The sequence below is a fragment of the Melospiza georgiana genome, chromosome 2 (genome assembly GCF_028018845.1).
Source record: "Melospiza georgiana isolate bMelGeo1 chromosome 2, bMelGeo1.pri, whole genome shotgun sequence".
In the NCBI taxonomy this organism is placed as follows: domain Eukaryota; kingdom Metazoa; phylum Chordata; class Aves; order Passeriformes; family Passerellidae; genus Melospiza; species Melospiza georgiana.
Genome location: NC_080431.1, coordinates 83,319,748 through 83,437,905, shown reverse-complemented (window position 1 = coordinate 83,437,905; position 118,158 = coordinate 83,319,748). Strand labels below are relative to the sequence as shown.

Here is a 118,158-nt window from a genome sequence, read left to right as displayed (position 1 = left end):
CCCCAATAATCTGTTGTGCGGTTGCTGGAGGCAAGTGGAACAGGTAGTGACACAGGGCTAACCCAAAAATAATCCTTCTTTCAAATACAGTGTGGGTGTGGGTTGCCACAGTAAGGAAATCCCATGAAAGGGTGTTCCAGTGGAAGGAGGGCTCTTTGAAGGGAAGTGCTTCTCTTGGCTGGCCTCTGCTGCGGTGTGCTGGCCACACCTTGCTCTGATGAGAGCTTTGGTGCAAAGCTCCTGCTTGTGCTCACTCCTGTCATCCCTCAGCTCCTTTGTTTACCTTCTGAGTGAGGGAAGGAGGAACAGGGGGTGGAGAGGAAAAGGAACATGGTTTCTTTGGACAATCATTGTCCATGAGCAAGAGCACTCTGTGGAAAAAGAGGAAAACAAGGGAGCTCCACCCTTTTACCACCAAAACGTCTCAACCACATCCCAAACCTCGGCTAGCTAGAGATTCCTTCCTCACACTGAGAAACAGAAAGGGAGCCAGGAGAAGTGGGATGTACAGGGACCCAGAGATATTTTTAAACATGCTGGAGGTCTGATTGCATAGTTTTGGCCTGGTTTTGTTGGCACAAGGCCCTTTCTTTAATGGTTTGGATAGAGCACGCTTGCTGAGGAGGCCCTCCTCATGTGTCAAGATGAAATTTTCTGGCTGGAGAGACAGCTTTGGGGATGGGTAAGCAGACCCAGCAGCTTCCTTAACCATGTTTGTTCTGCAGCCTGTTTTGTCCAGGAGATCCTCCTCTCAGGCTTGCTGCTCTGTGTAATAAAGCAGGACTGCCAGAGAGGACCTGCTGTGGGCCTTGACACAATGTCTTCAGATGAGGACTTGGGGCCAGACAGCCTTTCCTTCCCACACAGCTCTGTGGCTGTGCCACAGCCAGAGCCTCCATTCCCTGTGTGGGAGGCAGGCAGCCACCATGCCAGGTTGGACCAGACCCTCTGTCCTCACAGAGCTCTGCCTCAGGGCCTCTTACCAGCTTGCCAGCCACAAAGAGGAGCACAGGAGGAGGGAATTGAGGAGCAACCAGTTAGGGACATGAGCCATGACTAAACTTTGCGTGCAAGTGTTTGTGGAAAATGGACAGGGAAAGAGCTGAGGCTGTACTCAGGGGGGCAGCTTGGGTGCCTTACACCTTTCAGAAGTGCCACTGCTAAATGAGAAGGTCAGAGCCAGATGATTAAATCCTCCTGACTAGGCTGTGGAGGGAGGCTCTACACCCAGTGTACTTGATCATTCTTGATCCAGTGGGAGATGATGACAAGGAACTGAAGGCAAGAGAGGCCCAGACACTTCCCCACACACGGCTGATCTCAGCCCATGTCATGCTGTGGTGATGTGGTATGTTGTGGTGATGTGGGACATCCTGTGACACAAGTTGTGACAAAGCCAAGAAAGCTTAAAAGTACTAAAGAAGAAAAGCTTTGCTGTGTTTATTTTTGGTAGAAACAGGAAGGATACTGGTGAGGCTAAAAAGAGCCCAAGCCATGTCCTTCCAGAAGCCTACACCTAACAAAATGTATTTTCCAACACGGTAAAGGCAAGAGCTCATCCTTTACGTAACAGCTTTCATGAGAAAGCATTCACTTAGATGGGAATTTCTTCACCTCCTGTTGAGAAACAACCCTACCTGGGGGGTAAAAGAGCTGTCATTTAAACCTGAAGGTAACAAAAAGAAACATACATCTGAGAAATCAAACTTGTGGTAGGTAGGAGTTCAAACCTGTCTGGAGTAACAGCGCCCTGGGCCTCCCCTGAGGAAGGAAACTCAGGACTTGTAGTTAAAACTTCATTAGGGGCTTCAGAGAGCAGCTCATCTGCAAGGCAGCACCTCCATCACTTCCAGATTAAGCTGCTTGAAGGAATAAGCTGCTCTTGTGGTTTTGTTGCATGCAGGGGAATCCTTGATCCAAATGCTTATCATGATTTTTGTCCTTTGTGTACCAACGCTTCTAGAGCTGCAGTCCTAATCTAAGGACTCGGTTTTTCTTACTGATTTTTGTTTTAAAGCAGCTAAAACTTGCCAAGAGGGAACAAAGGAACAATATAGCCTCACTTTCTGGTAAATTAACTTTTCCCCCATGGATCTATATTAGTTTTTTCTTTCATAAACAGTGCAAGCAGGTAGATTTAATTTTTGAACAAAATCACAGTTAGTAGCTGTTAGTAACACCTGATCCTGCCTCTTTGGGCAAAGTACCCGTTTAGAAATCCCTGTGTCTCCAGTAACTAAAGCCCCTTAATTCAATCACTTGTCTACCATTTTCCTCTGAAATAAAATTAAAAGCTGCTCCGACACGGTCGCTGCAGCAGGAGCAGCACGTAGGGCCCTCCCTCACTCGACGCTGGAGGCATTTGTGGCATTTGGGACACAGTTTGACATCTAGTGGTAACGTGTGGTATAATCCCAGAGCTCGTACAGCGAGTGCGAGGGTCACAGTCCTGCATCAGCAAAGGTGAGGTGTGTGCTTGTGTGCTGCGTCTTCTTGTCCTGCACTCACTTTTGACCAAAGCAGAAAAACAGCCAAGAGTAGACCCAGGTCACATTCCATCCAGAAAAGAAATATCTTTTAAGATTTGTGTTTTGAGCTCTTTGCTTATGATCCCTTAGTCAATTATGCAATAGCATGAAGGTCTTAATGCAAGTAAAGCAACAGAGGATGTGCAAATAGTTAATTCTGAAGTCTGGCAGGAGGCTGAATTTAAATAAATTTAGGGTATTTCAGCTTCGGGTTTGATTGGTGCCATTAATGATTGCAACCAGGAGAGTCTTCTTAGCTGTTCTGCTGCTGGGAACTGAATAATGATGCACTGATAGAAGCATCTTTATTAAAAGAAAACATAGGGAAGAGCAAAATTATTCAGGTAATTTGAGCAGCAGCCCGAAGGAACACTCCTGGAGGGTTACAAAAAATTGAAATGTGCTTTAAATTTTTTTTTTCTTCTCCACATTTCCTGCAATCAGAATGGGGAAGTATCATAATCTCTTCAGAAACATGATTTTAGCCTAACCTATACTCAAAACCTCATGGGGAAATTGCATGCTGTCAAAAGTTTGGCCAGTTTCTCAGCTTGGACTGCAAGGAGCAGCTCCTTTGAGCTTGCAAAATTTGCTTCTTCCCACTGAAAGCAATCTGTGCAGACAGTGGCCAGGCAGCTCCTCTGTCTGCCTGGAAATATTAGAATATCATGTATACAAGGATTAGTAACAATTTACCAGGGATTAATTTGACCTGCTGTGTATAGCTGCTGAAACAAAAAGAATAAATGTTAATTAGAAAATGCATTATTTATATACATTGTATATATTTAAATAGATATATTGTATATATTTTTTTATATGTAAATATATAAGAGTCCTGGAGCATTTTCTTTTCTCCTAACTGCAGTCAGGAGCTCCTCAGGACAGGAATTGTCTCTGTCTGCTAGAAGGATGCCACAAACATTTGTGGCACAGACAAATGTGTTCTAGAAACAAATGTGTTTATTCTAGAAACCAGGTGTAACCACAGAAAGAGGAGAAAATCCAGCAGAAACAGGAGCTTGGCCAGTGGCATCTCTAGTGTCTTCTAGTTGGTGGTGATCGTGAAAGAAAATTTCATGGTCAATAAGTTTCCACATGCGTAATGTGACAGAGGTTTAAAGGAAGACCATCAAACAAGAACAGTGAAAGATCATTCATAATCAAGATACTGCCATCCATGTGAAAGTATATAGAATTATTTTGAAGGGAGAGAGTGAAAAACAGAAGAAATATGGCCATTACTTCATAAAAGAGCTTGTAGCCTTCTCCTACATATCCCATCTTTGCCATCAGCCTATGTAGCTGCATGTCCATCTCCAAGCCTGGGAACAGCCAGTGAAATCCCCACTAAGAACTACTGCACAGGAGTACAAACTCTAAAATTTTTAAGCATTCTTTAGAAAGTGTATAAATCTATGTTAACCCATTACAATACTCTTAACAAGTTTTCATCAATATATTTTTTTTAAATAATACATGAATATTTTGGAGAGTGGCAACTTAGATGAACAGAGAAAAGCCTACATAGGAGAAAGTTGAAGAGACAATGGCCATGTCTTTGGTCTCCCAACACATAACAGGTAAATCTTCTTATCTTGTTAGTATGATCTTGATAATGATAGCCAGTGCTGCTCTTGCTTTGTATGGAATTGTTCTCTTAAACATTTGTTGAATTTTGCTGTGACTGTACATTATGTTAAAACAAAATTACAGGGAAAGTCTTTAGGGAAATTTATAAAATACTGGCTGGGAAGAATTTTGCTACTACCCCCAAGGTAAGACTTGTTCTGGCCTTGTTCTTCAAAGCAGGAGGAAGAAATAGGATTTTTGTCCCTGTGTATGGGAGTTCTTCCATCTCCTTTCTCCTCCCATTATGTCTCCTCTAACAGTCCTGCAGTCCTGTCAGCTGGAAGGTGAAATTCTGAAACCTCAGGTGAGTGCTGGTTTCTGCTGTGCAGAGAGGGGATCCTGATCCTGGTGTTTCACACCACAAATCTCTCAGCCTTCAGGGCATGCTGTATTCCCTGCACAATATCAGCTTTCTGTTCTCTTGTTCCTCAGCACCTTGCTCTCTCTGCTCCCGTTCCTGCACATTCAAACAAACACCAGTTCATTTGCTGTGGAGAAATGGCTGAAAGAAGCCACGTATCTCAGTGTATCAGCAGCTCTGATGCCCTTTTGCAGACACAACAGAGCAAGGATTTCTGCAATCTGTTTCTGGGTACTGTTCCTATTTATCAGGAAGGACTCTTCCTGTTATGCCTCAGTCCCTGTGAGCCCACAGAGGCCATGCAAGGCACAGAGCCAGGCTGGCAGGGCACACAGCAGCCAGTGACCACGACCCACTGTGCAAGCAGCAGGAGCCCCAGCATGGCCACAGCTTCAACACAAAGAGAGCAGCCAGGACAGAGCTGCCCGTGTATTCCTGGGCAACAGTTCCTTCCCCAGCCAGCTCTCAGACACTCACTCTTTGCAGCAGTGCAGCTCAGAGGCAGAGCCCACGCAGGGGCACTGGAGGAGCAGGGCTTTCTTTCCCTGCCCCTGGGCAGGTGCCCTCCTTACACAGCGCCTTTGCAGAGCGAGTGCCACTCTTGTGCTAGCTGGGACCTGTGCCCGCCACGTGCCTGGCCATCCTTCCCCTGAGGTACCATCCTGCCTCCTCCAAACTGCAGCAGCTCCAGGGCTGGAGCTCAAAATATTTTCCCTGACAGATTTTCAAAGGAGATGTCAGGGGAGGATTTGTCTCCCCCAGCTGTGCAATGCCTACGTCAGACCTTGACATCTACAATATCTCTTTTTATAATCAGCCACAACTAACAGGCTCTTGAAGGGCATGGTTCATTTCTTTTTGCTGACTATAAAGGAGGTCCACAATGATCAGCCTAGATTCAAACATCTGCATTCAATCAAAGGAGGGAGATGAATTCCTTCCCAGTGCCCAAAATTTTTGGAAGCTCTAAACATTTAACCCCATTGCTTAACATTCAGAAATTATTTCGCATTTTTTAGGCTGGAAGCATTTCTCTCTTTTTTCTGGCAAGCTCAGTCTTTCTCTTCTTGCACGCTTTGAAAAAAAAGGAAAATCTTGGCATCACCTCAGACTAAAATGGTAGATGCTAGTTAATTGTCTAACAAAATTGATTGATTAATTTTTTATCTATCTATTTATAAGACTCTCTTAACGCTATGAAGTGCTATAGAAATGCCATGCTGTTGTCAATAATTAATGAAGTAACATCTGGTGGGCACAAAGATGGATCACTGTCCCACAAATAAGGGTACACTGTGTTAACTTAAACTCTATTTTTAGGTAAGTGAAGCTCATTACAAGCCTCCACAGAACAGTTTGGCCTAAAGAATGGTCCTTACCTCAGAGCTTTTATTGTTGTTCTTGCTGCAGCTCAAATGAAATAGTAGCCCAACACTTTGTTTTCATCAGGATTATTATAAATATTCTTCCCACTTTCTCCATTCTGCTCAGTTTCTGGAGCCAATCCAGCAACTGGGATACCTGGTCTCCTGCCAATGCTCCATCGAGCAGCTGTCCTGTGAGCCTCTCCAGTCCCCTCCCCACGAGGTAACTTCTGTGAGTGTGTGTGTGATGCTAATGAGATGCATGTGGCTTCGTTTGATAAGTTCAGAGAAATGTGTTGTGCATTTGGGTTCCCACCGATCCCTCCTTTTCAAGGCTGCAGGAAGTAAATCAGTCAAGTTTTAAATGATCCCACGCTCCAGCTGCTGCAGATTTGGAAATTGTTAATGAATGCTGCTCACAGCGTTATCTGCTTGTGGCCATATGGCTCTGTGGGGAGGAACTTCCATCCCCAAGTATTCTGTGCACCTTTCTGCCGTTCTGGCAGCACTGCTGGAATGCAGCCATCACCTGGGCTGGAGGGTGACAAACAAATCTTCTTTGGTAGCCAGGGCATTGCAAGCAGGCATGAGGGAGAATTTCATTTTTATGGCTTTTACACAGGCCACTGGGGCAAATTTTGCTTTCTGTGCCAGCGTAGAGCAGATCTTAAAAGCCTTGACTCCTAATGATGTGTGGACAGCATCCTGCTTGGCATTATAATGCATGAAATTAATCCTTTTTGATGCTGTATTCTGACTTGGAAACTCTCTGATTCTCTTTTCAAGGCTCAGCAACCTTTGGAACAAATGTCCATTCCTTATCCCTGCATTCCAGTTTCAGAATTCTATCCCCCTGTGTGTGACTAGTGGGAGGCTTTATCATATTGAATGTAGACTAGTGAAAAAATATGGGTTAAAAGGGACCTCAAACATTCATTTTACCAATCTTCTGCCCAAAAGAGAATAGCCTATATCTGGGCCATTCCTAGCAGATACTTATCTAATGTTACCATGATGGAAACTCACCCATCCAAGACAATCTACTTCAGTGCATCTGTAGCCTGTAATTCCTCTTGCTGCAGTTCATTGCATTTCCTTTCCCCAGCAAAAATACAAAGGAAAAAAAAATCCCATACTTTTTGCAGTGGCCTTTTATGTGTTGCAGACTGCATCCCATCCTCCTCCTCCTCAAGCAATGTCATTTTCTCTAGCTTAGGCAGTACTCTCTGTCTTTTCTCACACATCTTGTTTTCTCCACCACTGACCTCTGTTGGCACCCTCCTCCCAGGCTGTGCCCAGCTGATGCACAAACATTTTGAAGTGTGATGCCAGCTGTCTGAATGAGCTCATAGCAATCACCAGTGCTGAAGGATTCCTGCCCAGGCTCTTCACAGGAGTCTAGCCATACATCTTAGTGTGGTCTTACACATTTTCCCAACAGTGTGACATTGATGATTCACAGCCTTATTTTGATCTGGTGGAAACCCTTCCCACCCACCCCTTTCTCAAACCCCTCTGCACAGGACTGTTACATAGATAGCAACAAACAGTTGCTTTTCAGTATCTAAGGGACTTGCTTCTCTTTGAATGTTGCTGATTTTCCCCTGGGAGAGATAAAAAATCCACTGTAGCTCCCAGATATACCTTAGAGGAGCAATCTCCAAATCATTAAAATTATTACACCAATTTACAAAGCTAATTAAAAATAGACTTCTCACCATGTGAGGTCCTTTTAACCCCTATATGAAGCTTTCAGCTTATTTTCAGCTGAGCCTTGGCCCTCCCTGGGAGGAGAATAGAGCTCTCTCTCCAGCAGTGGGAAGGTTGGGAAGGGCTTGGCTTGAACTGCAGCACCCCATGAATAGCAAAGAGAGTTTTGTCACCTGTTCTACGTAAGGGAATACTCTTATAGTTTAGAAGGAGGACACTTTGAAGAGCCCTTTGTTAGAAAACCAAGGGCATGGTTAGCATACTTTCTTTTGTTGCTTTCTCATGCAATGGAAAGCTGCAACAGTACCTTTGACATTTCATTGCAAGGAAATTTCAAGGAAAGGCCCCTTTAAGTGTTGTTCCAAAGGCTTCAGAGCAGGTCAACAATAACAGACAGGGATGATTAAACTACAGGCCAGCAGAGGTGAGTTTGACACAACTGCTGATGTTTGGGTCAGCCAGTGCCTGTTTTCTGTCCAGAGGATTTTCCTTTTGAACAGAGGAGGGTCCACTCACACAGCTTGCTAGGCTGAAGCAGGGATACTGAGGTCAGAGAAGAACTCCTCACTGGCCCAGGGGAGTCAGATAACTTCCTGAGGGGCTGCCTCACCATTTTGGTGCTGTTAGCATACATATGTGTATGCTGGAGGTGAATGCTGAGAGGAAGGTGGATAGCAAAAGCTGGCTTGTTCCTCTGTGAGGATGACGGGACAATGCTCTGCACAAAGCAATAGGTGGGTTCCTTGTCACAGAGCCTCTTACCTGCCTGTGGCCCCTTTCCTCTCCTCCTGCTGCCCAGCCAAGTTCTTTGCCCTCCATGGCAGCAGAGAAGGGAACAGCCCTGCAGCAAAGACGAGGACAAAGCACAATTGTCACCCTCTGCCACCCGTGTCAGGGTCAGGCCAGCTAACAGACAAGGAGCCATTTGAGCTCAAGGCTTTGGCAGGCAAAATGAGCAGCGCTGGGATCGATCACACACAGGCCTGTGGATATTCATCGTGGGTTAGAGGGGCTGTTCCCAGAGGATGCTGCTTCACATAAGGGGCATCCCTATCTCAGCCTCTGTAAGAGCTGGGGTTGGGGAGAAGACCTGAACTATTTGGAGAAACTTGTAGGAAAGTTAATGCCCTACTATTTAAAAAAAAAAAAAAAAAAAAAAAGCCAACTTTTTTCTCTCAACAGAAAATCTCTAACTCTTTTAAAATGAAGCTAGTTGCTGATCTAATTCCAAATGCTCTCTGCTTGACTTGAAAGTGATTTCAGCAATGCTTTGATCTACACCCAAAAGCCACTGGGAGTAGTACCAACTGCTCAAATAGGCCAAAGCCAAGAAAGGAAAGGATCCCTACACTTAAAATTAAAAAAAGAGCATCCTGGTTCTTAGGCCTCCACCAGATCCACCCTGCACCCAGGCAGGCTCACAGGCTGTAAGGAATGCTTCTGTTGAAAACCAGTAATACCCTCTGGAAGGTCATGTTCTGTTGGGAATGATTTCCTTCTCTTTCTAGATCACTTTATCCAGCCTTCTAATTACAGCTGGCTAGATTATTTTTACAAATAAATTATCCAACTAATTCAAGCCTTTATCCAGCTCATGAATCATTAGCAAACAGACTTCGCTTTTTGTTGCTCTTGGTAATTATTTCATGAGTGGTTCATGCAAATAGACTTCATTCAGTGGGGGGTGTCTGCAGTTTGCTCCCTTCTCCCATTCACTCCGTGTAAGTGGCTCCCTCGCTGATGTGCTGTGCTTTACAGCTCTTGAACTACATGTCAGAATGCTTTTAATTACAAGATTTCTGCTTCCTAATGCAGAAACCCCTCCGCCACAGCTGTGTCCCAAACGTACATGTCAGACAGAACCCCACTCAGACCCGTCCTCATGAATAAGAAACAAAAGACAGTGGGGGAGGAGTGGAGATGAGCAGCTGTGCGGAATCTGAATAAATATTCACTGATTCCCTTTCTGCAGCATCTGCTGTCTAAGTCTCCTCCTCATGTGCAAATAACACATGAAGTGTGTGCAGGGAGAGCTCAGAGACAGGGGTATGCCACATTTTTCTAGGGACTGGCTCAAAGAAGTTAACAAGTCCTAACCATGTCTCCAGACAGAAATAAAGATCCTTCTGATTATTATAATCCCCACTGCTGCCTCATCCTCACACCTTGAGTTTCAGGCTCCTACAGCCCATCTCCTGGAGACATGCAGCTTGGCATATCCAAAGGAGCCAGAGGAATAGCAGAAGTTTTCATGCTAGAGGAGCTCTGTTCATCATAGCACACTCTCCTAAAAAATGATCTCACAGATGTGTTCTGAGATGTAGTAAAATAGTTGATGACACACCTCATGTTTTCATGCATATTTTGGAAATAAATTACTTCCTGACTGTGATCCATTTAGACCTTGACACACAGCAATTGGCAGTGGCAGTTGTTTTCACCTACTGGGTTGTTGTGCAAATTCTGTTGTTTTGCACAGGCTAAACTATTCCTTTCACACCCCCCCCCCACCCCCACCCCCATCCAGATTTCTACCTAATATCCCTTGCCCTACTGGGTTGAATCTGTTCTGTTGAGTGATGTGTCTCCTTTGTGTCTGTGTATTACTGCCTGTATCCCAATGCGAAAAAATATTTTCCACTCCTTACCTCCCCCCCAAAAAAAACTAAACCAAACCAAAACAAACAAACAAACAAACAAACAAACAAACAAAAACAAAAACAAAAAAAAAACCAAAAAAAACCACAAAAAACCAAACCAAACCACCACCAAAAACCCTTGGAATAATCAGTTCACACACAGCTCTCTCAGCCCTAAGACAATTGTTCACAAGATTCCCGTTTCCTGTTTAATGGTGCTCCCCTTTATTTACAACTTTTTATCTGCCGTGCCTTGAGGGCTCTGACAGACCTGAACTGCCCTGGCTGTCTTACCTCTGCCCATTAGCCCAGACCTGAGCTTCAATAAATCTCCTGGGTTATGTTGCCTGTGTACCTGTGCTCAGTGCTGTCCTGGCTTAATTACTTCTTTTTCTGGAGATATACTGGGTCCACCTTGTAGAAAGGCTGGTCTTGTTCCCTGCTGGGAATCTGGACTTGACTCATCACCTTGCCTTGCCTGGAGCTGTCAGTGGACTCTGCCTCAATCAGCACCTTGCCTGGTGCTGTGGGACTGTACCTGCTCAGTGAGAGCAGCACCTGGGCTGTGATCACCTTTGTGATAATAATTCCTCCTGGTTGCTTTATGCCATGAGCACCACACTCCAAGGAGTTGTTGTTTATTGATAGCATTGCACCAGGAGCTCACAGAGTGGCCAAGATGCATACACATCAAAATGCATGCAGATAAAAATGTGTGAAGCTTCTGACTTTTGAAATAATATGACTACCTCAAATCTCCTCCGCTCAAAAAATAACCATAAGTGGCTACCTGTGGCTGCCAATGGCTGCCTCTTGTGGACAATCCTCTCCTGCTGCTCTTGAGGAATGGTCAAGGTTAAAGCTGTCACCACAGTTATCCCCCTTATACTCAAACTCATCAGAAGGGATGAAAAGTTGCTGGAGTCTGTCTTACATTTGGAGTATATTCCACTCTCCTGTGGAAGATGGGGGACTTCAGCCTGAGCAGTTGTCAGGGTGACATCTTTCAGCAAGGATAAACTTGACAAAGAGAGTGAAGGGCACTATTATAGGCAATTAACCTGATTTCAGACTATATATAGCCCCTATATGCACTGCAGACATTCACAGAGAGATTCCTGCCATGGTGCGGGGATTTCTATAGCACAGTAGCCTTAAGCTGGAGGTGGGAAAGTGTCTTGAGGAAGCAAGGTAGGAGCATGCTGTGCCAAGTTCATCAGTCCATAAAAAGCTATCACATGCAGTTATCTGTTTTAAGAGGCTATTGGTCTCTTTCTGCTTTGAGAGCATTTCATTTATTATCCTGGTTAGAATGAACTGCTAATACATTCATCAAAGGCTTGCTTTTCTTTTTTTTTTTCTGAACAAACACTGAGTTTTCAAAGAAACAAATGCTCATGAGAAATGCTTGTTCCCTTGGAGATTTTAATTCTTCTGAATAAAAGAAGCACTTGATTCTTCTCTAATTTTTTGTTTGTTTAGGCTGAGGAAGGGGTATTAAAACAAACAAACATTTTTGTATTAGAAATTAAATTGGATAAAATTGCTTAATATGACTGATGAGAGATGGTCCATGAAATGAAACAGAACTTATCAGTGATCATATCTAAATGAAGCAAAGTTGGGAGTGGGGGAAACTGAAAAAGATTGAAAGCTATATATTTGTAAGGTGATGTCATGAGTGGAAAACAGGCACCATATTTTGCTATTCCTAATGAAACATAAATGTGTTCAGGGAAAGTTGATGGTGGTTTATAGCTACTGTTCATCAATTTTAGTCAGAGCTCTGGCTAAAATTCACAGAAATCTGTGAATTTCACAGCCACAGATTCCCTGTTGATACTCTTTTTCAAGACCTTTGGCTTCACTGAATGCAGGTTTTTAAAGTGTTCACTGCAAGGAGTGAAACTAATAGCAGGATTGGAATCAGCTAAGAAAGCATGACAGATTGAAGAAGCTCTGGCATCAGAGCACTGATTTGGGACCCTGGCAACAGGATCACAGAGCAATTTAATTCAGATTGAAAGGGAGGACTTCAGGATATCATGTGGTCTGATCCCCCACTCTAAGCAGGGTCAGCTATGAGATCAGATTGAGTTGCTCAGGGCTTTGTCTATTCTTGTCTTGGAAACATACAAGAATGGGGACTGCACTTGACCCATCAAACTAATGTTTAGTGACCTGAACCTTATCATCCTGAACCATTTAATCCATTTTATGCATCTGTTTATCTCCTCATACACCCACCACAGCAGTATCTCTGGTCATGGCAGCAGAGTGTGAGGCTAAAAGAGCTGTTTGGAGAGGAGCTGTCTCTAGCCCTACTGCCTTACTCTAAGATTTGGGTGCATTCACTGTTAAACATCCTGATTCTTTGGTGATAAACACAAGCAAGATCAAATAATAGACTGAGAAGTTCTCCCTGTGGCTTTGAAATGTGTCATGTCCTGCAAACTCTTAATCCAGAGGTATTTGCGTGGAGCCCTAACTTCCTTGGACATTATTTTTCACATCCCTGTCTGTTAAGCACCTGTGCTGCCTGCTGATAGGTAAGCTGACATCAAACACATGTTGGCTAAAATTCAGAGGCACAACTGTGCTTAATCCCCAAGATACACTCAGAGTTAAAGATTCATACTTGGTACTTGCAAGTCCATACTAATGGCTCAGGGCTTGTTATAAGCACGCAGGAAAGACCTTTGCATACAGGAGACCTGCTAACAAAAGTGGTGTCTCCTGACTAAATAATAAAGTTCTGCAAATTTGTCATGTTCATTTCTGTACTCATGGCCATAACGGAAACTGAGGTTGCTCTCCAGGACTGGATTAGTTCTACACCAATAATGATAACTTCAGCTGACTTTCAATGCCAGGAATAGAGTAAATTACTTGTCATTACTCACACATCTGCCTGTTTTTATTAGGGCTAACTCCTGAACCATTTGGACCATGCAGTGTGGCTGTGCATCTTCAGTGTTGGACTCTGGAGAGGACAACAGACAATGAGGTGGGTGCAAAGAGATCTTAGTGCCTGTTTCATTGCACATTCTGTGAGACAGGGCTCCTGGTCAGTGAGGGTGCCTAGGAGGCACTTGGTGATAATGACAACTGTTATGCTTTTCATTTATTTCCTGTCAGTGGGCTCTAGCAGACAGCCTCAGCACGTAGCCATACACTCTTTTATCCACACTGGCATATGCCAAGATAGATGGAGTCAAAGTGCCTGTATGTCTACAGTCTTCATCCTTAAGTCCTTACAGGAGCAGAAAAACCTGGGAGTCAGCAGGAAGGCTGCCAGCATTCAGTCCACAGCTGCCTGGGTGTGTGTCCACACTGCTGCTTTAGGGACGCAAGGAAGATGTTCCTTTGAAGTCCAACTGCACCTATTAGGGATCCATGAGATGGCTGAGAAGAGCAGGCCAGGGCTGGCCAGAAAGAGTCACTGACTGCTGACTTCCTAAAAGTTCTTGATATTTATTTTCCACAGGATATGGTGAAAAAGAGGATCTCTTCTTAAAATTATTTGTTGAGGTATGACAAACTTTGCTAATGTGTTGCATTCCAGGGGTGGTATATTCATAGGGGAAATTTCAGAACAAAAGCCATAAAGAAAAAGAGGCATTTATTACCTAGTCTGAGAGCATCTGTACATATTCTGGATTTCAGGAATTCAGTTTAGCTATACATTTTTATGCTATCAATTTTATAACTGTTATGAATGACCCATATCTTTTTTATTGAAAGAAGAATATTTTGTTAAAACAGTTACAGATGTCTACTGCTAAAGTCCACTTACAGAAATGGTTACTGGCAAAGAAAAGTTCTTTAGCATTCCCTTCTTTAACATATCCCAACCCAAAAAAAGCTATTCACATTTTCAGCTAACTGAATCCCAGTTCTCAGGTACTTTGCAAATGGGCAGTAACACAATAAATACCAACTTTCTTGTAAGTCACACTGAAAGTCAAAAGTTCACCTCTCTGAAAATCCAAGATGGATATGCACTTTCTGCAACACGGAGGGTGTCAGATGTGTTACTTTTCCAGGGGGAGGAAGAGATTATACTTGAGATTTTCCATTTTAGTGTGTTTGAGAGACATTTTTTATCCATTTACTCCTCTAGCATCAGTAGCAAGAAAGTGTGTGTGAAAGAGATTACTGAAAATATAAAGCCATTCAATAAATCAATAGTGTGCTTTCATGTGGAATATTGTGTTCATTCCCAGTCACCAGCCTTCATGTGGTAGCAGTAGAAATGGAAGGAGCTCAGAGATGGGTGACATGAATGATTATCTGCTTGGGATGCTCCTGTTAAAGAAAGATTGAGAAGGATGTGATCTCTTAGTTTAAAGAAGATACACATAAGAAGAGTAAGGTTAGAGAAATACATAACAGCAAATGGAAGACCAAAAGTAGGGTTGGCATTTTTTGAGACTCTTCCCAATAACACAAACACCGTGAAAATTCTGGGCTTGCAGCATTTTTGCATGTGTATACTATTATAATAACTAGTGTTTAATACAGAATCTTTTAAAACTGTGAGCTTTATAGACAGACTTAAAGACAAAAAGCACCCACTCAGCATTCAGCCTCACCATCCTGTGGAACAGCTGTAACCACTCTCAGTCAGCACAAGCCACCACAGAATGAAAATTCTACATTTACAAACATAAGTTTCAATAAATATTTCTACCAACACATACAGGAGTGCTGTACTGTTCTTCCTTTTCCTCCATCTGTTTGGTTTGGATTAACATTGGGATGAAGCACAAGTTTTCAACAACCTGATTGTTAGGGACAGCTAATTTGTGTTCTGTAACTTTTAGGGCTCAGTGAGATGATTCCTTTGAATGTATCAAGGTTCAGCAGCTGAACTTTCTCTGCCACTATGGCAAGTATCTCCTCTTTGTTTATATGCTTCTCTTTGTTTATATGCTTTGAAGTCTTTCACAGCCCTTGGTCTTATGTGGGGTCCAAGGGAGAGAGGGGTCAAGCCACACGAGATATTCTTGATCAGTTTATAAGAAGCCTTGAGGTACAGTTGCTTTTGTTAGCAGGGACTGGGCTGTATCACCTTGGAAAACTCTTGCATTCAGATGTTCCCAAATCACTGCACATTGCAGCAGCAGGACAGTAGTGTGTCCATTATAAAAGCCTGTAGGATTTTCTGTCCATTGCAAGCTAAACTTCTGGTCATACTCCTGGTTCTTCCCACTGCAGGCTGAATAAATGACCCATTGGACAGTTTACATACATAAGTGTTATCTGCTTTCTCTTTTACTTATCATCAATTTCTTATTCTTGCTGGAAGAAAGAGAGCTGCTAGTGATGGAATGAAGTAGAGCTACATGCTGGGGGGATTGGTGAAATTTGTGAGATTTAGTTGAAGATGCAAATTTGTCATGTTATCTCAGAGTCTGGTAGAATAAATCCTGACACATCAGACCTGAAGGCATGGAGCACATTTGCACAGGAAGGCTTGGGGTGTAAATCATGCTTTGCTCAGAGCTTAGGCACTAGGAATTGTGGTGCCCATGCCTTAAGCTGGCTCCTTCAAAGAGAGCTCTTTAAGCACCATCAAGGCACGTTGCAATGTAGTGCAGTGATTTATTTTTTTTGTCTGTAGTCTTCACTGGGATGTTAGGGTTCCAGGAAAGGTAACAGCCACCTGACACCCCTCATCATCCCAGGGTTTCATTTCAGACCCCCCTGCCAGCACAGAGGAGCCCTAAGCTGTTGTGACAAATATGCTTCTCTTCAGGCACACCACCGCTAAACCTTCCTGCCTGTAGCACCGGTGACAATCCAGCCACAATTAATACTGCTCAGATGGAACTGAGCTCCTCTCCCATTCTATCATTCAGACACAGATGAAAGGCTGAGGGAACAGCTGATTTTCCCCTTCCTGTGATGTATTCTCTTTTAAACGCTTGACTCAGCAGAGAGGTGACCAAGCATCCCCTGAATGATTTGGATTGCAGCAGGCACCTGGGCTTTTCCTTAGCCCGGAGTGACACAAGTGCTGGCACTTGGTGATTTGACACTCACAATGTATTGAATGTGGCGGGGGAAGAGATTAAGGCAGGCAGAGAAAATGTTTTCTAGCTGGGGAAAATGAATAAGATACCCATCCTGACCCATGTCCAATGGCAATGGAAACTATGGTTTGCAGAAAGCTGGAAAATAATGTGACAGTGTTCACAGGGGTTCTTGGATGAGGGAAGAGACGAGAGTGTTGACTTTGTGTTCAGAAGGCTTGATTTATTATTTTATGATATATATATTACATTATAACTGTACTACTAAGAATAGAAGGAAAGATTTCCTCTTAAGGTTAGCTAAGAATAGAAAAGAATGAATAACAAAGGTCTGTGGCTCGGACAGAGAGTCCAAGCTATCTGGTCTGTGGTTGGCCATTAATTGTAAACATTCAAGATGGCACAATCACAGACACACCTGATGCATTCCACAGCAGCAGATAACCATTGTTTATATTTTGTTTCTGAGGCCTCAGCTTCTCAGAAGAGAAAAAATCCTAAGAAAAGATTTTCACAAAAAGATGTCTGCAACACAATAATATCCCAGGTGCTTTTATACAAAAGTTGTGTTGTGAACATGCACCAGAAGCAGTTTTCAGAGTAATTGCCATTTTACATACTGTGATAAACCTCATACCAGATAAACCTCTCAATGCTCAAGCTCATGCATAAGAGAAAATTGCATCTCTGTCTGGTGTTGCACTCAGTGATAAAACATTGTGGCTAAGAGTCCAAGGATAAGTATGGACCACTAGCCAATTTCTGATAAAGGTATGTGTTTTGCTAGGGAGAGTTGTTTTTCCTTGCTTGGGTTGGTTCCCTATCAGGCATTGTAGGAGTGTAACCCAAGAGTTTTCCCCTTACAGAGGAGGATGCTGCTTGAGTAGATGCTTATCTTTCTTCAAGAACAACTAGTGTTGTCTGTCTCCCTTTAGCCTGCTCCTGGAGACCCCAACAATAGTTCCTGCTATGGACTAGGAAACCACTTGTCAATTGGGTCAACTTCTCTTTCCTGGTCGTCCCAAGGATTTGAAACTGATGAGTGAGATCACAACAACTGTGGGATTGGCCATTTATAGAAAGCAATAATTTTTTCAAGGGATTATAAAGAAATTTTAATCTACATTATCACTCTATCTGTATGTGAATGAGTATCAGTACTTCCAGACCTCCAGTCTCACATTTATTACACATGTTTTATGTCCTCTGCTGCAAAGACTTTCTCCCATCTGTCTGTCCCCTGCTCAGCAAACAGTCCCTGTAACCCAGGCCCAGGGAGGCTGCAGATGAGGCATCCTGTTATGATGGACAGCTGCCCATCTGCCTCAGAAGCTCCTGCCTGCACAACTTGAAACACTGCCCTCTGAAAACCCTTGGGAAGATAGAGAGATGCCACTTATTCCCAGTCTATTGTTGAATAACTGAGCATGTGACATGGCCAGCACCACTGGCCCCATTTCAACAAACCCTGTGATAATTATCTAGTGGGAGAGCAATGAGACAAGAAAAACATTTAGGTGAAAAGCGGATAGAGAAATATTCTGTCTTGACTTATGGCTACTATCTAAGGGACTTCCTCCCTCCAGAACAGTTGAACAGATCCAGCTGTGTCCTGGACTCTACCTCATCATCTTTGTACCAGAGCACAAGAAGTGCCTTTTCCACTAACTCCCACAAAACTCTGCTGCTGTAAATATGACAAACAAAGACATCTTTTCCTTCCTTTGTGTAGTATGTCTTGGCATTAAATATGTTATGAGCTAACTGAAGACAGACAGACTTGACAGGTGCCAAGTTCCAATGCAGCAATTTTTACAGTTCTTATAGGAAAAAGAGCAAGCCATCTTAAAAGTTAGCCTCTAGCACTGTTATAAAACATGGATGTTGATACAATCCTGACACCACATCACATACTCCACATCCTGTGAGGCAAGCCACTAGTGCAGGAGTGAAAAAGTGACATTGAACTCCGCTCATCACAGACAAACTGCACTGAGATGGCAGCACATAGGGAAAGAAATGTTTCAGCTGCTCATGTTGCAGTGCAAAGAGACTCTGTAACAAGCAGAAGGATTAGAAATTCTCATTGATATAATTGGCATTGGTGAAACCTAGTGGGACAATTCACAGGTCTGGAATGTTGAAATCCATGGGTTTAATCAGTTTAGGAATAAGTGAGCAGAAAAAAGAAGTGGAGGTGGCAGTCTGCATTAAAGATGTCATTACTTGATTTAGAGTTATTGATAATCCAGAACCAAAGGCTGTTGAATGCATATGCTACCTAATAAAACTCAGGAGGCATGCAAGTACAGGGATGTTCCAGAGTGCTAAATCAAAGCAGAAAATAAGGTGAGTTATTCTTTAAGCACCTGTCTCTTCTTCAAACCTAATGCAGAAGGGAAAAAAATGAAAGCAATGTTTTAATGAGCTTTGATTATAAGGATATATGCTGGGGCTGACAGAGTTTAAAGGTTTCTAAAATTACAGATGATAATGACTGTGCGATGATTACATTAAATGTGGGCAAACAGAGGGCAGTTGCAAAGAGCTAATTTCTCAACAGCAGAAGAAAAATACAAGTGAAATCGATGGGGAAAAATTAGGCATGAAAGATAAATGAAAATTGGCAGGTCTTACAGAAAAGTTTGCTAGAAAAAAAGTACATCTTTTCAATCAAGAAAAGGGATGCTTTGCCTTGAGAGCTCATCATCCTTATTCAGCTGCAAAGTCAAAGCAGCAATCAGAAACTGGGAAGACATGTAGAAAAAATGAGTTATACTGTATCAGAAAACAGATGACAGTCAATACAAATTAGAAGTCATGAATATAGAAAACTGATAAGGGAAACTAAACATAAGTTGAAAACAAGTATGTGGTAAGGTTAAGGACAATAAGAACATTAAGTGTCTAAGGGACAAAATAAATTTTATCAAGGTTCAGGAATAGTGGAGATAATATTTTTTCATACATTGGAAAAAAAGAGACCAACTTAAGTACTTCCAGTCTGTATTAAAAATTAAAAAAAAAAAAAAAAAAAAAAAAAAAAAAAACCAAAGAAAAAAAACCATTTTAAGAGGATGAAGAAGTGCTTTCCAGTCCATTAGTGTCTTAAACTATTAAACATCACCCACTAAGGTTAGATATTTTAGTGTTTCCAGATCTGAATGATTTTTACGCAAGAGTCCAAAGGAGTTCACTGTGTCACCTATTGATTAGAGTCAGTAATCTACAGTAAACAAACCTTGGCATGGAGGCAAAATCTCAGAAGACCAAGAGAACTCTAATGCTGTGTTAATGCAGCAAAAAAAGGAAAGCAGCTTGTTCCAGTGGTAGGTCAGATGGCCAGATGTCTGCTGCTGATAAAGTAATGAGCACAAATATAATTAATGACAGTCAATGTGTCAAACCTTTTGTGATTCTCTTGGACTTGTGAGTTTAGCTGAAGAAGTTAACCACACAGATTTCTCTTCACTTAGTAGTGCATGATACTCTGATTTAAAACCACACCTGTGATGATTTTACAACATCCATAAAGCACATCATAAATGGGTTAAGAGTAAACAGCTGTAAGGCCTTTAAAGAGAGTTGTCAGGAAGAACAACTCTTCAAATGGGGATGGTGTCTCGCACAGCTCCACAATCAGAAATGGACCTGATGCCTAATGATCTGGAAGTAAATAAAAAATCACAGCCAGTAAAGTTTATAGAGAGATAAAGTCTGGCAGAGTAGTAAATATGAGAAAAAAGCCATCATGGGCCCTGAACTGTACTCAATAGCAAGTGGATGCTTATAGACAAAATGCATTTTGACGTGGTTCAATAAAAAAACTAAGAAGTAAGAGCACAAGCTATTCCTACCACAAGTGTCTTGTGACACATCAGCTCTGAAGAGGATCTAGCGGCAAAGCCAGACAAGCAATGATCATCTTGTACTGCTGCTTAACAAAGAGAGATAATGAGAGCTTTCAAAGCTGAAGAAAAAAGTGTTTCTTACTTCTCTGTTGTAGAAGGGTTATTTTATGTTTGCATGAGAGTATTACAGAATCACAGGATATGCTGAGTTGGAAGGGACCCACAAGGATCATGGAGTCCAGCTCCTGGCCTTGTGCAGGACCATCCCCAAGAGCCACACCCTGTGCCTGAGAGCATTGTGCAAACACTTCTTGAGCTCTGTCAGGCTGGATGCTTCCCTGAGGAGCCTGTTCCAGTGCCCAACCACCCTCTGGGGAAGAACCTTTTTCTAGTATCCAAACTAAACCTCCCCTGACACAACTTGAGGCCGTTGCCTCAGGTCCTCTTTTCCAGTGAGATGAGATCAGTACCTGTGCCTCCACTTCCCCTCACACAGAAGCTGTGTAATGCAACGGAGTCTCCCCTCATTAATCAAAGTGGAGAATACTACATTCAGGTCTGGTGTCCATCCTTTAAAGGATGCTGAAAAATCAAAGAGAAAAACAAACAGCAACTAAAATCTTTAGAGATCTGGAGAAAGCGCTTTTCTATGAGAATCTTGGAGTGAGTTTGTTTAATTTATCAAAACCAGGACAAAGAAGTGATTTGATTGCAACTTACAAGTACCTTAATGGGGAGAAAATGCCAGCTACTAAAGGGATCTCTCTAATCTAGCAGAAAAGAAATAATGCAGGGGTCACTGACTGAAAGCTGGACAAATCTGGGCTGGAGGCAAAGCATGAATTTCAACAAAGAGGATGGTCAGCCAGGAAACAGCACTGACCTAAAATGTGGACGTCACATCCCCTGCTCTCCTTAAATGAAGACTAAACACTCATCTAAAAAAAAGATGCTTTCACGAAACACAAGTTCTTCCTGCCATTATAGTGGCAATGGAATAAGAATATGAAAGGCCCACAGTGCACAAAAGGTCAGACTGTTTGATCAAACTGTGATTCCTTTTAGCCTGAAACGTGGCAGGCCAGGAATTGCATTTGCCTTCAATTGGTCAAATGAGCCACGCTGTAAAAATCTAATCTCCAGAAAAATGAAAAGAGGGTCTTTTTCTGCAGCCTGCAAATGTGTTATTCCCTTCTACAGACCATCCACTGTGGAAGCAGATGGGGACCTTAAAGAAGAAAACCTCACACTCTGCTGCTTCTTCATCTGTCTTCTTTATTGTTGCCTTTAGATGTTTGGGTAGCAATCCCTAAAAATCAGCAAAACATAAGCACAAGATCACCTGTGGCATAGCATTGTGGAGAGTGTTGAACTCACTTCTCTCATTTGGAAGTCTGTCTTCCGCTAAAACCCTCTGGCATTATTTGCTGGTATTGCATTGTGCTGCAGTGTAGCAGGGAAAGAATTTGCACAAAGCAGGACCAACTAAAGGCAGCCACAGAGCCAGGAAAGATCTTTGATTCACAGGACAGAACAGCACTGATAATAGTTCCAAAGCAGCTGGGGGCTGGCTTAGTCATCGAGCCAGGTTGGCTGCACAGCCCAGACCACAGGAAAGTGGGAATTGCCCCATTTATGAGGTTTCCCCACCAGTGATACACCAGAGGCCACCACAGCACCTCACCTCCTGTTTGAGGTGTGAGTGCCCCGGTATTGTTTCTCTGCTGCCAGCCCAGGGGCTGGCTCCTGAAGGTCTGTCTGGTGAACTTCTCCTTGCAGTCTCCTTGAGTAAAGGCAAAAGAATGGAAAAAGCCAAAAGGAAAAAACTCCATCTTGCAGATAATTAATAATCATATGCGGCTTCCCAGAATTTCCAGAGTAGTTCCTTGATCCCCTCAGGACCATGTGTTAGCCTTGTGAATCGGAAACAAGCTTTTCTCTTTCTTTTGCCACATAATTGCCACATTTTTCCCCATTCTTTTGCCTCTTTTCTCCTTCCCATCATCAGTACACCTTCATTCCTTTCTTTGATCCTTCTTTCCCCAGCTGATAATTTCCATTTTCTGTTCCCTGTATCTCTTCTTCTGTCATCTCTTTTGCTCCATACTGTTTTCCCTCATATTCCCTCACTCATAGCTCTAGCACAGCAGTGCCCTGACAGAGGTAAAGTGATCTGTTTCTGTAGGAACAATACAGCTGCCGCCTCAGCCTATTTAATGAAAGCCTTGAGTTTATGGCAAGAACAGCTTCTGAGTCCCTGAGGTAGAGGCAATATTTTGTATTAATATTTGATATCTTATTTAGGATGTTAAATCAGCTGCATGAAATCTCCCTGGAAGAGATGAAGGCAGAGTTCTGTTTAAATGATATAGTGCTAAGCCAGGCTGATGGACCACCCTTCTTGTCTTCCTGTCAGACCTCTCTGAGCTGCCCTGGTTTTAGATGGAGCACAACCTGCTGTCAGTCAGAGAACCAGAGGGACAGTATTTATGAAACCCCCATACATCTTACATTAAAATTCCCTGCAGCTGTGCCATCTTCCAACTTTTGCCTTGAGTTGCTTCTCTCTCTGGTGGAGTGCCTAACCCCAAATGCTGTCAGATGCCTTCCCACCTACCTTAGACCAAGCAAAGAAGATGACCACGCATTTTTTTACTCCCTCATTTTCACAGACACACACACACATATGCAAAAGGACATTCCTCCACTGTCTGCATCCACATATGTGGCTGGGGGAATTAAAAGAGACCTTACACTCATTGCTTCAAGATACATGAAGCCAAAGTGATTTGGACCCTGTTGAAGATGAAGATTTCCCAGCTTTACCCTTTAAGCTTCATTCAGTTGATGCTTGTACTTTCTCTCATGTTACCCCCAAAACATGTGTATGCACCCTTGTCTTTTCTGCAGATGTTCTGGAGACCCTCATCTCCAGGGCAACCTCATCCTTCCAGATCTGCTCCTACAGCTCCTGGCTGAGCTCCTCTCTCTCCTTTCTGAAACTCTGCATCTCAAGGTGGTATTAGCAGCAGCCTATTTCCCTTCCCAAGCCTAAAAGGGCTTGGTAAAGGTAACTCAGGGCACAATTTGCTCTCATTGCATTTTTCTGTGCTTGAAGTGGGGGGTAGGAGGAAAGGTAGATGCATTCTGTATTTGTCTCTTATCTTCTTCCAGAGAGAAGATGATGGGATGCAAGGAAGAAAGAAGAGAGAGGCAGAGGAAGAATATGCCTCTTTTAAGCCCTCACTGCCTTTTCTGCTCCAGGAGGCAGGTGAGACTGGGGAAGATCAGTCCTTCAAGCCACAGGCATGGCTTGTGTTCAGACAGGCATCAATGCTGCAGGACCTGTAGTCAGACACAAATCATGAAAGTTGGGGAAAAAAACCATTCCTCCGGGCCTGGAGGTTTGGTCTGAAGAGGTCAGAGCTATAAAAAGCTGTGATCTTTGTGTACTGCTTCTTGAAGATAACATTTCCATCTACTGTGCCCCGGGGAAGCCCTGGTACAATGGCTCTTCACTGCATGTCTGCTGCCCTTCACAGAGGCCCTTTTCAAAGCCTGCCTTCCTTTTTTTCAGGACACAGTATCTCAGCATGGGAGACCTCAGCAAATGGGTCAGTGGGAGAAGGCAGGTCACCTGCCCCACAAACACCCAGAAGGGCAGTAACAGGAGTATGGAGGAGAAAAAGAAAACCAGCTTTTTTCCTCCCTTCTGGGCTTGGGCAGACTGACAGGCACAATAAAATGTGTGGGTGTCGCTTGGCAGGTGTGAATCGTTCAGACAAGCTACAGTACACATCTCTAGTTGTTTTAAACTGTCTTCATGCATCAGACTTTACCACCCCTTACACAGATTTATTGCCACAATCTTTCTTTGAAAGGATTAATGCCACCAAGACCTGGCCGCTTTGGACATTTGCATCAAGGCTGCCAGCCTGGTAGTCAACATTTCCTCCATGGCAGTATCTTTCCCAAGTCACTTAGGAGAAGATCAATGCAGGAAAAGGGAAATTCTGGCATCCTTCAGGTGAAGCAGTGTCCTGTCAGCAAAATGACTGACCCTCTGCAGCTCCTCTCTGCTAATGCACAGTGCGCTGAGCAGAGAAATCCCACCCAGGGCCTGGGGGCAGGTCTGGGGAGGAAATACAGCCAGAGGTCTGGGCAAGCATATGGAAAGTCACACATTCTCTGGTTAAACTCTGAGGCTGACTCACTGCCTGACCCTCAGGCAAACCACTCACTTTGCTGAGCTTGTTTTCCTGTGTGAGTTAGGGCTGAGGTAGGGACATAGCCCAGCGGAAAATGGGAGGGGTCTAAACTTATTGCTGTGAGCAAAAAATCATTATTGGTGCTGAGCAATTAGGTGTGCCTTTGTGTGTAGTGTTTGGCAGATTCTGGTGTTAGATCTGGCTTCATGCAATCAGAGGATTATTTTTTTCCAAGGAATGGTGATCAGCCTTATCTCAATAATAAATCAGAATAGCTTCCCAGTATTTTTAATTTCCTCATTAAAGCAACACAAACATTTTCCCACCCCAAAGCTAGCACTTCCTCCTCTCTCTCACTCACTGCTGGCTACTCAGGAGCCCGTGAGCACTTAAATTTCTTTTATCAGGCTGCCTGCCAGCACAATTAACCCACCAGCTCCTCAGCAGAGCCATCACACTTTTGGGGAAGCAAAAGCCCATTGCCCCTTAGGACTGACAGTCCTGCCTCCCTTGCTCTGCACAGTTACATCCTCCCCAGGACTGACCATTTTTTATGGCTTTTTAGGGCTTTTTTCACCTCAGGACTGTGAAATCAAGTGGCACCTTGCTCTGTGTGTCCCCGTGTCTCTGCGTATTTAAGCAAGCTGGAGGATGCTGGCCTCTCACTGCAACAAGCACAGCCCTGAAAGCTCTGCAGAACTGTGTTGGTGCCAGGCAGCCTCTCTCCAGTACTGTACCCTGGCTCCCAAGAGCACATTTTCTTCCTTATATAAAATACACAGTTCTTCATGTCCTTCTTTTTGCTACTGCGACCAGTCCTATTTTGGTCATATACATTTGTGCTATAAATGGTATCCTGAAGTCAGAGCTTATCAACATTGGCTCTGGTCTCAGGGCTTCTTTTCAAAGGTGCATTGACATTCGTCCATCTAATTTACTTCTCTTATTTTTGGCTGCTTTTTTTTTTTTTTCCCCCAGCAAATTGGTCAGGGAACATGGTAATAAGCAAAAATTCAAAAATAGACATCTGATAATGATCTTCTACCCCTAAAATTGTCTTGCTTTTTGAAGCTAGTAATTCAGCACTTCCCCTACAACTCCCGCTTTAGAAACTACTTGGTTTTAATTTTCCCAGTGTCCTTAAGATACTTTAAGGATTGACTCACTGCACCAGTCAGTGTGTGTTTAGCAGGGAAGGTAGAAAAGAAAGCTGCTGATAGTTATCCCCACTCTGACTGTTTAGTTTTCAGACTAAGTTCACTGAGGTTGAACATTTCTGCAATCAGTTCTGTAAGAGACCATGTCCTTTAGGGTGCCATATCCTCCCTTTGGAGCTGCAGAAATAAATCCATGAGATGCTGGAAGGCCACCTGTGGCCCGAGAGCCCAGACATCAGTGTAATCTTGTAAAGGTGGCACAGCAGATTTCCATTTGCATCCCAGCTCCAGGGCAACCAGCCATACACGCTGGCAAGGTCTCATATGGCCATGTACCTGCTTCTGCTTGGCACTTGTAGCAGAACAGCTCAGGGAAGCAGAGGGTCGTGGTGCTTCAAAGGGAGGGGAGCACCGAGTGCTGTGAAGAGACAGCAAAGGCAGTGATTCTGTTTGCTGCAGACACCAAGAGCTGTGCTGCTCCCTTCCTTCACCCCACCCTTGGAGGACTGTTTGGTGGGAAGAAGCATGTCTTTTTGATATCATGCATTGCCCTGCATTGCTGCCTTTCCTATGTACAAATGTGTTGACAAACTTGCTACAGATGTTACCTCTTCTGGCTAACTGTCCCTTTGGCTATGTATCCCCTGTTCCCTCCACAACTGTGTGTTTCTACCTACAAAAAAATAAAAAATAAAAAAGAAGGGTCATTTTTTTTCCCCACATCTGAAGTGCAGTTCAGAGCTTCCTGGGATTTCACTCAGGCCAGAGACACAGTAAATCAACTTCAAAGATTCTCCTCAGAGTGCTCCATCCCATAATCTTCACCACCTCCTTCCCTGCTCAGCCCAAACGGCACTTGCCATTTTGCCTGTAGTTTATCTTCAGTTGCAGGTAGTAACAATAAAGCTTTTCCTCATTGCCAGCCTGATTAGTTTTATCAGCCAGCCTGCCTTGCTTTTTTTTGTCTGGGATTTTTCCTTACGCTTCTCTCTCTTATCTCTACACTGTGATGGAAGTGTTTGGGGTTTAGCTGTGGACTGAAGTCCAGAAGGCTTTAGGCTGTCTGCCATTCAATACATCAAACAGAGAAGGTCCTGCTGAATCATGTGCAACCTCCCACTGGGCACACAAAATGTAGGACAAAAATCACCTGAGCTCCATTCACCTGCTTACATTTCTTCTTAGGGCCTGATTCATCCTCTTGACTAATTTTTTCATCCAGTGATGATCAAAAGACCTTCAAATGGCTTTTTTTAGGGGGAGGAAAGACTGGAAGCAGTCCTCTACTCCATCAGAGTTTCTAAGCCTACTCAGAAATGCTTAACCAAGCCTTGCACAGCTCTTTCTGCTGTAGTGCTGTGTAGTGGAGCTCCCTCTGGCCATCAGGTCATATTATCAGAGATAATCAGAGCGTATCAGTTTCACACAAAGCTCAGCCAGACAAGCAAGACAAGCCAGTCTCCAATGTGCCATGAATCTCTCACTCACATCACATATCATTTTGCTTTTAGCAAGACCACCCTGTCACAGCATATGATGTACAGTACCCATCTCCTTAGAGGGCAGCAGTGAAAAACAGGTTATAGCTGTAAAACGTTTTATTCTTAAGGCCTATTTATTATTTCTATCCTCATTCTGAATCTGAACATCTCAGTATCTATCTTTCTGGGTTTGTTTTAGCTTTGTTTTGCTGTCATGCCTCAGAAAACACTTCCTCCTGCTCAGTAACACCAGGCAACAGAGTTTTCCAGGCTGCAGCAGGGGAGGACCAGAGTGCCACAGTACTGATGACCACAAGGTAAGGGAGCACAGCTGGGAACCAACGTGGTGCAAGAGGTTTCTTACCCAAAGGGAAGTCACATGAAGGGACTGTGTGTGCCTTCACCCAGCTTCCTCTCCATCTTCCAGATTGCAGTGAGCAAGGAAGGATCATGTGGGATCACAGAGACATGGTAGGATGTCACTCATAACTGGAGGTCATGGATGTTCTTTAGGAAGGACAGGCAGGAGCAAAGAAAGAAACATGAGGAGGGTGCATTGTGGTTCCATCACAAACCCCTTGACCAAGAGGAGGAAGTAGTTAACAGAAATGTCCTTAGTGCAGACCCTGATCCTCTCAGGGAATATCAACCATCCAGACATCTGCTGGGAGGGCAACAGGAAACCCAGGTTTGTCCTAGGAACATGAAAACACTGCAGGGATAAAGCAATGCTGTTCCAATGCTGTTCCTGCTTACAGACAGGGGTAATGGTGGTGAATGATGTCACAGAAAGTAGCTTGGACCACAGTGACCATACAATCTCTGAGTTAAAGATCTAGAGAATGTTTGGGAAGGTAAACAGCAGTTAATACTCTGGATTTTCCCAGAGCAAATTTAGATTTTTTTTTTTTTAGAGACTTTCCAGGAAGAATCATCTGAAAAAGAAGCTGCTGTGAGGGGCTAAGATACCAAAGGGGCCTGACTTATTCTTAAAACAAAATTATTGAGAGCTTAGGAACAAACAATATTGTTCAGCAGGTAGACTGGATATTTCAGCATAGGGCCCATTTGGACAAGCAAGGAACTTCTCAATGAATTAAAATGCAAAAAGAAAGTATACAGGCAGAGAGACAAGGATAGACATCAAAGGAGGACTATAGAAACCTTTTGTGGTTCCTTGGGGATGAAATAATGAAGACCAAAGCAAACCAGGAACAGAGCAAGAGAGATTGGAAACCTCAGCAAGAAACATCCAGATGGGATTCATTTTAAAAAGTCAAGGCTAAAATATTGCTAGCACATACTCAGCAAATAGAAGATATGTGAAATGTTTCTAGTAACAGCATAGGTCCTAGGGAGAGGAAGCACCGACTAAACAGAAGGTTTTAATATAAAAAGGTTCCTTGTTGCTTTGGGCACCTAAGAAAAATGGGGGGATATCTGACTGGCAAGAGTTTACATCAGCTGTATACTTGTGGCAATTCTGGCAATTTCTGGAACTGGAGGTCAGAGAAAAATGATGAGACCAGTCAGGGAGCTTGAAGGTCAAATTTACAGCAAGTATTACAGAAGTGAAATCTATATTTGTGGGATAATAGATGACAAAAAGCAAACACAGCTATTCATCAATGGCTAAAGGGCAAGGTTGCTAGGGAGGCAGGAGACAAGCGAGGAGCAAAAGAGGATATTTCCATCTCAGTATCAGGTAGGTTTTATGGCCAAAGTTACACTGGGTTGTGGAAAAATTTCCTGATGGCAGAGATGGAAGCTCTCTCTACTTTATTTCACTTGCACAGAAGCCTCTGTTCTGGATAGCACAGAGTGATCTGTGCCAGCAGTGGGTGGGAGGTTTTGGAGTCAGGATGTGAGAGGGACAAGGAGAAAATGGTGTCAAGTCCTAAGAAGGGAATGGCATCACTGTGTTTGATTGCCCTGGGTTTTTGAGTGCCATATGCTCTTCTGCCTTCACCTGAACCAAAACACACAGCAGGGATTGCTGAAGGAAATCAGGATTGGGCTCAGAACACAAACCTGATTTCTTGTAACCATTATTTTTTGGTCTCACTGCAACTGAACTGACTTATCAAGCATCTCCCATGGACCCATTCCCTCTCTACACAAGATTGACAGTGAAGTCTTTCAGTTCCTTTGCAGTAAAGTCCAATTCAGTCAGACAAAAGGGACACAAACAGGATTTCGATTAAGAAGGTGTTGGAAAGGAGTGGGTAAGAGTGCTGGATATATGGGAGAAGTTAATTCTTCCTTACTGGAGACATCTGGGGAGGACAAATCAGAGACCTTACAGACACAGAGCTGCAAACCAGGTGAACTGAGTGCTGTGTAGGGTGGGGAGAAGCAGCATCATGATTCCCCGATCCTGTCCCCTCTCCCTACCACATACACACTGACCACGAACTTTTTTCATCCTGTTTCCTGGCTCTTCCACACTGGGCATGCAACCACAGATTTAACTCACAACTCACATTACAGAGAGAAATGGCAGCTTTGGGCAATTGCAGTCTGTGTAACTGGAAAGCTGTTCTGGCCGTGCAGATGGCAAAAGGGAGGCGATTCCCCTGTCCCCGAACCAGCTCACACCTTGCGGTGCCTGACCGAGTGCTGAGCTGCCCGGAGAGGAATCCCTGGCTCGGCCCTGACAGCCGCTGAGCCGCTGGAGGGAAGAGCACTCGCTAATGATATGTGCCCTTTGCTCTGTCAACACAAAGATTTGTCCCCCTGCCACCCTCCCCAGCCTCACCCTGCAGCTGGATCCCAGCCAGTGGAAGCCCTTTAGAAAATGGAAATGGATGCGTCTTTCCCAGTCATTAGTGTGGATTGTGCTAATGGGATGTCATGATAAATACTGACAGCTAGCTGAGGGCAGCAGCGTTCCCCGCGACTCCAAAGGAGAGGGCAGCAGATGCTCCAACAAGCTCCAATGCGCCATGGAGGGGGAGGATGAGCTGGGAAGGCAAAGGCAGGCTGGTGAGGACAGGACAGAGCTTGCTGCTTCAAGGGCAGCAGCCCCAGAGCAGCCCTGGGCGCTGGCAGTGCTGCAGACACAGAGCACGGGGTAAGGGGTGCAGGAGCAGGGGATTTTGCTGCTTTGGAAGGTGCAGGTCTGAGGGAGCCCCAGAGGAATCCCAGCTGTTGGCATACGTGTGGGGAGCCCGGGAAGGGCAGCCCAGGGGCGCACTGCAGGATCGTGTGAGTGCTCCAGGGCACCAGTAGCAAGGGTAGTTTGAGGGAAGATATGAGATGCCCATGTTCAGGGGAGAGGAATACTCGACTTGCATTATCATTTGTGCTCGCACGCACACAAAGAAATGAGCTTAGAGCTTCAGTACCTCAGGGAACTGACCAGCATAACTATAGTTAGATAATTATACCATTAAATCTATGCTAATACTACTAAGGCTGGTCATGAATTTTTTAACAAACCAGTGTTTCATTGGAAAATACCAACTGATTTTATCAAAGATGAAACTTTTCTCAAGGACAAGGACACTTCAAATTTAAAAAAAAAAAAAAAAAAAAAAAAAAAAAAAAAAAGGACAATAAGAGTCAGAACACATATTTATTACAGTGAAGTGCTTTCAGGACATTTCTCTCCAAGCAGGATTTCCAAGTAAATGTCCATCCATGAATCAGAGAGTTGAGGGACCTCAAACTGTGGATTGTCCACCCACAGCAGATACTGATCAGCAGGCTGCTAAGGAGCTCTTCCTGATCTCACTGATTCATTTTCACTGATAAAAATCTCAAAATAATCTGATTTTTATGCTGGTGCAGATCAGAAAACAATTTTTTCATCCTAAAGTCTGGTAAGGCAGGAAGAACTAGTTCACACTCTGCTCTCGGTATAATTCACCCTCAGGGAGATGCTGTTCTAGAATAAAAGCATTTTCTTACTTTGGAGTAATTACTCTTATTCCAGAACAGATTATGCACATGAGGGAGTTAAAATAACATAGCTAGAGCAATAAGTGCTGTTCTATTGCCACACGACTCAACTTCCCAGAATATTCAAGTCTTAAAGGATACAAAAGTACATGTGTAGTCTTTTTCTCTTTGAGAGTATTAGCTCTTCTTAGGACAATATTTCTTATAGATGCCCTATTGAAAAAATCAGTCTTGTCTGACAAAATTAGACCTTCAAAGACAGGTGACCTGTGACTTACTCGAGGAGACATCATTGACTTTATTCCTTGTGCTGCACAGGTACGAACAGACATGCATGCACACATGCATGGAGCATGTGCACATTTGTGTTCATTTCATATCCCTGACCTGCTCCTGCTGCTGAGATGGAAAGCAAAGAAAGAGCAAGGAGGCCTTTCATCACAAATGAGACTGAAATAAAGAGTGGGGTACAAGGTGCATGTGGTGTCAGCACATTACATTACATCCACCCATCACTTTTCTCCCAATATTCCTCACTGGAAGTAGCTCTGAAGACATCACAATAATGACTATTGGCAGGATTTGTGTGGGCGAGGTGCTGAGAGCCAAGCAAGCCCAAAGTCTGAATTAACGTTTGAATCTCCCACGCAGAATGTCCTCTGCAGTGCTGAGATGAGGTCAACAGATGGAGGAGGATGGAGAGGAAGGGACTTCCATATCCCTGCTCATGAGCTCATCCCATTTCTTTGCCCATAGTCTTTCCAGCTGTTTCAGGTTGGGTAGCACTGCCTCTTGTTCTTAAAGACAGCCCATCAGCAGGAATATAATCCACTGTCCAGCAGTCTGAAAGCTTTCTGAGCCTTTTTAATGTCATTGTCATGTCACATTGGTCTAGCACACTTTGCAATACTCTATTTCAGGACTGAAATAGGGTTTCATGTTGCAAAAATGATTAACTGGCCAAGCATTACTAGCACTCAAAACTGACAGCTTAGAGGTTGAGATGCATTTAACAAAGAGCCCAGCACAGTGGCCTTTCTATTTGCTGGTGTAGCACAATACAGCAATCACCAAGAGTCCTTAGTTCTTCCACAGACACATTTGCAGCCTCTTGTCCTGGTTTTGCCCACGGACACAGACTTCTTCACTGCTGATTGACGCAGAAACAGCCTGTCTTGGCATTCGGCTCAGGCTTGGGCTTTTTTTGCTGTTCCACTCAGCACAGCTGTAATCACCTTGGCCTGAACAGTGCTCAGGAGATCTCCAGTGAGCAAAGAATGTTAAATGCATTGAATCTGTAATGTTCAAGCTATCTCCCAAGCAGAAACCTAGGCAGGATACACTGGAGTAGCAGAGGCTGTTCTTGTTGAGGGAGAGCTTGCAGGCTTAGAGGAAAAGACATTGCTTTACCCACTAAAATCTGGACACCATGTACTTCTCTGCCTTGACAAATTCTGCTTTCTCATCAACAGGTTCAGCCCTCCTAAGAGAGAAGGCTCTGCCCAGAAGAGTGGCATCAATAGCTGACATAGTCAGAGGGCCCCACACGCACCAGAAGGCCGGATGAACAAACATCTAAGTGTTCACCAGCAAAGACCAGCATGCATCTTTCTGTGATGCATAACCTACAGCAGGAAGCAGATTCTGTTCTAGCAGACAATGATCAAAAGCTTCTGTCACATTTATGAGATGACTCTGCATGCTTGTGTTGGAGGAGGCATGTGGCTCACTCGGAGAATCCATAGGGATTTGTGTCTGCCTCTCATTTAAAGACCAAAAATCGCAATTAGAGCTGCTACCCAGATCAGAACATCACCACATCAAGAGAAATTTCCTATCTGACCTCCACAGGTAAGTCTTTCATACAGGACTTCACAGCTGTGACTACATGGAACTGCTGGCTATGCTGGCATGCTCAGACTTGCATTCAAAGCACTGACCCAGCAAGTGGGAGGCACCAAGTGCAGAAAAGCCCTCCCCAGCCACTAGATGTTGCATGGAAGCAGTGCTGGATGTTGCAGAGGACAGTACTGCCCTGCCATTTGCCTCCTCCCGTGGCTGGATGGATGCATGGACTCTGCCCCCCTGTGTCCAGTGCCAGGAGGGAAGGCCAGCCTGGGGGCACACACAACTGGCAGCGATTGTGTGTGCCCAGGACAAGCCCATACTGTGTGAGGCAGGCCCCAGCCTGGGCAGGCGGTGCTATTTGACCCTCGCGCGGACCATTCATTCCCCTCGCACAAAAGAAAGTCTTGTTCCATTCGATGGCGATGAAAGATGTGGAGCAGAGAGAAGCTCGGAAACAGAAGCCACTTTCTCATATAGCCGAGGAGCTGGGTGACAACTGCCCTCTGTTCTCCACCCCCAGCCTCCCTCCGCCTCCCAGAAGGAGCAGACAAAGGACGTGTCACGATCGGCTTTTGGAAAAAGGATTTGCCATCACTGTCAGTAGAGCGGTTAGGGAAAGCAGGGCCGTTCACATCCTTCTGGATGCAAGATTAATACTGGCTGTTAGGGATGGCAGTGCAGAGAGATCTGCTGTGGTCAGGGTGTGTGGAATGGCAACATCTCCATGTCCAGGTCAGGGTCCCCATGACAGTGCTTTCAAAACTACTCGTGCATCGATTCACTGTAATGGGATGGAGGATCCATCCATGCTTTCAACAGATAGCTCACTTAAGATTTAGTTTCTTACAAAAGCAGTTACTTACCTTTAAGGAAAAGCCTTATGGAATTTAATGGAGACAGGACTGACAGAATGGCACAGAAATAATTCTTAAAGCTGACAGTTTAACAGAGAGCATCTTCCTTTTTTCAGCCATTCTATAGAGATCAACCCTCAGGATAAAGCTCTCTGCTTGACACTGAAGAATGGGTCATAAACCCATCAAAAGGTAAATCATATCTTCCCTTTGCAAAACTTTTCCAGAGAGGCAGAATGCTGAAGTGCCATCTTTGGGACACACATGAAGCCCCTGTCCAAACAGCTCAATGGTTCAGGGCTTCTTTAAACTTCCCCATCAGTACAACCCTCCTTCTCACCTCTCTGCTCCCATCCTCTTCTCTCCCTATCACATGGGAACATTCTCTCCTGCAGAAATGAGACCAAAGCCTGAGACTTTCTTTAGATCTGCACTTCTTTAGCTGGTGGGCAGGAGGATCTGAGGGAAGACAGTCACTCAGGCTCTCTCCAGCCTTTCATGCACAGACCCCATCCCCAGGGTGCAAGGTACAGGCAGAAGCAGGCAATTGCTCCCCCCACAGAGAAGGTGTGTGAGGGCTCTGGCCTGCAGGCACAACCCTGGCACATGCTGTGCCACTGGAAGCTGATTCCTGGGAGGCTGCAGGCTCTAAGCCCCTCTGCAGTGACACTGCCCTGCAGGTGGCTGAGGAAGGAGCAGAGAGCACTGGAAGCACCAAGGCAAAGCCCTGTCAGAGGCTGTGAGCAGAGCCCTCACAGCAGCTCCTGGCTGCACCTTTGGAGTGGTGCTGCTGAAGGAGCTGCCTCCCAACTGCAGAATAGCAGATGTGTTTACCACACATCAATCTGTCTCTGTCTGGGTCCTTACCCGGCCCCCATCATCATCCTATTCAAGAGTCTGCAAAGTATTTAAAAATAGCATTAACACTAACAATCTCTCTTTCTTTCCTCCCAAGCTTGTAGCAGAAATAGCTTGATTAGTGTACAGCTCTGGTGCTTCAAGGGGGAGAGAAATGAAACTGCAGAGCTTTGCAGAGTGGCTTTTCAGCCTTCTTCAGGCAGCAACTGCTGGCTGCTTTGCTGAAGCACAGGTTCTTCAAAGGATGGCAGATTTTAGATCAAGGACTGCTTGTTCTGCCACACATATTCTCAGGCAGATTTACAATGAGGAGAGAGAGAGAGAGGCCCTGCTGCAGCTTTGGACCTTGGAAGAGATGCACCTGACACCTCTCCTCATCCCCTGTCATTACTCTTTAACCACATGCAGAAGCTGGGAAGGAAAGGAGTTGGGTAGGGGGCCTGTCCTGGGGCAGAGGTGTGGACTAGGCAGAAGACAGCCCAGCAAGCTCTCTGAAAATACCCTCGGGCTGAATGTAGTCTGACCAGGGAGGGGCTTGGCAGGCAAGACCTCTGGTGTCTCATTGCATCCCTCAGATATGGATTTCAGGGGTGACTTTGAGGGAATAACTTGTCTCCTCCAGGGCTTATCCTCCCTCTCAGCAGAAAGGGTGCCACCTTCCCAATTCAGAGGGAAGGTTTTACTCACTTTAGTCTGCAATGTTTTGAGATTTGTATTTACAGGTCTTTGCAATGTTTTGAGATTTGTATTCACAGAGACAGTGTGATGCCACTACCTAGCAATGCTTCACAGGCCATGTCAGGTGTGGGCATGACTCTTGACTGACCTTTTCAGAAGGTTTCTCTCCCAAATCCACATCCCCTGTGTGCTGTCCTCCGGGGCTGCTGCCAGCTCCTCCTCACCTTTTGTTTGTGAAATACAGCATGCCAGCAGGGAATCAGCAATGGCTCCCCTGCCTTGAGGGCACTGAAGAGGCAAGTTCTCAGCACAGCTGTGAACAGATGGTCCCAACAGCACAGCACCACACACATTCCCTCAGCAGAGGACACCAGCAAGGTCCCTGCTGCCCTGTAGCCAAATCCCCTGTCAAAAAGAAGGGTGGGAAGTGTGAACAACTCACTCCCCCAATCCTACAAGGTGCCTCAGACACACACACTGCACCATGCATTGTTTCTGAGAGCTGCAACAGGAGAGGTGAGCTGGGAGAGTGGGGAGCAGCTGCAGCCACTCAGCCCAGATGGAGTAAGACCTCGGGAGGCTCACAGTGCTGCAGCACAGCTTCCTCCTTTGCAGCACGACTCAGTGAGCATTTTCCACAGTGTTTCCTCTGCTGTGACTTACTGCTGCAAGATTCAGGGATGTGGTCTGTGGGTCTGCCTCAAGGCTGACACAGCATCAGGCCCCTTAGAGCATGGCAGTGAAAAAGCAAGAAAAGCACATTGCAGGAACAAATTGCACACAGATTGCACCTGTAAGCTACCCTCTCCAACAGCATCTCTCCCAGGATCTCAAAGCACTTATCACTTGAGAAGGAGCTTAGCTTAGTGGCAGCCTCAGGATGGAGGTTTCATGTTGTACTTTCAGTGGAGGAAGTGTGGGCAGAGACAGGGGCAGATGGCCTAGGGAAGTACAGCATGCCAGGGAAGAGCTGCCACCCAGAGCACTGCAGTGTGGATTGCTGCACATGGCCGTGCTGGACAGAGCTGGGGTGGCAGTGAAGGAGGAAGGTCTTAACAAGGCAGCAGCTCCACTGCCACGTGGCTAGGAACACAGACTGCCCCAGCCACTGCCTTCAGGAGGGGTAAAGAGGACTGCAGCACACTGGATACTCCACTGTCCCCTCCCATAAATCTACTGTGGATGCTTTATCTGAGAAAAATATCTCTGCACAAACCCACTTGCCCCAGAACACCAGCATTGCAGAATTGTGCAGTTTTTGCCAGAAGCCAGCTCTGACTGTGGCATGAGGGGAGGCATCTTCCTGCACTGCCGACTCTCAGCTCCCCCAGTCCAACCATAGGGCAGACTGTTTAAATTGTGGCTCTGTGTGTGGCAGTGAAACAGCCGTGTCAAAGCTTGTGGACATAAGAAGGGAGAGCCTGGAACATGAGTAAGCAAAGCCTGAGTGGTTTGGGCTTCCAGAGTTTCCAGCAGCCTTAGACCTGCTCTCTTCCTCGTGCTTTTCCACTCCAGAGAGAACCCCAGAAGTCAAAGTCCTTAACCAACCTCTCCTGGAGAGGTCCCAGAGTCAGGGTGTTCACCCAAGGAGTGCCTGCAGCTCACTAAACACCCAAGATGCCTGTGGTTAATTATCAGTCAATTAACTCCTCCTCAAGTTCTTCCCCCAGCCACAGGAGGATAAGTCTCTGCCTTATCCCAGGGAATTCTGATTCAATGCCTCGCAGGCGTAGGCAATCAATTTCTTTGGTGCAGATTTTCCTAAAATCAAGGTGCTGCAGAGCTGGAACAACCCAGCTAACTCATCCTTGGAGCAGGGTAATGCTTCTGCCAGCAGTGCAAGAGGAATTCAGGCTTCTGCTGAGCCATCTGTGAGGAAGCATCTCTCCATTTCCTGACACCCACACGCTGGCTTTCATCCACAGGCACACAGAACCCTTCTGGGCTGACCGTGCAACCTGGGGATTTCATGCCTCCAACACAATAAATGGATGGATGGATGGATGGATGGATGGATGGATGGATGGATGGATGGATGGATGGATGGATGGATGGCTTCCTACCATTAAGGGCAGCCTAGGATGCCAGGGCAGAATAAGAGCAGCCCTCAATACGCTTGGTGAAGAGCAGCAGTCCATGCCCTGCTCTGGCTGGGGGAGAGGTGCAGAAGAACACAGCCAGTGGCTCTGCACAGCCATAAGCACAGTAGAGGTGAGCATGGCCATAGTCCTGAGCACCGAACGCAATTGCTTGGAATGTGCCCTTGGCAAAGGGAGAAGCAGGTGAGAAAAGGCACTGGCCCTGGCCTTACCTGTGTTGGGTTTGCATCTGTGTTCCACTTTGCAAATGTCATTTGGGCTGTAAAATGTCACTTGATGTCTTTCTTTTCAAGGTGTTTTCAGAAATGCCTGCTCTAGAAAGAAACATGGCCAAGACCTGCCAGGTATCCTGAGAAGGCAGCCTTCTCTTGTTCTCCAAGAGCACTTGCCAGCCAAGGATCTCAAAATATTTTGCCCTGTTTACTGCATCCCATGGCAGGAGTTTTGTTACCCGAAGCCAAACGTGCTCAACAAGTCCCCACCTGAGCCTGGGACTGTGCTACTTTGTGCGCCTCATGGTTTGCTGAGAGCTGAAACCTCTCCAGGAGAAACTCCTGGAATATGGCAGTCACAACCGTCGGAAGGGTAAGGGAGGGATCAATGTGTGCTGTGCAGCCCAGTGCAAGGAGAAGTCCCCTACAGCAGGGCTGAGGTGTGACAGCCCTCACTTCTGCCCTCTGTGCCTCCAGCCCCAGCTGGGAGCCTGAGGGAAGAGCTGCTTGTCACACCCCCCTTCGAGCAGCATGGTGACTTTATCACGGCCGAGAGACAGCACCTAAGGGAGGTAGGTAGGGGAGAACAGAAACGGGCTGGTCTTCTGCTCCCATTTAACCTGCTCCGAGGCAGAGGCCGCCAGACAAGGCATTGGCTGTGGCTGTTCATGTGGCCAGAGCAAGGAAGGGCCCAGCGGCTGCCGCAGTGGGAAGCGGTCGCACCGACATCACCACCATCCCACATCAGGGAAACTGAGGCACGCTGTGGGGATGCGCGCATCAAGCAGCAAGTGCGGGACCAAATTCCAGAAGCACTGTGGCCGCTGGGTTCGGGCTGTGACTGCCCTATAGATAGCCAACCCGCACGGGTTGTAGCTATCGCAGGTGGCTCTTTCTTGAAGCAGCCGGAGCGGGAAATCACCCCAGCACCGGTCAGCGGCAACGAGAGATCCTCGGCACGGCAAAACCATCCCGCCCCTCGCCTTCGGCGGGAAGAGCAGCGGCCGGCCGGGGCAGGGAACCCTCCCCCTTCGAGGGCGGCGGGGGCAGCGCTGTGGCCGTGCCCGGCCCCGCTCGCCTTTCCCGCTGTTCCCGGCCCGGGTCGCCGCCTCGCCGCTCCTTCCCCCCTCGCTGGCTCCGCGCTCGCCCCTTCCCCGCTTAAGGTGGCCCCGCGGGATGCGCGGCGCGCAGGAGCCGCTGCGGGCGGCCCTCGGCGCTCCCCCCACCCCCGGCACGGGGTGGCCTTAAATCGGCTCCGCGCCGCGCGTAGCCGCATCGCCGGCGCCGTCTGAAGGCGGGCGCCGCCATCCGCCGGCAGCGCCGACGGGCCGGTCCCGGTGCCGGTGCCGGTGCCGCTCGCAGGGCGCAGGGAGGACGCGCCTCCGCCCGGCGGCGGGCGATGCTCCCCCGGCAGCCCCCGGTGCGCTGCCGCCCCGCGCCCGGAGCCCCCGCGTCTCCGCCGTGACCGGCCCATCTCGCCAGGTAAGCGGGAGACCCCGCGCTCGGGCACCGGGGCTTTGGGGGTGGGAGCAGCGGCAGGGATACAGCGGTGACCTTGCGGTCCCGCGGCGCTTGGCGCTGGAGGGGTGCTCTGCCCGGCAGCTGAATCCCCGAACTTCATCCCTGCTCAGCGCCAGGACCGATTCCGCTCCTGATGGGGAGCCCCTGTCCCTGCACCCCCCACACCTTGGTCCGGACATCCCAATCCCAGGCTGGAATTTTCCAGCTGTGGGGAGATGCCTTCATTCCTGGTGCGTGTCCAGCCGGGAATCTCGCCGCCGGGATCTCCGAGCAAGGGTGCCCAACGCCGGTCCCGGGCACGCCGCTGCTCCCGGAGAGGTTTCATTGCGCCTCTTGGTGACAAATAGCGGAGAAGCCAAACTACAGAAGGGCGACAAGGGGGATTGTGTGCAGGCACAGGTAGCCTCGCTGGAACCGACCCCAGGTGGGCGTCCCAGTGAGGGGCTCTGCAGAGGTGGATTGGGAGAGGGCAAGAGTGGGAGGTTTGGGGAAGAGTTCTGCCCGGTTCTACCCCTGCCTCCCACACGGGTGTCTGCCGAGGGATGCAGTTGCTGGTTTTCTGGAGCAGCTTGGGGTGGATCTTGCTAGGCGAGTTGGAGAGTACTTTATTTCGGCCTCCCGCTCCAGCCACTGACCCATCCAGCCTCGGGCCAGGGGAGGAGAGGGAGAGGCTCAGCAGCTAATGCGTGACAGAGAGAAACCCCTCAAGGTGCTGCAAATGTGGAGAGAAGCAGCCAGTTCCTCAGTAACTCCTTAGGGAAAGATGCCAAGGGGCAGTTTCTGTGCAGCTGGAGAGAAGGGGTGTTGGAATCAGCAGGGCAGCTCCAAGCAGCACCACAGCAGAGCAATAATGACAAGCTATAAATACTCGTCCGATAACTTGAAGTCCACACAGCTCAGCAAGTGACTGGGGGAGAGGGAGCGATGCAGCCACTGCAGGTGCTTTCAGCTCATTTTTTGGGCTCAGAGGAGGCTTCCTTGTGCAAAGCACATATGTAGAGAGTGTAGCAAGGTACAGCAGCTTCACACATGAGTCTGATCACCCACTTCTGCTTGGGCTTAAATCTCATCAGGTGCAAAAAGGGAAAAATGGATGGGGAGGTTCACACCTTGTATCTCTGGACAGCCAGCAGAAGTGCAAGGCATTGACCTCACTAGCCTCAGACAGACTAGGAACAGGGGCCATATAGCACTTCCACAAGTTGGGAGATAGGTGCACAGAGACAGCAGAATGGGACCCTCAAAAAAGGGAGGCCATCAATATTCTAAAATGTGATTCCTCAGCAGGAGATTATGGGAACCTCTGTCTCAGGAAATAGAGAGGGTTACAGGGCAGGAGGAAGCCACTGGCAGAGCTGTATGTGACAGCCTGTGTCACATCTGTTTGCAGCCATGCGTGCTGCCAATCCCCTTTTCTCCATGCCCTGGAGCAGGATGTAGGGGCTCCATCACCTCTGCTTGGTGCCTGCTCCATGGTTTCCTGGAATCTCTCTGAGGGCAGGCACACCAGGGATACAGCACCAGCAGCTGAGTGCACGCTGTGCCTGCCCAGTGTGGGGCCAGGAGCTCCATGACTGTGATTCCTGCCCTCCCTCCCCCTGTCCCTCCCAGGAGTGACTTTGGTGTTGCTTTCAGGGCACTTCAGTCTGCATTGAATTAAGGCTCTGCAGAGCAGTTAAGGTACAGAGGTAGATGGGCAGCTAACTCATTGTATCTGGTGTTTCAGGAATCTGGTGAGATCAAATTAAAGCTCTTCTTTGGCATTTTGAGTGCAGTAACAATAATAGTAGTAATAATAATAATAATAATGATAATAATAGCAAAATCATCTAGGCAACCTTGCAATCCCAGAGCACAGCTGAGATGCAGCCACCTTTGCAACAAAGGACCCCTCAGCCTAGCTTGCAAGACACTGGAACAGCCACGGGATAGAAACAAAGCACTTGGGCTGAGGACACTTTCTCCCTCCACAAGGGTTTTAATGAAGCAAGCTCCCGCACCTTTGGGCTTTGTTACAGTGTCATCTGGGAAGACTGTTGCCTAGGGAGCTGTACAGAGCTATACAGCAGCTAAATGTACGCAAGAGAGAAAATACTTCCACAATGTACAGCCCTTAAATTCATATTCTTTCCACGGTCTGGGAATATTTTGGTGCCTAGTGCCTGTGTTCTCTAATGACATCTTCCCTGCAGAGTGTCCAAGGTTGTACTGGACAGCTCAAGGCTGTGTTACCTGTGTACCCAGCATCCTTTCTTCTTGCCTATGAAGCACTGGTAAAGGTGCTTTTTGGCAGGAAATTTTCCCCTGCTTCAGCAGCAGGCCGGGAGATGTCCTTAGTGTCTAAGACCAAAGTTGTCCCTAGCAGGCAGCTTGCTGGCAGGAGCCTGCATTGGATTGTCTCCAGCTGTACCCCTGGATGGCTTTCCTACCCTCTTCACCACGGCAGTCACCTGCCAGTGACAGTGCTCTACACATCCCTGTTTCTCAGTGCCTTCACAACTCCAGCCTCGGCTGCCCCTCTCTCCCAGGGTGCTGGTCCAGCTTTCCTCCAGTGCCTCAGGAGGCAAAGTTCCTGTTCCAAACATAAGAAGCCACCCCACAACTCCATCCACCTCCTGGAACCACATCCAACGCCTCTTATTCCTCACATTAAGCACTTTTGATGGTCTCTCCTGTTCACAATACTTGGGAGCAATAAAGATGTGTGTTGCAAGTGTTCATATGTATGCCTGCAAGGGATGAGATATTTGATAGGCTTCGAAGATGCCCTTTACTGAGCATGCAAAATTGCTCTGAGAAAGCTCTGCAATTATTCTCTGCAGGATGTACACAGGAAAGATGATATCTGTCCCCTTCCTCCTTGTATCTAATTGTTCCTAATAAAAGAAGAAGCCTAAAAAGGAGGTAATAAGCCAGACTGGAATCTGGGTCCCACACACCTCCAGGGCCCTGGAGGAGTCTAAAATCACTCTGCCCTTTTTGCTCCTGGCCTTTCTACCTAATAATAAGCATTAGGCTTTTCTGCACCGCTTCCCATCCCAAGATCTCCAAGCACTCTGCATGTGTGATTAAGAGCACTGCCTGCCCACATACAGAGCTGTTTGTCAGGATGACTACCCCCTCTTTCCAAGGGAGACACGGCAGCTCAGCGCGTCAGAGCTGAGACAGCCCCACATCATCTGTCTCACAGGCGAGAGGCCCCAGCCTCTCTGGGAAGCACTTGCTGGGAAGCAGCTCAGCCTAACAGGACTGTGATTTCAAACCTACCAGCACCAGAAAAGACTAATGAATATAGCGCATGGATGAGACCTGGGGCTGTCAGCACCCTCATCTCAGGTGCACACATGACTGCCTAAGCCCAGTTTTTGAAAGGGACACTGGTCAGATCCCCTGACTGGGGTACATCTCCAAACTGCATCTCAATCAGTGGTCAGCACACTTATGAAAACTTGGTCCCTTTAATCTTTCATGCTGTTTTAGGCTGTGCAGGCTCATAATCAAGAGTTTGAAGTATCTTCTAGCTTGCTGTCATGTGACATTAGTGCTCCCAAAGGCCTTTCCTTAAAACCCAAATTTATCTACTTTGCCAATGCTCCCAAATGTTCAATCAGCTACCTTGCTGGCCTCCTCCACCACACAGTGTGGGGGGGCTGTCTGCCTGAGATGAAAACATTGCACTCTGCAAATTCCTGGGATTTATAAAATGTGATCTGAGTTTCCTCATGAGACACAGTTTCCCAGGGCTGAGACACAGCAATGGGATCCACAGCTCCAGCAAAGGGACCTTCAGATTTTGTTTGCTGTTCATCCCTACTCTGATCAGGTAATCCCACTAATGCCTGGCACACATAGAGAGATTCTTTAAGATGGGGTTAGTTAGCTCAGGAAGACACATGAGGAGGGATATTGGGGTGAAAAACAAAGCAATCAACAACACAGAAGAGGGAGAATGAATACTTCTCTAATGCTTCTCTTCAGGGTTTTTCTCAGTAGAGGAACTGGACTGCATTCAGGAAAACATGAAAGGTAGCAATTTGGTGATAAAAGTAAGTATTTTCCCATGCTGTGCATTGTGACATAAGGAACTCTGCTACAAGATGCTGCTGGTGCTGAGTGTAGGATTCAGGAAGAGTAGGAATTGTGATGGATAGTGGCTTGTTCATCATTGGACAGGGCAGTCGACTTGAAAGATATTTTAATCTTCAGGGCCTCTCACATCCTCTAGCATAGGATTTTTTATACCTTCCAAAACCCCCAACACTGATCAATGTAAGATGAAGGATAAAAGGACAGAGACATGTTTAAGTGAAAATCACTGGGGCATATTTTAATTTCCAGGCAGAAGCAAAAAACCAGCATTTTCCAGCCTGTGTGCTGACACTTAGTTCTTGTAGGCTTGGGTTTTGTCAGCTGGAGCAGGTTCAGGTTAACTTCTGCTGAGATTCGAGCTGGTCCAGTGGTGCTTACGCTGCCACTTCCCCTGCCCATGTTGTGGATTTTAGCAGACTGCCAGCGTCCTGGCAACTTTATGTGGTGCTGGTCTATGAATAATGCTGCATTGCAAAAGGAAATGGTTTTCTTTGGATGTTACCTCTTGTCAATGAGAGCAAGGGCATTTATTCCCAGTACAGCCAACCTCTAGCCAAGAAAAGTGCTGGGATTACTTGGAGCTGAACAGGGTTAGCAGTCGGGCAATCTCAGCTCTGGATAAAAGATTTTAGAGCAGCAGTGTTGTCTCATTCTGTAAGTTCACGGTGGGTCTGTGTGTGGGAGTACAGGGCACATGGGAACTGTGATTTGCTAAGCAAAGCAGGATTGCTCCTCGGCAATCCTTGTGTGGGAGAACTTGAAGGAAAAGCCAAAGGCCAGGCAGGCAGCAGTAACTTGCAGACCCTGAGGTGATGCTCCCCTGGGGCATTGCAGGGCAGCCTGGCTTCTAAAGACACTGTCCTTAAGGGCAGGGTTTTAGCAAGGTCCTCTGCTCCCAACAATAATCTCCCAGTGCCTCTTGATAGAAACAGCACAGTTGATCCTTGCCTGGCAGGAGTGGAGGTTGCTGGCTCCTCTCCCCCTTCATGCCCCAGTTATTAAAGTAGGATAGTTAACATTCATCTTGCCCTGATCCTCCCTCATTCCGAAAGCTGAAAACAGCTGTGAAGGGGTATTTCATCTATGACTGGCAGGTTTAATTTATTTTTATGGTTTGTCCATAGCTATGGGTTAGGCAACAGTGCTAGGCTTCATGAAAGCCCTGACTGCGACTGCAGCAATGGGACTGGCGTTCACTGGGGTGACACTGCACAAAGTGCCACTTCAGAGACCAGTGCTGGGTGAGCCTGGGTGGCAGCAAGGGACCTTGTCCTCTCTGCTATGCTGGGCTGTCTTCCTCATGGTCCAGCCATTGTGTTCATTGCGTCTCCCCTCCACTTTCTCCAGCACAAATGCCAGGGTGATCTTAACTTTCTCCCTGCTGATACTTCATCCCCTGGATCCTTCTCTCCCCAGGCCCTTCCCCCAGCCCAGATCCACACAAAGGTGAAAAGGAAGGAGGAGACGATGACTTTCCTCTATCTGCCAGCTTCTCTCTCCACCTCTGACGTGAATGAGGCCCTTCATGGTTTTCTCTTGAGCAAACACAGATGCTTTTGTTTTATGGGCTTGTGGGACGGGATGGAATTAATAAATCAGAGCGCCAGTGCTGTGCCGCCACATTCCTGCAATTTTAAGGCAAGATCACACACAAAAAAGGGCAGAAACAAAATAGACAATCTCTTCAGAGAGCGCTCAGATGATTTGACTGTGCCTCCTGCTTGCTGTCCCACTTGGTCTCCTGCTCCCTCACCCTTCTTCATTCCTCCTCCTCCTCCTTTTGCATTCCCATTAACCTCATTTCTTCTGTTCCCTTTCCCTTCCTCAGGAATCACTTTCAGTCACACCTTAGTTTCTCACCTACACCTATTTTTCTTCCCTTGTCTTCCTGTCATTTATGTTTCCTTTACCCTTACCCCACACTAAGGTGTGACCACAGCTTGTGCATCCAGATATGAAGTTCAGTGTCCTGCATGTAAGCCAAAGAATCAGGAATGCCTCAGCTTTTTCACTGTGGACTGAAATGTCTGCTCTTACACCTGCTTCCTCCACCCCACTTCTGTTTTTCCTCCTAAGAATGTTGCTGCCTGAGAGATTCAGTGAATGACTCTGGGAATAAAACACAAAGTATTACTGTTCTCCTCTCAGACATGGTATTTAACAGTGTTCCTTCGAGCAAAATTAGATCCTGCCCCAGCACTGACAGACCCTTTCCTTCCTTGAAGGATAACCAGAAATGCTTTGCCTAAAATGAATTCTTTTGAGCCAAATGACAAGTTTTAACATCTGTGCTTGGCTACCACCAGGTGGTAAGGAGCTAGGAGATCTTTTTTTCTCCCCTGTAATTAGCTAACTGTATGTGGGGCTTCAGGAGGACAAAGTGAACCGTGTGGTTAGTACAAACTACCAGCAAGGGGCTGAGGCAGTTTTATTCACTGTGCTGGTTGTTTTTTCTCTAATGAGCTTAGGCACTTGAAAGTCATTTCCCCAGAGTGCTTATACATTGTTGTGCTTATCTCACCTGTGGGGGAACTGAGGCACTGAAGCAGGTGAAATGATTTGCCCAGATCCACATACTGACGCATAGTTGAAGCCAGAAAAAGAACCAAGAAATCTTGTTTCACACTTGACTGCTTTATCCTCTGGCCTCACAGGAGGCCAGCAAAGGCCTTTATCTTGTTTAGATGAGTGGATAGTCATTCCAAGAGGGCGCTGGGGCAAGGATATCTTTCTGTACTAATACGTGTCTTAATGAGTCCTGTTGCTAAGCGGCTTCTATGATAGATCATGCATCTTCTTCACTAAGCATTGAAATAATTTTTTAATCATTAAAGCTAATACAGAATCCTCAGAAACATCCAAATCTCACAGCAGGGGCTGAAATTAGCAAGCAAACAGAAACCAAATCCTGATTATCCCTGTGCACCTCTACAAAGCCCACAAGCAGCGTGCACTGAAGTCAAACACGAGCCCGGCTGAGCTGTAGCTCAGGGCTGGGCTGGGCAGTCAGAGGCAAGCTGGCAAATCCTGCTGCTCCTCGGTCCACAGCAAGCTTTTTCCTCCCTCAGACATGTGTGCCAGCTCCTCATCTCCATGGAGCAATAGAAAAGGAGGTAGGAGTGTTAATCATTGACCCCAGATAGCTGAGGCATCCCCTGGCAGATCTTTAGGAAGGAGAAATTATTTGCGTTTTGTCAAGTGTTATTAAGTGGCAGATCTCAGCCTGGCCAACATTATTTCCCCAGCCTATTTTTGTTTTCTTTTTGCCCTTGGAACCACCTCCTCCATCCTACTCCCACCAACCTCTTACATTTTCTGTTTAGTGAACAATTAGTTATTTCAGGTGTTCTCTCCAGTGAAGTCCCCTGCTTTGCCTTAACTCGTATGTCTGCTCTCCAGCATGGCATACCAGCACCTCTTGAACTCTAGCTGCCCACAGGCTTCTCCATAACTCCTCCAGTAATTCCAGTGTATCTCCCATTCTGGTTAGCAACTCTCATAGTCTTTCCTATTTTCCTCAAACCTACAGTGCTCAGCAGCATGTCATCCAATTATAACAGGAGGGTTTTTTACAGCCAAAGTGAGGTTTCTAACTTCTGTGTTAGAATAGGGCTCTTGGAGCATTAAGGAAAACACAATAAATCTCTTATTACTCGATATGCATCAGCAGCTCCATTACAAGGGAACAGGACCATCACAAAGTCACAGGACACCAATAAGCATTTTGCTAAGATCATCACTGCTGACCTCTGTGTGGATTTTTAGGGGTGAATATAGTTTACCCCAAAGGATTCTTTGGGAAAGGATAATTTAAAATTGCTCTTACCACTTCTAAGAGCCTCTCTTGTCACCCTCTTGAGAATAAATCCAAGCCTGTTCCTGTACCATGACCAGTCTCCCCACTTGTGCTCCTGGTCATGTCAGTCTGCTAGACAAACTCTGTAGACTTCTTCCCACCTAGCAGCCTCTTCTGGAGGTGCTGCAGAGGATGCTTGTGGCTCTTCTGTCAACACCAGCTCCTGTTCAGTGGTAGATAAGCCGCCATCTCGGCAAGTTTTATTCACAGTCCATTAAGCCATGCCAAGCCAAGCCACACTTGGATTGTAACTCTATTGAAGTCAAAGCAAGTCCTGGAACTGTTAAACACTGGTGCAAAATAGTCACTAGGCAAGATTTCTGCTCTTGTGTACTCCCTTCTGCCCGGCACTTACCAGACTGTTAAAATCTGATACCAAGTAATTCTTTCCTAACCCAAACACGGGTCCTAACCTGAGCACCAGAACAAACACAAATGGCCTAGAAATTAGTTACAGCAGGAGAAGCAAAAATCCAGTCTCTTCCTTCTTCCTTCCCAAGCAGTTTTTGGATGTTTCCTCTACCTAGAAGCTGTTGCTGGCCCTTCAGGGGTATTTTCTATGGAGCTGGTAACAGATGGAGGTAGTTCACGTGTGCATGTGGGAAGCTAGAAATACCTAACTTGACCTGTTGATCTCCACAAACATCCTCATAACCAGAGAGAATTTTTCCTTCCCTGAGCACAAGGAGAGAGCCAGATTCATCATCAGAATCAGGAGAGATTCATATCCACCTCTAAGATTTACAGCAGCAGCAGTGCGTTTCTACTTTTAACAAGAAACCACTCTTTGTCTGCCCTGATCTTCCAGGCCAACTTGGTCTGTCATGGAAGCTCCAAGGGCTCTCAAACTGCAGAGAAGGGTTCAAAAAAAGTCTAGTTCATCTTCCCTCTCCAGCCAGAAGTATCTATTCATCAGTTATTCTGTCCAAGGCCACCTGGCAGCCCATGAATGTGGAAGTGAGGTGGGCAGGACAGCACTGCCCAGCACACCCTGCAGAGGGCAGAGGTGTAAGAGCTGGGAGGACACATCTCCCAGGGTTATCGTGGTTCTAGTTGTGCAAAGATGATACTCCAGTCTCAGGAAACAGATCCAGCCTGGGGGAATATCAAACCCCTTTTGCATCCAGGCTTAGGGCAGCCTGAAGCACACGATTTCACAGAGAGGCCCACGAGCACAATAGTGCACAGGCTGACCTCCCTCCCGAGGGAAGCTTTATAAACACTACATGCAAAGACACTTTCAGACCAGGCTGCTTTCATGTGCAATTAAGGAGCATGGCAGAGAGCAATCCCTATACAAGCCCTATGGCAAGCTCCATGCACTCTAAGAGAGAGAGCAATTTGTTTCTCATGCTGTGAGCTCGTCTGCCCTCAATTCCCTCACTGCCTTCCCAACAGACTCTTCCATTTTAACTGTGCAAGACATGGAAAAACAGAAACCAAAACCCACATCCTTTTTTTCTGGTAGGCTTGGATTGTTGTTAGAAAGGGGCATGTGACTTTTGCTACTCCTCAGCTCCATCTGTTCACCCAAATGCACCCACTGCTAACTTTTTCTACAAAATAAAACTTACTCTGATCATGACGCAGGGATATATGCTGGCAGCTGCTGCCAGTGCCCAAGTTAGATATTAGTCCCCTGGCATTCCCAGATGGTGGGAATTGTATATGGGTTTGATCTCAACCACCTTGGTGCATTATTTGAATGTGGCCTGCCTGTAGTCCAGAGTCAACAGCTTCCCTGTTAGGACAGGGAGGGACAGCAGGACAGTCCTAGCAGGATACTGACCATCAGCTTCCTGTCCCTTCTTTCTTTTGCTCTCTTCTTCCCTTTTTATTTCACAAGCAGAAGGCAGAAAAATAAGCACTGTGTGCTGACTCTAATTTTCATTCTAGTGCTTCTCTTAATGAAGCCCAAGCTATACAGATCAGCTGTGGCATTTAAGGTACAAATCAAGCAGCGGACCATAACGTATATCAATTGCAAAAGACAATTCTCTAGGTGCCAATTTATCCATTCTGAGTTTGTTTCTAAAAGTGTCCACATGACACTTGGATGCTGCACAGCAAGTGGCAAATATAATGAGTGCTGATGATTTATTTGGAGGAAGAAATCAGAATTAGCATTTTGGACCATCTCAGCCAGTTACAAAGTGAGCATATTTCACACAGCTCAGAGAGCTGCAACTGCAAAAATGTCCATCAAAGACACCAGAGAGGTGTTTCTCCTCTCTGTGATCCCACACAACTAACACCTGCATGATGTGGCATCAGTGCTGTCCAGTGCCCTCTCTGTCTTAATCTATATGGAGCAGCCACCCACAAGAACATTCCACACAAAGTTGCTGCTTGCACGATGCTTTTATTGATCACATAATTCAGCCAGTATTCCCAAATAAAAACTCAGGGGGATTCCTGCCTTTACACTGCATTCATTCTCTGCCCACAGTTCTCTCCTTACAATAACAGATCAGGGCTCTGATTCTTCAGGGGGCCAGCACGCACATGTAACCATTAAAATGCCAGTATTTTCACTGATTTTGGGAAGAGAGTAGACATATTTAGCTACACTGGTGTTTTAAATGACGTATCTGCTGCCCCACTCATTTGCACTGTGATTTCAGCCAGAGAAGTTTCTCCTTTGCTTTCTTTTGCCCTCCCTAGGAGTAATGGGGAAGTCCAGCAGGGAAGAGCATTTCAACATTGCCTTTGAAAGCAGGAGGAAAACAAGCTGTCTAAATCAATCAAGAGTGTGCATTAGTGATAGCTTGTTCCTCTGGAGGTCTGCATTTGATGTCATATTGACACACAGCTGAGATCAAAGCCTGTCTCTGTATCCTGGCTGCTATCAGAGGAACAGCATTGGCCTTTGGGCCCCATATCTTTACAAGGAGCTCGTGATCAATGTGATTTTTTCCCCCCATAACAAGCACCTGTGAAATGTAGTTATCATCAAATAATGCCTAATGCCTTTTTCTCTGAAAAAGTAATTCCTCTCCATCTTTGAAAATGTTCTGGAAGGCAGTACTATGGGTTTTTCCTTTCTGCTTTTGTAAAAAAGCTGTAAAATGACAGCTCCCACTCCTGCTGAACAGGCATCAGCTGTTAACTCAGTGGGGAAAGCTCTGAATGAGATATACAGAAACTTTGGAACAATCCACTATTGTTTTTGCTTCCTTAGAATTATTTTGCCTCCTTGGAAAAAAAAAAAAAAAAGCTTCTTTTTCTTTTTTTTTTTTTTTTTTTTTTTTTTTGGCTAATGCAGATATTGGGCTGATTCATGCTGATACGTTTGGAATTATTATTCTGTAATAGTCATCAGCATCTATAAAGGACCTCAGTTCTGCCAGAGCTCAGCAGCAGGGAAGAGGAGCTGACATCTGAATAAGCCCCTGAGTTCCCTTTCAAGACAGGATAACTCCAAGCTTAGAGGTCTTTCAGGAGAGAGCAAGCTTTCTCAGGAGATATCTGGTACCCCCTGCTTCTCTTTGGGCTTGAGCTGCTAATCTTTCTCTGGGTATTTCTGGCAGCCCTGGATTACGTCTCTGCAGTGCAGGGAAACTGTGGTGGGGCAGAGGGCTGTGTCCCTGTGAGTCACAGCCCACCCTGGCCTATGCTCAGGGGGCAGAATGTGGTGACAGGTTGTATGGATCAATCGTGAAGGACATTTGGGTCTGGGCTGATTAAAAATAGCCTGGCTTAGACCTCCTTTTTCAGGCTCCAGAAGGCTCCCTGCAAGGATGGGCTTTGCAGCCAAGTTCAAGGTCTAGTCTGTATTCAAACTGGGTTATCTCCATTCCTGCTGATAGCCCAGATAGGGCCTGGATACCCTTGATCTATCTGGGGATAGCAGGCTGAGCCACGTGCTGTCTCTAAAGTGTTGGCTCCTGTGGGACCTAGCCAGCAGATTTAATTAGCTCCATCAAATTTCTTTTTTGTTTTCTGTTGTTTGTGGGTTTGGTTTTTCTTTTTGGCTTGGGAGAAATCCCTGTATAAAGCACCACCCTCCTTCAGTCCATGCTTCCACACACAAGCCACATGTCTAGGACAAGGATGCTCTTCAGAAAGGTGCAGTGTCAAGCTATTTTCAGACCAAGCTTTGAGGAATGCTCAGCTTGGCTTCATGTGGGCAGTGGAGGGATGGGGGTTGTGCATGGTGCATTCCTGAGGGACAAGCCTGGTTTCTGGGCTGAAGTACCTGTGCTCCCATATGGTGAAGGGATCAGAGCTGGCAGGAGAGGATGAAGCCTTTCTTTGCTTCTGAGGAAGAGGTGCAGGAGCTTGGGAAGGGGCAGCTGTTTCATTGGGAGTGACTCACTTCCTGGGGAAGTTGTCCCCACAGGAGCCTGCGCACCAAGGGACAGAGTGTTGATGGGGCTGAGCCTTGAAACTACACAGCTGCTGGTAGTTCTGCTCTTCCTGCTGTGGGGAAGAACCTGGCCATCCTTCCCTGTATTGTTTTATTATTTGTAGTTCCCTGGGTTTTGTCTCTCATGGGGACTCAGTTAATTTTCCTTTGCCCTCTCTCCCCATGAGCAGTAGGGGAGTGCTCACCTCATTCAGATTGCAGGTGTCACTTGCCTGCAGCCCTTTGCCAGGTCTGCAGCAGAGGGATGATTAAAATCCCCCAGCAGAAGAGCCCTCTTACACCTTGGGACAGAACTGCAGTCTCCCACTATTGCCTGGGCTACTGGGAGGTCAAGATCCCAGTTGTGGGATCAGAGCCTTTCTCTTCTCTGTTCCATCCACCTCCCCTATGAAGACAGGCTAAAAGAGTTGGGGCTGTTCAGCCTGGAGAAGAGAAGGCTTTGGGGAGACCTCAGAGCACCTCCAAATACCTAAAAGGGGCTACAATAGAGCTGGAGAGGGACTCTTTACAAAGGCATGTAGGGAAAGGATTAGGGAGAATGGGTTCAAACTGAAAGAGGGTAGGCTTAGGTTAAATATTAGGAAGATGTTCTTCATTTTGAGGGTGGAGAGGCGCTGGCCCAGGTTGCCCAGAGTTGTTGTGGATAGCCCATCCCTGGAAGTGTTCAAGGCCAGGTTGGATGGGGCTTTGAGAAACCTGGTCTAGTGGAAGGTGTCACTGCCCAGCAGAGGGGTTGGAACTAGATGATCTTTAAGGTCCCTTCCAATCCAAAACATTCCATGATTGTATGATTAACATTTCGCTTCCTGAATGAGAAGCGAAAAAAGAAAAAACACTTCTTTTTCTTTGCCCCAATTTGTTTTTCAGCCACCCAGGTCCAGCAGAGTTTAGGGGAGAAATTGCTACTTTCTGAGCAGAAAAACAAACTGCCTTTCCCCTTCTCTTTCCCACCCCCTCAAGAAATACAGCTGGATGTGAACCCTCAGGCACTGTCCTTTAGATCTAGCCTATTCTTTCTGTCCTACAACGATGCCATTCCTGAAGACCTGTCCGAGGGTTGGAGGAGTCTCACTACTGAGAAATGCCCTGTTTTGGCTGTGTTTGCACAGTAATTACCCGTGCTTATCCCAGAACAATAACCCATTCCACCCACTTCTGTGGTTCCTTGAATCCATCCTCCCACTTTACCGTGCACATCTCAAACAGAGAGGCAGCTGCCTGGTGAGGGGAAGCCTGCAGCATCTCAGCCTGTCTCAATTTTTAGCACTATTGTAGTTTCGACTGAAGGCTCTGATGGGCCCAAGGGAATGGAGGGAGAGGGGACAGCGGTTTCCTGTGCATTTCAGCAAGGCAGGGACTGAGCCGGTGCTGCTCACCACAAATACCGGCGCTGCCATGAATTATGCATTCCTTGTTTAAAGAGAGGTCGCTCTCATCAATAATTGAAAGCTCCCTGCTCTGCCTTCAGCATCACATCTCCCACACCGGGAGTTAGGGAACTCATGAAATCTTCATGGACTTTCTCAAGGTGGCTAGGGGCTGGTGGAGAGAGGCAGCAAAACGCAGGAAAACAAACCAAAAACCCTGCTGACGGCTTTGGTGTGTGAAATTAAGAGTCATCTGCAGCTACCTGCAGGTCTGCTCCAACCCAGCTCCTCACAGCCCTGTCTCCTCCCCCCTCCACCTGTCTCCTCCCAGGGTACACACAGAACAGTAGGCTTGCAAACATGGCTCAAACCAAGATTAGGGAGCCGTTCTTGAAACTTTTGGCTCCGTTACCTGAGAGTAGTTTGCTTTGGGTGCTCACCTAGAAAATCATTACACTGGCTGGCAGGATGTTCCCAAGGGACAGCTTGAACTGTGAAATTTGTCCCTCTGGGAAGATAAGGATCTTTAGAGTTCGTGTCTCTGACTAGAGCCCTACAGTCCTGGGGCTGGGGTTGGTCCAGCATTCAGAGTCTTGTAAGCCTGGCTCAGACCTGAACCAGAGGCTGGAAAATCGCCTCTCCTGCAGAGCAAACTTTTTGAAAAGTGTGGTTCTCATTCTGGATCAGGAAGGCAGAGGGCAGAACCAGAACCTCAGAGAGTTACCAAAGCCCATGTGATCCTAACCATTTCTGAGTTATCAAAAAGGATGTAAATTGAGCAGCTTCTCAACAGGACTGTAGGAAAATCAGAGGCACTGGAAGGTGTCAGCCTTATAATCCCCAGTCAGCTGCGTCTCTCCCTAACTTTCACCTTTCTCCCATTCACCCAGCATGTCCTTTCAAATACTCTGCAGTTCAGGGAGAATGTCACTCCCCGGGTCATTTTGCAGCCTGGAATCCTTATCACTCTCTCAATATCTGGGCTGTCCTGCCTGTAACAAATTGTACCCTGCTGGTAATTAGTCAATAACAGATGAAGGATTGGTCACATGTGATGATCTGCGCCTCAGCCAGATCTTGTTCCTCCTCAGCATTATTCCAGGGAACCCAGCTCTACCCTCTGTGTGCTTCTCTCATTGTCTTCTCCTGAATCCTTTCAGAATAATGCCCCCTGTCTCAGAACAGGAGCTTAAATGGAGACTGAATGGTGTTGTATCCCAGGAGCTGAGAAGTCTGACAAAGCAGCGTGAAGCCAAAGTAGTATGAGAAACATTTTGTCCCTATCATACTCAGCTTTGTGCTCTGTGTGTTTGTTTATTTTTTAATGGAGAACAGAAGATTGATGGATGAAATTAAGAAGAGGGATGTGTAATTGGAAAACAGCTCAAGAAGGCTACAGGCAGCATATTGAAGGCATCCATCAAACATTCAGCTAATGTTGTTAAGGGTGTGTAACACAAACAAGGGCTTCAGGAGACACTAGGGAAAAAAAAGAAAAGGAAAGAGAACGGGAAATAGGCAGGACGGAAGAAATAGCAAGGGAGGAGAAGAGCCAGCAAGAGAGTACAATCAATAATATTTGTATTGCAATCACATCCAAAGGCTCCCGTTGGGATCAGTGCTGGACTGTTCAAGCACATTAAGAGATGGTCCCTGCCCTCTACAGCTTAAACCCAGGAATTACCAGATGAACGCAGGACATGGGTTTAGATGATCACAAAATTTTCTTCTGATTTTGAATCTCATTTAACAGGATCTACTCTGAGAGGGGTTAAAGGCAGAAGGAAGGTAGCTGGTTGTGCCAAGAATACACACTGCAATGTTTGCCAGCAGGCATGCAATTAATCCGAGCCACTTAGGAGACTTTGGTTTTAATTATAAAAAGTAGGTAAAAATATGTGCAGTAAGCCCCACTGGGGCCATCAGCAGGCTACCCAGAGGCATCGATATGTGACTGGATTTTGATGCTGTGTTTTCAAAAGGATGGACTGATGCTTTAATGGACCACTTTGTGGGAAATATTCCATGAGGGGTGGACATTAAGAGAATGCAAAGGGCCTTTGTGTGGGTAAGGACAGAAGACAAAGGCTAAAATTATTAGTAAGCCAGGGGATTTCTGTAGTCCTGGAAACAGGGAAGAAAAGAGACTCTGAAGGACTGAGAAAAGGCAGGTGAAAGATATAAAGCAACAGAGAAGAGTACACATGATGGATTCAGGGGAGACAGTGGGGGAGACAAGGTAACATTTTAAAGAGAAAATAAAGTATTCCAATAGAGATTTTTTTTTAAATGGGGTTGAAGTCAGCTCCTCTATGAGGTTCACAAGTTACCTGGGGCTTTATGCAGGGTTTAACTTGTTCAGCCTTGCTTGCTTTGGAAAAGCAATAGAGAGAAGGTGCATGCAGAAATAAATGAGCATGGAGCACCAGGGGAGTTGCACACACAGGCAGCATCTCCACTTGTTTGCTGTGTTTGGGAAGCATGAACAGGGCTGGCTGGAAGAGGGAGGAGGAGAAAGAACTAGAAAAGGAATTCGTTAAAAATTCTTCCAACTCTGATCCACTCTCCTCTGTGCTCTATTGGAAACATGGCTGCCACGGCTGCATCCTCCTCTCTTTCCCTCCAGAAGCAACCTGAGTTTGCAGCAGTAGCAGGTCTGCTGTATAGAAACTGTGTCTGTATAATTAAGGCCTTTAATAAAAGGGAAAAAGCAGTGGCTGCCTGACTCTGGTGCAGGGACATTTGTAATTGCAAGCATACCAAAGGAAGCAAGGAGCTGTTATGACCCTGAGCAAGGGCTTGGGTGGGCCTAGGCATCTGCAGTTGTTAATAGCAATCCTTGGATTTCTTTTGTAGCTCTGTCTGTTCTCACAGCCATGAGTGATGGGAGGCTTTACTCTGCTCTGCTACACTGGTAAGAGAAAAGATTTCCTGTGGGGAAAGCAGTCCCTGGTGTGGGTAACCTCATCCTGCCCTGTGTCTGGCCTGGATCTGCAGCTTGCCAAATACCTCTGCCTTTGGCACTAAAGCTTGAGGGACACTCTTGTACCTGCCCCAGAGCCAGTGATCAAAAAGCAATGCAGTTAAGCAGAGCCAGCATGTTTGCTGCACAAGGCTCCTGCTCACATCACCAAAACACTCCAGTGTGCCCCTGGCCACGCAGCTTCCTTGGTCCACTTCTTCATCAGCTTTTTGTAGCTTGAAAGTAGTGAAATGGGGCACCATGGTGTTTCCTGAGTGAGGAGGTAAGAAACATTAAACATCAACACCATTAATGGTTGGCTTGGGGAGCAGTCAGTGGGAATATATTTCCCAAAGGGACTGCTGCATCATTGGTACCATTGATGCCTAGCAAGGAATGAGCTTGTGTTGCAGTAATTTCCTTAATAGGGCTTATGAACATCCACTTGCCCAGCAGAAGAGTTGCTGAGACATGCTAGTCTTCTGTCAGATGTGGCTGAAACAGGATTGACAGTTATTGGTGGTAGGGCACGGATGAGCCCTCCTATTGCATATTCCTTGGTTTTTTCAGGACACCAAGGTAAAATGTCAGAGAAACAATTAAAGACAGATTCTAAGAGGTCCCAGAGGATGAATTTAGATTAGCATCTCCTAATATCTTTCAGTACCCTGTGGCTGCTGTCATTTTTAGACCAGTTGTCATATTTCTTCTGCCACACTCTCTAAGGCTGAAGCAAGACAATCCCTCCACTCTGGACAGATGAGGAGCTGCTGGACCCAAATCCTGGGCATAGAGTTGCTTTTGAGCAAAATGTGCCTGTGTCCCTTTGAGGACCTTGGTTTTAGCTGACTGGCCTTCGGTACACTTAAAAATCCCTGGCAGAGCTGGAATTGAGAGCCGATCAATTTGAATCTCCTTTTGTATCAGCATGATGCCATCACTCTCTTCCCTCAAAATGCCATCAGCCTAGGAGTGCAGGAGAACCTGGTAGGGCCTGGTGGGTACTCCAAAGTCTGTGATTTCAACAAAATGCTGCAATGGCCAAACACTGCAAACCAGAAGTAGAAAGGGATGTGGGATAATTAAACATTCAGCAGGCATCACCAGCACTGTGGAATGACCAAGGCTGGGATTTCATGGAATGCTTGGTAGATGATAGCATGCGTGCCCAATTGCCTTAATGCATCTGCCTAAGGAGGATGAATTAACACTGCAGAAGTGTTAAGAGATGATGGATATCTAGAGGATGCCTGACATCTGTTTTGTCCAGTTGCATATTCAGGCACACAAATCTTGCACACAGCTCTAAAAAGTTGTATGAAAGAAGCAAATTAAATGGTCACAACAAAGCTCAGAAATGAGCACAAGTCTCAAAGAGGAGGCAAGTGGAAGTCCTCTCTGACTTCAGAATCAGCAACACGAACAACCCTAACTCAAGGACAGTGGTTTCATCATGGGATAGTGGGAGGTTCTTTAGAGCAACAGAAATAGCTAAAAACTTCTATTGGTACCAGAGTTGGCCAAGTTGGATAATGGTTTGGACCTCAAGTATTAATAGAGCTCCTTGTAAACTTAGACAACACTTTGCAGGATCAGGGCCAAACATTTGTCATGCCTCCCTGCATTTTTGGCAACTTATATTTTGGAGGCCTTACTCTTTTTTCTTTTCTGAAAGGTAGAGAGATGCCTGGGCATTGGAAGCTCCCTGCAGCATGCTGAGGAGACGTAACCTTCTTACCACGCTCCTGATTGCCTTGCCATGGGCTCTTCTCCTAACCTTGTGGCACCAGTACCCAACCACCCACTACCTCAGCCTGCTGAGAAGTAAGTGCAAAAGTTCTGCTGTCAGTGTGCTGGTGGCTGTGATGACTTCTGTTGCAAACCCTCAGCAGGGATGCTCTCTCATAGGAAGGGTTAAACAAAGACAGATTTGCCTGAAGGCCCCCTCTGGGTTTGCTGACAGCAGAAACATAAACTGTTCTTAAGAGTGTGTTAAACATGCACCTTAGGCTGGCTTTGTAGAGAGGATGCAGCACTAACTCCAGATAGATGTGTGCCTCCCTGAACATGAGGCAGCCTGTTGGTTATTAGTCTTCTGACACATTTTTGGTTTTTTTCCTCTTTCTTCCTTTGCTTTGTCCCAGAAGAGACAGATGAGAACGTGACCTCTAAAGCTCTCCTTAATGGTTCATCTGCACTGAGAGAAGAAGTCTTCCCATCATGCACTCGGCAGCAGCAAAGCATAGGGGCAACACCTAAAATCATCCAGAATTATGTGTACTCCAGGCCTCCCCCATGGTCAGACACCCTGCCAACCATCTTTGTTATCACCCCGACCTACACCCGGCCCGTGCAGAAAGCTGAGCTGACCCGACTGGCCAACACCTTCCTCCACGTACAGAACCTGCACTGGGTGGTGGTGGAGGACTCTCCACGGAGGACCAACCTTGTGTCCAACCTGCTGGAGAAGGCTGGGCTCAACTTCACCCACCTCAACGTGGAGACACCCAAGAGCCTGAAGCTGGGTCTGTCCTGGATCCCATCCCACACCCCGAGGGGGACACTGCAGAGGAACCTGGGGCTGCACTGGCTGAGGGACAGCTTCAGCAACACCGCACCACCGGAAGGCGTAGTCTATTTTGCTGATGATGATAACACCTATAGCCTGGAGCTCTTTGAGGAGGTAAGAGACATCAAATTACATGGGACAGAAAAGCAGGATAGAGCTGCAGAGCCTCTTAAGCCCAGTTGCACTTGCAAAGACCTTGCCACTCTGCCATGCAGTGGCAGCTGGGTATAGGGCAGATGCAAGCTGAAAGGGTAAGGAACATATTTGCCATGCTATAGGCTGTGGATGTGAACAGCCACTCACTCATCATTGCACCAGCTAGAGTTCCTCTTGCCAGGGACCACAGGATGTGTACCTCAGAATTTATACCTCTCCTCAGGGACAGCTGACCTAATTTAAATAAGCACCAAAGACAACTTCTGGCAAGGTGTAAATCTGCGCTGTTGTAGGGGTGTGTTGGTTAGGGGATGATAGAAGAGTTGTCTGACTTTCTATCCACCTTTACTCCTTGGCTGTCCTTCAGTTCTCCGAATTCCAGCCACCACAAGAGAGCTGTGCCTCTGGGATCACTGGAGCTTGCCCAGACTTCTGCTGGAGACCTGGCTTTTGTGAGATGCCAAGCCTATTGTGAACTTGCAAAAATCCAGTAAACTCTCTTGTCACCGATTTAAGCCAAACTGTACTAGGCCACTTGAAGAGCAGAATTATGCATCACAACACATTTCCAGTTTTCAGAGTTGTTAGGTCTCTGTTAAGCTCATCCTTTTTACTTACTTCCAGGTCCTTTCTGACAATTTCAATAAACCCCCACACTTCTAGGCAGTAGCCGTGGATGGAAAAACAAGGCAGAAGGTGTGGGGAGAAATTGGAATAGATGAGGACAAAGATGAATCAGTCAGGGAGATTACTTGCATGAGTGTGAAGCTGGAGTGAGTGGAGTTGGTAAGACAGAGCTAGAGGCCTGGTAACAGTAGTATTTGGCATTTACAAAAATGATAAAATTCTACCATAACAAAAAGGTAAAAGTTCAAATGAGATGAGAAAAGCAGAGGTTTTCATTCTTCTGTGGGACTGGATGTGGGCACAGAACAGCAGTGAGTTGTTGTTCAGAGAATAACGTGCTAAGAATTTGCCTTGTGGCTGTGGAAGCTGTAGCTCCTCAAGCAGCAGCAAGGTGAACTAGAGCTTGGCTGCCGAGAGCGATGTGATTGCGTGGGAAGTCCGTGGGGGAGGACAGGTGCCAATGAAAGCAGAGGATGGTGCACTAAGGGGTTGGGACAGACATGGCAGGGTTGCATTCTCACAGCACTGTCTCTTTCTGGCACACAGATGCGCTACACAAGGCGGGTCTCAGTCTGGCCAGTGGCTTTCGTTGGGGGGCTGCGATATGAATCCCCAAAAGTGAGCCCAGCAGGGAAGGTGGTGGGCTGGAAAACCGTCTTTGACCCTAATCGTCCCTTTGCTATTGACATGGCTGGATTTGCTATCAGCATCAAGTTGATTTTGGAGAAGCCTCACGCCAGTTTCAAGCTGGAAGGAGTTAAAGGAGGGTACCAGGAAACAAGTCTGCTGAAGGATTTAGTGACTATGGACGGGCTGGAGCCCAAAGCAGCTAACTGCACAAAGGTGAGTACAAGAAATCTCAAAGATACAGTCTCCTCACTGGGTCCTGGCTGCTTTTACAGCCTCCTGCCACACTCTTTCACCTTCCATTGGGCCTTCCCTGTGCTGGCACATGTCAGTGCCAAATGATGCTGGGACAGACAGATGGACAAAGCCTGCTAAATTCTTCACAGACGTAAAGCTCAGAGAGAGCTAAGGAGCAGTGCCAGGTATGCTTCATTAATAAAGAAGCTCAGATGTACAATTTGTGCCCAGATTTCTTCTCCAAAGTCCAGGAGGATTGGCAGAGGGTTGAGTCTGTAATTTTGCTCTAGAATGATCTCTCCTCCTTGTCACTTTTTCATGTGCCCATAAAGTGTCTCCCAGGATCAACCACTTTCAATCACATTCTTCAAACAGCTCTGAGCCTCACTTTTCTGGGGATCCCACCCAATGGGTGAAGTACTTTCATAGTTTCCATGCTATTCAGAATGCCCTGAACTCTCTGTGCTTCCCTCTAGGTGTTGGTGTGGCACACAAGAACTGAGAGGCCCACTCTGGTTAATGAAGGCAAGCGTGGGTTTACAGACCCCAGAGTAGAGGTGTAAGCAGAGAGCCAGCTCCAGGGTGTGAGTATCTTTGTCTTTATTGTTTTTAGCAAGGCAAATAATCTATACCTGATTCCTTATTTCTGCTATTATTTCCTCAAAAACTGCATATGTGACTGCTCTGGTAATTCACCTTGCCACCCTTTGGACAAGAAGTAGATTCTCATCTTTACCCATGTATGCTCTGTATTTCTTGCTCATTCAAGCCTCCTTGCAGACCATATGGGAGTTTTGCCTGACAGAGAGAAAAGAAGCAGCAGAATCCCCCAGTTAAACTCAGTATTAATGACATGCCAAATTCTTGCCCCTGGACTCTTTCATCCAGCTGTAAACTCCCTTTGGTGTGGGAGTTGTTCTACAGCATAGAACAAGATCACACTACTGCAGGCAACCTTTTGTCTTGGCAGCCCTGCCACCTGTGCAGTGCTTCATGCATCCCCCTTCAGCTTTTATCCTGCATTTCATGCATCCCCCTTCAGCTTTTATCCTGCATGAACAGCTGGAGTGTGGGTGCAGCAGGGAAAGGCTGATGGAATGCTTAGAGCACCTCAGAACAGGAACCAGCAAAGCACAACCTACACAGAGTCTCTCAGTTTGAGGTGCTGGGTACCAATGCTTCCAGAGCTAGGAGTACATCTGCTGCTGAGGAGAAATACTGAATGCACAAGGAAATGCCTTTGCAGTTCACAGAGCAGGGTTCAGCAGCAGCAGGATGGGGAATTATGGCAACCACCACAGGTGAGGCAGGAATGTATTAGAGATCATTGACATGTTCTTAGAAAGAGAATGATGATGAAGAAGTGTCCAGATGCCATGCCCTGTGATCTCAATGGGAGATTCCTGCCCCAAAAGTCCAAAAAGAATAAAAATATCCCAATTTCAGAGTACCCAGCTTTTTCTGAAATCAGCCATAACTGTGTCAGGACACAGGATGCTGAATGATTTAATCCTACTTTGGAAGATATTCCAGGAGTGCTTTTAGTTTTGACCCCAATATACACCTCAGCTCAGCTCTACCAGTGGAAATAAAACTGACAGCTTTTATATAGGCAGTCATGAGTATTTCAACTCCTGCACTGATCTCTGTGTGCATCACTAGAAGCTGCACTCAGCATTGCCACAGCACCTCATCATCTCTGAGTGTGTTTGTGTTGTGCACCACACAAATAGTGCAAAGCAATCCCAGTGCCTGCACACCCAGCAGCAGATGGCAGGGAGTCAGTTATCTAAACACAGACACCTGGTGCCACCACAGGGACCCTGGGGTAGCCTGCCTGTCCCTCCCACAGGGCACAAACCCTGTATCATTTCTGACAGCTTTTTATTGATATTACAGATATCCTAGAAACCCATAAATTATGCCTGTGCTTAGGCAGCAGCTCCTCTTTTCACCAGTGCTTTTGTGAGATCCTCTACAACAGGCTCATTTTGCACACTCACCCGTGCTGAGTCTGCAGTTGCCTAAAGCTATGATTGCCCAAACTCATCTCACAAGGACTCACAGTCCAGTTAACTGCTCTGCAGGAATCACTTACTTTATACAGGGTGAGCAGGCCTATAAAAACTCAGATGGATTAGACCCTCCTTGCCTACTTGCCAGAGGAGAGGCTGCTCCATTGGAGATGCACAGTGCAGATGTAATGTTCCACAAATGAGCCATTTTTGGCTGGGCTCTTTTGTCCTCACCTCTCTCCCTGGCCAAACACTCAGCTGTCCTCTATAAGAAATGTAATGCACCAGCTATAGAGTCTCATGAGAATGGCTTCCCATGAGTGATTTGTTGTGGGAAAGGAAAGCAACCAGCCTACAAGATCAAGACACTGCCACTGATTCACCAGCAGGACTTGCACCTTAATCCAAGCCATCCTCTCCAATGGTTTCAATCAGATTGTTGGCTGGATCAACTCTGCAGATTTTTAAGGATCTTTGTACTTGCATTAGCAGTTACTTTGACCACAATCCCTTCTGAACCACTGTCTGTCATGTGGGGCAGCTGCTCTGACACATCAGGTTGGCAGGTGGCATCTACTCCAGGAGACACATGCAAGGTAAATTGCTTGACTATCAATAGCAATCAAGCAAAATCTTCAGATTGCATCTCTTAAAATTTTAAATTGAGATCTCTGCTGAAGGCTTCAGTGTATTGGAAGTTCATACTATCAAGGCTGCTGAGCTTCAGAACATTGATAGGCATGATCTAGATAAGCCCGTGCTGAGAACAAAAAGAGGCAAAATTGCTCCCCTGAGGATCTTCTGTTCTTAGACACAATAGGAAGAATGTTTCCATCTTTCCCTCCTGGCAATTAGTCCTCCTTGAGGATCAGATCAAGCCAGTTAAGTCCAAGACCTCCCAGAGCCCTCCTTCCCTTTAAATCCTGCAGATGTGAGTCAGGCAGACATTGCTTGGTGTGGGATTTGGTACTCCCCTAATCTCTAATTGGACCACTTGCATGGCTGCTTGCCACAGAGCAGCCCAAAGCTATCAAGCATACATCCCTGCTGACTGTATTGAAACACCTTTGAAACACAGGCTTTGCCTTCCGAGAACAGGAGATGAAGATTAATTTCACCTCATATTTTTCTTTCTTAAAGTCCTGAAAGCTATCACAGAAGACTGGTGTTATAAAAACTACCTATTATTATTGCTAATTTTTATTTACAGGCATCCAAAAGAGAAGAGTGTGCTTAGGTTAGCACAGGACTCCTGCTATTGTGAAATTTGGAAAGAGAGAAGGTTCATCTGCATTTCACAGCTTCCAGACAGACTGAATAGATCCTCAGATCTCATCCTCCTACTCTTTCTTTAAAAAAAAATTATCAGAGAAGTTAAAATAATGACTTTAAGTGCAGACAAAAAAAATCTGTCAGAAACTTTCTCTAATTAGTAAATAAAATCTGCCAGCTAAGACTCTAGTGCAGTGAGAATCCCTGCAGCTCTTCAGCCATATCCCAGCCCAAAGCCATGCATAGTTCAGGAGGAACCTGTTCACTGATGCCTGCAAGGTGTTTGTCTGAGCCAGGGGGGATAGCCATGTTGTATTTACACCTTCTTACCTCACCTTGTGTTTGTTTTGACAGAGGCAGAGAGCTGTGATCGTTCCTGAAGTTCATCAGCAACCATAGCAACTGTGCACCCTGCCTGTCCTGCCCAGCACTCTGAAGAATGACAAACACCCCAAATGTCACCACCCCAAACAGCTCCCAATGCCCAAAGAGGTGTAATAAGGAGGGACAGAGCTGAGGTGATGCCCTGAGATCCTCCCCACCTTGGAGAGGAGTACTTCCCTTCCCCACTGGGCCCTGTACTTTTAACCATTTCTTAAAACTTACTAGATATGATCTTCATTCTCCACTGTGCCAGCACAGATGCTGAAATCCAGGATGGGTGCAGGTGCCTCCAAAGGTCTCTCCTGGCATCTTGCAAAACCTTAGCTTCAGTACAGCAACTGTGAACTGCCGTAGTTCAAGGACAGGAGTTGCCACTAAAGCACAAACATGGACTTGTTGGCCTGAGGCTGGTGTGCTCTCAAAACAGCTTTAAAGCTAAGCTGGCATGAGAGTTCTCCCTCTGAGTGAGGCACTCTGAAATGTACACAGATCAGCCTTCAATGTTGGAGAGGAACCTGTGTTGATGAACCTCATTTGGGGTTTGGGAGCTCAGAAGGGATGTGGTGCCTATCCCTCAGCTCAGATCTTGAACTGTCCCTGCTTAAGGTTATTTTGGAAAACTCCATCTGAGATCCCCAGGCACAGACACCTCTGGAAGAAGTTCCTCTCCTGCACTGGGAGACATGCCTCCATGTGCTGCTGCAGAGAGCAGAAAGCAGGGGCAAAGATGGGTGGACTTGAGCGCGTTCAAGGCCTGGAAGCCTGCTGCAGCACCATCAGGTGCTTCAGGAGCCTCAAATCATGTGCATGGACTTGCTTCCTAGACCTCCAGAGAGGAAGACAACTCTCTGAGAGGGAGGTGAGTGAGAAGTGCTCAGAGAAGAGGAACCCTCAGCCTGCACTCATCTGCTGTGAGAACATCAAGGAATGTGGAGACATCATCGGAAAACCTATCTTGAGCACATACATGACAACTGAAATAACAAATGTGGCAAGGTTTTCCAGCTGAACTTTGAAAGGAATGTGTGGTGCTGTGAAGAGAGAGGAGTCAGTGTCATGTGGAAGGGTTTCCCTTTCCCTCAATAAAACAGGAAGACAGCCAGGTGGGAGGCAGCCTACAAAACAGGAGGTGCAAATGAGGACCGAAGAAAGGATGCACTGGATTAAAAGCACAAGTGTTGGTACCATATGTGTGCGTGGGGAGTGGTGTCGCTGTGACTTTTCCAGGAAGATTCCCTGAATGACCCAGAAACCCCTCTGAGCAGATCTTTAAAACCTTCTTCACTCAGGCCATGAGAAACAAGGTTTGAGGCATTCAAAACACATCAAGGATTTCACAGCTGGGAGAAAGTTATAAGCAACTGAGTCATGCCTTGCCCAAGGAATTCAGGGCTAGCAGGAAACATATTTATTTGTTGATTTATTTATACTAGAATTCTTCTCTGCCTATTCCTTGTTTAGCTTTGGTTTTTAGCTTAGGTCACATGACACATTCATGAAGAAAGAATATTTTCCCCCTTGCCTCAGAACAGTGGAGCTTGGTGTTCACCGATGAATGTCATATGTTCTGTGCTCCCTGGGGTTTCTTTACAATGGTATCTGAAACTGGCAAAATAATCAGAAACACAGCAAGGGGGACAGTACAGCGAAGGAAATCACAGTTCTTTTATGCAACAAACGTGGGTGGCACTAAGTTTCTGGCTCCCAAGCAATCACACTGAGGTAAAAACATGAGCAAAGGACTGCCTCACTCAGCAGACAGTCCCCACGGGCTCTCAGGAAGCCTCAATGAAGGGGGCTCTTTGAAGGGTATCTGAGAGGGGGAGTTGGTCCATATTCCCTGAGTGGAGAAAGAGCAGCCATGCATCCTGCTATAGCAGGGGACCAAAGTATGGGAGAGGCACAGCAGAAGAGATGCCTCCTTTGAGAGAGAGAGACAGGAGAAATCAAATAATAGGCAACAACTACAGAAATGGAGACTGCATTTAGTAAGGCTAAGGCCAGGGCCTGTCTGGATAAACACACCAGAATACAAGGCCACCCTGCCAGCTGTCTCAGCATGAAGGAAATACTGAATGGGGTGAGAAAGCAATATATTCTCTGGACTGTAGAAAGGTCCTTACAGTGCTTACTGTCACCTCATAGCATAAAGGAAGTCCAGCATCCACAGAATGCTTTTCACTCTGCATTTGTCAGAGCTTTTTGCCCTGCCCTCTGCAGAAGGTAGCAGGGCTTGCACTCCAGTGGGCTTCACAGCCCACCCTGCCAGAGGCAGGTGGGCTCAGTGCTTCTAGCCAGCATTAACCCAAGATTAAGTCCCCTTCTTTGTGGTTTCAATGAATGAGCAAGGGTGAGGGAATAAAGGAGTTGATTTATGATCCTCCATTTTCCTCTGAGATGGGCAAAGGCTCTGCCCGTATGAACAGGAGGAGATGTGGTGATTAATTCTCTGGCCTTTAGCCTCACACAGCTCCTACATAGATTTAGGCACTGACAGTGAGTGTCTGTAGCAAGGATTTATTCCCATTGCAAGAGATCCCACCACATACATGTTTTTAGAGAGCCGTTCTCTCTACATCCTTACAAGAAAGTAAAATTACTCTTTCTGTATGTACTACACTGTCAGTTCAGTCTTGGTCAGAGTCGGCTCTCAAGACCAGCCCTATTGCACCACCTCCATTCTTGCCCCAGCCTGGCCCTGTGGAGCAGACCCTCTGTGAATCAAGAAGTTCTGTCAGTCACTACATTGTGCAGAACCAAAACCTCATCTGGACAGCTGGCATTCCAGGCCAGCAGACAGATGGACCTGTTCAGCACAAAGACTCTGTTGCCTGTAGAGCAGCCTGAGGATAGCAAGGGCTGCTGCTGGCCAAGGCGTATCAGCCAAGGGTGGGTGAGTACCAGGCACCACAAGTTAAGATGGTTGTATGCCAGCAGAGCAGGGTGGGGGAGCCCAGTACAGAAGCAGCTGCCAGGGTTACAGGCTTCAGGGGAAGTGAGTGCAGTAAGGAGGGAAGCCACAGATCAAGCCTGAGGTGTTTAAACAAGAGAAGGCAGCACCTGGTTTTTACTAGCATCTTAGCACCTGATATTCATGTTCTCTGAGATTCATCCAACTCACCAACCAATGAATATTACTAACCTTTCCTGTTGCAGAAAATACTATTGATGAACAAAAGAGAATGTCGAGAAAGTACTTTTTAATGGTTATTTATTTATATTGAATGGTACTAGAGCATTATTAAATATGATGTGAACAGTATGATATTGCATTGTCTTGTCTGCAGCCTAAGTCCTTACTCCTTTTCCAGGAAAACACAGCAGAATCTATAATGGGAAAAGTAACTATTTTAAGTGTTCTCATTTCAAGGCCACTCATTTCACTCTTCCTCTGACCTAAATGTTACAAGTGAAAGTCAAGCAAAACATTTCAGGTACCTGAGACCGCTGCCTGCATTATGGAGATAAAGGAAATAGGAGACAGGAGAAAATAGCTAAACTCCAGAGTCTCATGGCATCTCTAGCAGTCATTTTGGGCATGGTGTCCATCCCAAATGAGATTGCTCTGTAAAGGCGCTGACCATGACTCAGAAGTGAGTCATGGTCAAAACACAGGGCAGGCAGTCAGTTCTCCATCCCAAGGGGAAGGGTGCCTATCAGTGAAATGTCTGTTTGACAGGAGCCCACTGTTGGCTCTTCCACAAGCCTAGGAGAAGCTTGGATATCCAGGTTCTGTTTCTAAAGCTCTCACTAATTTACTCTATCACTGGTTCAAGGCACATGACATCACCTCTCTGGGTTTTTTAACAGCAGGGCATCCACCTCTCAGAAACGTGGAAGCAGTTTTAAAACTCCTCTGAGGAAGCCTTGCTGAAAATTTAGTATACTAGAGAACAAGCCAAATTCATGCCTATGTAATAAAAAAAAAATCACATTCACAAAAATGTTGCTAAATGAACAATGTGAAGTTTACAAGCCAAGGTCCTGCAAAAGGCTGAGAAAGAACTGCTATGGCCATAGTACTTGAAATATGCACCTCACTAGGAGACACAGTGTCATGGTTTAAAACCACCTCACTCCCCAAAAATGAGGGACAGCTCTGCTTGGCTGAAAGCACCCAGCTGTAGAAGGACTAATGCTACCTTCCTCTTCCCTTAATGGAACCCCTGGGGACTGAGAGGGCACTGGATAATGCACATTGACCAGCACTGTATGAGCACCCAGCCTGGTGTCAACCACTCTGCTACACCAGCTGCTCCTCCCCTCCTCGGGCCCTGCATCTTCAAGGCAAAGCTGCCCAAGTGCAGCTTCCTTGCTGCACTTACAGTAAGGATCTAGTGCAGCCCCCAGAGGACAGGGCACAGAGGAGAAAGGGAGAGAAAAAGAGCAAGCAAGAATGAATCTCATTAAACATAGAGAGGCACCCCCTCAGTCTCTCATCATGTTTGGGCCTGATTGGAAGTGAAACCACACTTGGAGGGAGGGAAAGCCCCCTCCCTTGGGAAAATCCAGAGGCTCTTGCACAAACCTAATTTCAAGCTCTGTTAAAGATAGTGTTTGGTTTGGGTGTTTTTTGGTTTAGGTTTGGTTTTTTGTTGTTTTGTGGTTTTTTGTTTTTTTTTTTTGTTGTTGTTTTTTTTTTTTTTTGTTTTTTTTTTTTTTTAATGCATTCAACTTAATTTCCCAGGGAGCTGTGTGAAAATGAGAAAGGCAGACCTTTGACTGTGAATCCAGCCCAGTGGCTGCTTCTTACAGATCCAGTCTCACATTGTTTTCCTCCATCACTGCCCTCAATAAATCTCTGCACAAAGGTTGCTAAAATTCCTCCCACCTCCCTTCCACACTTCAGTGGAGACAGTTACATTATTTTTTTTGCATTTAAGCAATCCAATTCATTTTTAATTCAAAACACACCCTAGTTTCCACAGCTCTGTTAAAAACAGGAGCACTGTGACCTTGAAACGGCTCAGACCTGCTGGCACCATGAAGTTCTGACCTGTACTTTGCTCTTCCTGGCTTGCTTGCTTTCTGGTGAGGAAAAGGCTCGTGATTGGGTTTATGATCCACTCATTCCAGTGCTGATAGTTGAAGGGGAAGGAGAGGAACTGTATTTGGTTTGGAAGGCTCCTGAGGGAGACATACCTGGAGATTCAGTTCCCTGAGCTCACAGAGAAACACATGCTGGCTGGTTCCTCTGCACACAGCTGATCTGCCTGTTTTAGTTTTCCAGTCTGGAGAGCAAATATACACACAGGTGAAAATACAGATTAGGGTAGGCTGTTTCCATCTGACCTCATTCTTCTGCCCAAGAACTGGCAGAGGGTGGCAATTTTTACAACTACGCCCTGACTGCAAGGAAGTTGCAGAGCCACTGAAGTGGGGCAGCTCTAATGGTCCACCTGCTCCCTTCTCCAAGAAGGGAGGCAGACATGCTTTGTCCAAATTCTTCCTACATTGAGATTTCCTACTGTGACCCAAGGAGGGATTGCAAGGGAAACATAAAGCACTACTGGCCCTGAAACAATTGCCAGCTGCAGCCCCAGGTCATACCATGAAAATCTGATTCCTTTCTTTGTTTCTCAGCTGATGCAGAGATTAATTCTTTCCTGTCCTTGGCACTGTACTTGCTGGAGCTATCAGCAGAGCGTTGCTTTGTTTTATGGAGGGGAAGGCAAGCAGGGTGGGTTTGCTGTCATTGTAGAGGGAATGGCACAAGGAGAATGTAAACGGTAGATGTAGGTGTACAAAAAAAGCAACCTTGTGGCAGCAGCATTGCGTGGATTTCAGTAAAGCAAGACTTTGCCTGAGGAAAAGAAAAGTTCTCTACATTTTTTATTTAAAAACCCAATTAAGTTAAAATTAAATGTGAAATGATGACAATTTGCATCCAGGCCTTAAGCAATCCGCTTTAATTGAATCATGGGTTGTTCTGCACAGGAGAATGACTGAGATCAAGTTTCCCCATAGATGTGTCTCATGCATCTCAGTCCAACTCTGAAGCAAGAGTACTCCCAGCTCCTCATAAAAGTGATATCACCCTCCCAACATCTTCCTGCCATGCCATCCCATTTGGAAGGCAAACAGCAGCACATGAATCACAGAACAGGTAAGACTGGGAGGGACCACTGGTGACCATCTGGTCCAACCCTCTCGCTCAAGCAGGGTCCCTCAGAGCACATTCCTCAGGACTGTGTCCAGACAGCTTTAGAATATCTCCTGGTAAAGGGGCTGGCAGTCTGTCTGGGCAGTGCTCAGTGCTGTGCCTGGTCTGGGCCAGCACTCATGGGCTGGCTGCTGGGCCAGTGGCCATGTCTTGGAGCGGGATGCTGAGCTCAGGGAGCCTGGTGCTGAGCTCTGGGAGCCTGGTGCTGAGCTCAGGGAGCCTGGTGCTGAGCTCTGGGAGCCTGATGGTGAGCTCAGGGAGCCTGGTGCTGAGTTCAGGGAGCCTGGTGCTGAGCTCTGGGAGCCTGCTCCCCCTCAGAGATTTCCTTCTAACCCTCTCCCCAGTGCAAACGCGGCCAACACAAACTGTTCTTCGTAGCCGTGTAGGAATTTAATATCTGTAAAATGTCTTTTCCTCTAAGAAAAAGCAGGCACATAAGAGCAGACAAATGACTGACAGCACAATCTAAGCCCCACCTTTTTTCAAAATCAGCCAGAGAAGAGAGGGGCATAAAAGCTTAAATTTTTCAGGGCAGCATGGCCATGGCAGGAGGCCTCCTACAGCGGCCAGACTGCTGTGGTCTCTTTAGGCACTGGCTGAGGTGTATCCATTCCACAGAATCACCCAATCAATCAGTTTGGAAAAGACCTCTGTGATAATATTGAGTCCGGCCTATGACCGAACACCGCCACGGCAACCAGCCCATGGCACTGAGGGCCACGCCCAGTCTTTCCTTACACACCTCCAGGGACGGAGATTCCGCCACCTCCCTGGGCAGTCCATTGCAATGTCTAAATTTCCATTCATCTCTGCCTGACCAGTTTAATAGCCAATTTAAAGTGGAGACAGCAGTCGGGGTCTCGTCTCACCGACGAGAAAGACACGGGGTGCAGTTCAGCAGCCACCCCATCCTTCTCCCTCCTCGGCCGCTGACGGAGGGGGGAAAGATGACTACATCTCCCAGCATGCTGAGCGGCAGCACGGCCCGGCCAGGGGCCCGCCCTGCCCCGCCGTGCATTCTGGGAGCTGTAGTCTCGCCGGAAGGCGGGCGGGGGAGGGCGGGCGCTGCGCCTGTGCCACAGCGAGCCCGTGCCGCTGCCCCGGGGCTCCGAGCGGGCTGGCTCTGGCTCGGCCGGCTCGTCCCTTCCTCCAGCCCGCCTGGCTCAGCTTGCACCGCGAAGGGGAGGTCTGGCTCTCGGCGTCCTGATGAAGCCCAGCTAGGGGAGCACGCTGCCGCCTCAGAAAGTTGGAGGAGAAGAAGGAGGGGGAGGAGGAGGAGAAGGTCTGCACAGCGATGTAGCCCTGAGCGTGGAACGGCAGCCCCTGGAAGGCACTTCAGCTCCTCGCCGCCCTGATCCTGGAGCATGGGCTAAAAACTATGTTCCTCTCCCGTATGGAAAATCATTGTTTCCTGCTGTTTGTGTTTGTCTTCCAAGCAATATTTATCCTGATCCTCTACCGAAGCGGACCTTCGCGTGTGTTCCGCGGGTTTGTAGAGGCGCCTCAGGTGGTGGTGGTGGATTACTCGAAGCCCCACGATGTGTACACAAACCTCAGCTTGTTCACCCGGGCTCCCAGTGAGGACACCATGCCCTACTGCTCAGCGCAGTCCCCAGTCCTGGGTAGGTATGAACCTCCAAAAACCCTGGAAAGGTGGTTTGAAAGAACCTCCTTCTTAACCCTGAAGGTGCCATAAATGTAAGTTGTATCTTCTACAAACTTTGAAACAGGTGTGCCGGTGTACTTACGCTGCCAAAATTCTCTCCTGTTAACAACCCGTGTTGTTTTACCGCTTGTGCGGGGAAAAGTGTTTTACTGGCCTACAAATTTCCAATATTGAGAGTTTGGTTACACAGATGTCAAGATTGTAGAGCAAAAGCGAAAACAGTGCATGGTGATAATATCAAGTTAGTAATGCTTTTTTGTTTTTTTTTTTTTTTTTTTTTCTTGGCAGTCTTGTGTAAAGTGACCCAACAATTTAGAAACTGCATAATATTGACTTCTGACTTTAACGCCTTGATTCTTTGTCTTAAGCCTTATATCAAATCTGTAGTTCAATATAAATTGATTAAATTGACTTGAAATCAGCTTAAGGAGGATGTATGAGGATGGCACCTTGCCTTTCATGGTGATCTTCTAGTCTATGATTGTTACACATCCTTTAGGCTTAGAAACTTCTTTGTTAGACTTAAAAATCTGGTCACAGGTTAATTTGTATTCACAGTAGGACCAAACCAGAGCTGATCCAAGAAGCAGCATTCATCCAGCTGTTGCAGTACTAAAACAGTTGAGAAATTTTAAGTCAGTACAAAGTCAAACCAGGTGTATAAAGCAGGTGTGTTTCCAGTAAAGTGGTGGTGCTGCTCAGGCAGTAGTGAATCCCTTTGACTCAGCCAGCCATGAATGGATTCATTTCCATCAGCATGCACTTACAGCTGGTTTGGGCCATCACCTTCTTAGAGTACCGTGTGGTAAGTTACTCTTGTCAGCTTTTTCCATACTACACAGGTTTCTGCATGTCTAAATGTTGTCTACACCTAGCCCTTAGCCTTGGACTGCTGTTCTAGGAAAGCTGATCACTGCACATGGAGTCCATTAGGAGCAAATGGTTGACCTTGGTTCACGTGGAAGCTCTGTGGGAAGCCAGTGCTCTCATGTCAGGTTGCTTACTTAGGTTGGAGAGCTCTGCTGGGACCCTTTGGATGAGCCTGCTCAGGCTGCAACTTTTGTAATGGTGCTTGTTCTTTTGAGATGTTTTCTTCCTTCCCCTGTTGCTTGCAGTTAAACTAAGTACACACAGTGTGTATGATGAAAGTGTAAGATAGCTTTGGGTGTGTGTTTCAGCATTTCCCGTAGAAATGGCTCTACCAACTCCTGAAGTCCTGGTAGCACAGAGCCTTTTTGCACAGGTGCTGGTGTCGTGGTCTCAGTGCACTGCAGCCCATTCAGTTCTGGGGAGCTACAATTCCTTTTTTCAGGCTGAATTGTTTTATTTGAAAATGCACAGCAGAAATGTGACTGCACCTAGTTTGTGTCCACTACTGATGAAAATCCTCTCTCCTAAAGAGTCAAATGAGACAGCTTTAGTGTCAAAAAGAAAGAACCAAACAATTCTGCAGCTTGCCTGCAAACCATCAGATAAGTAAAAGCAGTGACATGTATGGAGGAGGCGGACACAGAGTAAAATTACACTAATCTGTGCTCTTAGAGCTGGGAAATCTTTTGAAGAACTCCTCCTCTGCCCATCACTGAGAGTGCTTAGAGCAGGGCATGGTCCTGGAGGCGGTACTTCAGAGCTAAAATGGAAACATGATGTTAGTCACAGACAGAAACAAACAGCAAGCTGTCTGGGAGGAAAAAAAGCCAACCATGAGCAAAGTAACTGTGTAAGCTTTGCTGTATGAAAATACTGAGCTGAGCATATGAACCATTGTTGAAGTGAAACACAAGTAATTTGGAGCACTGGTACAAATTCAGCTTCAGAAAAATGAGGTCTCTGCTACTGCTTAACTTTTACTCAGTGGTATTTTCCTGGAAATATAGGATGTAAATTACTGCTTCTATCTCTGCATGCCAGCCTCTTCTGGGTGTTTTGCTTTTTTCTTAGCTGAGAAGCATGCTGTTTTGTGAGGGAGTTGTCCCTTGTTTTATATGTGATGGGCACATATGAATTGAGATAAATACTTTATAAATGTCTTGAATATTTGTTGCCATCATCTCTCACGAGACTGATGTTTCTTGGAAGCATTATATTGCAGAGAGCAATGCCTTTTAATATTAATTTCATAAACTCTATTAAATGAGATTTCAAATCAATTCTTGAGGACTCAGCCTCCTGCTCAGAGCTGGTAATAAGTCACAGTGCCCACTCTAAAGTGTGTTAAAGTACCTGGAAGGATGCCAAATGGCTTAAATGGTTTCTGCATCAGGGCTTTTATGAAGTGCAGCACTTTTTCCATTTATATATGTAGTAGATCATTTTGATAACTGTATGAATGTTAATCAGCTTGCAGCTCATCTGTCTGTTTCCTGTCTCCTGAATCTGCAGCAACTTGGTTCTTCCAGGGCTGTGAAGTAAGAATTGAAGTGTAATTGCTAATCATCTCTGCCTTGGAGGAACTAGACTCCTGCTGACTAGTGGTGCTTTTAAACACCTAGTGGTGTCCACTGAACATTTTGTGACCAAGAACTTGAAAAGCATTGCAGGTATTCAGTGTCTTCACTAATATAGTGAATAAATTACTTGAGTTCCCTCAGAAGTTAAAGTTTCTACACAAATAACCCATTGCCTGTTTCTTCCTCCTCTGTTTTTAGAAAAAGTGAAGTGCTTATATGCCAGGGTTATACTTCGTTAAACATAACTAAATAGCTTTTAAATTCAAAATCTGACTTTCTCACATTGCATGCAAGTTACCTTGCTTCAGTTCATCTTTTCCACTCACAAAGAAAAAGTTTGGTGCTAGAAGATTTGGCTGTATTGTATTATTTCTGGTTTGGTTTAAAGGGGTACCTTCCTTCGTGCATGGCACGTGCTGAATAAGTTGATGTGGCCCTCGAGGACTTTAATAGTTGAAAGTTCTGTCTGTAAGTTTGCTGTTTATAATTTGCTCATGCTATGGAAGGATTTTTCCCAAGCCTTTCTTATATTAGTTACTGCCTTTCACTCCCATCTGTCATAACCTTTTCATGAGCAGGACCATCTGTTGTATTAAGTAGCTCCTGCTATGTTTTCTAATGCTGCCAGAGTTTCTCCTCTTGGATTGAAAGAGAAATAAAGAAGTGGCAGTGCTAATGCTGAGATTTATTTTCAGGTGCCATTGAGGCAGCCTTGTATTCTATCATTAGAAACTGATGCTTAAATGAAAGCTGTTGGTCTGATTTTTTATTTTTTCCCCAAGCACTGGTAGAATTACAGAAATATGACTGTTCATGTAGTGTGTGGTGCTGCAGTATCTGAGTGCAGCATTCACCTATGCTACTGTTCCTGTCTGTTCATCTTGTGTAAGTTCTGGTTATTCTCATTGGGCTTGGTGGTTACAGCTGCAAACTCTGAGTTCAGAAGTCCTGGAGTTCCTTTCGTAAGGTGGGATAGATATGGCCAAGGTCCATAGGTCCCCTCACAGGGAAATGTGTTGTCTAGGGAGTGAAGCAAGCAGGGAGTGTGCTGTCAGTGGCACTAGCTAACACAGACAGGGAATTGTGAGACCTAACTGTACACTGAAGTTTCATATTCATTAAACACCCTCTGTGTGATGGTACAGGCACAGAAACATCTTTGGAACCATGACAAAATTGGCCATGGAAAAATTGCTTGGACACTTCAGGGTGTTGATTCTGTACCCTGCCTCAACAGTGATCCTGTGCTTCCTAGTATGTGTAAGATGGTTTTTTCCTCCTTTTCCAAGGCTGTGCTTTGGCAGTTTTATTTATCCCTCTTTGGTCCAGCCTGCAAGTGCTCTGTTCACATTTGGGAATTAATTGGATTGGATTGCATTAGCCTTTTGTTAGTTGGACAGCAGGGAGACATGAGAGCCGGAATGTAGCTTGTAGCCAAGGAGTGTAGGGCAGCCAGAGGTTTTGGGGATGTAAGTCACACGCCTTTTTTTTTTCTTCCTTCCCTTGGCATATTCCAGATTGAGTTTCTGAGCTGATTTTTTTTGAGGTCTGGAGCCAGGCAGCGTAGGAGAACAGAGTATCTTGAAAAACCTGGAAAATACAAATGTTACACGCCTGGAATGCTTGGGTATGGAAGGAGGGAACAGGAGTGAAGCTATTCACATTGTCCTGCTCATGCCTTTACATTCAAATTAAGGTCTTATTTTTTCTGGGATTTGAAGATTGTTGCTGCAGAATCTTATTCTGCAATTGTTTTACAGAAAACAAAACCTTGCCTTCGTGGGAGAATAAAAGGGATTAATTCCCTTTATTATTTTTTCTTTAGAGCAATGATCTATAGTTGAAATCCCTGAATACTTCTTTAGCAAGCTCCAGTTGTCATCAAATCAGTGGTTAATGGTGCTTTAGGTTGAAAGATCTGATAATCAGGGAGTCCATTAATCTAAACAGCAACAGAAACTACAGGTTGATAACATTGTTGGACTGAAAGGTGGGAGTCTTAAGGGTGGAAAGCGAAGCTGCCTGCACAGAGGTAGAAAATAACCTCATGAAATGTTCACTGTAAATGTGACCTAGGTTCACAGCCCTCACAATGATTCTCTGAAGAACCGCTCTTCTGTTTTGGGTACAAATATATGGCAGTGTACTCTGCTTTCCTGCTGCGGGTAATGCAGTGAAAATCAAATTCTCCTGTATTTTAAGTAGTTGGAGAAGGACTGAAAAGTGATGTTTAAGACTCAGCTATTGCAAAATCTTGCTGACAAACAGAAGTCAGGCTTTCTTTTTAAAAACAAACCAACCAACAGAAACCAATGAAAACCCACACAGTAAGATTCAGACCAGACATTTTTGACAGCATGAGAAATGGGATGAGTGGCTCTTCAGACTGACCTTCAGGAAATGCCATTTGTGTGTTCCTTGAGGGAGGAAAGGAGACACTTATCAAATACAGGTTTGCCCATCAGAAATGTGAGGTGTACCAGCTTCCTCATAGTAGCAAAATGTTCCCTGGTTCAGAATGGACACTTTGAATTTTAGGGCAAATTTACTCATTAAGCATGTTACTGCTCTAAAAATCCTGCAACCAACCCAAAACCAATGAACCAAGCAAACCCCAAAAACCCAAACCCCCAAAACCAGTGGAGGGATGTTGCTTCTTTCTGTGTCAGTTAAACAGGATGTGGATGTGGGCAGGCTCAATTTTTTTGTTTGTTTTTGTTAGAATTGTAGCAGAGATTTGAATGTAGGATGGACTGAAGGAAGCATAATCTGGACTCACTTGCTTATTTAGTCGTAAAACATACCTGTACCTTCTGCTCAAATGAAAGCTCCTAAACACTAGGCCTAAATGTTTGCTTTCTCTCTCCCATGCTTCATTATCAGAAGGTTTTTGAGAGAATTATTTATTTCAGTGGTTTAAGAGGGAGTCTCACTTAGAAGATACTAAAACCTTGATTTAGGACAGCCATAGTGTTAATTATCAGCTTGGAAAGAAAAGAAAATCTTGTTTATAGCTATTAAAAAAAAAAACCACCACCAGCTACAAACTTGCCTTGCACACTTTTGTTGAAAAAATGATTTTGCCTTTGGTAACATGGCCTGCAAAGAATTTTTTAATAGAACTGTCATTTGAAATCGCCAGCTTCTAATTATGATTTGGGTGAAAGTTTTTTCCTAGTTCATTTAAGCATTGGATGGTAATCTTGTTCTGCATCTGTGTATTATTTTCTTAAAAGTTCACAGTTGTAGAAAACCATTAAGACACACTGATTTCTATATAAATACAAGTTTTCTGCTGCTTCTGGAAGCTTTTCTCACAACCCAGGAGTACAGGCATTTAGATAATTGTAGAATTTGTTTATTTATACTGTAACAATGAGGCTTGTGTTAAAATGGGCATTGACACTTTATATGGATTCTTTTTCACTTATGACTTGTCAGTATTTTTCCATCTGAAGAATGGAAGAATTCATGTAAAAATGCAGATTTTTTTATAATTAGGCAATAACTCTTGAAGATATCCAGTATATTTTGTATTTTAAAAAGAGGTGCTGAGTAGAACAACAACCATGTATAGTTTCTTTTGCTATCCTGTGCCTGTTCCTGAAAATATAATATCTTTCTTCTTTCTCAGGTCTGTCATCTGCTTCTCCCAGATTTTGAAGTACTGCCTGCTTATCAAAGTGTATAAAATGAAATAATATAGCAAATTCAGCTATTGTGGCATGTGATTGTAACATCAAATTGAACTTGAAATGCTTTTAAAGGTAGAACTGACATTTTCTAAGCATTTCTATTCATCCAGGCTTCAAACTGTTTCTCCCCTGACCTGCTGAATATCCACTTGCACATCTTTGTCCTTGAATCTCTTCTGAAAGAGGCCTAGAGAAATTTTCCAAATGGGTAGCAAAAGCAGATGTGTCTGTTCATCTTGAATAATTTTCAGCGCTGTTTCTTTCAGCGAATCCACTTACTCAAGGATCTCATCTAAGCAGCGCCGGGCTGTAGCAGGCAGGCAGTCCCAGGGAGCAGCAGCTGTGCCGCAGCCCAGTGGGGCTTGCTGGCCATGCCCAGGCTCGGCATGCCTGGCAGGTGGTGTGTGTGTGTCCCCTGGTGCTGAGCTGGCCAGCAGGCAGCAGTGAAATTCATCCCTGAGCCACACCTGCGTGGGTGTTGTTAACTCTCCTCTGGTGGGGCTGCTGTCTGAAGGAGCAAACATGGGTAGCTGATCTCATAGGTCTGAAAAAAGATAGATCACTGATGTCTCTCCTGCTGATTCTTTTTTCTGTCTCTCCTTACAGTTGGTCCATTAACCATCACCTTCAATGTGCTCCCTAGTGAAAGGATGATCATAAAAAGAAATCCTTTTGTTCAGTCTGGTGGCCACTACAGGCCACCTCACTGCTTTGCCCGCTACAAATCCGCCATCCTCGTGGCCTACAGGAACCAGGAGAAGAAACTCCGCCACCTTCTCTACTACATCCATCCCTTCCTGCAGCGCCAGCAGCTCAGCTACACCATCTACCTGATCCAGCAGGTAAATCCAAGTCTAATGTGCCTGCTGGGAGCCCAGCCACACCACTTAAGGGCTGGGTTCTGAAGAAGAAATGTGACTCTTGTGATGTGGAAATGGTGTTTTATGCATGGGCTGGGAGGAGGTCAGATAGCTGTCCTGCCTCCATGACTCCTAGTGACTGAAATAATGTACCACTTGTCAAGATCATCCTTCTGGTATTATTTGGTTCTGTTGTGGTTTTGTTGTGGTTTTTTTTGTTTTTTTTTTTCCTGGGGGTATAAATTTGTCACTAAGTGGTTGTGCTGGTTTGAAAGTAAACCAGCAGGAGTAATGAACTGCCAGACAATCACCTTGAGAAAGATTTCAGATCGGAATTACAACTTAATAGAAAGATTACAATAAATGCATTAATACAAAAACACTGGCTTTAAGTGACAGCCTGTCCCCCTGTTGGTCAGGATGGTGGTCACAGCCTGATTAAGTGATGGCTGCAGTGTTGAAAACGGTGGTCCTGTGGAAGGTCTGGTCCTCCTCTGGGTCCCTTGAGCAGTGATGGTGTCCCAAGTCCCCAAATCGAGATGATATGTGGTCAGGTTCAGGTGGTACCTCCCAGGGCAGGGAGTTTCACAATGGAATGATGTAGTCCTATGAGGGACAGAATATTTTTGGAGTCCTTGGTGGTTGTTGCCAGGTGTTCTGCTGGTGCCGTTGAGTTCATGATGGCCCCTTAGCGGAGACCCTTCAGGATGGGTGGGACTGCTGCTTTACCGGAGGGAGGTACCACAGCTGAGTGTGAAGAGAAGGAAACACTACCCTGCCTCACAGGGCTGCCTCTTTTTTCCTTATGTAACACCCAGCTGTATCCTGAGGGGTGGCTGTGCACTGGGCAGCTGCTGCAAGCGACCCTTCTTTAAGAGTTTGTCTGAAAATGATATAGAGGAAAGTAGAGTTTGGTTACACCCCGCAGCTTTCCTTTTCTAACCCAGGGCAGTTGTAACTTTTGTTTTCCTCTTTCTGAGATTTGCATGTGGTTTGTCTGTAGCTTCAGTGTGACTGCTGAGCAGAATGTGGAGACTGAATGCTGGAGTGAAGCTGGATATTTTTAGTCTGTGTCACATACAAACATGTGGCTTGGCAGGGCAGTCTGTGCAGGTCAAGCAGCCTTTTGTACCTGACATGGACTGGTGGTGCAAAAGATCAGTGGCAAGGGAGCAAGTTTTGGATTCATCAGTTAAAACCAATAGTTTATTGGGAGGGCAAAGAAGCTTTTTGTTTGACCAAGATCTTTTTCTGATTTGTAAGTTTTAGTAAACAGTAGTCAGGGCAAAAGTGTTGCTGTACAACTGTTTACCTGAGGAATGGCTTATGGATGGATCTCTTGAGAGGTGCCAACAGTGCAAGGCCCCTGACACAGCAAAGCTGACAATTGTTGAGAATGTTGTGGAGAGGGTGGGTGACATTTTCAAAGCTGGGAGCATGGAATTTGCAGCCAGTATTGATTCATTCATTTGAATAAGGCTTTTTGACTAAAACAAATTTTAACTGAGCTATCTTACAACATCTGTGTCGTTTTGGTGAAGAAATGTAGGTTTTCTTTTCCAGGTAGGGACTGGTTCATTTAACCGAGCAAAGCTGCTCAATGTTGGTGTCCGGGAGGCCATGAAGGATGAAGAGTGGGACTGCCTTGTCCTGCATGACATTGACCTGGTGCCTGAGAATGATTATAACCTGTACATTTGTGATGAATATTATCCCAAGCACATGGCCAGTGCCATAGATAAGTTTCAGTACACGTAAGTGCCTCCATTTGCTTTCTGTGGATATATTCCAGTTGCTTCACTTCCAGTTAGAAAGTATGGGAAAGGGTGGGAACAGTGAAAGACACAAACTTAATGAGGTTTTCTGTGTGTTAGTTTTGCAGCAGTTACTTCCTAGAAAGGGATATTTTTGACCCAAGCATGCAATCTTGAATGTTTCCGTGCCTGTAGTTCCCTGTTCCACAGTTAGCTCAGCTTGGCAAATGACTGGCAGGTTTCTGTTTGACTTTCCTTTAAGAAAAAAAGTATAAGGTGGGAATATTGGATCAGGTGGAATATGATGTGCTCGGATACAGGTACTTTAAACTGATCCAAGATACAAACTTTGAAACCAGCTTTACTTTGGTCAATTTTGGGGGAACGTGGTGAGAAACATTGAGGGGAATGGAACATGATGGGAATTACACTGGGTTTACTGTTTTGGGGTTTGGCATTGTCATGAGAGTGCCTGCAAGTATGCAATTAATGTATGTGTGACTTGGATCACACTGTTAGTTGTGGAGGACAGGCATTACCTTCAATAGTGAACTCTGGTTTTTGGTGGTTGGGTTTTTTTGGAGGGTGGTGTTTGTTTGCCTGTTTGTTTTCTCTTTTAGTCTGCCATACAAGTCCTTTTTTGGGGGCGTGTCTGCTCTGACTCCAGAACATTACATGAAGATGAATGGGTTTCCCAACACCTACTGGGGCGATGGTGGTGAAAATGATGACATTGCTACAAGGTACCAGTGCACAGGACAGGTTGAAGTGGATCTACGCTGGCAAGTGAAGCATAACAGCACCCTAGGAAAGGAACCAACCACATTGTTCCTTAGTGTGCTTGCAGTACCATTATAATCCCAAATGCTGTTGCTATTGGGAATGCTTTATGTCAGGAAATGGTCAGAACCTATGAATCCAGTCACTGTGTGCTGGGAAAATGAAGCTTTCTCATTTCTGGGGAGCAGAATGTTATTTCACATCCTTGTGCCTTCAGTGCAAGGGGTTATAACCACTTGTAGTTGACAAGTGCCTCCACTGATGTTGACAGCCCCAAGGGAGGGAAGGAATCTGCAAGCTTGAGGAATAAGAAGGTGCTTAACTAATTCTCAGACAGTTGGGAATTTAAGTTAAGTGCATTTAGGCTGCTCCAAGTGTTACCTAATCACTGACACTTGGGATTAAGGAGCAGAAGGAATTCTATCTTTTGTCTGCAGTGCTGGGTGATGGAGGAGCCTGTGTACCAGCGTGAGTCAGTGACAGCAAGAGCTGATGGTTTTTCTTGTACTTTGGTTGCCTTGGCAGCAGCATTCTATAGATGAGTTTAGTTCCAGGTGCTCTGCCTAATGTGAATTCTTCAAGTACAGAATCATGGCTGCAGCTTCTTTATTCAGCTTTGGAATTGCACTGTGCACCTTCCTGCGCACCATCCAGCACTGAGGCAGGCTCATGGGGAGTTTATAAAAGTAAAATGACCATGGAAGCCTTTGTTATTTTTGTCTTGCGTAACGTGACAAGTTACAGGGTTTTTTTCAAAGCAGCATTCATCTGGGAATTGAAAGCCAGATTTTCTAATATAGAATTCCTCCTTTGCCTTTCAGAGAAAGCCAACTAAAAGGTTGTATGGTTGTTTAGAGAGTCAGCATTTATGAAAGGAACAGAATGCCAGGAAAATAGATCTTTATATCAAGTACTACAATGCTGGGTCTATTCAGCTGCTCTTAGTATAGCTTAGGCATCTAATTTGGTTTTTGGTACCCAGGGTAGAGTCATGCCAGTTATGCATAGGAGTGCACTTCTTTGAAGAGAATCCTGGAAGGCAAGTGAATTCTATAGCTCCCAGAATAGCCCTTTCTGGAAGGGAATTAGAGCCTATGTTTTCAGAGAAAACTTACACTAATGATTAGCAATGTTTTGGCCCAGAGATACATGGGGGCTGTGGACAATGCCTGTTAATGATTTATTCACATTCTGAAGTCTCAGCCTGCAGAAGTTAGGAATGAGCTGGCTGTTCTTCAGTGACCAGCTGGGATCTGGATTCTGGGAGTAGCTCAAGCACTTCTTACCATGTATCAAAAAAATAATGCATCTGTTTTTTTTGACATTTCAGTATCCAGTTTTCAAAAATTCTGTGCAAAGATGATTTTTTTTCTGGGATATTGCTTATTGAAAAGCAGAGTTAATGAAAAAAACTGCCAGCTGCTCTTATAGTTGCCAGACTGCAGTACTCTCCAGTACAAGTTGTAGCAAATACCAGAAGAAAACACTATTCTAATTGGAGCCACTCATGTGTTAACATTTTCAACTACAGGAAGGTCTCTTGGACTCTTCTTACCAGTAAATGAATGTATTAACAATTCAGTTTTAGTCTTATTTGCAATGCAAAAAACTGTGACAGCAAAGCTAGTTTAGTGTTCTTGCTTTTTTGTCTCTTTATGGTTGAATGTGCCATAAGCTTATGTTCAGAAAAAAAGAAACTGTCTAAAACTCCATGTGAAATAATGGAACTATAACACTGTCAGTGAAGTGTTATAATCATCTGGTCGCTCTAGCCTGACAAATATTTTCAATTCTGTGGCCTTTCAGCTTCATAACATTCCTGCTGTATCAGATCCCAATGGAACGCAGTCAAATGCTGCAAACATGCCAGTTAGATAACCTCAACTGAGCAAACATTCATTCTTACATTCACAGGAATTTTCTCTGCCTGAGGGCTGTCCTGTGATAACAGAGGTGTGGTAGCACTAGTGGAGGTTTAGCTAGCACTGTTGAAGGCACTTTTTATTGGCATAGTAACATAGGTGCTGTCAGCAGTGGGCTGTGAGTTGCTTGAAAGTCACCCAGAATGCTGGGCTTAGAAGCTCTGTTCTGGAATTCTGAGCCTTCAGTTCCTCTTCTCTTATCTAACTGTACTGCAGCTGAGTTTACATATGTTTGTCTGGTGCCTGTATTTATCCCTAATCTTTTATGAACCAGTCTAATCAGGCCATCTGAATGAATGGCACTTCTCAAAGAAGAGAGGCTTAATCTGGTTTTGAAACTCAGGACTGGCTTCCTTTCAGAAACTGCAAGTTTGAGGTCTTTTTTTTTTTTTCTTTTCCCTTAAAGTTTAGGTGATGGACCTCTAGGCAGCAAAAGCTGCACTCCTAGGAGGAAGTGGAATGATGCTCATTTTTCAGAGTCAGGGGAACTGCTCTTGAATGCTCTGTATGCTGATGTTCATTCCCTGCTTGCTCTAATCCCCTTGTGCCCTGTCAAAGTGCACTGCAGCTGGGAGCTTTCTAGCCCAAGCCTGGCCTAGAGCCTGCTAGAGAAGGTCATGTGGCCCTGTGCTGCTTCTGCACTTTGTTTTTATTGCATTAGCACTGAAAATCATCTCTGACCATAAGCCTGGAAGTGGCATCTCTATACCCAAGCAAACACTTTTGTATGTTGTTTTACAGGATTCACTTGGCAGGAATGAAAATAGTCCGGACATCCCCTCACATTGGCCGCTACCGAGTGATGGACTACAAGGAAGAGACAGAGATCCCAGATCCTTGGAGGAGGTACGTGGTGGGGCTGGGGGCTGCTCTGGGCCTTGGGACAGCTTGGCTCTTGCTGTCACCTTCCCCAGCACGGGCTGCATATGCCTCATGTCACTGCTGCTTTTTCTGCTTTAGGAAGGCTGTTTAAAAGCAGCCCCCAGTCAGTTTCAACTGAATCATTCAGCTCCTGTCTTCACACTTGAAGGGTTTCTCCTAGTTTCCTGCCTTTTCTTCCTATTGTGAAGGACAGATGCCAGCTAGGAAGCTAACACTAGATTTAAACATGTGAAATATAGGGAGTAAAACTTAAAGGAAAAAATATTGCCGGTCTTATAAATAGGGAGATTTCAGTTTGAAGGGGCACTGTGTTACAAGTTCCCAATATTAAAAGCTTGCCGTTCAGTCTGTGTGGAGTTACAATGTGCCATTAAAATAGTGGAAAGCAATATTCTAGTTTGAAGACATGAGAAAGGTGCTATGAGAGACTTTATCAAAGACTGTTTTATATAGAAGAGCTGGAGGAGGGTGTTGGGTCAAGTGTGGTGGAGGCTCCTCATACCAGCACTGCAGATCTCTCTGTATCATCTCAAAACTCAGGTTTCCATAACAACCCTGTCAAAAACCTACCTACAGCAGCCTATGTACACCGTGGCTGCAAACTTCTGCCTTGCACTCCCAGGTCTCTCTAAGCTGCTGACAGGTCCTTGGTTTTTGGAGACTCTAGCTGCCACCTCACTGGTCTCCCTCTATGATCAGGGTCCAGTCTGAATTGTCCTCCTTCTTTAGAATACTCAGTGTGAACTCACTCTAATCTGTTCAGTCTGTATCATGGGAAGAACTGTCTCAGGGCTTTTCTCTTTCTTCTGCAGCTTCCGCTGCCAATGTTACCTTCTTTCTTCTAACTGCAGGTCTTCTTTCTCCCTCAGGCCTCCTTCCCAACACAACACCAGAAAAACATGGAAAGCTGATGGAATGAATACATTACAGTTCAGGCTCCTTTCCAGGACTAAGCATCCTCTTTATACCAAGATCACTGTGGACATTGGATATGTTCCCCCATTTTCTTAAGAGACTGAAAACAAAAGCAGAGGTTGGGTGCCACATGGGCATTCAGCCAATCTCTTCCATTTTCCTGTGGCGTCTGCCCCACCTGAGATTTACCCTTTTGCCTTTCCCTTTTCTTCAAACTGTTTCAGATTTAGAAGAGGCTCCAGGAACAGGATATGACAGCTACTAAACAGTCTGTGGCTTACTGTAAAAATAGTCCAAGTCACTGTAAAACTGACCCCTGAGCCATGTCTGTGACAGTAAGCAAATCCAAGCTTTCTGGAACCTTTGTTCAGTAGCTGGACAGCTCTGTCCTGCTTTGTACTTAAGTGTTAATTGGGATGCAAGCCATTCTGTCAGATTGGCCTCTGACAGGTTGTATTTTGAGAAGGTGTTGAAGCCATTTACTGTTCTATAAATATCTTTTGTAAATTTGAGTATAAATGGAGTTATGTGTTTGGCTGAACAGTTTTATAGAATACTGAATGAGAGTGTAATAAAAGAGAAAGTTGCCCTGAAACCAGGCAAACCAGAGTTTAAATCCCTGATTTTTTTTCTGACCTGAACCACAACTGTTGAAATTGTTTTATTGTAGCTGCAAGTAATGCAGACTGAGTGGGACCTGAGGCTGTCACCTAAGTCTAACCTCCTGCTCAGAGCAGGGAAATTAATCTACTGCTACAGCTGTTGCTCAGACATTAGGTATCACTGAATGCTGAGCTGTCTTCAATATAAAATACTGGTGAGAAATTAAATATTAGTTTTTCCTTGAGGTCAAACATGTCAACAGTGGAGCTGTGACCCTGCAGGAAAGCATTTGTACTTACCTGACTGTGAGACTGACACAGTCAGCCCAAACCCTTGCCCTTGCTGTAAACTTACTTTCTCTGCCAACTGAGTCTGTAGCACTGCCTGCCAGGTCCAGTTATTTTGAGAGTGTGACACAGGGTATCTTGGCTTGTTCCTTGAAGATACAAAAACTCCTTCATCACTGAAAAGCTGCATCCATGCCACTGTACTTACAAACATCTAGTTTCACTCTTCTCCACAATTGGAATAATGTCCTAAAAGAAACTCTCCCAAGCCTGCCTTCACATCAACATGTAAAGACAGTTAAATACAATGTAGTAGGTCCAGTGCTCTAATCAAGACTTCTGCTCAAATCCAGCAGCACAGTGGAACAGCTGGTTACTTAAGCAAGACTCACAGATGACGATGGCCTGGGTCACACTCTGCTAACAGTGTGGCCCAAAGCATTAAAATTAGTGGAGTGGAATTTCTCCCCCTCCAACAGAGCTGGCTACTGCCTTTCCTTCCCCATCCCTGCAGAGTAACAGGGATCCTGCTGCAGAATGAGACTGATCACTGCCACAGGACATGTCCCCCTCAGCAGGGGACATTGTGGTGTGAAGGACGAGACACTCTGGAGCTCAGCGGACTGCATTTATTGAGAAATTTGTAACATCTCTTTACCCATTACCATTACTGCTCTTCTCTCACACATAAGCAGTTTTTCCTTAGGCCAAAAAAAATTAACTTTTCTCATCAAGTTTGTAGTTCTTGAAGAATTATTGTGACCAAAAATAATTTTAGAAAGAGTTGCAAAACCAAATATTTTTTCAGAGACTTGGTTCAAGTCCTTGGACCAGCCCAAACAAGGACACGTTTTCTAATGTCCCAGCAAAAAGTGCATAGAAGAACACGAGGAACTGTCCCTTGGGTCAGTCTGTAACTCCAGTCCTCACAAAAGGAAACTCTCAACCACCCAATGAGATGCTGTGAAGGAGCACTTTACTTGCTCCTGTGCTACTGAAGGACTCTCCCAAGCAGGTGCTGGAAGTCATCTGCTCTAACAGCAGCCACAAAGGAGATCTGTTGCCATTTCCTATAACCTGGGAAGTGCTGGCCCCTATGAGACCTTGGGCTGCACACTGAAGTCCACTGTGATGTTGATGTAAAGTGGGTTGTGTTCCACAGAGAGCAGTTGATAGAAACAGGAATTCAGCCCGTCTGTCTTCCATGTTCTAGAGACCTGACGGAGGAGCTTCATCCTGAGGACAAAGAGGAGAAAAACCTTCACTGACATGCACAGGAGAGGAGTTTTGGTCTCTTTCCCAATGGTAGTAAATTTGGAAGCAAAGCTACGGCTTTTTATCTACTAGAAATACAAAGTTGTTCCTGTTTTCAGCACAATCACATATGGGGAGAAAAATCCTTTGGCTCAATCTCTGAAATCTTGCTATAATCATACCAATGTAAGTGTAATTTTGGAAGTTTCTATGGAACACCACCCAGTCAGTTCTAGGAAGATCTCATGTAGAGGAAACAGCTGCCAGCTGTGAACAGTGTTGTCACAGGGGTGTCCCCCAGAGCCTCTGGGTACCACAAGAAGCCTGTTTGGCCTGGAGCAAAGACCTTGTCCCCCAGGTGCCTGGCTCAGCCACAGACCATGACAGTGCAAGGCAGAAACCTGCTCCTGACCCACCTCTCTCGATTCTCCTCGTTACCATGGTCACGGTTGTGGAAGATCATCGTGTACCTGGCCACATCAGCAGGCGGCCTCACCACTTTCATCTTCTGCATCTCAACCCTGCAAGAAGCAATAAAAAGTGTTGTGAGGAGCACAACACCTCTAAACCAGCTGTTAATGAAAAAAACCCAACATATGGAGACTCCATCTCTTGTAGATGCTGTGGAAGCAAATACAGAGTTGTAAGAGCTAATCTGCATCTCTTCCACAACCCATTTTGCCAGAGAAATGAGGCTCAGAGTTGCATTCCTGGAGAAGAGGTCTGGGGGGGTGACAGATACACCTTTCTTTTGAACAGAAGCAGGTAACTACTTACAATAGAGATGTAGAGCTTTAAGCAGACATTATAAAACAGAGTACATTTATATCAATATTGACTGGACTACTCTGCACTGCCCTGTAGCAAGTTTCCACATGTTCTGCAACAACTCCATCTTAACCCCTGCAATAAAAGCCTTATACTTGATAGTTCTCCAAAAATAAATTAAAAACTTGTTTTCTTTTTTAGTAGCTGTCAGACAGCTGCAAAACTTTTATTTGTTCACATTAGGCAAATTTCTCTGAGAACAATGCCAGAAGCACTGAGCCCTATGCATGGTTTTAAATGTCTGACATCAGTTGCTTAGTTGGAGTTTCTGACCTTACACATATCTTTGGAGCACAGCTTTGCCCTGACAGCAGAAAAAAACTTTATGACAAGGGAATTAAGGAATAGTCCACCATCAGCTGAAAGAAAAATAGGAAACCAAGATTTGAAAAAACTGAGCCCCTTACAGATTTCCATGACTTTGTAGAACTAAATTATCAAACAACTACAACAAATGATCTGAAGAATCTCTCTGAGATACACGCCTTAGGAGGGGGCCCAAAAGAGACCATCACCTCTGTTCCAGAGGCAGATCAGCAGAATGTGAGAGTCCCGAGCACCGAAGGGATGCTGCCATCTGCTGACTTCCCTCGGGAAGGCTCCAAGGATCTCTGCACAACAGCCCACCAGACAGCAAGCTTGCCATTACCTACCCCTGCAAACTCGGTCACCAGGCCAGCCCAAGGCACAAGCCAAGTCCGGCTGCAGAGCACACACTGGGTCGGGACTTGGTTTCCCCACCAAGACCTCAATAGTGCAAAGTTACAATGTGCCACACAAAAACATCACTTGTTTCCAACCCCTTGCAAAGATCATAGAGACCCGCAGTAAATCCTGCTGTCCGGCTGCTTCTCTGCTGCCCAAGGGAATATCTGAAAGAACTATTACCCATGGGAAGCCAGGGAATAAAATAGCACCAAGCCACTCCCTGAACTATAAAAGTCAGCTCCCAGGTCACAGAGAAGTTGGTGCATCTAGCCAGGAGTAAGAAAGAAAAAACAGTTGTGGTTAAGGGACAGAAACCCATACCTGCTGCAGACCTTTCCAATTTCTTCAGGTAGAGCTGACCAATCTGCTGAACTGACACCGAGAAACACTTTTAATTTGCAAGTTCCTAACTTCTAACATACTTAATCCCCTCTATATTTACATAACATCACCAGAGATACAAATTTTATGTCCCCAAAGTGTTTGCAAATTTAAGCAACTGAAAAGGATAAGAACTTAAAAATGACAGAGTATAAACCGAGTTACAAACTGATAGGCTCTGCCAGCAGAGCTTGTAGAGTAGTGGGTTCTTATCTGCTGTTTGCTTGTGGTTTTTTCTCTATTTACTAATAGCAGTGCAGGATTAGAGGTTTATTCCTAGGCAAAGAGCAAAAGTTCAACATAAAAGTTTGGTAGACTTCTTTGTCCCACTAAACCTCTCCAGACAACAGGTTTCTCCTGCGTTGACAGGCACATCTGCAAATGAGTTTTCACAAGAGCAAAGGGCATATGCATGTATATGTAGCCTTTCTAAAATTCAAGTTATTTGCTGTCTTCACTATAATCAACACTACACAAATACAAACCAAGCCCTACTCGGATTAAATCCAGTAGTCAATGAATGCAAAACATCCACTCCCACCAAAACACTGCCACATTCTAGCAAAACACTGGAACTCCATACATTTGTGCATCTCTGGCAAACCACACTCCAGACTTCAATTATAACCAATTTCCAAGCAAGAATACAAATACTGCGTGTCTGAAACAAAACCAAAGCAGACCAACCAAAGAACTTAACCCACACGCAGCCAGAAGTGCCATGAGGAAGAGGATTAGGCATTGGACACACCTAACCCTTGCAAAGAGGAAATGCTCACAGAACTGCATCTTGGACTTCACATCTCCACTGCAATACTGTTCAGTCCTGTTCTGAATGAACGCCCCTGGGGTGTTTTGCTCTTGGAGGCTTAGTGCAAAGTTGGGCCAACTTCTAAAATTTCTTAAAAACTAGTTCCTCATTGTTTACCTGATTCGAAGGTCATCATCTTCTCCACCCCAACCCCAGTAGTTGTTAGAGAATCCATTCACTTTGGAAAACTGATCTCTTGTAAGAGCAGTAACACCTCCAAAATATCCCCGGTACCGTAACCTAGATGTACAAGAAGAGAGAATGAAAAATTAAAAGTCAAATTCTATCAACAATGAAAACATCACCCTGATAACTCCAGGTCTAGACTTGTCTTTCACAGAGTTAAGGGTGCACAGATCCTTAAAAGCTGGTTCTGTTCTCTTTCTCTTTTCACAAAAAGATGATGAGTTGCTTTAGGCCAGAAAAAATTACCTCTCCAACTGAGAGAAGAGCTTCAGAAGCTTCTCTCTCTTTACAATTCCCCTGCCAGCCAAGTAGGTGCTTCATTTCAGGGACTCTCAGGTATAGAACAGCAACACAGCTATGCACTAATATAGTGGAAGCTCTGCAATAACAACAGTGAGCCACTGATTATCTTAGAGCTCAATCTGAAAAACTTTCTTTCGGAAAGAAATCAGTTCACAGGCAAGGGCATATGTGCTACTGTGCCATAAAAATTCCAAGATAAGGTACAGTGCAAGTTACTTAGTAACCCAATGCAATGGGGCTCAGCTCTAAAGGAGATTAATTTCTAACTTTTACATTCCTCATCCTGAAAAATGCATCTACTTTCACAAGATGTTTACATATCATGTTTATTTGCCTTCTTAGGCCATTCTGCTAATTGCTTTCTGTGATGCTTTCTGTCTTGGCCCTGAAGGGAACATTACAACACAGCCTCTATTATCCTGCCCCAGCCCATTCAGAGGTGATGGGCACATGGCTACAGATTGCATTTGTACATGTATGTGAATCTAAACAGATGAACAAATTGCCAGGGCTGGAAAGTACACATTATGGCATTGGACATGCTAGACAATGCTTATTATTATTTCTGGCTTACCATCAGTGTATTTTAAAAAACACCAAAGGAGAAAATAAATCAACACAAGACCCTCACAACACAACCTCCCTCAAGACTACTTTTCCTGGCTGATTTTTGCTCACAGCATCACAGAGGAATTGTGTACATCACAGAGAAATTGTGATTTTGTGTACAAAGGGACCCCTGGAGATCCCATAATCCAACCCCTCTGCTCAGAGCAGGGTTTACTAGATCGACTTGCTGAGGAACATGTTCAGTCAGATTCTGAGCATCTCCAAGGATGGAGACTCGGCAATTTGTATGGGAAACCTGTATCTGGCTCCAGTCTGTCTTTACTCCCTTCCATCAGGTATGTATACACATTTCCAAGATCCCCCTCTGCCTTCTCTCTCAGCCCCAGCACTCTCAGCCTCCCTCACATGTCAGATGCTGCATTCTCTTAATCTCGTTCTCAGGCTCTCCTCTGGACTTGCTCCAGTGTGTCCCAGAACTGGGCACAGTACTCCAGGTATCATCTCCATGATGCTGAGGTAGAAAGAAACAATCACCTCCCCAAAACCTGCTGATAACCCCCCCTCAAGATGCCACTGACCTTTGTCACAAGGGCACCTTGCTGGCCCAAGGTCCTTTATGGTAAAGCTGCTTTCCAGACAGTTGGCCCCCAGCAGCTACTGGTGCACAGAGTTACTTCTCTCCAGGTGCAGCACACTGCATTTCCCTTTGTTGAACTTCTCTGTTCAGATTCCTGCAGGCTACATTCTCCAGCCTGACAAAGGCCCTGCCACACAAACCAGCCCTGTGAGATTTCTGTCCTCTGAAAACCTGCTGAGGGTGCAATCTGCTGCATCTTCCAGGTTATGATGAAGACTAACTAGTACCAGCCCCACTATAAAGGTCTGCTGTAAACCACTAGTGACTGGCCTCCACCTGGACTTTGCTCTATTGATAAGAACCCTTTAAGCCCAGCAGTTCTGGCAGTTTTAGCCCCTCTCACTGTCCACTTACCAGTCCATACTTCATCACTTGGTCACTGGGGCCATTATGGGAGACAGTGCTGAAAGCCTACCTAAGATAACCATTATCCACTACTGCACCCTCCTCCAAGCTAGGCAAATCAGAGAAGGCTATCAGGTTGGTCAGGCCTAACTTGTGAACAGATTTGTTCTCTCTCCTTTATCACCTCCCCAGAAGAGAGAAGCCAGAGTAGAGAAGTTCCATCAAGTTTTAATTACACGTTACTACCTTGAGACTTCTGCTATGGATACTCCAGAGGAATGCAGTAAACAAATGGAATGGACAGCAAGGTGGTCCCATAAACAGGAACAGCAGGCAGAGCCCTTCCCAGCCCTGCTTTCAGGACAGTCACCTACAAGGCCACATCCCATTCCAGCAGCCTGACCATTTGGGAACTGCTTCCCAGGCACACACCCATATACACACCCCAGTGCTCGCTTATTCACCCCGTAATTCCCCTGCACCACTGCAGAGGTGTCACAGACACATTCTATGAAAATCCTTTCCTTAGGATTTTTTCTCCTGAGAAGCTGAGAGGCCTCAGGAACAAAATGTAAACAATAATGATCTGCTGCTGTGGAATGCAACAGGTGCATCTGTGATTGGTCTCATGTGGTTGTTTCTAATTAATGGCCAATCACAGTCCAGCTGTCTCAGACTGTCTGACAGTCACGAGATTTTATTATCATTCCAGTCTTATTCTAATCCTTGCTAGCCTTCTGATGAAATCCTTTTTTCTATTCTTTTAGTATAGTTTTAATATAATACATATCATAAAATAATAAATCAAGCCTTCTGAAACACGGAGTCAGATCCTCATCTCTTCCCTCTTCTTGGGACCCCTGTGAACACCACCACACAGAGGAGACACCAAAGGAGCCAGAGCTGGGGTGCACTGGCAGAAGTGGGGCCAGTAGGACAAGGGGAGGATTCTCCTCCCCTGCTCAGCCCTAGAGAGGCCACATCTGGAGAGCTCTGGGCTCCACAGCTCAAGAAAGACAAGGAACTGCTGGAGAGGGTGTAGCAGAGGCCACAAGGATGATGAGGAGCATCTCTCTTATAAGAATAGGCTACCGGAGCTGGGCCTGTTTAATCTGGAGAAGAGAAGACTGAGAGACGATTTCATCAATGCAAATAAATATCTGCAAAGCGAGTGCCAAGGGGGTGGTGCCAGACCCTTGAATGGTTTCCACTGACAGGATGGCAAGGCCATAAACTACAACACAGAAAGTTTCACCTCAACATGAGGAAGAACTTCTTTCCATGGAGGGTGGCAGAGCACTAGAACAGGCTGCTTAGGAAGGCTGTGGACTCTCCCTCTCTGGAGACATTCCAAACCCACCTAGGCGAGTTCTTGTGTCACCTGCTCTAGCTGACCCTGCCTTGGCAGAAGGGTTGGACTGGATGATTCCCAGAGGTCTCTTCCAACCCCATCCATTCTGTGATCTGTAACCAGGACGATGCTGCCCACTCAACCCTCCTCAGGCAGCACAGATCTGGCAGAGCCCAGGCATAACTTGCTCCCAGCTGACGTCACCTGCAAAAATGCAGCTCTGTAACAGCCCCCGTAACTACCCTTCCCTGAGGACAAGAGAACATCAGCTCCTTTGGAATTCTTAAAATTGGACTGAAGAACACAAATAATAGGAATGGTCAGGAGGAAAAGATGATGTGCTGATCTCAAGGAAAAACCTTAATTAAAATAGAAGAGTTTTCCCAACCTTATCTTCAAAACTTATATACATAAGTCTTCTGTCTAAAAGAATCCAAAACTGAGCTGTAGTTTATGTAGCTAAAGATAAAGCACTGGATCTCCAAAGGCACATGGCTGCTGAGATTACTGGACACTGCATCACAATAGAATATACCCCCCTGGAAGAAAAATAATTCCCCCCACCCCAGATCAGGAAATTAATAAAACCCCAAAACCAAAAAACAGACAAACAAACAAACAAAACAAAACAAAACAAAACAAAAAAAAAAAAAAAAAGAACCCACTACCCTAAAAAACACCCCAAAACCAACATTAAAAAGTCTCACAAAACACAAACCAACCCACATTTCTGCCCAAGACAATTTGTGTTAATACAGAACATGGATGGGTTCAGTTTTCTCTACCTTATCTGGGCAATGTCTCAGTATGCTCACCTCAGCTGCAGCAAAACACTGAGGTCACCCAACTAGGATTGGTATCAACCTGTGGTATCAGCTCAGTTCAAGTATCATTCTTGAGCTCAGAATCTGAATTCCTTCAGACATGCCTTGGAAGCAGAGCATTATTAACCCCACTTCATGGATGCATAAACACAGGCAGCGACACAGAAGAAGTATTACTTATCAATTCAAGTTGAATTATCAAATTCAAGCCACCAGCATTCCAGTGGAATACTCTGCAAGGCTCTGCAAGTACTCCAAAAGCCTGTCACAAGCCTAATATGTATGTACTTGTTCCAGTTTTCACTATATGACTGGAACATGAATATTATTCTGTGTCAGTATTGGCACATCCCACCTCATTCTCATATATTTAACAAAGGAAATGCAGAAGCAAAGCAGAGCTTTACTTCAAAGTACTGTGAGATCAGCTTTTGCAAAGCCCACTTCTAATCAATATTTAGAGTGATGTGACATGAATGAATCTTGAAAGAAACAAGTTCAATGAGAACATGTTTGGTCATTAAATTCACCAAGCTCAGGAGCCTTTTCTCTCTGAGGTAGACTGAACTTGACTTTTCACCTTGAACTATTTATATCACATGAGCACCTAGGGGACTCATTTAAAAATCAGAATTTACAGATCAGAAACACAGATCCTGTGTTATACACTGTTCAGTCAAATAATTAAAGGACAGCCCTATGCCTTGGCAAATTCCCCCACTTGAGCTCTCAGTATCAGACATTACCTCTTCAACAGCAGAAGTGAGCAGCAAGTTCTGTTACAGTAAGATCACATCTTCAAATCACAGGATCAGGAAACTTGCAAATGTGTATCTGGTTTTGCAAGAAGGTCTCTGCACAACCTCGGGCACATTGCTTTCCTCTCAAAATGCCCCTTAATTCAACTCCAGAAACCAAAACAATGACAATCATCATTTGTGCAGGTGACCACAGGGCTGACTGCAGAGGTGTCTGTCCAGTCCTGTACCCCAGAGAGGTGAAGTGTTACCACCAGAAACCTCGTGTCATGAGGAAGGGTAGATACCAGCACACAGCTCCGTCAGAAGAGGAACATTATCAGTAACATGGCATTTCCCTGTTGGTATTCTTTCCATATTCCTGGTTTCCTACCTGTATCCAGTATTGTTCCTGCCAACTACAAGGTGCTTTGGTTGTGTGTCACACATGTAAATGTTAAAGTCATTTTCTGGCACCAGATCCACATCATGGAAAATGAAACAGTCCCAGTTTGCTTCCTTTAGGGCCTCTAGGTATCCTACATTCAGCAGTTTGGCTCGATTAAATTTGGTGTTGCCAGCCTGTGGAAAAGAATGGGAAAAAACAACTCTGAAGAAGGTGCCACAGCTTTTGAACCAGAGCTGCTCCTGGGCACTTGTTCTGATTGCATGGTTGCAACCACACCCGTGTGGCTTTTCCAGCACCTCAGGAGCAGTAACTGCACAGGGTGCCCCTTCACACTGGGCACAGCACTGGAGTGGCCAACAGTGTAAAGTGTTTCTCCAGCCTCCATCCCTCACAACCACACCCAGCCAGGGCCAGGAAAGCCTGTGCTGAGCTGGGCACCACAAGTGTGATTGCTCCATGGCTCAACCACCCTTCTGTCCTAGTCCTGGAGCTACCCTCAGGCTCCAGAACAGAAGAGGTACCAGTACAGTCTAGAAACTGGTGTTCCATACAACTGTGTCAGTAAGGCTCATGGAAGTTCTTTTTAAGAAAAGCAAAACCAAACCAAACCCCCATGTTAATCCCATGCTAATTAGTCTCTAGATGTCAGAGCCCTTGCCATGAACTATTAATGCCTGTCCCCTCAGCTTGGAGGACAGCAATGCTGAAAGAGCTCCCTGTATTTCCTCAGCTCACACGTAAGTGGCAGAGTGGGAGTGAAAAGCAGGTCTCTTCATTTTTACCTCCCACCTATAGCCTGATGATGCTGTTGCAGGGGATGTGCTCCTAGCACAGAGCTTCACCTTTTAACTTCTCTTCATCGTTTGCTTTTGCTGTAAGTTACTTAGTGTTCACTTTTCAAAACTCTAATTCTTCACTGCTGAGGTGCAAGTATATCCACACACACCTGGCAATTTTGTAAGCTTATCATGTCAACATTCAGTTTGGAGCAAGACATGTGCTTATCTTGCTATTTTCATTTTTTACCTGGCTGCACACTGTACCAGTCTGCAGAAGGCTTTCTGCTCCTGAGGACAAAGTGGGGATTTACCTCAAGTTCCCACTTGGGAGCCAGAGGGCCAACCCCAGCCCTCCCAGACACAGACAGGAGAGTCATTTTCCTGAGCAAGGAACCTGTGTACTTGAAAGAATAATTAAAAAAAACGTTTTCAAAAGAAACTGCTTGGAATTCTAGCAAATTTTCTCAAAGGTGCCTGGACAGAAAGAGGGCCAATGGAAAATGAAAAAGAAGCTGGCCTCACCAGGCTGAGAGAAGGTGAGCTGTAGAGAAAAGCTGTTGTATACAAAGCATGTTTTATTGTTCTAAAAAGTAACACTTTGCTCTAAAGTAGAATTTGTTCACTAAAACAACCATCTGCCCCAGAATGAAGAAGATTTATGACTCCATACCTGCAGTCTGAAAAATACAATACAGTGCCCATTCTGAGAAATTACAAGATGGATAATCAATTGCATCCATCCTCTGGAGGGAAATTTTCCACTAACAAGTTTAGATACAATTTACCCAAAATCAAGATGTCAAATTTCTGAATGGGGGGTTTTTTGGTGTGGTTTTTTTCCTTAAAAAGTCCCATATATAAAAATACCCATGAGACAGCCTCCTCCTGAGGATGAAAACATAGGTTTTTGAGTGAACAGAACAAGCCAGATGTCTGGTAAGGTACATTTGGAGAACATCACTTGTGTGGAGTATCAAACCCAGCTTAGTTCAGGACAGCCTCTTCCATCTGCTTAAGTGCTGTTCTTATCAGTGCAAGCCACCACAACAGCCAAATGCCAGCTGACATGGCTTTCCAGGAAGGGCAGTTTGCCATGTCAGACCATATACTGAACTAACAGCAAAATTTACTCATCTTTTGTCAAGGACAGAGTCATCTGCCTTTGTTTCTATGGAAGAATAACACTGACCACAGGACAAACTTATGTTGGGAAAGAAATAATTCACCCTTTAAGGATTACAAACTCACCTTGTTTGGAGTGCAGCACTCATGTATACACACATTTAGAGGAGCACAACTTTAGAGATGTTAAAAGCAGCCCATAAAGAAGAAATCTGGAGTAAGCCCTCCAGTGGCTCACAGAAAAAAAATACAAAAGGCCCATTTAATCTACCTCCAAAGTAGAGTGTGTATTGTCGTTCCTCCAAAGAGACTTAGAACAACTTCTGACATCACAAATCGAGAGAGAAAATGGATTTGCCCCAGTAGAGTTTTGTTAGACCCACCTTCCAGTCTTTGGGCATGCCTATCTACATGGAAGAGCTATGTGAAAGCTTCAACCTTCCAAGCACAATCTCTGATAGAACAAGTTCAGACTTGACACTGCTGTACTCATCAGACAAAAATTCCATACTTTTGTATTACTTATTGCTAACAGGACAACAGCAGTTCTCCACTTCACATATTTCAATAAATTAAAAAGATATGCCCATTCTCCCAGTAATTTATTGCTAACCACTGCTTCCTGCTAGAATGAGCCAGTAAATGTATGATTATAGTACATATTAATGCAGAAAAAAAGCCCTCATTTTTCCACTCTAGAGGCCACATGATGACTCTAAACAATGAAAGAACAATTCATTCCAAGTAAAAATATCATGCCACAACTTTTATTGCTCTTCTGCTGAGACATTCAGCTGAGCAGAAGCTAAGAGTGGAAGCTTTCACCTAGAAAGCACTGTCTCATACTGATTAATTGACTCTAGGCTCTTTAATCAGGAGGGAAGAGAAACTGTATTAATTTATGATCACCTTTTTCTTCAACTGTCTAAAATGACTTTTTGGAGCCAAAGCAGAACACGCAAGTAAACAACAGTAAAAGAAAGCAAACATAACAGATGATCAAGAAAAAGACAACATATTACAAAAGAGAAATATATAATGCTTTTAGCACATGCAATTAGAACATAAGCACCTTGATGAAAGACAATGCGGCACAGGTCTGCTTAATTTTAGCCACTGGAACAGCCGTGCTAGAAAAAATGTAAATCAAGAAATTAGTAAATCTTTCAGGAACCAAGTGCTCTTCCATGACAACTACTTCCCACTGCACTTGCTGGGCAAACAAAGCAGCTACAAGCAGCAGCTGTCATGTTTAGTTTGAGAAAGCAAAAATAAAACCACAGTACACACAACTTACTAAGCACAAGAGCCTGATGGGAGGGAAGGGCTACAGACAAACTAGGGCCTTCTATCCAAATGACTCCAAATGTGAAGACAGAGAGGCCAGCCTAGTTACATGTGTGGATACTGCAAGAGAAGTCACTTGCATTAGCAGTGCAAAAGATGCTTACCCTGCATGCTAACTCAGAAACACCAAGTTACTCAGACTGAGAAATTAACACCAGTTAGAGACACTGCCAATACTCCCCAGCCCTGAGATCCAGGAATGTCACCAGCAGTGGCTGCAGGCAGTGTTGCATCCCTCAGCAAGCAGAATTGCTGGGAGCAGGCTTGGAGGACTGGTGTCAGACAGCAGAGGCAGCAGAAGCCCCTCCTCAGGCTGCAGGGCACAGCCACCACCCTCACCCAACCAGCTCTGCACAGCTGCCTCACCTGGTGGATGACATAGATGCCATAATCCAGCTGCTGCCTTTGCAGGAAGGGGTGCAGGTGCTGCAGGAGGTACAGCAGATGCTTCTCCCGGTGGCGGTGAGGGATAAGGATGGCCACGTGCTGCAGGGCTGAGCACTCCACAGGGTGGTACCTGCCCTTGGCTACCTGAGGGTTCTCCTTTTGCACCTCTTCCAGTGTAACAGATGGTTTGAAGGAGAGTTTGCTGGCACCTCCTGTAAGAGAAGCACAAGAACCTTTCCTGAGTTGTTTCAGGCTGTGGCTGGCCCAGTCACGTTATGAGGCACTGTGTAACCAGTGTAAGAAATCCAGGTTCAAGCCCCAACTGGCTTCCCTGCCCTTCCAAGAGAAAAGCAGCACTACAAGGATTCTATGCAGGCAGTGGAAGGAGAGGATGTCAAGCATGTTAGTTGCTTAAAGTGACTGTGAAGTAGTGGCAATAAAATAAAAATATTTTTTAAAAACCCAAGAGAAGATCTAAGCTACTGTAGAAGAATTGGGCAGGAATGACTGCCAGGGCAAAGCAAAGGAGAAGAAATGGAAAGAAACACAGGACTGTGGCTGTAAGAAGTCATCAGTATCTAAAGCACAAAAAAAAGCACAACAGGCTTAAGGCTATAAATTAATAAGATAAAGTACACCGAAGCTTTCTGTAGCCAAATGAAATTTTTATCCCTTCTCTTGCACTGAGCTATAATCCCAGCTCCTCTGAACTCAGCAAGCCCATGAAAAAGTATGATACAGGCAACTGTGATGGCTGCAGTCATTGCTGCATTTGCTGAATCAAATGTGTCTTGGGGTCAGGGTGTGCAGGGAGACAAAGGTTTATGTACTACATCAGGGAAAAAGGAAGAATCTAGCTTCCCAAACAAATCCCTAATCAGGTTCACAATAAAGAAGACAAAGAGGATAATGACATGATACTGATAATGAAGAAAATGACACGATAATGATGCAAAGCAGGAGCCTGGTGCTGCTGGCAGTACCAAGCCAAGAAAAAAGTATAATAATAAAAATGCCCAAACCAGGAAAACAATCACCCATTTGAACCTTCATCATAATTAGCACCAACTCCAACAGTGTTATGAAGTCCTTAAATTGTTAATACAGACGCAAAATGTATATTTAAATAATAAAATGGCGAAAAACTGAGGAAAGATGAAAACACTTGTGGTTAAGACAAAAATAATTTAATTTTTTAAAAAATTAATTTTTTTAAAAATAAAAAGATGCATGTGTAAGCAAGGGAAAAAGAAAAATTTCTTCATTAATCCCCATTGGCGGGCAGCATTGGCCACATCCAGGGAAGGGCTTCAGCACATACAGCAGCTGTTGGGAGGACAAATGCTGCCACCATGAACATCCCTCCTTCCTCCTTTCCCCAAGCTTTTACTGCTGAGCATGATGAATGGCACAGTCACAGGCTATGGAATACCCCTGCAGTCAGCTGGGATCAGCAGTCTGAGCTGTGTTCACTCCCAGCCTCCTGCCCATCCCACTGGATTTTAGGGGGCCAGGACTGACAGAGACAAAGCCTCAGCAGAGTGCAAACACTGTTCACAGTCAGCAAGTTACTGGTGTGTCACTGGTGTGCTCTGTTTCATCAACAAATGCAGAGCCCAGCACCAGCTGCTCTCCCAGCCAGACCCAGCAAGGGCACTGGGTGCCACAAGACACTCCCTCACCCAGCAGTGCTTCCTGCAACTGGTTGTATTGGTTTCACAGGAAAGGAATCCAGCTGGAATATGGCTGGGAAGTCAGCAGCACTGCAGTGGATGAAGCTGTCAGAGAGGAGAGGAAAACAGCATCACTTACGCAGGTATGGAGACAGAGCTGGGCAGGAATCCTGAAATGACTCCACCATGGGAGCATCTGCAGTGGATTCAATCTTCTCTTCCTTTTGACTGTGCTCCAGGCGAGTTACCTTCCAGAAAAACTCCATCATGCTCTTAGCTTTAGGAATTTCCTGTCTGGTGTCCACTAAGTAACTGAATGTGGTCCATAGCACCATCACAAATAAAGTGACAAGCACCAATACTTTGAACTTATAGAAGAGGTTAAAAACATTCCAGCCCAAGGCCATGGCTTCCCCAATCCACAAACAGCTTCTTCTCCTCTGATGATGAAGCAGGTCACTGCATATCCTGCAGGGATGAAACCACAGCTCCCAGTAAGAACATCACAGTAGGGAAGTAAAGCTGGAGGTAGGGAGGGCTGCCACACTTCCTGCAGTTTTGAAATTCATGGAGCCATAGTATTGTTTCCTCTTCAAATGTCACAAAATATGACTTTAACCTGGACCACAAAAAAAGAAAAAAGGAAGGAGAAAATGAGTTTCTACCACCTCCACTGCTACACCCTCACAGATTCCATGAACATAGGTTATGACAATACACAAAAGGAACAGCGAGTACGTTCAACTGGTCAGAAACCAAGACCATGATCTTTGGTCTTAGTTCAGTCATAAACCAGCTGCATGATTTTATGCAAATCACTTTCCTGTTTTGTTCTTCTCTCTCAATCTTTCTTTTTTTTCAGATCAGAAAGTGCAACCACTATCCCATGTTATGTGCGTGTACAGTGTCTGGCAATACACAGGTTTTATTACTTCTGTTCCTACCAAAATTAACAACAGCTGCAAAGCAAGAGATTCTGCTGGCTATGAGTAAAGCCCATCTGAAATGAAAAGCACATGAATCTTTGCAGAAATGAACTGTTTTCTTCTGAAAGACAGTATTATTGATGTTATGTTGCTCTGCACAATGCAGTGTGAAACAACACTGACTGGTATCAGAAATCATTGGTCTTTATCTGCTGCATGTCAGTACCACCTTTTGGATCTTTGTTCGGTGTTCCTCCTCTCATACACTTGAAGGAGGAAAGTCTTCCTGCTTTTTAAGAGAAAGGTTCAGTTTTTCAAAGGTGTTATGTCTGTGAGGAGCCAATCCTTTATCCCCCCTCCTGCCCTCTTTCAAGGGCTCCATTTTCATACAGCCTTTCACTGCCATCATACTATAGCTACCACTCTACTTCTTTTGGCTGCTATTATCATTTCATAGCAAAGAAAGAATGAAATTTTAGTGAAAGAGAGCTCTGATATAGAAAACACACAAGAAAACTGCAGCCTCTGAGAAGAACAAGGATTGAGGCTAAGTGAAGCAAAGGCAATGATTAAAGACAATGCGCATGAAACAGGCTAGATCAAAGAGAAGAAACATAAAAACATGGAAAAGGTTATTTTATACCAGCCTCTAAAGTACATGAGACCCTGGAGAGATATCCACAGGCACAAGGAGTGCAGTAACTCCACATTTCCACTAGTTTAGGCCTGGTGTCTTCTAGAGAATTTTGCTGATCAGTGGGACCCTGACCCAGGACGACCAAGATGAACTCCCAAGCTTTTTGGGTTCACTGGGAATTACCAGCTGCTGTCCTTCCTGGCAGGCACTTCATGGAACAGCCAACCTGCTCTCCCCATTCACATGAAACACATAGCAATGCTCCAAGTAAAGGGACTCCAATAAAAGACAAAATGTCCACTCTTCCTCACCAGTTTACACCCTGAAACTGTTGCTCACAGGAAATCAGTGATAAGCTCTATGAATCATCTGAGAGCAGTGTGGACCACATGGGTGATAATAGCCTGTAATTAATAAATCAAAAACCTTAGAATTTCCTTATCTAAACTCTACAAGTTTCTATAGAATAATCTAAATTGCTGCCTTTCAGCTACTATACAGTATTCATCAGGTGAAGCACTTCCTCCAAAGGGTGTAGTTTCCTCCAAAATAAACCAAAGGTCTCACAAGGAGAGAATTTCCTTCTCCATCACCCAATCCAAGTGCACCCCAGATTAATCATTAATTAATTAAAGGTCAGCATGAAAGTTAAAAAACTGAACTTTACATGCAGTGAACAACTATCAAAAGGTGCTTATTATATTCACAGCTTCCCACTTTCCCAGAAATGGACTACAATCTTTAAAAAGAGTTAAAACAGTTGCTCACCACTGGTACTCAGATTAGTGCAAACGGGCTGTGGTACTCAGATTAGTGCAAACGGGCTGTCCCCCATAAGAAATTATTTTGTTCATAAATAAAGTTAAAAATTAACTAACTATCTGTGGGAAAACACATAAAGAATAAACAGGAGGCAGTCAGTATTAATCAGAAGAAGTGGATTCTGAAATATTTTGTTGGTTTTGTTAAAATATCAGGAAGAACATGCAGGTGTAAAATTGCTAAGGTACTAGGCTGTTAAAATTATGGACATAAACTACGAACTTACTGCACCAACCTTATTTCTACTCTCCTCCACTCCAAATTCAAATCTCACACATATGAATTTCCTTTGTCAGCTCTGCAAGATTCTAGAAGTAGTTGCAACTAGGAGTTCATGTTACTTGTCTCTGATAAATCTTCACACTATTCTACTGTCAGTGTGAATAATTTCCCATAATAACTAAACTCACATCTCCACTGGCAACAGAATGCTGCTCCTGCTTAAAATACACTTGAGCAGGGCAGCATAGATATGCACACACGATCACAACCATTAGTCACCTTCAGCTCATCACAACTCTCATGCAGAGGGGCAATAATTCACGTTTCAGAAACCTACAGTTTGGTTTTTTTGTGTTATCTACAGAGAATACAGCGCTTATTTCAAAATGCAGACACACAAAGGATTTTGGTATTTGAAATGGAAAAACACAGTTGAGTCAATTGACACACCAATTTACCTTCCATCATTACTTCAGAGGTTAAAAGGTTGTTTGCCTGGCTTTTTTCCCCTGAAACATGAGAATGGCATGTGCGCAGAAAGGCAAACCTGATTCTATCAATAGAGAAGGAAGAACTGTACCCTTATGAATGAAGAAGTGAAGAGCTGTCACTTGTATGACTCCTGCCAGATACTGAGAACTTGGGAACTTAAGAAGACAATGAGAATAAAAGGACAAGCAAGAAGTTAAGCCTCAATAAGAACGTGCCTGTCCGAGAAACAAAAAAAAAAAACCGTGGCCATTGCACCTCTGGAGGGTGTTGTGTTACCATTTCACACTAAGGACTTTTCAGTTAAAAAGGTCATTTTTCACCAGCAAGCCTAAAGTACCTTAGTTGCCAAGTCAGGCAGCTAACCCAGAGTCAAAAAGACCAGAGCTTGGACCTTGTTAAAGAAAAAGTTAGGCTCAGGGCCTGCTGCTAAAAAGCCATATTTGGAGAAGTAGTAAAAAGGCAGAGTTATAATACATAACATGAAATCATTATTAATGGAATAGTCTTAATCAAATACTGATTAGAATAGTCATGCAAAACCTACTCCAGCCTTAATAGTCTTGACAGTAACAACTCAGTAACAACTAAGGCAGAAGGAATATCCAGTAGCTAAGTCCTTCCCACATCCTGAACAACCAAGTCCCCCATCCCACTGATCAACTTCCCATCTTTCTTTTGTTCCCTATATAGTTAATAAAGCACATCTTTTCATCTTTGATATCCCTGGATTATGGCTGATACATTGGTTAGGGGTGGTGGTGAGAAAAGGCCACCTAGTCATACATTATACCATGTGCAAGCAAAAATTCAATACTGAACAAATCTTGCTAGAAACAATAGCATCTCAGAAGCTGGAAACATGGTTCTTTTTTCTCCTGCACTTCATAATTCAGGGTGACCAACCCTTAAACGTGGGTGGGAGAACACTTGTGGTGCAGCTAAACTCTTCTCATAGCTCTGAAACCTGACTCTAGTTGTGTGTGACCTTCATAAAACAGACCAAAGAAACTTTCATAGGAAACAAAGTGCAACTTTCTTGTAAAAAAAAATCTCAGTGAAGCATAACCAAAGCCAGTTTAGAAAGTTACAGCTGGCTAGAAGGGAATGGCCCTTCAGACCACAAGGTCAAAACCACCACAGTACCCATTTCAAAATGCGTAAAAAGCCACAGTTATGCAAATGTGGCATAAGTCAGAATTCTAAAACTGATGGAAAAGGTGAAAGGTCTCCATCTACATGCAGCTATACTTGTATCTAGACAGATGCTGTAACACAATTCCAAATAGCTCCCTAATCATGTTGAGGCACAAAAATAGTGAGTGTTCTGCCTTCCCCAAACCACATCTGTAGCAACAACTGTCCCTGTGCTCTGCAGCTTGTCTGACAAGCCAAGTTCTATAGGCTGCAATGTGTTTTGAATCACACTCCAAACCCTGCTCCCTTGTTGGAAGGTTCCTGGCACTGCTCATAAGATATTTATCTGCAGGAACCCATGCAGGACACGGAGCTGTGTGACTCCTCCAGGAACAGGGGCGTTCAGTTCTCATCTTTGAGCGTGATGGCACAAACACAAAGCCCTAACTTGCCCTTTTCCATCCAGGTAGTACAAAACAGTAAGCAAGGTTCCAGCATGGACAAGACTTCTGAAGCAAACTAGGATGACCAGAACCCATCCATATTCACCCAGGGTTTTCCCAGCAGAAACACACATGCATTGGAGTATGACACACTGTGTAAGCACAGAATGAGCAAGCAACACATGTACAAGCTGGTTCCCCATGTAAGGGCTGCAGGGTCAGCCTGTGCATTTGCCTCCTGATTGGAGGCAGTAGCACTACCAAGCTCAGAAGTGCCCAGGAATACTGGACTAAAGGCTGTTCTTTTTCACCAATGCAGAATTCCTAGACAAAGTCAGTATCAGCCAGAAGAATGAGAACTGATTGCCTTGATCTAGATATATGTGAAGGAAAATAACCTTATGAACAAAATTCGGTAAGTAACTGGAGTTGATAAAAACTCATTATGTTCCAAACCATGATTTTTTCCCTGATATATTTTTAGATTAAAACTGTCATTGTGATGATTATGCGAAAGCCTAGAGTACTTATCAAAAAAAAGTTATGCTTAACAGTATAAACAATCAGTGAGAACATGATGCCTAAATTTTACTTTTCATATGTTCACATTTAAAACTATTTACCCTATAGGAGTGAAATATATTTTCATCTGACAAAAGGAAAATTAATTTTTAACTTACACAAACCAACTTTGACTACCTGTTTCACATGGTCGAGTAAGGACAGATTTCCCACAGAGGATTTTCTAGAAGCCCCTGCAAGCTCCTCAAGCTCATGCACAAATTCCAAAGGCAGCAGAACAGGTTCAGCAGCAATGAGCATTCACTTCAACCTAACTCTAAAAACTGTAATAAGTTCAAGCAGGAAATGAAGCATGAAAGAGTTCCCTGGAACTGCATTTAATCAGCTCTGCACTAAATAGACAATTATTTGTTATTTTATCTAGGCCAGAATCAAAAGCAGCAATGGGTTAGCTCCGGGTACATCAGGAAGTGTAGCAGTCTTCTTCACGATATCCACCAAGAAGGAATTAAAATTCCTGACAACTGGCAAGGTAGAAAGATCACTGTACAGCATCAGCTTTTCTATGCAGGATAGTTCAAGTGTTCAAGTTTTACAAGAGTCTATACCTGCTCCTTTCACAGGCATTTCCTTCTTTTCAACAGATTAGTTTCTTATTAGGGCAGTTAAACCAATAGCTTTTAACACCTCTTTTACGCAACACTTTCATAATCCTATTACCTCTTCCTATTTAAAAGCCACCAACTGCACTGAGAAATGATGCTACTTCAAAAGAAAAACAAACAACAAAAAATATAAATCAAATCCTCAAACAAGTTCTCTTTCCACGTCTCAGAATTTCAAGCCAAATAAAGAAAACACATTAAACCACTCACTGCTGCTGCCACATCGCTCCTTTCTGTCGAACACTCACTCCAAAAACTACGGAGAGCACTTCACAAGCATCAGATACTTTTTATCCAGGAAATCCCACACCATAAAGACACCTCTGTTACCTCTCACAGGCTGCAGGAAAGAATCAGCTCAATATCACAGGATGGGAAAAAAAATTTAAAAGGAAAAAGAAAAAAAAAAAAAAGGAGCCAACACATCCCACTTTTCCTCAGGCCAAAGAGGCTCCGCGGTGCTGTCCCACATGCTCCTCCCTCAGCTCATGAACGAGCCCGGGACGGCAGCCAGCCTCCCTCCTTTCCTCCTGGCACAGCAGAACCAGCACACTGGCACTCAGGCATACCGGGACAGAAGCAATACTGCTCAGAAATAATTCCCACAACAAACCCTCCCATTGGAAACAAAGGCTCAAGCCTTTGCTCCTAAAAGCAAACCACAATCTACCAGTGCCCTTTTGGCATCTTTTCCATTTGGAGATTTCAGACATTAAGAGATGTCATTCTTCTTACAGACATCAAGTTGCCCATTCTCTTGTCCATATCTGAGGAGAAGTCCCAGTGCTCCCACTACACTCCTCTCTGTTATCACCTAAACAGACCCATTGATGGCAGTCCCTACTCTACTTTATGCAAGCATCTACTTTATGCAAACAGCCTGGCTCACTGACCCTTTTCATGGAAAGCAACTTCCTATTACTAGGTTGTCCTTCCCTGGTGCTTTTTCCACCACTCTGACCTGTCAAACTCCTCCAGCAACCCCAGAGAATCAGCTGGATCAACACAGAGGTGTCACTTTGTCATCTCACCCATCTGGAGCTCCCTCAGACTACCAGGGATGCAGCACTGCAACGACCTGAGTAGACACAGGGTACATGGGTAAGGTGGATTGCAGAGAAGGATGGGAGAGAAAGTGTAGGTACAGCCTCATGACAAGGGTTAGATTTCTTGTAACTCAAACCTGTTTGAACTCTTTGGGCAACACATGCATTCCAAGCAGGAAGGTTTCCCCAGTCAGTGGCACCTCCTCTGTGCCACAAAGGTCTTCTCTATTTTCAGGACTGCACAAGAATTTCAGGGGAAAGCTTCCTCATTTCAGACACTCAGTAGTGCAGAAAGAACCTTTAGCACTAGCGCATGTTTAAACAGATCAATCACAAAGCCAAACCAGTCTGGGTCTCAAATGTCACCATCTCATCTTTCTCTCTGGTCCAGTCCCCAAACTAGAATTTCTCTGCACCAGCACAAGCTCTCATGAAAACACAGAGCTAGCTGGATTAGGAAGCAAGCAGAATTTCTAGCAACCTTCTGTAATCCTTTGTCTACACTTCCCACTGAAAAATGTCAGAAAAACTGATATGACAACCAGCAGAAAAACAGTAGTTCAGCTTTCAGTTGACTGGGAATGGTTATTTTAGGAGAATGATAACAGATATTTCCAGGCAACGACAGGTAACATTCTACAAACTGCCTGGAACCAGGCAATTTTAAAGAGGAAATGTATGAGTTAAAAAGAAACAGACCAAGTTGCTCTTGTGGGGCCTGATTACAGTAACAGCCACTGCCAGCTAAATACTACAGTTATGTCAAGAAAACAAAGAGATACACAGATGTGCTGACTCCACACCCTTTATTCCTTGATAACTGCTTGATACTCAATATAAAGAACAAAGGTATTGGCAGCTCCAGCTCCCTGAATTACAAACCAAAAAAAAAAAAAAAGATAAAAGAATACTTAACACACCAGGAAATAGCTGCTGTGGTTTAACCCCAGCTGGCAACGCAACACCACACAGCCACTCCCTCAACTCTGCACCAACAGTGGGAGTGGGGAGAGAATCAGAAAAGTAGAAGTGAGAAAACTCACAGGCTGAGATAAAAACTGTTTAATAGGGCATAAAAGGAAGAAAATAATAATTAGAATAACTGTGGCAATAATGAGAATTAGAATATACAACAGACATGATGCAGTTGCTCACCAACGCCCAGCCAGACCCTGAGCAGCTGTCCCTGGCCAGCCCACCCCTCAGGTGATACACTGAGCATGATGTCCTTTGGTATGGAATATTCCTTTGGCCATTTTGGCTCAGCTGTGCCCTCACAAATTCTTGTGCCACTCCAGCATTTTCACTGGCAGAACATGGGAAACTAAGAAGTCCATGACTTGGGGAAAACACGCCTCAGCAACAACCAAAACATTCCTGTGTTATCAACTCAATTCTCATACTAAACAAAAAACACACCCCTGTACCAGCTTCTAGGAAGAAAATTAACTCTATCCCTGCTGAAACCAGGGGAATAGCCTGGATATTTTAGCTTACACAACTTACTGTCTCCAGGGGTGTGGACATCACCAAAGAAGCGATGGCAACGATGTAAATGAGGAAAGGTTTGGCAGATAAATACAATAAATCCAGTGCATAAAAAGAGAACCTCATAGCAAAAGAGCACTGAGAAAGAACTTTCCATACATTTTTAACTCTGACATGCAGGACAGATAAGAAAATAGAAGTGTCTCATTATCTTCCATATCCCTAACAGGGACACCATTGTTCTTCCACTCACAACATTACCTGAACAAGGAGTGCTATTCCCATGTTCCAGCCTGCTCTGGTTTATGATCAATAAGCTGAGCAACTGTCTCCACTGGGAATGCATCAGACAAATGCAGCAGTCCCTAAGCACTGGTATATGTGAAATCCATTGTCCTTTGAATGTGTGTTCCTGATTTTCTGCCTGCTAGACTCTCATTTTACCACTCTGGAACAGAAGAGGGGGAGGTAACGACTCAGAGGTCACTTACAACTGACAAGGCAGATTCAACCTGGGGAAAACTAATTTGTTGCCAATTAAAAATTGAGTAGGATGGTGAGAGGCAAAAAGTACACTTCCCCTCCACTTCCTTCTTCCCAGGCTCAACTTCAATCATTCATTCCCACCTTATCCACTTCCCAACCCACAACAGTGCAGGGGGACAAGGAATGCAGGTCACAGAATTATAGAATCATCTAAGTTGGAAAAAACCTCCATGATCATTGAGTTCACCTGCTAACCCAGCATTGCCAAGCCCACCACTAAACCATGTCCCTAAGCACCACATCTACATGACTTGGGAATACTTCCAGAAACAGTGACTCAATCACTTCAAAGGGCAGCCTGCTCCAGGGCTTGACAATCCTTTCCATAAAGAAATGTTTCCCAATATCCAATCTGAGCCTCCCCTGGTGCAGCTTGAGGCTATTTCCTCTTGTCCTGTTGATTGCTACTTGGGAGAAGAGACCGACCCTTTCAGGTAATTCTAAAGAGAGTTCAGGTCTCTCCTGAGTTTTCTTTTCTCCTGGCTAAACAACCCCAGCTCCCTCAGCTGCTCCTCACAGGACTTTTGCTCCAGGCCCTTCACCACCTCTGCTGCCCTTGTCCAGACTTGTTTCAGCACCTCAATGTCCTTCCTGTAGTGAGGGCCGAGAAATGGACACAGGACTCAAGGTGTGGCCTCACCAGTGCTGAGTACAGGGGGACAATCACTACTCTAATCCTGCTGGACACACTGTTGCTGATCCAGGCCAAGATGCCCCAGGCTACAGCTCTTTTCAAGGCATCTCCTGCTACAACATGAGACTGACAACTGCACCCTCAGGTGAGAGAGTTCTCCCCAGCCACAGCAAACGTGCGGGTGCTACTCCAATCCTGCAGCACAGTTTTCACTTTCCCGAGGCACAGTGAACCCTGGTGCTAGGCTAGGAAATGCAATCTAGCGTCTCCAGGCCAAGAATCACATTCATGAATGGCCCCTCTTGTTAGACAAGTACAGCTGAGGCACTGAGCTCACTGTAAGACACGGCACAGTCAGCCCAAGCCCAGCCAAAGCGACGGAGTGAAGGATGCAGCAGAGAGCTCTGGCACAGCCCATCGCTCCCTAATGCTTACCACAGAAACATTTAAGGAATACTGCACTTTTTAAAAACACCTTCCCGTCCAAAATGAGTGGACTATCCTGAAAAAACACATGATCACACAGATCTCTGTGAACACAGGAACCTCATGTGTAATGGAATGCTCAGGGCACCACTCAAGTCAGCAATACTCTATCTTTTTCTGGCAGCTGTGGCCTTGCTGGAGTGGCATCAGTCAGTATAAACGACAGATGTCAGAGGCCTTTACAAAAACACTTCAACACATTCCTGGTTAAATTTCTCACTCAATTCCCTCCTGCAGAGTAAAAGAACATCTGAGAAAACCATTATATTACAATATCAAATATTCTTATTTCAGCTTCACAATACATGTTTTTAAATGAAAGTGTCAACCACAGATAGCTACAGCAATACAGAAGTAGTGTAGGCCTGTGGCTACTTAATACATTTATAATTTTCAGTCTATGTGTATCTATGAACAAAGTTGTAAAAAAAAAACAAACAGACAATTAATAGAGTTGAACACGTATTATGAAAGCATAACTAAAAATTATTTTTTTTCTCATGAAGAACATTTTTTGTTTCTCATGAAAGTGCTTCAGCATGAGAACTGTATCAAAGACATTCCAGGTAAAGCTTCCTTAGGCATGAACAGATTTACTTTTTTGTTATTTTTGCAGTCTTATCTGAATAAGGATTATCAATTCTCAGGGCCTACTGCAAAAACATCCATCAAAAAGCTGTACAGACAGCATGACTTTGTTAAGCTATTAAGTGTACAGGACTTCTTCCATGTTAAAACACAATTTACACCTATGACAGTTTTCAACCAATCTGCTGATGGATTTTTATGCAGTAGAAAAGTTTCAAACATACAATTTAAGAGCTCTAACTCAAACCCCTTGGAAGTGATATGGCCTAGAACAATATTTTAGAGCTCAAAACTAGCACAACATTGCAACAAGAAATTTTAACCAAATGCTTGCAGAAGTAATTTGAAAAATATACTCCTGAGAGTCAGGATATTGTTAAACCTTTTGGACCTACTGTGCAGGTCTTACTCCTTCCCCTCTCACTGATGAACAAAATCAGATGCAAGAGTTCAGAAATCAACTACAGGACTGAAGACTGAGGGGAAGCACAAGATTAGTGCTGATGATGCCCCATCAACATCAGAGCCAAACACATTGCTATTACTTGTAAGTGCACACATTTATAATCACCACTGTATCTGTTTAAAGGGATTATCTAAATTATAATGCATGATAGCTTTATCCCACAATTCCCTGCCTGATAAATAAATATTTACTCAGCTGTTGCTCTCAGGACACCAAGATGACACAGTTGTAGCTGTAAGGCATGTTACTTGTAGGCGTGCCAAAGCACTTCAAACAGAAGACAAAATACTTATAAAACACCCTAAATATGTTGAACCCATAAAGAACAAAGTGAAGGAAGCACTCTCCCATCATTTTACAATATTTGCAAAGTCCCATTTGTATGCAGGGCAAAGCCTCCAGTCTCTGATGCAAAAAAAAAACAGCTATCCCAGCAGCAGACCTGCCAGGTGACTTTTGAACTACATATTTGCAAAAAAGAAAAGAGTTTTTAACCAAATTCTTGTGTCATTCACCTGGGCTACAGAATCTCAAGGCACACCTCCTTCAAACTAACAAAAACCAAGTTCACCAAACTCATAAAGCTAACTTAGACTTAAGATCATATCACAGAAAGCCAGCAATCAAGCACCCTCCAATTTCTATTTTTCTCCTACATATTATTTAAAAGAGAAGGACATGCCAGCTCAAGCCAAAGAGAAAAACAAAAACTCAAGCTTTCCAAAGTTGAAGTAGCAAATGTCTTATTTCTAACTGAAACATATTTGTGAAAATGAAACAAAGCTTTTACAAAAATGACAAGGAAATAGCCACATAAATCAAAGCAAGATCAATCATACCTAAAGGAAGTGTTTATCAAGAAAATTCAGTCACAGATACATTATCTTGGATGAAAGGTGATACTTCACACTGTTAAAGAAAGGTTCATGAAACATTATCCAAGTTGAGCAGTGAGAGAGAATAATACAAAACCCCACAGTTGCACTTCTACATAGTCTAAATTTAATCAGTGTTTGCAATTAACAACAGCAGACCTACAGAATCATCACTGAGTTGGCAAATAAAAAATATTTAGAGAAAGCATCTCACATAGCTACCAACTTTACTGAAAAAACTGTAAATATTTTAGGACTGCAAATTGACCACAAAGTTTATTTGTCCGGGTTCTTTTAATAGTAGCTATCTGAAAGACATCAAACTTTCACCTTCCTTTTCTCTAAACCTCTCTGTTGAAAACTGTCTTTTAGGCTGCCTCAGCTGTCTCTTGGGAACTTCCACAGCTGTTAAATGAAGGGGTAGAAAAAATGTTAAATCCACGAGAGATATGCATTGTTAATTCTTTGAGACAAGCAAGCATTAGTAACAACTGAATACACACTTTCTCCTTTTTGACTGTTACTACCAAAATGCTGTGAAAGTCTAAAGCCTGCAAAGTTTCAGATCTTATCAGAGCTCTACTTTAAAAGCATTTATATTATGATTCAGAGCTAAAACCTGATTGAATACTCATGCTAGTAGCCCCCACTTCTGCTCCCCCTCAACACCTGCAAACACATTTCACAGAATCACAGAATTAGCTATGTTGGAAAAGATGTTTGAGATCATCAAGTCCAATCTATGACCTAACACCACCTTATCAACTAAACCATGGCACTAAGTGCCACATCCAGTCTGTTTCTAAACATCTCCAGGGACAGTGACTCCACCACCTCCCTGGCAGCTCATTCCAATGCCCAATCACTCTTTCTATGAAGGATTTCTTCATAATGTCTAACCTAAACTTCCCCTGGCACAGCTTAAGACTGTGTCTTCTTGTCCTGTCACTGGACTGTTCACAGGAAACCCCTGGGAGAAGAGACCAACCCCCACCTGGCTACAACCTCCTTTCAGGTAGTTGCTTCCATCATCACCTGGAGTATTTTTGTCAAATGACAGTTTCTGTGAACTTGTCCAAGTCTCCTTTCAAGCCCACGGATCACTATTCTGGCTCTTCCAAATTAACATCAGGAGAAGCAAGTGAAATCATTTATGTCCTGGCAGTGAGAAAATGTTTAGTGAAGAGCATCACTTGCCTGTTCTCCGGTCTCCACGTGTGAAATGGAGAAAATAACATTTATTTTAACACAAAACCATCCAAAGCTGTACTTAAATGCAAAAACCAGTGCACTGCAGACGTCCTCCTAACTTACAATCCCCGAGCCCGAGTACAGTAACTACTTCCACCGAGTACGTAATTTTTAAATATATAACTACGGCCAATTATTTCAGTGAAGCTATGCTATGATGAACATTATGTCCCGGTAGACTTACTTGCACCATCACCGCCTCAAGTCCCGCCTGTGATGCTCCATGAGGGGCTCCCCACACACACACACGGACTCCCTGGAAGTCCCGAGCTGCACAAGACGACCCAGTTTCGGCCATGGACCAGATGCTCCAAGTCCGAGGAGGTGCAATGAAACCAACACCCTTCGCCTTTCGCTAACGATCCCAACCCGAAGCGCCGGCCGGGCACTCGTTATCCCCAGCGCTATTTCCACACCCGCCCCCGCGGTTCTGCCGCTCGCTCTCAGGACGGGCAGCCCCTCACCGCGCTCCCCTGCTCCCCAGGGGGAGCTCGTACTTACGGGGCCCGCGCCTCCCACTGCCCTCAGGGCCACAGGGGCACGGACAGGCTCCCGGCGTGGTTCCCGGTGCCGCAGGGACAGGGACAGGGACAGGACACGCTCCCGGTGCCACGGCCGCGCTCCCGCCGCGGCCCCCGGCCCGCCGCCCACCCGCCCGCTCGCGCAGGCGCCCTGGCGCCGCACCGCCCCTCCCGCGCTCCCCTCAGCGCCCCTCCCGCTCCCGCTGCCGCCGCCGGGCCATCCCGGGAATAGCGGGCCGCCGGGCCGCAGCCGCCTGTTTGCTTTGGGCTGCCCGAGCAAACGCGCCAGGCGCGGCTCCGTCAGCGCCGCTCGGACGGTGCCAGCGGCTTGGCACGCCGGGGGCGTTGGTGGCGGTGACAGAACTCTGCCAGCTCGTGCTATTTATGGGAATGCTGAACCGCCTGGAGTTAGGTTTTTTTGGAGCTGCGGGGGAGCTCCGAGAGTTTGGGCATCACAGCATTTGCATGGCTGGTGCTTCTCAGCAGCCGAGTCTCACTTCCTCTCCAGACGTATCTATGGAAGATGTCCCTGCCCGTGGCGGGAGGTGGAGCCAGCGAATCCTTAAGGTCCTTTCGACCCGAACCCTTCTGTGCTTCTGCGGCTCTGTGGTATTCAGCACTTCTTTACAGTGAAAATTAACTGGGGCTCCGCAGCAGTTCGTAGTGATAAGAACTTAAAATGCCTGCTTCGAAAACCTAGTTGCTCAGGAGCGGGAATGTTGTTCCCCTTCCTTAAGTGAAATCACAACAGAGCTTTTGGTTTCGAGCTCTAAGAGTGCAGAAAACCCCTTCAAGTTTGGTGCCCACATGCAGATGGCTGAAGGTGCTGTTGCTAGGAAGTTAATATTTGGAAAAAGCCTCAAAATCAAAGGTGTTTTTACCTGCACTACACATTAGATCACCGTATGGATTAACCAAAGTTCACATTGCTGTAACTTAGCATCGCTTGTTTAATCATGCAAACCTTTCCAACCTAACCACCCCTTCCTGCCAAAAAGGCCAATTATTTTAAACTATGTGATCAAATAACTAAGCAGCATCACTGACCATAGCAAGGAAAGCAAAATGGGAGCAGTGTGGATGACCATGATGCTGCCCTGCTCTAGAGGCTTGCTTCTCTATGGCCCTGCATATATGCCTGCCAGGAGCTGGAATATGTCACCCACACTGCATACAGCTGCACCCACGGGACATCTGCTCTGAAGCACCACAAATGTCCTTCAAGAATAGGGGAAAATTAATTCTCTTTTGTGGAGAAAGATTACTTCTGTTGAAAGAACCAGAGAGTAGAAAGTTTCTGTTTAAAAGTGTAAGAAATCAAAAAAAGGCAAAACAATAAAATTATCAAAAATTAGATCTGAGGGAGAATGAAGGATAGTATTACATTCCTTCTGTTTGTAAATAGTAAAGAATGTTGATAATCCAAAATTAAAAGGGATGTGAGTAGTTGTCCAGTATTAGCTGTATGAGTGGCCCCTTTCCTAGTGGCATCAGTCACACCTGTTGATAGTTTTAGTCAAGTTTAATGGTGTTCTGTATTTATCAGATCCAGATGCTACTTCCTGATTGTAATGAAATCTGCCAGAATACATCAGTCTTGAATGTAGTATGTTTGTGTTAGTGCTGTGTCAGTCAGAACTGTAGATACAGACGACACACTTCTGAGAGAGTGACCCACAGTGTTAGTCATTGTTTGACCCATTGAGAGTGCACTGGCATTATCACTTTGTCACTCCACCCTCATACCACAGATTTAACCTGCGTGTATCTTAAATCCGAGTGCAGACAGCAGATCACTCGTCCTACAGACCAACAAAGAGAAGGAAGCAAATAATGAGACCTGAAATTACCGTACTGGTGGTCTCATAGGATAGGGAAGGGAGAGATAAAATACAAAGGTATGTGTGAAGATGCTAGAAACAAACTCAGTTATGCAGAGGATCTGAAAGCATTGTGTGGACTTGCAGCCATCAGGAATACTGTGCTGCAGGGGTCTAAAGGGTGTATGTAAAGGGAAACTTGGCCTATGGCAGTGATCACAGGCAATGTGGGAAACATTCTGAGAACAGCAATTAACTCTGTTTATGGCCCACGGGACACTGCATTTCTATAAAAGTCTCTCTTTGTGTTTTCCTCCACAAACATTCTTATCTTGTAAATTTAACGTTTGTCTAACTTTGTTTAACCAGGTTTATTTTCTCTGGAATAAATGTTATGCTTGTTCCAAGAAATAACACCTTGTGGATCTCATGGGAACAGTCTTGAGAAACAACCTGAATCTGGGGGCTCCTTCAGTGATCTATCTTTATTCTTTCATTAAGCAAAACTTACATTTTCCCCTACCTCAAATATTCAGGTTGTCTTAGGTGTGCTCCTTAGCTGCTGATTTTATTCTCACTCGTAGAATATGACAGGGACTGAACCCAGCCAGAATATCAACCATTGCTGAGCTCCACATCACATGCAAATGTAGTACAAGATGGCTTTTCCCCAAATTTCCCCATGCCTCAAGGTTTTCAAGGTGTAAAATGAAATTCTTTACATGTTTGAAAAGGAGCAAAGATCATTAGTTGTGGAAATAATGCCATCCAATAAATAATTATCTGTAAACTTAGCAGTACGTATTTCAGTGGAATGCTACATCTCCAACTGGGAGAAGGTCACACAGTACATGACATGCTGAGCAACATTATTACATTGAGGTGATGAAAAGAATTTTTTTTCCAGTCTGGAAGCAGCAATGATATTAACAGCAAACCTGATACCTCATCAACTTGCCTAGCACAACATAAAAGGTTTCCCTAAGAAATCAAATCCCTCTCAGCAGGTTGTTAATGCTACTAGTTTATCTCAATACTGTGCCATAGAAATGGCAGAGTTTCTGAGCAAACAGAATCAGATCATGGGTCATTTGGGTCTGATTTTGTTAATGCTGCTATTTGTTGAGCTGCAGTAGATTTTGAAGCCCTGCAGGTTGGTTTCCTACTCCCATAGACATCAGTGACTTGAAATAAATTTGTTTATAATGCATACTTATAGAAGATGCGTAGAAGACCTGTTTTCTTGGACACAAAGTCCACATTGGGTGCCCACAGGGTAAATTTAAAGGATTGTTCCTGTTCAGGATCACCTGTTTATGCCCCAGAGTTTGTGGAAAAATAGCCCTGGAGTGAAAGGAAAGAGGAGGTGTTTGATGAAATGAAAAATTGATGAGCCAGTCAGACAGGAAAAGGATTTGAAACAGGAAGGAGAGTGAGCAGTAAAAGGGATCTATGTTTTCTCAGGGACAGCAGAAAACAGACATGAAGCGTAACAGAAGCGAGAAGTACATGAAAAGGGCATTAACCTAAATATCAGAAAGGAAATGAGAGTTGGAAGGAACAGATAGGAAAATCAAATATGCTTACAGCATAAAAGTTTTATACTGTTAGTGTTTTCTGGGGGCAAACTAGTGTTGCATGACTAAGTAGGAGTGTTTTATCTAAGATCCTGCAGCAATTACACATTTAATCAAAGAAGGGTCTTTTTGAGCCTGGGCCTGTGTACTTTGATGGTCTTCTCACACATGTAACCCAATGATTTATGGTAAAGTCCCAAGAAAGATAAGTTAGAAGACTAATAACTAAGGGGGATTTCCAAAACCTAGCAAGGAGGGTCTCACCTTTCCCATTCTGCCTGACCTGATCCTTGTTCCTCAGTACTAGTTTCCTTGGCTCAATCTGGATTACAGTTTCCTCGCAAGTATGAGGAAAGCAAGGTCTCAAACATTCATGCAGCTCTTTGATAAATTCAGTGATAAAAGTACAACATGCCATGGATTGCATACAAGGACCCTGGCAGACAAATCCAAGTTATTTCTGAAATATTATATCAAGGGTAAATGGGTATAAATTGTCACACCATGATAGCTCTGGCCACATTAACATTGCCATGTGAAAATGAGAAATGAAAAGATGAGACACCTAAGTCTCCATACCATTTTATTGAATCCTGTAGGCATAACAATTAATACGTAATATGCTAGGGAGGAGGGTGTGTAAACCTTTAAAGCATCCAACCAAAGCTGTACTCAAGTCATAAGCCTAACTTTTATAAATAGCACAAAATTACTTCTCCTAGTCAAAATGCGCAGCAGCTGTAAAGTCCATCTGCATGTGTCTGGACTTGAACTGCTGTTCAGATTTGTGACTGAGAAGGAATTTCACCTCTGTTGAATTAACACAGATCTGTCTCCTACTGTACTGTGGTTTGTTGCACAGTTCCATCAGCTAAGATCTCCTGGGCATATTTCAC

At 45.0% G+C, this 118,158-nt stretch overlaps 3 protein-coding genes across 8 annotated transcripts; 2 read left to right on the top strand and 1 right to left on the bottom strand.

Moving 5' to 3' along the window:
* Window positions 1-38,815: 38,815 nt before the first annotated feature.
* Window positions 38,816-66,734, top strand: LOC131096652 (galactosylgalactosylxylosylprotein 3-beta-glucuronosyltransferase 1-like). Of its 5 annotated transcripts, none has more exons than XM_058045134.1 (7): window positions 38,816-38,903; window positions 55,480-55,537; window positions 57,265-57,409; window positions 57,730-58,268; window positions 59,484-59,780; window positions 60,278-60,385; window positions 63,443-66,734. In XM_058045134.1, the coding sequence occupies exons 3-6, from the start codon at window positions 57,298-57,300 to the stop codon at window positions 60,362-60,364; spliced, it is 1,035 nt and encodes a 344-aa protein (XP_057901117.1). In that variant the 5' UTR covers window positions 38,816-38,903; window positions 55,480-55,537; window positions 57,265-57,297; the 3' UTR covers window positions 60,365-60,385; window positions 63,443-66,734. The 5 variants fall into 5 exon arrangements, with proteins under 5 accessions (XP_057901117.1, XP_057901119.1, XP_057901116.1 ...); XM_058045136.1 differs by having other exon boundaries at window positions 57,261-57,409; window positions 57,733-58,268; XM_058045133.1 differs by having other exon boundaries at window positions 57,261-57,409.
* Window positions 66,735-70,703: 3,969 nt separating this feature from the next.
* LOC131097076 (beta-1,4-galactosyltransferase 3-like) lies at window positions 70,704-85,154 on the top strand. The gene is made up of 6 exons (XM_058045781.1): window positions 70,704-71,257; window positions 78,053-78,288; window positions 79,870-80,060; window positions 80,681-80,803; window positions 83,504-83,608; window positions 84,514-85,154. Exons 1-6 carry the CDS (start codon window positions 71,014-71,016, stop codon window positions 84,653-84,655), a joined length of 1,041 nt encoding a protein of 346 aa, XP_057901764.1. The 5' UTR covers window positions 70,704-71,013; the 3' UTR covers window positions 84,656-85,154.
* Window positions 85,155-86,064: 910 nt separating this feature from the next.
* On the bottom strand, window positions 86,065-113,978 carry B4GALT4 (beta-1,4-galactosyltransferase 4). 2 transcript variants are annotated; one of them, XM_058045839.1, is made up of 7 exons: window positions 113,846-113,978; window positions 100,241-100,720; window positions 98,408-98,640; window positions 94,779-94,966; window positions 89,549-89,671; window positions 87,120-87,224; window positions 86,065-86,685 (listed from the first exon to the last, which is right to left on the bottom strand). In XM_058045839.1, exons 2-7 carry the CDS (start codon window positions 100,506-100,508, stop codon window positions 86,544-86,546), a joined length of 1,059 nt encoding a protein of 352 aa, XP_057901822.1. In that variant the 5' UTR covers window positions 100,509-100,720; window positions 113,846-113,978; the 3' UTR covers window positions 86,065-86,543. The 2 variants fall into 2 exon arrangements, with proteins under 2 accessions (XP_057901822.1, XP_057901823.1); XM_058045840.1 differs by lacking the exon at window positions 113,846-113,978 and adding an exon at window positions 113,529-113,795.
* Between the last annotated feature and the right edge of the window lie 4,180 nt (window positions 113,979-118,158).

Excerpts from the sequence above, each read along its gene's own strand:
- LOC131096652 (XM_058045134.1), top strand. The coding sequence starts at position 57,298 with ATGCTGAGGAGACGTAACCTTCTTACCACGCTCCTGATTGCCTTGCCA. Across the intron at positions 57,410-57,729 it reads CTACCTCAGCCTGCTGAGAA|AAGAGACAGATGAGAACGTG; the intron begins GTAAGTGCAAAA and ends GCTTTGTCCCAG. Across the intron at positions 59,781-60,277 it reads AAGCAGCTAACTGCACAAAG|GTGTTGGTGTGGCACACAAG; the intron begins GTGAGTACAAGA and ends GCTTCCCTCTAG.
- LOC131097076 (XM_058045781.1), top strand. The coding sequence starts at position 71,014 with ATGTTCCTCTCCCGTATGGAAAATCATTGTTTCCTGCTGTTTGTGTTT. Across the intron at positions 71,258-78,052 it reads AGCGCAGTCCCCAGTCCTGG|TTGGTCCATTAACCATCACC; the intron begins GTAGGTATGAAC and ends CTCTCCTTACAG. Across the intron at positions 80,804-83,503 it reads AATGATGACATTGCTACAAG|GATTCACTTGGCAGGAATGA; the intron begins GTACCAGTGCAC and ends GTTGTTTTACAG.
- B4GALT4 (XM_058045839.1), bottom strand. The coding sequence starts at position 100,508 with ATGGCCTTGGGCTGGAATGTTTTTAACCTCTTCTATAAGTTCAAAGTA. Across the intron at positions 87,225-89,548 it reads GATGATGACCTTCGAATCAG|GGTTGAGATGCAGAAGATGA; the intron begins GTAAACAATGAG and ends TGCTTCTTGCAG. Across the intron at positions 86,686-87,119 it reads AACGAGGAGAATCGAGAGAG|GATGAAGCTCCTCCGTCAGG; the intron begins GTGGGTCAGGAG and ends CTTTGTCCTCAG.